Below are 140,312 nucleotides of genomic sequence, written 5' to 3'. Positions count from 1 at the left end.
CCACGTCTGTATAAAAAAAAGAGTGCTTTATATCAGGAAATCCCTTCCACGGAACCCAAAATATTCATCCAATTATCCTAGAAATTAAAACCCCACACAATCGTTGTCCAAGCTGCGCAGGTCACACTAAAGTCATACAGTTGGAAGTCTTCCCTTTCCGTTGTGGCAGCCATTTTTTCAGTTCAACAAAGAAGACACATCTCATTTTTTCCCTGGAGGTTAACGACTGGTTGATCCATCAACAGCAAGATCACCCTTTAGCCTCTTCAAACCGATGCCTGTACAAACACGAAAAGGCACAATTAATACTGATAGGTTTGATATGATATAAAGAGAAACATTCAATTTCTTTGAGAAAGGAATTTGCATTGGACGCATCCAACGTGGGGACTCTTAGCAGAGACTAGCCATATGATTACACAATCAATTTTGTTTTTGCATTTAAATTGAAGGGGAAAAAAAAAGACAATCATCACGCAGAATACCAGTAGATAAAAGTTTTTGGGCCAATAATGGTTGCAGGATACATGTCTTTTTGCAAAGTGAAATTTGGATCATTGATGGGAACAACTTTGCTGTAATTCCTAAAGGAAACGACTACAGAAGAACCACTCTCCAGCTAAGGATAGCTCGAGAGCCCACCACTGTAAAAAAGAAAGAAAATATCCTCCCTGCTCCCACACCAGGCACCTTATTTCTTTGTCTCCCTGGCATCAACATCCCTCCCCACTCAGTATCCTGTCCTAGTGCCCCCGGCCCCATGGCTGCTGCCACCCATTGGTTTTGGCAATCACGAGAAACCACAGCATGCAAAGCCTCATCATTAATGCCCTCGCTGCCACCACCTCTCGCTTGACTTTGGCAGCGCCATCAGCCCATCACCGCAAGAGCCATCACCTGCCGTTTGACACACACTCCACCACCACGGTCAATCCGTGTGCCTCCCCAAGAATCCCTCTAGACCCAGAAGCCAAAGATCCCTCCCCAACCCAGAACCGGAGTTGGTAGTCATCGGAGCGCTTCAGGTGTGGATTTTAGAAGTTTGATTTGTACACATCTCTATTTCAATTCTTACTTCCTTGATTCCATTCTTACTTCCCTCGTCACCTCTCATTTATTCCATTGGAGGAATTTTTTTTTTTGGTTCCGACTTGTCCTTTTCTTAATTGGAGGGCCCTCGAATTAGGCTTAACTGGAAGGCCTCTTGATTTAGGTATCATTCCTATATGGCACTTTCACCTAGGCCAACGTGCAACTTCCTTTAATGAACTAGAACATGAACAAATTTTATGTTTCATAAGCAGCCCTGTGTGGTATCACACCATTTGTACATTTCCTCTGATTCACATCTACCAAAACAAAAGTGTCTCAAACTTGCTGTTTAATGGAAACCTGTTTACAGAAACCATGCATCTACTGAAGATATGCTGATCTCTAGGATTAGTGAATGGTGAAGATTTTTTTAGTGGCAAATATCGCCGCCATCAGATGAACAAAACAATAGTACCTCAAAGCAGTACGAAAATAGTTAATCAGAACAAACACCATGTTGAGTGTAAAGCATCTAGTGAGTAAAAGCAGCATGCACAAAGCAAATCGAACCCAGAAGTCCACAATTCTAGAAGGAACTGATAAGTAGCAGCAGAAGTGGGCAATATATGCAAGCAGGGAGAAGAGTGTGTGCTAAACTGGACATTTAAAATAAGGACACCACTTATTGCAATAGCCAGGCAGTTTGGGAACCAGAATAGCAAATATAAAAGATTGAGGGCAGCAGAAAGTAACTAAAAACTACATAGCTAGGCAATATGAGAGTGAGATTGAATATTTACCACTTCACTGCATAGTCTACGATGCATTTTTAAGCTTAGAGAAATGTTTAGAGTAGAAATCTTTGGTTTGAGCATCAAAACAACACAAACATTTGCAGGGAGTTCAACGTTCTCATTTTCAACTTACACAATCATTTCACTGTTTTCTGTAAGATAAGTACGAGATATAGTAATTAGTAATACATAAGAATTCTGAAGTTCAGTATCTAACTTACATTTGGATCAGACATCCATCTCCACGATATTGATTATATCAGAAGTTATGCCATAGGCATTCAAGACATCCACAAATCTGTGAACATTTTCAGCAATCTTTTGGCATCTGACTTCGACTAATTTAAGGTGCTCAGGCAGAGCAATTTTTTCATTTGAACTACAACTTTCTCTCATTTCCACATCATAGTTAAGTCCCTGTAACAGATCAAAGTAGTATTTCAGACCAAGCAGTCATGCAACACGGCTTCAGAAAGATATCAACCAACATTAGATGCATATGTGTCATAAAAAATTGAAGAGTGAGCTTATACATTAAGTTGAAGAGTGATCTTCTCTAGGATTGGCGCATGCTGAAGGAAACAAATTAGTGCATCAAGTTCACAGGCCACAGCCCACCCATTGAGCACCAAAGTCTTTAAGTTGCTAAATATGGGGCATAATTTCATATCTCGCTTGAAAATGGCCTGGGCAGTGTAAGAAAAAAAAAGTTAGATAGGTGAATTCAACTTAGGTGATCGAGATAGTACATAAAATGGAAATACTATGCCCAACCACATATAAACTAGCCATATGACAAAGTACAACATCACTTGAATGTGATAGCTTTAGGTTATCAAGGATAATTGCTGGTAGTAAACAAAAGAATCTTGTCTCAGTTTTAGGTTTATGAAAATGTGATGGAAGACAAACATGCTGCATACAAGTGCCAATAACCCTTAACAGCTAGGAGATAAGGTACAAGTATATTCAAACATACCGCTGCACGATTCTGAATGTAGACTGAAAATTGAACTGCCAGCTCCAAATTTTTAGCATTGGACAAGCCTCTAAGAAGCACACACTTGGCACTCCTGTCATTATTACCGTAACAATCAACACATGTATCATGAGCACAATGTTCAAAGTTGCTGTGCCAACAGCGATCCCTACAGTACTGATCAAGTCTGATATGTGCTTTCACTAGCAACACTGCACTTGGAAAGTAAGGAAGCCTGCCAGAACGCACGTCCAGTAGAAGTGATGATAGATTTGGGGCCAAAATCTGAGTGCATATATCACCAGAAAACTCACAATTCTTGACACTTAGACGACTTAGTGATTGGGAAGATATCTTGTGGACCCAAATTTTGGAATGCCTTATTTTAAGATTCTTTAAGGCAGGGCAGCTCGAGAAATCCATAGAGTTACTAGTCAACACTACAGATTTAAGCTCCAAGGTCATCAAGTGCTTGGAGATGAGAGGTTCACTGAGCCGCAGCAGGGGTACGGGCCGCAGCTGAGGTCTGCTGAGCCTTGAGTTCACAAGGACTCTGAGCACCTGCACATTGTGCGTTAAGGCGTACATGATCCACTTCTGCGCATATTTAACCCGTTCATTCTTTTGGTCTTTATCGACGAGAGGGTTTATAGCATCGTACATGTAGGTCTCGAACGTGAGCTCTTCCAGAGGTGCCCGGTTGCGGAAGAACAGCACACTGTTGGCAAACCTATTGAACTTGGTCGCGCTTCCCCAGCTCTGGTGCTTGGTGAAGCGCAGGACGCGCAAGGACTTCCAGACCGGGCGCCAGCGGCGGGAGAGCACGCACGTGCGCACGGCATCATGCGCCGGCAGGAAGGACAGCACGTGGAGGAGGAGATCGTCTGGGAGGGCGCCGATGTGGTCCTCGCCCCTCGCTGCAGCAGCTCCCACGCGCCTCGGAGGCATTGCGTCGAACAGGTGCCGGGCGCCGGTGCTGCGACAGGACAAGGCGTTCAGACGCCAGAGGATAACCATGGGAATGGAGGAGATGCGAAAAGCTCACCTCAGTTCGCCCGTTGGAAGGCCCGCTCGGCAGCCGGCAGGGGCAGTGGACGGCGGAGAAGGGGACGGGATATGACTTATGAGCGAATAAGAAAGGGCGACGGCGTCTCCTCGGCCAACGAGCGCTGCGCTGGACAAGGGGGAAGGGGATCCGGCGCAGTGGAGCTAGCGGTGGAAGGGGCCGCCGTGGGGTTTGACGGGAGAAATGGGACGGCGGCGTCTTCTAGGTCGACGGGGGCGGCGCGAATGGGCAGGCAGGGGCGCAGGCCGATTGGGAATTTGGGAAATGGGATCAGTTTTTTTTTTTTTGGGTGTGTGCGTGTGACGACAGGATCAGAAAAGTGTTGGTTGGTGGAAACGTTTGGATGCCTTCGCCCTCCAAAAGATTATTTTATTTTATACTTAAATACTAAAAAAACTGTTGTATAAAATTGCTCCTAGCAGATAACACATCTCTAAGGCCTTGTTTAGTTCACCCTTAATACCAAAAAGTTTTCAAGATTCTCTGTCACATCAAATCTTGCGGCACATATATGAAGCATTAAATATAAACGAAAAGAAAAACTAATCACACAGTTTAACTGTAAATCGCGAGACGAATCTTTTGACCCTAGTTAATCTATAATTAGACTATAATTGGACAATATTTACCACAACAAACGAAAGTGCTACAGTATCGAAATCTAAAAAAAAATTACATCTAAATAAGGCCTAAATGTAGGACATTCGTCCCTTCTCTCGTACAATTTTAAAAGGGTTTTGTTAATATGTTGGAGGACAAAAATAAAAGACTACACTAAAAATAATACTCCCTTCGTTCGAATTTATATATTATTTTATCGATACATGACTTTTATTATGTATCTAGATATGGAATATCTAGATGCATAATAAAAGATATATATCTAAAAAATCAAAATAATTTATAATTTAAGATAGAGGATGATGAAATTTTCTGTATATACTTTTACAAGATGGGGAATATTATATACTCTTATAAATACCTTAGCTATTAGTTTGCCTATTAGGTTGGATGTATTAAATATATAAGCATCTAAAAAATTTTATTTAATAACACTGTGAAACTCACTCATTTCTTGTATGCTCCTGAAAATTTCGTGAAATTTTTATAATTTGGCCCTTTTCCGAAACTTTTTTTGCAATTAGACCCCTGGAGAAACAATTTTCAAAAATAGACCGTTTTTCGGCGTCATGTAACAACACGCCGAGGTTCCGCGTCTCGGCGTGCAGGGCCTCTACGCCGTGCTACTGCCACGTCATCGACGACCATTGTCGTCGAAAACACGTGGCCGGTACCTCGGCGTCAAGTAAGCTGACGCCGAGCCACAGACTTTGGCGTCAAGTAAGCTGACGCCGAGGTCAGGGGCGCGGTGCTGGACGGCCCATTTTGGCCTAGCGGCCCAACAGCTCGGCGTGCCGCCCTTTAGCGCTGAGCCTCAGACCTCGGCGTTAAGTCGTGTGACGCCGAGGTCTGGGCTATCCTGACCCGCGCGCAGCCTTCTTCCTCCTCCCTCCATTCAGTTTTATCTCTTCCCACCTCTCTCTCTCTCCTTACCCCGCCGCCCCCTCAAACCCTAGCCATTAGGGAGTGGCTAGGGGCCCAAATCAGCCCCTTCAAGTTGGTCCCGAGGTAATACTCCTTCCCCTCTTCCATTCTATCCGTTTAGATTTTGTTGCATTGCTTGTTTTCGTTGGAAACCCTAGGATGAAGGTGGTGCTTGTTCATTTGGTCATGCCTCGGCCTTGTATGAGTTTGATTGAAATGTTCATGCTTCGGTGTTGTGGAGAACGTTAATTAGTATGTTCTTATGTTGAAACATTAATTATTATGGCTTATAGCGTAGTGTTAGGGTTTCTTAGTTTTTGATATTTGTTTTTAATAAAGTAGATATTTATATGATGATATATATATATGACAATATTTCGATGTGTGATGGTTGTAGATGGATAAATTAGTGAGGTTGCATCATGGAGGCCATGTTGTTAGGATAAATTAGTGAGGTTGCATCATGGAGGCCGTGTTGTTAGGACAAGAGATGATAGTGTCAAATTTGAGAAAATGAGTGAGCAATTGTTGATTTTTGGTGAATCGCCCACATTGGCCCAATTGTTAGAGGAAGTGAAATTAAAGTTAGGTTGGAATGATGTGGATTTTGTTCAGATTCAAGGCGTGATAGATGTTGGGTCGGCAAATGATCCACGTATCAAGCGTTTGTTGCCAATATCAAGTGACTTAGAATGGACTCATTACAAGGCGGTTGTTTTGGCCTCTGAAGTCCGTTCTTTGGATTTAGTTGTTAGCAAGGAGTCATCTGTAAGAGTAGAATGCCGACCGTCCCCCGCTCGCGTAGATGTTGGTCCTTCTTTGGAAGAAGAAATAGTTGTCACACAACCATGGTATGGTAATAACCAAGTGGTAGTATCACAGGAGCATGATGAATATGGTGGTGCTGAAGGGCTAGGTTTTCCCGAGCATGGTGTTGGATGGGCTGAGGACGATAGATATGCTGAAGACAATACAATGGAGCATAGAGATGTCCAGGGCAACACTGACAATGAGGACAATGATGACTCATATGTAATCGGTGACTCAGAAAAGGGTTTAGATGACGCTAGTGGTGATGATTCCATTGATGATGACCTTAGTGATGAGGATGATCTTAGTGGTGAAGAAGAATTTGGCGATGCTCGGGCCACCAATCGATTAGATATCGAAGTAGATGGAGATGATGAGATATTTGAGGATGTGGCGGATGTTGACTCCGATGACGATCGCCCTGTTCGTCGTCTCACTGAAAGGGAAATAGAGATTTTGAGGAGGGTGTTGCCTGATAGAGAGCCTTCAATTGGTGATTTCGAGGACCTTAGCCATGGTCATAGGGCTTTTGCTGATGGTGGGCTAAACGAGAGCAGCATCCCTGATGTTAGTGTTTGTCCCATCATACGCAAGGGTTTATTGTTTGCCACAATGGATGAGTTGAAATCATGGTTGCAAGAGTACTTAATTCTCCACCACCGTCCATTTCGGGTGATCAATTCATATAAGGAGAAGAGGTACACCGTGGCTTGTGAGGAACAATTGTGTCAATGGAGAGTATGTGCTAGGAAAACAAGGGCAGGCAAATGGAAGATTACCTCAGTTAATCAACCACATACTTGTGCTAGTGCTGACGCAGAAGACACTCATTTACAGCTCAACTCTAGGTTCATTGCAAGGCACTTGTGCCCTATTATGAAGCATATGCCAACCATAACGGTGTCCGCGTTGGTTGAGACAATCTTCCAACTATACAACTACTACGTGAAGTATGGAAAAGCATGGAGAGCAAAGCAGCGTGCATTGGAAATAATATTTGGTAATTGGGAAGAAGCGTATGAGCGCCTACCGGTAAAGTTGAACGCAATGAAAGCGGCAAATCCCGGGACGCACTTTGAGTACGTGCCTAAGGAAGGTGAATCAAGGAACGGCCGGGAGGTGTTTGGTAGGGCTTTCTGGGTTTTCGGTCAGAGCATTGAAGCATTCAAGCATTGTAGGCCCGTTGTATCAATTGATGGCACATTTCTTACAGGGAAGTTCGAGGGCACAATGCTTATATGTATTGGGACAGATGCCGAAGACCAGCTTGTGCCGTTAGCCTTTGCCATTGTTCGGAAGGAGGACACCGATAGTTGGTGCTGGTTCCTTAGACTCGTTAGACAAGTTGTAATCGGCCCTGGACGTGATGTTTGTGTGATATCTGACAGACATGCTGGGATTCTGAATGCTGTAGAGGAGGTGATCCCTGGTTATGGGCAAATACATCATCGTTGGTGCACAAGACACCTTGCTCAGAATCTTATACGACGTGACCACACAAAAGACAACTTCAAGTTATTCGAGGAGGTTTGTAGGCAGCAAGAGGTTAAGCTATTCAATGAGAAGCTAGAAGCTCTTAAGTTAGCTACAAATGATGATGGTAGACAGTTTTTGAGTGACTTGATGCCTTCAAAGGAGAAATGGACCTTAGCATACGACACATGTGGTTGGAGATGGGGTTTCATGACAAGTAACATGGCAGAGATGTTTAATAGTCTTCTTAGAGGTTGTCGTGGGCTGCCTGTTACCGCTATTGCCTCATTCACTTTCTACAAGCTCAACTCTTGGTTCGTTGCGCGGAAGAAACATGCTAGATCCCTATGGTTGCAAGGGAAAACTTGGCCACTTCTAGCCACCGAGCAACTAGCTTTCTCTAAGAGAAAATCAAAGCGACAGAAGGGTTCATGTTTTGATCCAATAAGACATGGCTATGAGATTCTTGAGGGAGGAGGAACCAACATTGGTGGAGAGGATCGAGGCACTCGAAAACATAAGGTCATAATCAATGAAAATAGATGCACCTGTGGGAAACCAAGAATATACCACAGGCCTTGCTCTCATATGATCACAGCTTGTCGTCTTAGGCGTGTCGACACTGAGATTCCTCCCCGTATGGTCGTGGAGTTCTCATTGAAAAATCTAAGAAGTACATGGCACCCTCAATTTGAGCCATTTCTAGACGAGAGCCAATGGCCCACTTATGATGGACCCAAGTACGTGGCTGATTTAGGGTTACTATGGAAGAGTAGAGGCCCGAGGAGACGGAAGCGGTTTAAGATGGACATGGACCGAGCTACCAAAGGTCGGTCCACTAGTAGCAAGGTTGGCACTCATTTTGTAGAAGACACCCAAAAATCTCGTTGCTCTAAGTGCCACAAGGCGGGTCATAATAGAAGGAAATGTCCACAATTGATAAGAGAGGAGGTACTTTTACGTAGTTTTTACATGTGTTATAATTTGCACAATTGTTAAAATTTCACTACTTTTACATGTGTTATACAATTGTTTAGGTTTCCTTTTTTTAATTTACATAATATGTCTTATTTATGTAATGTTACTTTCATACTAACTTTTTGTTCTCACTTATGTTACAGTATGGATCGAACCCTGCTTGACCCGAGGTTCGATGAGAAACATCGAGCTCGGAGGATCGAGGATGGAGAGGTACCCTTCTTTTACCACTTGTATTACTTGTATTACTTATTACTTGTTTTGATCCATTTTTCATTTGAATAACTTTCGTATGTTTCTCTTTGTTGTTTTCATTGTAGGTGCTCCACTGTTTGAGACCCATGACCCACGAGGCTGCTACAAGCATGGTGTACGATGAGAGGTACACGCCCCTATTGAAGAGGGCCAACCTTGCTGCAGTCGCTCGTGTGTGCCGTCGTGGTACTCCACCTTTCAACCCAGCGGCGTTGACAGCTTTGATCGATAGGTGGCGTCCTGAGACACACACCTTCCACCTTCCTTGTGGAGAGATGACCGTCACTCTAGAGGACACAGCCATGATCCTTGGAGTGAGAATCAGAGGTTTTCCAGTGACCGGAGACACTGAGTCTGAAGGGTGGGAGAACCGAGTGCATAACTTCTTGGGACGTGCACTACCAGAGCTTGAGGCAGGCAAGAAGAGAAGGAGCAGCGGGGTACCACTTAGGTGGCTTCGAGACAGTGGCATCAGTGTCCACCAGACGCTGATGAAGCCACAGTGAACTACTACTGCAGAGCATATGTTCTTCACATGTTCGGTACGGTTCTCTTCCCGGATGGCACTGGAGACACGGCTTCCTGGATGTACATCCCGTGCTTGCAAAATTGGGATGACGCTGGGAATAGAAGCTGGGGCTCAGCCATCTTGGCTTTCTTGTACCGCCAGCTGTGCGAGGCTTGTCAGAGGGCTGGAGGTACACATTCTACTATGTCTGGGTGCATGACACTTCTGCAGGTACATAATTTTAGTCTTTCCTTTCACTTGCAAGACATTTATTTCATGATAGACCTATGATACTCAGTTCTTCTTCCTTTTGAATGCAGATTTGGATGTGGGAGAGGCTTCCTGTTGGAAGACCACATAGGATGCAACAGCCACCTGCTTGGTTCCCGGAAGGGGACACAATCGTTGCTCCTACGGTGGCTCACCTCTACGAGCGTACGAGCGGGGTGTACCACGTCTCCCGTCACGCTTACATTAGCTACACCAATGAGATGGACACCCTTCAACCACAACACGTAAGTCTACCAGCAATTTATTTGACTTGTAGCAATCTATATGGACATAGTACTCAACGCAGTCGTTGTTTTCAGGTTGAGTGGAGACCGTACAGGAGGGAAAGGATCCTTGGCTTGGCACTTAGCACAGTGTGCAGGGCGGATGAGGATTTGTGGACTATGAGGTGCCCCCTCATATGTTTCTACGCGGTCGAGTACCACCTCCCGCACCGTGTCGCCCGACAATTTGGTAGGCTCCAACCTTGTCCACCGGAGGACTTCTCCACGAGTTGGCAGCTACATAGGTACGTCGCTTAAATTCTCAATGTTGACTCTTCCATTTTGTTAATTCTAATGGTCCTTGTACTAACCATTTCCCGATTTGACAGGTTGAATCGTCAGCGACAGAAGAAGATTACGAACTGGCAGGCCGAACACCAGAGATACATTGATGAGTGGCTACGTTATGAGCAGAATAACATGAGAATTCATGCCGTGCACCGCGACAATGCGTTCAATGAGTACCTCGCGTGGCTAGGGCCAAGGACAAAGTTGTGCTTGAGGCCTGCATGGACGGAGCAAGACATCGCTGACATTGCTAGTGAAGATGAGGGCGACAACCCCTACGATGAAGCCACCAGGACAGGCCGACAAGTTGAGATTGCTCATGTGCTGTCTAGAGCGGTTAGTCCTAATGTATTTATATTTTGTTGACAGTTGTCTATTGTCAAATGATTTATACTCATAGTATTTGTGAGTAGGGTACCGAAATCATGAGGACAGTCGCTGAACATGGAAGGGCATTGATGATCCCTCCAGGTGCTCCAGATGAAGCTACCGAATTACGAGCAGCCCTACAGGTAATCCAACATCGAGCTCGTATATATTTGTTCGCCCGTATATATTTGTTACCCAATTACGACTTTGTGGATGGCTCGACAATGTCAAATGAACTATGTGCAAACTCTATGTGTGAACGCCAATTAACAATGTGTAATGAACTCATGTATGGACTATGTGTGAACGACTATGTTATGTATGAGCTACTCTAATATCCAATCAAGTATGGACTATGATTGAACTTGTGCGCTCATGTATAGAATATGTGTCGATTATTTATTTACGTATGTGCGTATATAATTTGTATTACTATGTGACTATGGTTTTCTATTAACAATTTGTATTACTTTGTCAATGGCTAAAATATTTGGCGAAAATAAATAAAATGCTGAGCCAAGACCTCGGCGTTTATTCATTTGACGCCGAGGTAGGGGGGAGACTTGGACCTCTCTGAGTTGGATGTGCTCGACACGCCGAGGTATCCAACCTCGGCGTGCAGTTAGGCCACGCCGAGCGTGAGACCTCGGCGTTTATTCATTTGACGCCGAGGTAGGGGGCCAGACCTGGACCTCTCTAGGTGCGCGGTGGTGGCCACGCCGAGGTTGCCAACCTCGGCGCGCAGCCAGTTCACGCCGAGCCTGATGTTTTTTTTTAACTTCGCTTTACATTAATTTTTTAGTTACCTTTTCTAACATATGGAAATTGGACTCGTTTTTAGTTACTACTATTTAGTAAATTTTAATTTTACTTAAGTATTTACAAATTATAATATATACAGATTGTTTAATTAGGTTTTATTTTTTCATTTGTTTGGAGACCAAACTATTAAATTTTTCATCATAAAATAACTTATTTAATAACTTCAAATTGGACTCGTTTCCCCTCAACAAATAATCGTTGGCGAAGTAAATTGGACTCGTTTCCTCTAAACAACAACATGTACCACTAGTGGGAGAAGCAATCCATGGCGTCGCACAAAAGTCCTCAACATACATAGACATGTACCACTAGTTCGGACTCGCATATAAAGAATTCATTACATCCTCAAATACTGTGGACCTCTAACCAGAAACGTAGCCAGGTAGCAAATCGTCGTCGTCGGACTCACAAGCCTCCACCACCACTCCTTTTGCCTTTTCCGCCTTTTGCCTGTAGTAAGCAGCCTCAATTTCATCCACGGCTTGTGTTAACCATTCATCGTCCTCCTCCTGCTCTACCACCACCTTCTTTTGGCTATAGTAAGCAGCCTCCGCCTCATCCACGGCTTGTGTATACCATTCCTCCTCCTCGTCCTCCTCCACCTGCAACACAAAGTCCGCAGCGCGGCTGGTTTCGCCTGCATTGTGCACATGTACATTATGGTCTTGTTGAGCCATCTTAGAAGCATCATGCTCAAGCACAAGTTCGGCGAGAGCGTCCAATCTGGAGTTGTCCTCCTCATCCATGTTGTTGTCCGCCTCTTTGACTTCAGCCTCCTTCATTTTGTCCGTAGCTATCTTCTCCAAATAACTTGAACGAGCCACATCAGCGGCCCAATCTCCGGTGCATCCAATCTCTGTAACAATGAAATTGCAATTGTTAGAAAAACAAAAGACATGAAACAGACATTAAAATTATTATTACTTACTAGCACACAATCTTTTCTCTAAACCCTTCATTTCGTCATACTCTTGAAGTACAGCTCTCCAAGAGTTCTCCTCTTCTTTTTGCTCGATACCTTCAAGCCTCCATTTCTCCCACATTACTTTTGCAGGGCTATTGTGACGGCCCTCTCTTGCTTCACGACGTGCGTCCTCTTTGTAGTACTTCACATAGTTGTCCAACAGCTGGTTCCCGCATCGAAGCTTAATGCCTAGTGCTTTCTTTTGCTCGCAGGTTTGGTAGAAGTCTCTTTTCCCATGCCAATACTCCCGGTCACATTTCCTAGTGCTCTAATGTTGAATAAGAGATGATAATTAGTAAGAACACATATTGTTGTTCTAACACTATCGAAAAAAAACAGGATCTCACCACATCGTAGTCTACCATATGACCACAAAAATATCCGACTCCTAGTTCGGAAGGAATTAGGCCGTAGCTAGCCTCAACACCACACTTGCACTTAACCGGAGGCGCTGCGGTAATAATCCTGTCCTTCGTTTTCTTCTTTTCTTCCAGCCAATGAGACTTCGGACCATATAGCCACTCTCTAAAACGACACTTTTCCATAGAATAATCCTGCCACAATTCTAAATCAATGGACTTCGAGCATACTATATAAATTACTTGTAAGAAACCAAAAGTGGTATACTAGGAAAAGTGACTTATTGGATGCTTGTTGGGACACACAAACTCAAGACCTCGCGTCTGCTCTACCATAGCTCTGTCACTACAAAAGCACTTAGGAGGGTCATCAAGGCGTCTTGTCGTAGCTACTTCCTTCTCCTCAGAAGTCATCGGTGGGGGGTTTGGTGGTGGCGGCACCCAACGTTTGAAGCGATCACGTGGAAACTTCCCGTGGCAAATACCCGCAAAAAGCAAGAACCGTGGGTCAAACTTGTCGGGGCCGTCGATCCACTGGAAGAAGAAGCACTTCTCATGGTCCTAGAAAAACAAACAAATAAATCATGCAAAGCGTTGGTGCAACCATAAGCTACATTTTGAACATTCAAACACAATTTCATAAACTTACATTGAATTGGCCACATGTGTAGAAACACCGTGCAGCGGTGTGAGGATGCCTAGATTGCATCACTTCTGCTGGCTTTTGACAATCACAATTTGGAACCGGGAGGTTCGGAGGTACCGGGGCATCCACACAAGAGGCGTCCGCATATAGCTCCCTCGGTCGACCGCGTTTTTTCCAATACTCTACTCGATGCAGGTTCATCATCTACATAAACAAGTGTTACTATAACTAATGCCACATCTAACACACCAAGACATACAACACTAAGAGAGGACATGAATCGTACTTACTAAAAAGTTAACAAAGTGGCCCAATGCACTAAAGAGTAGCAAAACCCTAAAGAGTAGCAAACCCTAAACCATAATCCACAACATACAACACTAAATGAGGACATAAATCGTACATACTATACCATAGTAAACACGCATTTGAGTCAATTACTCATTGGATAAAAGGCATTTCACAAATGACATGAAGCAAACCATTAATGACATATTCCATAAAAAACCCACCACTAAAACAAGATCCTAATGGATGAAAGGGAAGAGAGGAAGGAGTAGTACCTTAGGAAACCGTTATAAGCCTCGATCCGACACCTCTATGCCTGGTTTTAGGATTTAGGGTTCGTGGGAAGAGAGAGGAAGAGAAAAAAAGGGATGGGCACAAAGAAAGAATGAAGAGAGGAAGAAGAAGGGGCCTTGGCTCGGGCTGGTTAGTCAGAGCTCGGCGTCGAGTCGTGTGACGCCGAGCTATGAGGCTTGGCGATAAAGGGCAAAACGCCGAGGTATGTGGGCCGCCGTGCGAATTGGGCCTTGCTGTGTACAACCGCAGACCTCGGCGCTAGGTCATTTAACGCTGAGGTATGTGGCTCGGCGCTAGGTCATTTAACGCCGTAGTCGGCCACGTGTTTTCGACGACCATGGTCGTCGATGACGTGGCACCACGTCGGTGTTGTGTCAGACAACGCCGAGCCACATACCACGGCGTACTGTACCAGAACGCCGAAAAACGGTCTATTTTTAAAAAATGTTTCGCAAGGGGTCTAATTGTAAAAATTGTTTCAAAAAAGGGCCAAATTGCAAAAAAACTACGAAAATTTCGGCCTACCCTATTTGAAACTGTCTCCAAATTTTATTCCCTATGACACAGGCCGGCTAGCATGCAGCCGCCAGAAACCTTCACGCCTCACGGTTCAGGACTAGAATACTATAGTAGGTCTGGCAACAGCTGAAACTGAACCTGGATCTATCGGTGAGAGATCTGTACGTAATTAAATATTTTTTTTGAAGTTTTTAAAAGTTATTTTCGCAAGGTATTTATTTGGATTTATATCTCTATGTGATTCTTCTTGAAATATTTAGGGATCTCTATACAATTTCCGTGGATTAAAATCCTAGGTATTTTCTAGAATTTTTTAACTAAAGAAGGATGAGTTGAAAACTATTTCTATGTGAGGCATTTAGGTAGTTTAACAGGTTATGAGAGTAGAAGGAGATAAGATGTCCAGTTTTAGAGTTTGTGAAGAAAATCAGACGACGGTGACAGTTCAAGTGGTAAAAAGAACTTTTTTTCCGTGTGACAATTTGCTAGAAATATTTGGTCTTTTTTTAAAATAAAAATTTTGGCCTTATAGGCTTACGTTTGTACAATTTGTGGACTTGTTTATGTTTATGTGCTCTTCCGTGGCTTTATAAGCCCAGCCCGTCAGAAATTGTGCTTCTATCCATTCTTTGATTAGACAAAGACATGAGTAATTCATTTTGAACCCACGACACACGATGAGTGCTGAAATTGATTAAACATAATCAATCAAGAAAGCATAAGACCTTTTTCTAGCTGTTAATCAAAGACAGGTTAAGCACAAGGGAACTTCTAAGAAGAAAGAACATGGCTCTACAAAACTTCAATTGTGTACTTTGCAATGGGTCTCTTGAGGAGACAACCTTTTATTTGTTTCTGAACTGTCCTTTCGCAAACCAATGTTGGAGCTGGCTGCAAGTCCAACTTGATCCAAGGTTGGATCCCTTCCAACTCTTAGAAAGCTTCAAGGCCCAGATTCAGACTCCCTTTTTCGTGGAAGTAATCATCTTAATGTGCTGGACTATATGGAAGGCCAGAAATGATCTGATCTTTAGACAAATTGGGCCTAATCTGAATGCTTCGAAACGTTTCTTCAGGGAGGAACTGCAGTGCTTATCACTTAGACTGAAGAGAAGACAACTACCTTTTTTTAACCTATGGATTGCAAGTCTGTCTTAGCCTTTTCCTGCTCAGTTTTGAGCCTTCTTTTCTTCGTTTCTTTTTTTATTTCTTAATTCCCCTATGAGTTTGTGCACTTTTGTACACTCTTATACTTTTAGTTTATTTAAGTCAATAAATGTGCTGTAGGGACGTGAGTCCCTCCAGTTTTATTCAAAAAAAAATCAACAATTCAAGATGACACTTGCAGATGGATGCATCCACTTATTACAGTCTGAGCTTGCAAAAAGGCACCAAATTCAGATGAAATCTAAGACCTACAAAAACACACAAAGCATTCAAATTCTAACGTCGTAAGCATCATTAGTTGAGGAGCTGAAGAAACCAGCGGCTGAGTGGCTGAGTCCTCCTGAATCCTGAACCGATCGATGAGTTCGAGCAGACGATCGAGCAGTAGTACAGCGCGCTATGATGCAACGGGAACCAAGAACGATGTCGGCATGGGAAGCATGCTGGGCTCCGGCGCGGCGACGGCGAAGCCCGGTCCGGCGTACATGGCCCGCGGCTTCCATACTATCTCCTCCTCCTCCTCCTCCGTGTCGATGTCGCCGTTGCTGCCTGTACTGCTGCTCTCGCCGTCGTCGAGCGGCACGGCCTGCGGCGGGCGATGCTTCTTGTGCACGTCCCAGCGCTCTGCAGACGATGACGCGCGGCTGATCGTCCACTTGCTGCTGCTTATTACATGGGAAGACATGCCTGAAGACGACGACGACGACGACGACGAAGCTGGGCTCGCTGCCTTCTTGTGCGCGTCCCACCTCTCCACGGAATCCGCCCGGCCAGGCTTGGGCGGCGGCGAGGTCGCGCTCTTGCGGGAGGATCGGCGTCCGGCGGCGGTGGTCCTGATGCTGCTGTCGGCGGAAGTGGAACGAGGGTTCGACGAAGCAGAGGTCGTAGCTGACTTGGTCTTGTGCGCGTCCCACCTCTCGTCGGAGTCGGCGCGGCGGCTGGGCTTGGCGAGCGGCGCCTTCGCTTGGAGGGCGGCGGCGGCGACGCACGGAGTCGGCAGCAGCGGGAGCATCTTCCACTTGGGCGGTGTCGGGAGCAGCGCCGGGAGAGCTGCGTGTGCCATCTTGAGGTGCACGCGTGCAACCGGGATGGCCATGGTGACGATCGACGCACGGAGACGCAGCAGACGATCGAGAAGGGCCGCGCGCCTGGCACAACCGTGGTCTTAACAATGGCTAATTCATCAGATGCAAATCACTTATATAGGTTATACTCTTCCTATCCAAAAAGAAAACAATTATGTGATCTGCGTTTTAAATAATTAGACAATTTATAAATTATCTTAAAAACTAGATTAAGCAAAGCATGAATACTAGCATTATCCAGCATCGTATTGCATAGTACGAACAAGATTACTGGTGTAAGCATAGCTCATACACCACACAGATTAAACAATACGAATGACGATATTAGATCATGAGGGATATATACCTTCTAATTGTAGATGTAGTCATTGGTGGTGGAGATGCAGATGGCAATGAAGTTGGTGATGATGACGTGTCATCGAGGTCGTCGATGATCAGCAGAGGAACGTTTCCGTTAAAGATGTCATGAGCTTGACGACGACGAAGACGACGTCTCAATGCAGCTTTCGGAAGATGAGCCGTTGTGAAGATCAGGAGTAGTCGTGTGAAAATGCTTCCCAAAAACCTTATTCGTCCTCTCTCGGTGTAGGATCGCAAGGACGAAGGTTCTAGAGACCTGCTCGTCCGATCACCGTTACACACAAGCGATCGGACTGGAGAAACTACGACAACAGAGGCAAAACCCTAGCTAGTTCAATTGGATGTGTTTTGATGTGGCTGATAGGCTACATATATAGTCCCGTCTAACTAACCTCGTGTTACGATCACGATCTAAATCATCTAGGACTCTTCAGATTTAATTCATTTAAGACTTTGCAGACTTAAAGGCTAAGAAACCAAAAAAACAAAACTCCAAAAAGAGACTATGCTCCCACAAGACGAGGAGCTAAATTTCGATAGACACATCCATACACATGCACGGGTGTCATGCGCCCCGCCCCAACGAGGTGAGCAAGCGCACACCCGTGGGCTTCCTATTCTCCACCTCACACCAAAGGCTCTCATATCTAAGTATGGCTACTTCCACTTCCACCAAGTAAGGTGGGGTTAAAGAGTTTCTCTCGTACCCTCTTTGCACACATGAATGGTCATTTGATATTTATTAGGAATTTCTGAATTTCTTATATGGGCCTAGACCAACTAAAATTCCAACATAGTGTCAATAAAAAAAGCTCAAGTTTGATTAAATTTATAGCAAATAGTATTTACATTTATATCTCCAAATAAGTTTATTAAAAAATACTTTCCATAATTGATATAATAATTCTTATAGATAATACTTTCAATCAAATAAGCAAATATGCTCGCTAGCAACTCTCTCGCGTGAATACTGAATACGCAATTGACGAGTAAGGTGATTCATCGTCTAAGCGCACCCAGATGTTCCTTCACATGACACTCCGGGTTTAAAACAATGGATTAAAAAACTTTTTCTGAGAAGCAAGTTCAAAAGTTAGGTATTTGTAGTTTATTTTGGAAAAATATTTCCTTTAAAAATGAATTTATTAATATACCTTTGGCCACATTTTCTTTTTGTTGCAGCTTCTCACTAAACTCAAAATGCTAATTATTTTGGAATGGTTGAATGCAAAATGTCAAAATTTTCAGGGTCATGTTTAGTTTCATCGAAAATGCAGAATTTATTGCCCTCATAAAAGCCTCTTGAGACTCTTTTTGGGTTTTTTTTTGTCTCTTGAGGCCAAAATCCAAAATGGAGAATAACCACCTTTTTGCCAAAAAAATTTCATGACCAGCACATGACCACCGCTTTGGAACTCAAATTACGGCCGTGTTATAGAGGGTTTGAACCGGCAGTGACCGATCGAGCTATTAGGGCAGTTCCGACGTATATTTATTTATTGTGATTTCTATCTCTATTAATTATCTTGTCAGTTCAGTATTTTACTCATGTTTCAAGAGCATTAATGAAGTGAGAGGGTAGAAAAATGGAGAAATGGTTTCTCCCTCACGAAACAGAGTCCACGCTTGGATCGAGACAGGAAGAAACGGGCCAAAAACCCCGTTGGGAAGAAAATATTAGTTTCCAGTGGCAAGGATCAGGATCTATTACTCCGCCGCCGCCGCACAACATCGCGCTAGCTCGCATGCCCTCTGTCGCACCCATCGCAGATTCGCAGGTGCTCATGTGCGGCCGCCGGCGCAGAGCACACGCGGATCTCGCATGGACGCCCTCACCCACGAAGTCCCCTAGAGTCACCATGAAGAGTCCCGTGAAGTTTGTCGTCGCCAATGTGGAGCTCACCGCGTCCGTCCAGCAAGGCTAGCTAGCTCACTGTTTCTACTCTTGAAGGGGACTGGAATGCTAGCTGCAGCAGCTTTACACATTGATTTCTTGCACGCAAGCTCCCGGTTTCAAAGGATTGTTGTCGTCGTTGACGTCTCAGTTAATTAGGATGAATGGAAGATCTAGGTTGCATTGCACATACATTCTCGGTGGTACGACGAGCTGTGTCGTCTTTATGAAATCGATCTTTCTCCGCGCTAACCAGCATTCGTGTTTGCTTAACCTTTTCATGCATATACACACCTAGCTACGTACGTCTTTGCCTCGTTGGGATGAATTTGTGCGTGATGGTTCATCCATCTGACTGCAAATGCATGCAAAGCCGAGCAGCAAAGCCAAATGTGTCCTTTTAGCTATATAGCTTGCATCCACAAGCTAAGGCAAGCAACAAATGAACGATGACAACTACGTGCGTATATTCTATGAACACTACTGGTGATAGATCACGAAGCCTATTTATAACGGTCAGGGCAAAGATCGATAGCTCATCTCATCTCACCGAAGCACGCACACCAGAGTACCAGACTACCGTACCAGAGGTAGCTAGAAGCTAGAAGACAGCACAGCAATGGAGGTGGCTGGGGGGAAGAAGAAGATGCTGGCCACCCTGGTGGGGTGCAACTACGCCGGCACGGAGAACGAGCTGCACGGCTGCATCAACGACGCCCACGCCATGCGCGCCGTCCTCCTCGACCGCTTCGGCTTCGCGCCGGGCGACGTCACCGTGCTCACCGACGACCACGACAGTGGCGGCGCCGGCATGCTCCCGACCGGCGCCAACGTCAAGCGCACGCTTGCCGAAATGGTGGCGCGCGCGGCGCCCGGTGACGTGCTCTTCTTCCACTTCAGCGGCCACGGCACCCTCGTCCCTCCCATCACCGGCCATGGCGACCGTGACGACGAGGCCATCGTGCCCTGCGACCACAACCTCATCTATGGTACGGTCTGTAGTACATGTCGTCTGCGTACCTGTAAGCCATGAATCCGACTACGAGAGAAATGGCATGGCGCCCACGCGTCTCGTCGCTGATAAATGAATCCAGACACCGACCCCGATTCTACCTGACGAGTAGTACTCGACGATTCCACCGAATTGCCAGGCGTCCCTGTAAAGGGCCACAATATATTTCTGCTGCATGCGCGCTGCTACCGAAAATCATCATATCTCACCGACGATCGTCGCCTCTCTGTCTTGGCGGCTCTCTTTGCCTTCTGGTGTGCGCGTCTCCATCCATGGCGGTCCCGGTTGCTCGCGTGCACCTCAAGGTGGCACATGCGGCTCTCCCCGCGCTGCTCCCATCCCCGCCCAAGTGGAAGATGTTGCCGCTGCTCTCGACGCCGCCGTGCCCGTGCGTCGCCGCCGTCCTCCCAAAGCCGCTCGCCAAGCCCGGCCGCGCCGACGCCGACGAGAGGTGGGACGCACGCAAGACCAAGCCGGCGGCCAGCGCAGAACACTCAGCCTCATCATCACCAGCAGGCCCTCGTTCCGCCGACAGCGTCAGGAGCAGCGTCGTCGTCGCCGGTGGCCACGGATCCCCGCGCAAGAACACGACGGCCTCGCCGCCGGGCAAGCCCGGCCGGGCTGACTCCGCTGAGCGATGGGACGCGCACAAGAAAGCGGTGATCCCCGCTTCGTCTTCGTCTTCGTCGTCATCAGGCACTACGTCTTCCCTCGTAAGCAACAGCAAGTGGCCGATCAGCCGCGCGTCGTCGTCCGGCGGACGCTGGGACGTGCACAAGAAGCGTCGCCCGCCGCAGGCCGAGCTGCTCGACGACGATGGCGAGAGCAGCAGTACTGGCAGCAACGACATCGACGACACGGAGGAGGAGGAGGAGATACTATGGAAGCCGCGGGCCATGTACGCTGGACCAGGCTTCGCCGTCGCCGCGCCGGAATCCAGCAGCATGCTTCCCATGCCAACAGCGTTCTTCGTTCCCGCTGCATAGCTGCACCACGCACACGCACTCATAGAGCCTTCTCTGGCTGCTTGTTTCTTCAGTTAGCAAAACCAAGTTTTGATCTCCGGTTGTTTTACTTGGACGTAATCTCTTTTAGATTGTCGTTTGGCCGCAAACCCTTCTGTAACTTCTTAATACATTTCTCCCTCTTATTAAGGCCAGTCTCCGTGGGGGTTTCACCAAGATATCATGCACATTTATTAGAGCGCCATGTCAGCAAAACTGTATTTTTTGTATGAAATGAAGAAGAGAGAGAAGGAAGTAGTTTCACCATGGTGAAACTCTGCAGGCGTTGTTTCTCACGTGGTGAAATGGGATGAAATCTCCACTGAGGACTAAATTGTTTCACCATCTTGCATGTGATCCAATCATTTTGCAGTAATTAAATGCTTTGCCCAGCCTAGGAAACGTCAAGGTGAAACTCATGCATTGTGGAGGTTGTTTCATTGTTCGTTTTATTGATGCTCTTTCAGCAGATTTTTTTTTGAAAATAGTGCATTGAAACGGGCCACTGAAACTGGCCTAATGAAAACGAGAAAAAGTTGTGATCTTCTAGCAGATTACACTCATGGGATATTGGGATCTAATGAAGTTGTTTTAGATATAGGAGCAGAGATGTTACAATTAGAAAACTACTGAGCAATACGCCGTTATAAAAAAAAGGTACAAAGCCCTCCGTTGTACAGAATTGTCACAAATTCTTACCTACAACTCTACAACACATGCAACATAGATTTTTACATGTAAAACATACAACTGCTTAATTGGATGTACATGTACGTTTAAACTATATCGGTAATGTTTATTTTGCCTTTAAGGGCATGTGCCCTCACTCTCCCATCCATTGGATTTGCTTTGAGAAGTGTGTAAATACACATCTCAATATAAAACTGCTTTAAGATGTGCGTTCACACACTTCTCAAAGCGAATCCAATGGATGTAAGAGTGAGGGCACGTGTTTTAAGAACCAAAAAAACACCTTGCTAAACTGTCTCGTTGCTCGTGACCAACCACCTACTCCTTCCATATCTAAAATTCTTGATGTTTAGGACATGATTGTGGTAACCAAGGAGTGATTAATTATGGAGTATTTTTTTCTCCTTTGTCCATATTAAATACATATGTAGGTGCAGCCTTTCCAAAAAAAATTCGTAGTTCACTCGGTTAGTGCTATAGTTGGCCACCGTGCCGTGCTGACACGGCACGCGGCACGACCGTGCCGTGCCGGCACGCGACTCCGTCGTGCTGCGCCGTGCTGCCGTGCCGACTGTGCCGTGCTTGACCGTGTCATGGGCCAGGTCAGTGGCCCGCGGCACGGCACATGGGCCGTTTTTCCGTGGCGTGCCGCTCATGGGCCACGGCCAATTTTGTCGTGCCGTGTCGGCCCACGGCCCGTCAGCTGAACACAAAGTCTCATTTTGAAGAGAAAAATGAAGTGTTCAAACTTCAAATCAAAGACATCACTTTCATTTCATATGACAAAACAAAGAGCAACAGAAAATTATATGAAAATGATATAATTTTTAAAAGAACAAAGAACAGCGCATGAGCGATCGTGCCAGCCGCCGTGTCGGCCTTTTGGTCGTGCCGTGCCCGTGCCATGTCATGGGCCAGGCCGGTGGCCCATGCACTGCACGGGGCACCGGGCCGTGCTGGCACGGGCACGCCAACTACCGTGCCGTGGGCCGTGCCGCCGGCCCATGGGCCGCATGGCCATATAGTTAGTGCGTTGGAGTCTTGGCCCTAAGGTTGGCAGTTCGAAGCCCCACCACGCTGCATGCGGGGAGCGAGAGAGAAAGAGACACTGCATGCGGGGAGCGAACGCCGTACGAGCTATTGCGAGTAGAGAACGTCAAGTTTAATAAAAATGAGCCGGGAGTGCAGAATGTCGGCTTGTGACACAATTCGGATAGGAGGAATGAAACGATGACTGTAGATCAAACAAGATGAATATAGATATCACCGTTCCCACAAAAAAAAGATTCAAATGATGCATAGGGTCACGTGACAGGCTGCTGGCTAACTGAAGTGCCTTCCCCGATGAATACTAAGGCCTTGTTCAGTTTATTATTTTGGTTTTGGTTATTGTAGCACTTTCGTTTATATGTAAAAATTATTGTCCAATTACGGAGTAACTAGGCTCAAAAGATTCATCTCACAAAAATTACATGTAAACTGTGTAATTAGTTTTTATTTTTATCTATATTTAATACTCCATGCATGCGTACAAGATTCGATGTGATGGAAAATCTTGAAATTTTTTGAAAAATAAACACAAGGCCTAATTATATTTGCAACATACGCTTTGCTGCTGTATGAGTTAAATCAGGGTGAAGCACATTAATTGAAACCACAGTTGAGTGCACATGCACATTAGTAAAATGCCATGACTCGAAACATAGGAAGGCAATACACTAACTGAAACCACAGTTGAGTGTACGCATCATTTAAACATATAGAAAGGCAAGTCACAACTGATTGAAAATTAAACATATATGGATATATAGTCATCCTCACCGACATGCATATATAATTCAAGCATTTTACAGCCAAAATGCCACAGGATCGCCATTCATGAACTGCTTAGTGGCTTCCCTAGGCACCTTGTAGCATTGCACCGAGCAAGTATTGCCAGTCGTCAGGTGTCCACTGTCGTCATAGCTAAGAGAGAAGGTCGTCAGACGATAACGATAGCAGGGCTCCTCGAGGTTCTCGCCATTGCCATTGCCGGGCTTGACGGAGACGCACTGCACAAGGCAGAACTCGCTGCCGCCGCCGCCGCCTCTTCCCGTGTAGACGAGCGTGGCGCTTACATGAGTCTCAGCCGGGTCGTCGCTGAACAGCTTCTCCTTGCTGAGCTTCCATGTGGTGGCCGGAGCCGGACCGGTGGCGGTGGCCGCCTCGCGGTCGCAGGAGGTGAGGTGGCCCAAGGTGGCCGGGTCTTTGGAGAGTCCGACGAATGCTTCCAGGGAGGAGACGAAGTAGGCACGGCCGGTGAACGGCAGCGTCCAGTCGCCGTGTGTCGTCCACTCGCACTTGATGGTGTTGAAGCCTTGAAGGTGCCCGCAGTGCACCAGGGGTCGTCAGGGCAGTCATCGTTGCTGACCAGGATGGTCTGCCCATCAACATCATCGTCAGGGAGCACGGCGTAGGAGGTGACATCCACCCTGTGGAACGGCGGCGGAGGAAGCTGCTGCCACGACCACGGGACATCGTCGTCGCTGCCCTTGATGACATGCAGTGGTGGAGGCTGCTTCTGCTCGAATGAGAGCCTCGAGAGCCTGTCGTTGTACAGAGCGAAGAGCTTGTCGCCTATGGAGATGTAGATGGGGCAATCGTAGAACTTGCCGGGGCCGAAGGTGACGCCCCGGTGGCGGACGTCGTAGATCTGGAGGACCATGTCGCCGCCGGTAAAGCGATTCATGCATTGCGTCAGCAGAATCTTGGTGCCGATGGCGGCGATGGTCGCGGCAAGCCCCCGCTGTGCTTCCGTGTAGAAGATAGGGCACGGCAAGCGCCGAACAGGGCATTTGCCACCAGAGGCGGCAGTGTTCTTCTTCTTCTTCCTGGAAGAACGCGTCTGACGGGAAGTGGAGGGCGACAAGTTTATCCGGCGGATGCTGTATCCGAAAGGATTGTCATCAAGGACGAGGTAGAGGCGCTGCTTCTGATGCGGGCGCCGCTCCTGCTCCTGCTCCGGCTGCGAGCGCTGCTCGCGCTCCATCGCCCTACTGGGGCCGGGGCCGGCACCGGCACCGCGCCGCCGCTTTGCCATCCGAGATTGCCAGACAGATCGAAATCAATTGAATCAGGACAATCCGCCTACTACAGCACAACCCGACGATATCGAAATCTGAATCGAGGCCAACAAAGGGCAATATATATTATAGAAGAAGAAATATCGAAATCTAAATCGAGACCAACAAGGGGCAACACGGAAGAAAAATCGAGACCAAGAGGCTAGGGCGGTTAGGGTTGGTCAGGTACGGTGGTGGATGCCTATACCTGGGCAACGGGCCGGCCCGGCCCGGCCCGGCACGACACCGGGCCGGCCCGGCATGTTGTCTAACGGGCCGAGGGGGCCCGTCGTGCCCTGCGGGCCGTGCCTTACCGGCCTGCGGGCCTGACCTCCGGCCCAGGCACGGGCCCGTGGGCCTTTTTGCGTACCGGGCGGGCCCGTCATGCCGGGCCGGTCCATAGCCCGTTGAACAATAACATATCAATAAACACAGATTTAAAAGCATATTTCAAACACATTCATCAATTCATCACTTCATCAGTATAAAGAACACATTCAAATATATATGACAGATGTAGAGAATAGATTTAGATATCAAAATGAGTTATTTTATACAATGTTATTATTTGGCGGGCCGGGCCGGGCCGGCCCGCGGGCCTGAAGTGCGGCCCAAGCACGGCCTGCAGCCCCGTGCCGTGCCAGCCCGGGCCCAATGACCTTCGGGCCGGGCCGGGCTAGGGCCGGGCCAAAATGACGGGCTTCGGGCCGTGCTCACGGGCTCGGGCTGCATGCCCAGGTATATGGATGCCTGACCGGGGGATTTTTTATATTTTAATCCTTTTTAATATATATTTTAATATTAATCCTCGTTAAAAATATTTTACCCCAAATAGCTCTTTTGGTCGTGTCAGTCCCGTTGGCACGACCAAATAACATAGTCGTGCCACATGTGTTGGTACGGCAAGATATGACACATTATTCGATAGGTTTCCGAGGCATTTTCGACGTGAAAAAGCTTGTCGTGCCACTCCCGTTGGCGTGACAGCATCGTCTTATCGCGCGAAAGTGATGTAACAAGACTGAACTTTTGAAATATCATAACTCTTCGATACCACGTTGGATGAAGATAATTTTATATGAAAATTGTAAATTTCAATGAGATATATAACTTTCTAATTTTGAGTTTTCTTCATTTGACAATGTAAAGGTGCTAAAAAAATTAAATAAAATTTCAGCACATGATAATCACATACTTCCATTTGTCGTATTAGAAAATTAATATCATTTTTATATATTGTCAAATGAAGACACACTTTATACTAAATTTGTACCCTCAAAGTGATCTATATGTTTGTAGTTTTGATTTTTTACATTTAAAGTTGTTAGAGTATCGAGAAAATAGTATAAATCCTCATCAACATAAGAAGTTGCTGATACTTTATGTTATTTTTTAGAATATCGTAACAATATCAAATGTAAAAACTCAAAAGTATAAATATGTAGGTTCGTTTGAGTGCTATAATTTTGATGTAAAAACTCACCAATTGCTCTCACCGCTGACCCGTTCATTAGTCCTAGGGCAAGTGTTCCACCTGAATCCAATTTGGGATGTAGGAGAAATCAATCTCATCCAATGATTTTGTTTCATAAAATACCTCACTTAGAAGTAGTTTTCAACTCATCCTTGTTTTAGTTGAAAACATCTAAAAAATACCTAGTTAGGTTTTTAATCCACAAAAATTGTATCTAGGCTTCTAAAAATATCAAGAAGAATCACAAAGATATATAAATCCAAATAAAACATCTAACAAATATATCTTTTGGAGCTTCAAAAAAATATATTTACCTCTACAAGTAATGATAAAATATCTAGATAATTGATGTCTTAATGCGTTTTAAAAACATTCCATAAAAAATATGAGATGCAACTAGCATGAATGCAACACACAAGTGATGTTGAACGCACTCATGTTGGTCTTGTGTTTTTGTTGTAGAAAGTTTTCGAAATGCATTTGAACATCAACTAGAACATTTTGGGAACATCTTAGTTTTTTCTAGAGCAGAATATGATGTTTCGAAGCTTTGTAGAGATATTTTTCATGAACTCTAAATATTTTATTCGGGTTTGTCATGTTCTAATATATGTGTAAGATTTTTCTCAAAAGTTTAGAAGCTCGTACGCCTTTAAAAGGACATCTAAACGGTAGAGAGAAAATTTAAACACAGTTTGGAGTTTACCTGTGAAAAGTTATGACTGAAAGTATAGTTCGCTGATTTTTTTATAAGAGAAAAATAAAGTTGAATGGTTGGTAGATTCGGCATTGAACAAGCAGAATTTCAATTTTAGAGTTCGGATAGAAAGATTAGATCATGTTGACAGTTGATGAAGGTAAAAGGAGGTTCTTCCAAGTCACACGATGGTCCATCCATATCCCCACCGCCACCTCAGCCTGCACTTCCGTTCCCAATATGATGCTCTACCCGTACCGTCACCGCGTCGACCGGTGCCCAGGTCACCCATGAGTCCTCAGCGTCCACATCCTGCTATACTGCCGCTGTAGCCTCCACCTCTCTCACCGCTCATTGAACCGTCTCCACCACCAGTCCAGGCACCGCTACGATGCCCTCCCTTTCTAAGGCCACTGGGCATGGAGATCCTCTAAATCCTTAACCCAAACGTGAGGAAGAAAAAGACGTGTCGAAAGTTTGGTCCAATCGAAAAATGTCAGTAAATCTGAACGTTATGCTTGCATAGATCAGGCCATAATATTGATAATGCCGTTATTACTATAGCACGGTTCATAAACCACATGAGATTATATTTACATTAGTCATTAAATGAAATTGACCTGGCCATGCGGCCGGTGCGTATCAGGAACGATGGCATGGGGAGCAGCTGCTGGGCTCCGGCGAAGCGAGGACAATGAAGTCCGGTACGGCGAAGAATGCCCACAATGGCTGTGGCGCCGGCGGCATGACCAGGTCAATTTCGTTGCTGCTGGTACCGTGGTAGTCTGAAGAATGCCCACGTACAATGTTGCCGCGCCATCGACTTCGTCTGAAGATTCTTCTGGTTCTGGGCGTCCCAGTCCCAGCGCTCGGCAGCAGAAGCAGAGGACACGCGACTCTGTTGGGGTCTGCCCTGCTGCTGCTGTTGCGGCGTGCCGCGGACGGCGACGAGGCTTGGCTCACCGGTTTCTTGAGCGCGGCTGCTGTTGCTCCTGCTCCCCCGGCCGGCTACTGGTTCTGCTCGTGCTCTCGCCGCGGAGGACGTCGCGGTCCCTCCCACCTCGCACACGACGTCGTCCAGCGGGGCTACCGCTCTAACTCTTGCCGTCCATGGGCGGACGGCGGACGCTGGCCACCTGACGACGCCGCCGGCCGGCCGGTTGTCGCTGCCGCCTGGTTTGATCTTGTGCGCGTCCCGTCCCACCTCTCGACTGCATCGGCGCGCCTGGGCTTGGCCTTGGATGGGAGGTGAACTGGGAAGGACGACGGTGCACGGCGCCGCCAGCCGGGAGCAGCGACCGGATCATCGTGCACTTGGGCGGGGTGGGGAGCAGCCCAGCCATGGCAAGGTGCACCGTGAACCTATCCTTGTCAACCAAAGCATAAAGTCTTTTTCTGGTTGCTATTGAAAGACAGACTAAGCACAAAAAACATCCTGAGAAGAAGGAAAATGCAATTGGATTCATACACTTGTGCTTTCTGTACATCAGGCCACGAAGAATCAATACATCACCTGTTCTGGGAATGCTCATATGCGCAACAATGCTGGGGAACTCTTGAATTGCATATATTACAAAATGGTGACATAACTCAGAACACCCAGGCTTTGAGGATTCAGCTTAGATCCAGTTCTCCATGATAGCAATCATCCTGATGAGCTGGACGATCTGGAAAGCAAGAAATGAAGCCACTTTCAATAACAGATTAATGACAATTCAAGAGTGCAAAAGAGCCTTCTTTAATGAGTTAATGAAGGTCTCCCACCGTGTCAAGACAAGCCTAAGCCTTATGTTTGATCAATGGTGTCAAAATCTTCAATAGATTGCTCCCTAGCTTTGATTTTCTTTATCTCTTTCTTTGTTTCCTAATTCTGTAAGTTCTATTCAGTGTACTTCAAGACATTATGTTAATTAATATAACCCTGCAGGGGCGAAAGCCCCTCCAGTTCACTCAAAAAAAAAAACCGGTATCGCCATGGATCGAACGAAGAAGGAGAGCCACGGAGGGAGACACCGTAGCAGCAGCTCAAGAAAAGCACAGCGCCGGTCATATCACTGTATCCGACTGGGCAGGGCAACGAAGCCCAGAACGGAGTGTCCGATCGTTTCTGTTTCTCTGAATCTTGCGCGTTTTCTTCAAATCTGTTGGAAAAGATTTCCTCAGCGGCCAACAACCTCATCCTCCTCCTCCTCCTAAATCAAGAATCCGACTAGGTGAGAAATGGCGTGGCACCCAAGCAGGAGCAGCTCGCCGTCGATGTCAGAATTCGGACACCGACTTCGATTCACCCTCGTGAGCACCGATGGATGGATTGGGGCCTATATATATGTCTGCTGCCGCATGCTCCCGTGAATCATCTCATCCCACCGTCGCGCCTCTCTGTCTCTGCTCCATCTCCACGTACGATCGGCGCTTCACCGGCGACTGCGAGCGAGAGATCTCCATACCCATGGCGATCCCGGTTGCCCGCGTGCACCTCAAGGTGGCACACGCAGCTCTCCCGGCGCTGCTCCCGACCCCGCCCAGGTGGAAGATGCTGCCGCTGCTCTCGACGCCGCCGTGCGTCGCCGCCGCCGTCCTCCCAAAGCCGCTCGCCAAGAAGCCCAGCCGTGCCGACGCCGACGAGAGGTGGGACGCACACAAGGCCAAGCCGGCCAGCCCAGCGTCCTCGGCCTCACCATCATCAGGGCCTCGTTCCGCCGCCGACAGTACTGTCAGGAGCAGCGGCCCCGGGCTGGCATCGTTCCCGCGCAAGAACGCCACCTCGCCGCCGCCCAAGCCCGGCCGGGCCGACTCCGTGGAGAGGTGGGACGCGCACAAGAAGACTGCGAGAGCAACTTCGTCGTCGTCGTCTTCAGGAGCGTCTTCCCTCAAGTGGCCGATCAGCCGCGCGACGTCCGCCGAGCGCTGGGACGTGCACAAGAAGCGCCGCCCGCCACAGCCACAGGCCGAGCCGCTCGACGACGACGAGAGCAGCAGTACTGGCAGCAACGACATCGACGACACGGAGGAGGAGGAGGAGGAGATACTATGGAAGCCGCGGGCCATGTACGCTGGACCGGGCTTCGTCACCGCAGCGCCGGAACCCAGCATGCTTCCCATGCCATTGCCAACAACGTTCTTGGCTGTTCGCGTTGGATAGCTGCACTGGCACTCCACGAACTCCATGTACGGGTGCTACGTACTGCGACTAAGGACGATGCTGTATTTAGACATTAAAGAATTACTTACGCAGCTTATCAGCTTGTGGTGTTAGAATTTGAATGTCTTGTATGTTTTCGAATATCTTAGAATTTCATCTGAATTTGATGCCTTTGGCAAGCTCAAACTGTAAGTGGATACATCCATCTGCAAGTGTCTTCTTGAATTCTTGATGATTATGTTTCAGTTTCAGCACTCCACTCGTGCGTCGTGTTCAAATGAATTACTCGCGTCTTTGCGTACTCAAAGAGGAACATATATATTGGCACGTACGAGTACTGATCGAAGAATGGGTAGAAGCATCACAACTTCACAAGCTATAGGCACAATTTCCAATGGGCTAGAGTGTGTAGGTTGTGTCTGTCCAAATTAGACCCAATAAAAAAGATACTTTATTTTTCAAAAAAAAATGAGACCAAATAGTATTTCTAGCAATCTGTCGCATGGAAAAAGATCCTTTACCTATTGAACTATCACCGTGATCTAATTTTCTTCATGAACTCTAAAACTGGACATCTTGTGTCCCTCAACTCTATGTTAAATTTCCTAAATACCTCGCTTAGGAGTAGTTTTCAACTCATCCTTCTTTAGTTATTAATAATCTAGAAAAAAATACCTAGTTAGATTTTAAACCACAAAAAATGACTACAACAAAAATGATTTTACAAGAAACTAACGAAACATTAATGGAGGTTGTCACAAAATCTAACCGTCTCATAAAATGCCTAAAGATTTTCGGAGGTAGATGTTTTCATTTACAGATATAGTTAAAATTAGTTGTCTCGTGACATGCATTAACAGGGGCGAACATTTTAATTACTGAGGGGATCGACATTGCCCGCCTTGCAAAACGATTTACGGAGAGGCCTACCTCTGTTAATCGTGGTCAATGCCCAGCCTCCTCCTAAAATCCATTTATGGAGGAGGTCCTTCTCTAATAATGGAGGCCATTTTCAGAGGACTTCTTTAGGCCTGTCCGTGATCGTGGCCAAGCAAAAGCCTAAATCAGGCTTCTATCGGGCCTGAATAAAAGCAGAAGTTAGGGTTTGGACATCCTCAAGTCTCTCCCTCTCACACATCTTGACTCTCCCTCTCACATAGTTGACTCTCCCTCTCCCATATCTCTCTCAGCACATGTGCATTTGAAGAGAGGGCGCGTGCGGCAGAATCTCTCCCCTCCCGGTGTCCTCTCTCTCTCGTCCTCCTCTCCTCTCTCTCTCTCTCTCTCTCTCTCTCTCTCTCTCTCTCTTCCCCTCCCTAGCGTCCTCCTCCGCCTCTCTCTCTCTCGGCATACTCTCTCTTGGTGGTGGACTAGGGGGCCGTGCCTCTAGCGGTGGATCTAGGCACCGCAGCCTAGTCCTCGGCCTTCCCCGATTTGTGCTACGGCTCATCAGCGGCGGTCGTCGGTGGCATCAATGGTGTGACACACCTCAAACGGTGAAGAGGCGCAACACGGGGCGTGGGGCCCCTCCGATGGTGCGACGTGAGGCGAACGACCCCTTCGGCGGTGGTGCCAGATCCAACCACCACCGATGTGCCATGATGTCAAGGGCTCGAATCCGGCCAGCAATGGTGGCGAGGGCACAAATCCGACCACAAATGGCGGTGGGTGGCACGGATCTGCTCACCAGTGGCGGCGTGGGCATGGATCTGAAAACCAACGGCAACAGCAGTGGTGTTCCCAAAGCAGGCTCGACGTTGGGCTTCGGAGTGGGCTCGCGTCAAGCCTAGTTTTTTGTTTATTTTAATCTATTTCATAGGTGGGCAAAGCACCCGCCTCTACAAGTCCGTATTAACACAGACCTTTCGATAGAGGTGGACGCTTTGCCCGCTTCAGAAAACCCAAAACACCATCCTTGCCAGATAATACTATAGTAGTGAATGTATCTAGGCTTCTAAAAATTTCAAGAAGAATCACATAGATATATAAATTTAAATAAAAAATATGTCGCAAATATCCTTAGAAGCTTAAAAAATATATTTACCTCTAGAAAAATGAAAAAAAAATCTAGAAAATTCCCAAAACATCCTAGTGTCTTAAAATATTTTTAAAATATTCCATAAAACATGAGATGCAACTAGCATGAATGCAACATACATTTGTTGAACGCACTCATGTTGGTCTCGTGTTTTGTTGTACAAAGTTTTCAAAATACATTTGAACATCGATTAGAGCATTTTGGGATCTTTTTAGACTTTTCTACAGTAGAATATATATGATGTTTGGAAGCTTGTAGAGATGTCCTAATACATCTATAAGATTTTTCTCAAAATTTAGAGGCATTTACCCATTTTTTAACTGAAAAGGATGGAACTGGCTTTACAATGACATCTAAACGGTAGAGAGAAAATTTAAACAATTTGGAGTTGATGGGTAAGATATTTGATTTTAGAATTCTACTAGGAGATTAGATCATGATGACCGGTAAAGAAGGTTAATGGATCTTCTTCCAACTCACACGATGGTCTATCCACATCTCATCACCCACCTACCACCACCGCAGTCTCAACTCTGCCCTTCCCTAATGCCTACTTCTTGTTTCCTCTCTTCCCACAGTGATGCTTCACTGACGCCACCTCAATCGCTGCCTACAGCCTCTGTCTTTCCATAACTTTGTGGTCGGTCAGCCCCAACCCCTCACCCCTCGCCGTCACCTCTCACCGCTTGTCGAACCTACTACTATACAAAAACTTTTACAAGGCATTTCCAAAATGGCATCCAAGGCAGTTAGGCCGGTTGCCCGTCTCATTTATTTGAGGCAGGGCAGCCGACCCAGCAACCACCTTGGTTAATGCTTAACCGAGATGGGTAATGTAAGAAAACTGCCATGGTTAATGCCTATTAACTGAGGCGACACACTACAAGGCCCGCTTCCAAAAATATTAGCCTAGCAGGCAACCCATCTAGCCCTGATATCCGGTCATTGTATATATACCGATAGTTAAGGTTTCATTTTCACTCATCTCAGCTCTTCTCTCTCTCCATCCCTCTCAAATGCGGCATCTTCCCTCGTTCTCCCCCACGTGTTGACTCTCTCCCTCCCTCCACTCTCTCTCCTGGCAGTAGTGACTGCGCACCCCCTCCCCAACGGAGGGCCCACGTGCGTTGGCGGCAAAGGCCGCACGGTGGTCGGCGCGGGCTGCTAGCGGTGCCCATCTTTTCCTCAGTGGTGGCACCTTCTCTCCTCCCAGCGGTGGCGCAATTGTGGCATGCATGGGGAGGTCGTCTCTAGCAGCGCGCAACCATCAACGGGCCTGCGCTCGCCCGACGGTGGACCTCACACATGGATCTGACTCCATGAACGGGCATGGTGATAGATCTACCACTATTGACGCCCACAGCGGGTGGAACTACCCGTAGTGAGCGGCCCACAACAATGGTTCCGGTGGCGCACACTCCTCGAGCAGTGGAGCTAGTCCACGACAGTGGCACCGTGGTCGCCGGTGGTAGGGCTAGAAATGGGCTCGCCGGTAGGCTCGTAATTGGCTTGCCAGTGGCTCTAGGATTTTTTTCCATTACAAAGGTGGGTGTTTGTAAGGAGCCCGCCTTGGTTAATACATTAAGTGAGGCGGGTGGAACCAACCGCCTCCGTTAAGGCCGGATTAATGTAACCTTTCGATAGAGGCGGATGGTTTGCCTGTCTCGGTTAACCCATTTTGTACATCTTGATTAAGTTTTTTGTAGTGAACTACCGTCTCCACCACCAGTACAGGCACTCTTGCTATGGCTCTTCCCCTTCTAAGGCTGTCGAGCATGGAGATCCTCTAAATCCTTAACCCAAACAGGAGGAAGACGACGACGTGGCCATAAGTTTGTTCCAATCGTGCGTTGACACGTACATGTCGTTATGCACCTCTCTTGCAGTGGCTACACACGTGCTAAGATTTTTCCATGTGTCAAGCATGAAGCCATGAAAGACAGTTGGTGATGTGGATGAGCCAGCGATCGAGTTGGCGTCCTGCACAGTGTGCACACAGCACACGGGAACACGTTCCGCGGAGGCTTGCTTGATTCTCGAACAGGCCGTTGCCGCCATCTCCTGTGCACAGCGTCCGGATCGATCGAGCAGCAACGAAACCGAGTCGAACTCGAACAGAGATGGCGTCGCGCCCACTGCACGCGGCATGCACGTAGTTGAATTGAATGATCGAATTCGTATGACTCCGATCGGACTCACCTGATGATGATACCACCGACTCGCGTCCGGCCGGCATCCCAGCTAGGGCCTAGGATTAGCCTATATGTATCTGCCACTACCGGCGATCATCTCATCTCATCATCGCCTTCTTCGCATCGTCTTCCTCTATATATTCACTTGAGAGGCGCTTCTCCATCGATCGTGTGCATCTCGATCCGATCCGATCCGTACGTCGTCGTCTTCGATCCACCATGGCCATCCCGGTTGCACGCGTGCACCTCAAGGTGGCGCACGCAGCTCTCCCGGCGCTGCTCCCGACGCCGCCCAAGTGGAAGATGCTGCCGCTTCTCCCGACGCCGTGTGTCGCCGCCGCCGCCATCCTCCAAGCAAAGACGCCCGCCAAGCCCAGCCGCGCCGACGCCGACGAGAGGTGGGACGCGCACAAGAACAAGACCAAGACCAAGTCAGGTAGCGCAGAATTCTCAGCGTCGTCAAGCCCTCGTTCCACTTCCGCCGACAGCGTCAGGAGCTTCGCCGGACGCCGATCCTCCCGCAAGAGCTCGACGACATCGCCGCCGAAGCCCGGCCGGGCCGACTCCGCTGAGAGGTGGGACGCGCACAAGAAGGCAGCAAGCCCAGCTTCGTCGTCGTCGTCATGTTCAGGCACGTCTCCCATCAGCCGCGCATCATCCGGCGAGCGCTGGGACGTGCACAAGAAGCGCTGCCCGCCGCAGGCGGAGTTGCTCGACGACGGCGAGAGCAGCAGTACTGGCAGCAACGACATCGACGACACGGAGGAGGAGGAGGAGGAGATAGTATGGAAGCCGCGGGCCATGTACGCCGGACCGGGATTCGCCGCCGCCGCGCCGGAGCCCAGCATGCTTCCCATGCCGACATCGGTCTTGGTTCCCGTTGCATAGTGCTACGACACTGCACGAACTCCATCGATCGGATCAGGACTCTCAGGCCGCTGGTTTCTTCAGCTACGTACCGAAGCAAGTGTGATCATGATGCTGCTTTAGATAATGGAGATCCAAGTACTGACGCAGATAGCTTATGGTGTTAGAATTTGTATGTTTTCTGTGTTTTCGTAGGTACGGTCTTAGATTTCATCTGAATCTGGTGCCTTTTGCAAGCCCAAACTGTAATGGATATGCAATTATGCATCCATCTGCAAGTATATATATCGTCTTGATTGATCCTGTTTCAATTTCAACGATACAACTTGTATGCAAAATGAATTATTCGCGTCTTAGTTGCCCATTGAAAGATCGAGAAGAGAACACTGCCACAAGAAAACTTAGAAAAGTTGGAGAAGAACGGATTTCTTTTTTTTTTAATTTAATCAGAGAAGAACGGAAGGAAACACCACACAAATTATAAGTAGATTTCCAATGGGCTGGACCTATAATACAGAATAAGACTTTTTTTTTTGTTGAAAAGACAGAATAATATATTATATGGGCTAGGTTACACACTGCTACGAACACATAAACTTTGGTACTGCCGTGTGTTTTTTCAATTTACCACAATACCATCTTATCCACGCGTCATCTTCCACCTCTCTCTCACACGCCGGTGGTCACGGCTATGCGACTCCCTCACCCGCTCGCCCCGCGGTTTAGAGGCCCTAGTGGTTGGGCTTGGGCCTAGTCGGGTCGGTGAAGCTCCATGGCCGGAACTTGCCACACAAGGAGGGGGAGAGAAAGAAGGCGGACGTGGTGGGCGTGCTAGAGTTTCACCGGAGCTTCATAGCTGTAGAGTGCTTGGGTTTCGTCAAAGCTCCAGCCACAGAGCACTAGGTTTTTGCCGGAGCTCCACGGCCACAAGAAGAGGGCGGATCGAGGGAGCTGCTGGCCATGGACGAAGTAGAGGACTGATGGAGGCGAGGAGGAAGAAAGGTGCAGGTGTGGGAGGCAAGGAGAAAGAAGGCGGCCCACAGTCAGCGATACGAGGAGGAAGACGGTTGTGTGCCTGTCTAACACACAGCTGGCCCCGTGCGGTACCGGTTGCCTTTTATTTCTCTTCTCAACCAAATTTCCCATCCAATGAAAACATAACAGCAGCATCCATGCGATCTTTTGTCACACCAGAATAAATACAGCTGATTTATTTTCCTTCCCAATCAAAATTGAGTAGCATATAGGTAGAAATAAATGCAGTCAATCTAAAAAAATGTAACCAAACATGTCTCGTTAGTATATTTATTTATAGAAACTTATTAAAACTTTAGAGAAATTGACTTACAATAAAGCTAAATCAATCTATAATTTAAAAATAGAGGGAGTAGTATATGTAGACTACATGTGACTCTATGAACTAAGATTATTGAAAGAACAATGAAATTAGTATTTTTTTCAATTCATTTTAGCCCAAAAATTCAAAAAAGAAAAGAGAATCCACCGGCCCAAAAAAAAAGGCAGAAAGAGGCCCAGTAAAGAACACTTGTTAAGTTCCATATTTGGGCACTGCGCTGATGGATGCTCTTACAGAAATCCAAAGAACAAGTATTCGGACTTTTGGACACTTTTCAGACAATAGGGGTGCAAGAATCGATACGGATGGTACTATTACTATATTTTTAGTTTGATAAAAATGCTGGTTATATCAGCACTTTTGCATCGGTTTCTGTGACATCATGGATCTATATTTTGGCTTTCGACTTTATTTTTAGCTGCAGTTTCTTTATCCACTTCTTAATCTAAAACTTTAGTTACTATAACTTCAATATTAAAAGTTTGTCTTTTATATTTTATAAAAATAGATTATAGGTCCTAGCCCACAATCTTAGCTTAACAACGGCATAAACAATTGTTTCACCTAGCTATATTACAGTAGTCATGAGTTGAATTTATTTGCTATATCAAAGAGACTTTATGTAATAGTATTTTTATTAAAAAAAAGTAGAGTTCTTAAAAATTAAACCAACATTGATGTCCTAATTGTTCATTTCAAATATATAAATTTATTTAACTAATAACTTTTAAATTTTATTATCATATAGTGTATTAATGCAATTTAAACTATATGTCAGTTGGCATGTTGTTTGTTAAGGCTACATTTTTCCTTAACTCCAACACATATCATCAGGGCAAGACCCAAAGGGAGGCTGTCGGTAGTGGCAGACCCGGAAATAGACTAAGAGGGGGGCTAAATAACATAGGCTAATTTTTTTTTCTCGCTCAACCCAGTACACTAATAGATATAACTAAGATTGATAATTCAATATTGATTCAAAGTGCTCAAAGGCAAAGATACATAGAATTATGATAATAAGCATAGAAAAATACCAAATACATAGATTCTTGCATCTTCAAGAATTCACACCACTTGAATTGTCACGCCCAATGCTACATAATTTTTAAATGTCATACACTTCTTCAATGACCAAGATAACAAGCAAGAAGAAAAGTACTAAAATAATACGCACCTTGGGACCTTGTGTGGCAAGTTCATCTTACGGTTTCTTAAGCCTTGAAAGCGCATCAAAATTTTATCATCTTTGATGGATGCAAACAAATCCCGCTCAATATAGCATAACATGCTATTATTCATCCAATTATCATTCATTTTATTCCTCCTATCGGTCTTGATAATATTGATAGCAGAGAAGGCTCTTTCAACTGTTGTTGTTGCCACTAGTAATATCAATGCAAGCTCAATGAGGCGATACACCAAAGGGAAATATGTATGTCTATTAGTTTGAACCATCTTCTCGGCAAGGCTACCAAGATCAATACAAGTGCAAAATTCTTCATCATGTTTGACTTCATCAATAAAATTTTCAAGCTCACTTCTTAGCTTCTCACATTCATAATCACGAAAGTCACCATCATAAATCTTTGTAACCTTAACTAATTTCTCTATCTCAAAGTTGGCAAATTCATTTGTCGGATCAAGACAAGCAACACATCTCAATAGCTGAATTGATCTTTGTGGAAATCTATTGCTCAACTCACAAATTACTTGATCAAGGACAACAATGAGAATCCCATGATGAAAATGATGGTAGTAGGTCACTAATTTGGCTCCACGACATTTTGAACGACCTCTGACTGGTATCATATCTTCCATATTAGGAATGTCTAACAAAGGCTTTTACCACCTCAAAAAGATCATCCAACCATTTTTCCTCATGGCATTTATATTTCTCATCATAGAACCAATCAATCCTATTGCACAAACAATGTTTTGATTTTTCATTTGCAAACATTGTGATAGGTCTTGAGTTATCCCCAATACTCTAATCATAAGATGCAATATAAACACAAATTGAAATGACTCCATTTTTTCTATCAATCCAGATGCTATAGTTTTTTCCCCATAAGTTCCATCATCACTAATATTCTCTAACACCTCAAGCATAGATTCCCATATGAGCAGAAGGCGTACTAATGTTTTATAATGTGTACCCCATCGTGTATCACCAGGTCTAACAAGACTAGTTTCTTGGTTTTTCCCTCTCCCAGGAGATATTTCACCACTATCTAATTGCTCAACAAGAATATCATGTTGTTTCTGTAGAAATTGATCTTTTCGCTTGCAAGAAACACTAACAGTATTGACAACTGAAGTGACATAATTGAAGAAATCATCCATTGAAGCACAACATCTAGCTACAGCAACTACCACAAGCTGCAATTGATGAGCAAAACAGTAGATGTAAAAAGCAAAGGGGTTTTCATTCAATACCAGCCTTTGCAATCCATGAAACTGCCCTCTCATGTTTGAAGCTCCATCATAACCTTCCTCTAACCTTGGTTGTAGACAACCTATATCTTGCAAGCATAGAAACCAATGCTTCCTTCAGTGAAGATGATGTGGTGTTAGAAACATGTTGCAAGCCAAGGAACCGCTCAATCACACTTCCTTTATCATTGACAAACCTATTAAACAAAAAATTGGCAAATGATCATTTGAAAACATCAAAAGAATGTCTCTGATTATTAATATTAAGATGGCAATCTATTTACACCATGAGTTCATGATCTGAAATAAACAAGATTACTCTTTTTTTATCTTATTCGGGTTCTTACATGTGTATTATGAGATCAACGACCCATTACTTTTACATGATTCTAAGTTGGACGGGAAGAGGATGCGGTTAGCAACGGTTTGTAAGCTTCAAGATATTTCCTACACTGTATATCTTCCTCTCGTTCGGTGAAAGCATCAAGACGATGTAGTGCATGCCCATGTACATGTTTGACACCTTTGTGACTTCCTCACAACAAGTACTATCTTTAGGAAGATGATATTTGTTAAATCCTTGCTTTATCCAAGGACGACATTCATAGAGGAGCTTGTCCTTCTGTTTCGGGGTACACAACATCCCTACACATGAGGTAGTTATTGCACACACTAGCAAGATGAAAATTGCTGATTTTCCATAAAACATCTTTGTGGTGGTGGTGGTGGTTGTGTTCAACTAGGTTAAGGAACAAGTATCTAATCGAGATGATCAAGAACTCCAATTAAGACATATGCTCCCTTATATATGAAAAGAGAACACCCATAGGTACATGAGGATTTAATGCTAGGGATGCTCTTAATTGTCTCAAAGAGGAAGATAGATTTTCTACAGGTGGAAACGTGGACCATGATATGCTTTCATTTATGACAATTATGTTTATATAGGTTTTAGATGCTGATTTATATCAAGATATCCATATCTAACTTCAGCCTATCACACTTCTCATATTCAATGAATGTATATACTTTGATCACTTTTTTTTCTACTACAATATGTATCTAGCTATGTATCTCTACTGCAGTAATCACATACTCCAAGGAGGCAACCATATATTAATAAGAAACATCAAACCATCCAACATACGAGTGAGATCAACTATAGACTGATTTACATTTAACATGAGCTTTTGAATTTGTAGAATAAAAATAAAACTCAGAGAAAATAAAAGTATAGATATGGATAGATAAATTTTAAAATGAGTGTGCGTTTGAGTGTGCGCTCAAGCACAAGTGAGACTGCGAGAAATCTCAGAACGCACCTACTACAACACACACCGCACACACGCACCTACACACCCACGCCAAGTTAGTATTCTTTTTGACCAAGTTACTTCATTTCTTTTGATGGATTGTTTGGGGGTACATGCCAATTAAATGGGACAGTAACACGCCTTAGCAGCACAAATCAAGATGATTGGAGAAGGTATTTGACGAGTACTTGCAGCCAGATTGGGCTTTTTTTCAGCTGAACCAAATTAAGACTTTGACAGTACGCTGTCCTGCAGGCTGCAGTTAACCGGTTCCGGAAACTTTCGGCGACGTTGCTCAAAAATCATTTGTTGGTGCATTTGGCCAACACTTTCGGTTCCGGAAACTGTCCTGCAGCCAAAACTTCATCTGACAGGGTTAGCTCAAAAATGGAGAAGAAATCTTCCTAAAAAAAGGAGAAGAAACGCACGCGTGAACGAGAAGCGAGAACCACGAGGGGCATGAGCATCCATGTGAGCATAAGAGGGAAGAGAGGATTAGGAGCAGAGCAGGAGATGAATGATGCCACCATCACCTCCAGCTCAAGCCCTCCCTTCAATCCAACTCCACCTACGCAAAAATCATATCCATTCTCCACCAAACAGCCCACAAGAGATTTCATCATCTCCGGCTAAAACTGGATCTTTACTGAAGTTTTAGTTTTTTTTTTTAAAAAAAATCCCCCTTTGTTGTCCATTTGTGGATGCTGCAATTATTTTTTGTGTTGTGATTTCCATTGTGAATTTGGACCACGCGCTCCACCGCAACCAAACCTCCCCTCAAATCCTGCCTCAACAGTCCCAATCTCCAGTCCAGAGCGAGCATCGGTCGAATAAATCATTTGTGGTGCATTTGGCCCCCCTCCACCATCCGAGAAATCCCAAGAACTCATCCCGAATCGCCCGCCCCCACATACAGCTCATAGTTCCAGCGAGAATTCGGAAAAGGAGGAAGCAATGACGGAGGTGGCGCTGCCCCGGGGCCCGGCCAACCTCGCTTCCCCCGCAAGCCGCGCCTCCTCGTCCTCCTCGCTGCGCTATTTAGCCAGTGCCGACAGCGACGTGCTCCCTGGAAGCGGCAGCCCCGAGCGGTCAGCGGGATCTACAGGGAGCCGAGGAATCCGGCAGGCAGGAGGGTCGGAGGAGGAGGAGGAAGAAGAGGAGCGGTGGTCGTTCTTGGCGCTGCTGTTTGAGCTGCTGCGGAAGTCCCTGCTCGGCTGCAGTGTGGTAGGCGGCGGCGGCGAAGGTGAAGGCCGCGGCTGTGGGATGGAGATTGGGTTGCCGACGGACGTGCAGCACGTGGCGCACGTCACCTTCGATAGGTTCCATGGATTCCTGGGGCTCCCCGTCGAGTTCGAGCCTGAGGTGTCCCGCCGCGCTCCCAGTGCCAGGTCGGTCCCATCTCCCTTGTTCATCAGTCGGGACCAAGTGCGTGCTTTGAAAGATTCGATTTTTATTCTCAACTCAGTGGTCTCATAGCATTCAGCTTTCAAAGAGGTTCTTAGTTCCTCTTTAAATTACTTTGGCAGATATTGACTTTTTTTTTTGGCTCCGAAAGTACTAACATGGAGTTGCTACAAACGTGCTTAGTTAAAAGTTTAGTGAACTTTTAGCATTTTTATGGCGCAGTTGTTTGCCTGATGGTCATTTTGATTTGAATTGTAGTCTAAAGATGTGCCCATCATTGCATACCTCATTATGCTCTGGTGAACTTATCCAAATTTCCATCTGATTTTAGTGTGTGATTGTATTGATTACCTTGGCTTGGCTTGACTTGAGATATGATAGGCTGCAAATATCTTGGTACTAGTTGACATTTTGTTATGCTTTCGACCACCACGTAGTACAGAAATATTTTCTGTTGCTTCACATAATTGGTTCACATGATTTTTCTGTAGCTGCTTACCTCATCCAGGAACTTTGTCGATGGAACTAGGGATATAAAGTAGATTGCTAAATCATCTATTATAAATAACATTGAAACAAGCTGGCAGAGGTTGTCCTGATTAGATGACTTATGCTCTTTTTGTTTGCACTAGATTGGTGAGCTACTTATTTCTTTTATCATTTATCATCTGTCTGTTTGTACACTGCCCTAGGAGTTGAAATGTTGTTTCTCTGCTTCCCCATAATTTCTGACTCATGCTCAAAACAGAAAGAACACAAAGTATAAGAAAAGTGCATAGGTATCTTGTTTCTTATTGGGAGTTGCAAGATTTAAGTTTTCAGTATTCTTGGTAATCCAAAAGGAATAAACTAAAATGTTGTATGTCTGGTTCCTACTTTATAGAAGGATGGGAGCCCAGTGCCCCCAAAAGAAGATAAAGTGGCACAAACACCTACGCCCAATCTTCAAACTCAAGGATTGCTGGTATATGGTCAATAGAACTCAGATAATTGGATATATCAAATGATCTGAGTTCCTAAAATGAAACAGAAAGGTCATAGTTTGGGCATGCGCACTAGAGTCAACTATCACCAAATCACTTCACCCCTGAATAAAAAAAAATTGAATTTTCCCCACAACTTTACATTGATCCTTAGTTTTTAACTTTTTATATGTGTGAAGACTTTTTGGCTCCCTAGCATATAATTTTTAAGGATTCAGATGATGTTCTTGGGCATCACTGAAATTGTTAATTATTGATTATTAAAAGATTCATTGACATCATATCAATGACATAGTGGTCGTATCCTTAATATTACAATGGGCACATTTATTGTGCTATGCTAATGTGCATTTTTTAACAACACTTCCACTGCATGTGTGCTTTGGCTGTTGCAAGCGGCTAATTGAAACTTGAAATGCAGTGCAAGCGTCTTTGGAGTTTCAACAGAATCAATGCAGTGTTCCTACGATGCGAGAAGAAATAGCGTCCCAACAATCCTGTTGATGATGCAAAGACGCCTTTATGAACAGGGTGGTCTTCAGGTGTGTTCTGTTAGGATCTCCATGACTCCTGTTTTCATTAGCACTTAGTAACTTTGTCCCTATAAAATACAATGTCTTCCTTTGTACTTTCAGGCAGAAGGTATTTTCCGTATTAACGCGGAGAATAGCCAGGAGGAATTTGTAAGAGACCAGTTAAATAGTGGAATTGTTCCGGATGGCATTGAGGTCCATTGTTTGGCAGGCCTAATTAAAGTAAGCTTCTTTCTAATTATTCTGTTCATCTGTTGGCTGCAAGCTGCATAAGTTTTTTATCGCGTGGGGTTATTTGATTGTGCTTATCTTTACTGTTGGAATTTCATGTCAACTACTGTCAGAGAATCCACACTTCACTTTGTACTACAACTCAATTTATCTTTTTTTTTTGCACAAAAATATTGCCTCAACTTTCTTCCCTACTAGCAAAACTGCCCATGCATTCAATGGCACTAGATATGAAAGAAGTACATTTGTATATATGGCTAACATTGGTTCCATGATGTTAGAGAAAGATTGGTTTGAGGGTGAAACTAATTTGTGTTCAGTGGCATGGTGGGTAAATAAAGCAAAAAACATGGGTAGAGACATAGAGTGGTGGTGATTGCAGACACACCAATGACACCATCACCATCAATTGCATTCCATTGTTTTAAGTAGTCATGTAGTGTGGATTTTGGATCATGTTGTTGCAGAATATTATCTTGCTTTTGGAAGCAGTCATGTAGTGTGGTCAACTTATTTGACGCTAATATTTTACTCACTCAGCTTTACTTGACAAGACAAGTATATTCTCATCAAATTTAATTCTTCATCACTTTTCAGGCCTGGTTTAGGGAGATGCCAAGTGGGGTGCTGGACTCGATCCCGCCTGAACAGGTGATGCAATGCCAATCTGAAGAGGATTGTGCTCATGTTGCTAAATGCCTTCCACCAGCTGAAGCTGCTTTGCTTGCTTGGTCTGTTAATCTGATGGCTGATGTAGTCCAAGAAGAACAGATAAACAAGATGAACGCTCGCAATATTGCTATGGTTTTTGCACCGAATATGACTCAGGTAATATACTGTGCTAATAGCCTAGCAAATTAACAATATATCTCACTCGCCACTCCAAATACAACTGAAATGGTTAGGCATGCTAACTATAGTCCATCTACCATGCAGATGGCAGATCCATTGACTGCACTGATGTATGCTGTGCAAGTGATGAATTTTCTGAAGATGTTAATACAAAGGACCCTCAAGGATAGAGAAGAGTCCAGTCCAGAGGATGTTTTGCTACCCCAGAAGGATCCATCTGATGAAAATGGGCATCAGAAACCCAGCGTGACACTTGATTCTCTCCTTGAGGAAGGATCCAGGCGTCCCTCTTTCGTCAAGGATGAGCCCCTCCTGAACAGTCCTGCACACAGTAATGAGGACAAACCTAATGGAATCAATGCCGCCGAAGGAGCCACTCCTGCTTTCACTGTCGAGACAAGTCCGGAGAGCTCCGCCAGTTGCTCGCAACCTGCACTTGCTGCTCACGCTGCTACTGCTGATGCTTCCAACACAACTACAAATTCTCTTCAAGGGAAGGAGATCCAAAACCTGAATTATAGGAGGACTAGAAAGGGTCAGTCTGCAACGCGTGCCACACCTCCAGCTGAGAAATCAAGAGGTGTGAGCATTGTGAGCCGGATAAATTCCAAGGCTGAACGGATTGAAGCATGGAGATGAAATCAAATGACATTTCCATTGTTCTTGTGCACTAGATGACTAACCCAATGTTTCCTGGAACCCAGACTGCTGGGTTGCACATTTTGCATTTTGTCTGTGTATCATTTCTTGTTGTATCATGGTCATGGTATTTTGAGATTCATTCTTCTTGCCATAGCTAACTTTCGTATCTTTCTTATGGTTCCTTGTTTTGTTTGAGTGAATAAAAGATATTGATGATTTCTTTTGTACATAAATCTCTTCAATGCCTAAATTATGAAGTGCCTGAAAGTTCAGGTATGGCCTGTGCTGTGCTTGTCTTATGACTTAGTACCTTACTCTGCTCTCTGCACTCCTTTCAAAATTTTGGATTGCAGCTCGGGTTGATCACGCTTTGTGTTTTACTTTTGGAAAGTTTAATGCTTTAATTTTGCCCCTTTCTCTCAGTGCTCTCTGAATTGCTTATCCTTTTCGACAGTATAATTTTCCTATGCTGGACTGTCTGCAACTGAGCTCTCAAGCACCATATTCATACCTTCTTTCATTGCATCATGTAGCTTTATTCTACCTCCTCTCCTTCATTCTTTTTCGATTACAGGCTTACAGAATCTGTGCAAAGTTTTTCCAGGTGACAAATACTGTGTGAACAAGCCAGTCACCACCAATTGCTATTTCATCCTGTCTTTTAGGCCAACTCATCAATGAAAATTCAGACAATCAAGGATGATTTTGAGTAACCTTGATTTCTGCCTGTTCAGCTAGCAGTGTTGCTCTTTGTTGATGTGGCTATCAATCCTTTATTCCCTGTCGGTATTTGGAAGCTCTGTATTCCAATCTCAAGATCACACTAGCGTTATTCTCTGTGAGAAGTACAGTACCAGTAGGCACAAATCTTTGTGCAGTGATTGGTTGGTTCTAGCACAACTTGAAATCGGAATCTGATCTGGGCAGACAGATTGCTATGCAGGCCTTATCGGAATTGCCATCTTTCAGCTGTATAATTTGCGCACAGCAGACAAATGGCACTGCAAGATCACAGCTATGAGGACTGGTCAATTTTTGTCCCAGAATACTCAAGCAAAGACTTGATGGTGTGGATTACAAAGATATAGATCATCCTTGTACGCAAGTTAGTGCTGATATTCTAATATCTAAAACACCAATTCAATGGTGCTTGCTGGACTGACGGTGATAAAGAAACTGAATGACCTTTTTGCGCTGCAAATGCAATGAACTTTCTGAACTGAGCTCTCAAGCACCGTATCCATGACCCTTTTCATTGCATCAAATAGCTTTATCTAATCTTCTCTCCATTCGTTTTCCTTTAGGTTTATCGGATCTGCAGTAAGATTTTTAGCTTTCAGAAAGAAGAATATACGTTTTAAACAAGCAAAACGACGCTAACTGCCCTTTCATTCAGACAATGAAACAGCATGGGGAAAAAAGAGAAGTTTGCCCAATGCCCACGCTCTATGATTGTTGAGGTATGAATCTGTGGTGTGGTGACTCTCACATGCTTTGTTCCTTGTCGGTTTTGGGAGCCCCCTTATTCCCTCTTCTAGATAACATTGGTGCTATGTTAAAAAGATTGCACTGGTGTTATCCTCCTTTTCCATAATTATATAAAAAAAAGTTATGATTATATACATAGAAAGGAAGCACTGGTGTTATTCAGTGACAAAGGCAAGTACACTAGTGTCTGGAGAAAATCATCCCTCTGTTCGGCTTTAGCACCTCTTGAAATCAGAATCTAGTTTTGGCAGACAGATTGGTATGCTGACCTTATCAGAATTTCCACCCTGGGCTGCATAATTTGCTCAGGCGAGACAAAAGGCCACCCGCAAGATCGCCATCAGCACTATGAGGACAGGTCAACTTCTGTTACGGAATCGGAACATTGACGCAACTGATCACTCGTGCAAAGTACATAGACATTTCACGGACTGGAAAGATCATTGCATTCAACTGCAAGATTTTCATCCCTAAAGAGACATTATAGAAAATGGAAAATGGATTCTTTCTTAGCACTGCAGTGGGGGCGGTTGTTTAGAACATATGTCTTTAGCGCTTCACTGACGGCCATATTCTCGTTGAAAGACTACCCTCCACTTGTTAAAACTGAAGTGATGTATGCAAGTATATTCCAATTCCACAGGCACAGAAAGCCTGCATATTTCTCCACCGCTCCTTTTTTCTCTCTCTCCTAGTAGTATATACACACACACATATATATATAAATATACATCTTTCTCCCAGGCTCACAAAGTCACAATTCAGAGACACACAAAAATTTGAGTCTAGCTCCTGACAGTTAGTCACAAACCTCAAAGCTGTTCTACACATCCTTCAGCAGCTCCTTTGTAGTTGCAGGTAAGCAGAACAGAGTGGCACATCTCTCAAGTCCCAACTGACTGACTGACATGGTGTTTGGTGTCTGAACTCTGAACAGAGCAGACGCAGGAGAACTGAAACGTTTGTTCACTTGTGCAGCAGCCGTGCAGGTAGGTGCATGTTGTCCAGAGATAAGCAGGTGATGGCTGCGGCGCCGATGGCGGCGGCGGACAACGGCGGGCTGAGGCGGCTGTTCGAGAAGCCGCTCCCGGAGAACCCGACGCTGCTGGAGGCGCTGTCGGCGTGGAACCGCAACGTGCACCACCACCACCACCACCCCAGCAACAAGCCCATCGTCGACACGGCGTCCATCACTGAGATCTTCGGCGAGCTCCACTTCCACGAGAAGCAGGAGCAGCAGCCCGACCACCGAGGCGGCGGCGCCGTCGTCGTCCTGCCACCGCCGGCGCCGCGGTCCCCTCCTTCGCGCACGCCGTTGTCGTGGCTGGACATCGCGGCGGAGGCCGAGAATAAGAGCAAGGACGACTCGTCGCTGGACGCGCTGCTGAGGCCCAAGCCGGCGGCCACCGTGGCCACGGTGATGAAGAGGAGCGCGAGCTTCTGCGCCAAGAAGGGCTCCTCCTCGTCCTCCTCCGCGTCGCTGCTGCTCTGCACCGAGGGGCTCGGCTCCGAGAGCACCGTGGACGCCGACGACATGTTCAAGGACGGCGACGCCGAGGCCGAGGCCGAGGCCGCCGCGCTCAAGGGCACAGACGAGACGACGGACGGTGGCGACGCCGGCGCCGGCGCCGCGGAGAAGGTGAAGGAGGAGGAGAGGCAGCCCAAGACGTTCCCGCCGCCGATACGGTCCATCGGGCGCGGCGGCAAGCCGTACGTGTGCTTCCGGTCGTTACGGGAGGACGGCCGGTTCGTGCTGCGGGAGGTGGTGATCCCCGGCAAGGAGCTCCTGCAGGCCACGCGCGAGGGCGGCCGGCTCAGGCTGCAGTTCGCGGCCGCCGCCGCCGCAGCAGCAGCAGCCGGTGTGAGCGTCGACGAGGCGGTGCACGGAGGTGACGACGACGAGCGCTAGGTGATCGTCGGTGTTCGTTGATGCACTTGGCATACATGCACTGTATTTATTATCATCCTATATGGATGATGAAGATGATGCAATGGTGTAATCATGCTTATGAGAAGCATCGGCTACCTAATTAATTATTAAGGTTTCTATAAAGTGTTTTTTCAGAAAGTGATGAAAAGCGTTATGCTCGTCCTATTCAGTCAGAAATTCAGATTCCACCTTTCTTCATTCTTGTTTTTTTTTTTTAAAAAAAAAAGATGATTCTTGATTCTTCAGTGATCTGTATGGCACAACTGATCCATCGCTTAAACCGGCGAATTAGTCGAGCGTCTCTTTCCGCTGCACCTTCACGCATGAATTGGAGGGTAAAATTCCTGCACCAACCAATAGAATTTTGCTAGGTCGGAGTTGTGTGAAAAAGCAGGGTCACTTGAGTAGGGAAAAGCCCCGTGATTGGTTACGACGTGCCAAATTTGGGTGGCCACATCGGCTGGTCATGGGCCCACAAAATGAAACTGCGTTTGGGCACGGAATTTGTATTTATATATATATATTTTTTATTCTAAAAATCGTTTTTTATTTGAAAAATTATTTGTCTCAGGCCTTGTTTACTTCCAAATTTTTTTGCAAAATAGGAATAGTAACATTTTCGTTTTGTATTTGACAAATATTGTCCAATCATGGACTAACTAGGCTCAAAAGATTCGTCTCGGAAATTACAGGTAAACTATGTAATTAGTTATTTCTTTTATCTATATTTAGTGCTCCATACATGTACCGCAAGATTCGATGTGATGAGGAATGTGAAAAATTTTGCAAAATATTTTGGTAACTAAACAAGGCCTGAATAAAAATACGAAACTATAAAGTTGGTGAAATATTGGTTACTGCTGGTTGAATTGGTGGAACTTTTTTCTCTGCTAGCTCATCTTTAAAAAAAAATTATAACTTTTATGTATAAAACTCAGATGAAGATAAAATTTATATAAAAATTGTACACAAGAATAACAACTACAGCTTTGTAGTGTGTATGAGCATTATTTGAGATTTTTTTTGACACTAAAAAATTGATACAATGTTTAGATCAACTCTCTCTGTCTCATATTAGATGATATATTTTAAGCATCTCCAAGAGTCCCAAAAGGCCAAAATCCACTCCCACTCTAGATTTTTTTTGGCAAGATTTAAAAAACTGCTCTCCAACACTCTCTCTATCTCAACTTCCAATCTTTCCGCCTTTGGAAACACACAATCTAATCTCGTGAAAAATATCCGCACGCGTATTGATCTTCAAATCGGAGGTGGAAAGACGTGGAAAGAATATGGTAGGATAGAGTTCATAGTGAAAACATACACGAGTGAAAAAGAAATATAAAATTGGTTGGGATGGTTTATAAATAGTTCGAACGAAAAATGTTTTCAACTAAATGAGCATTGCATTCTTTGTCTAAAAAAACGTGTCCTCTACACTCGATGGGCTCAAAACGTTTCGCTTGAACATTTTGGCCCAAAGGATTCTCGTCAACGTGGGCCCACCGGAAACCAAGCGCTCGATCGCTCTTATCCAGCAATCGTCTCCCTTCTCTTTCTCCTCTCTCCCCTCCGCCGCGGAAAAATGGAGGCCACCGCGCCCGCGCTCTCGCTCTCGCTCGCGCTCCACTCGTCCCCGGCCGTCGCCCGCCGCTCGGCAGGGAAGCCAATCTTCGCCTACCTCCACCGTGGCGGGCCTTCCACGGCCTCCTCCGTCCACCTCCGCGCGTCCCGGACCCCCGCCAGCTCTCCGGTTCGCTATAGCTACAGCTTTGGTTCATTCAGCTTTTGCGTGCGGAACAAAGGTTGCATTGCTCGACAGGCTTGATATTCTCGACGGTTTTAGGTATGGAGAAGACGGAGGAGGGGGAGCGGGCTGGTTGTGCGCGCGGAGATGTTCGGCCAACTCACCACCGGGCTCGAGTCCGCCTGGAACAAGCTGCGCGGCGTTGGTGCGTGCCTCTGCTTCTTCTTCTTCATTCCTACAATCAATGCGACTGTTCTGTTGTCTTTTTCATGCGTTTAAGAGGAGGTTTTTATGCGGAACTCTACAAGGCAGTCGTAGTGAGACTAGTACTGATTACTGAAGTACGAGTTCAGTACATCCTTACCCAGTGGCCATTACTCATTTGTAGTGTACTCCTATTCCTATATGTTTGCTTGTCGAACCATATGACTTTAAAGACTGTAGGTGTTATGTGTTTGTTAATCTCTTACTACTACATTGTTCAACACTTCTTTGTAACTTTTTTCTTTTTGGATCCAAAGTATGTGCTTTATTAGTAACTAACTTGTGAGAATTTTCATTAACACATTGCTATTTTCATTTAAGACGTGCTAACAAAGGAAAATATCGCCGAACCAATGCGGGACATTAGGCGAGCACTTCTGGAAGCAGATGTCAGTCCCTTGCATTTTTCAAGTTCTACTCATCAGTTCATTTTATACCTACATAATGTGAGCACTGAAGTTTTCTTTTCCTACTTTCATCAGGTTAGTTTGCCCGTTGTGAGACGATTTGTTTCATCTGTTAGTGATAAGGCTCTAGGTGCAAATGCTATCAGAGGAGTCCGGCCAGACCAGCAATTAGTGAAGGTATGTCTGCGTCACACTGGAATTAAGGAATTTGCAGATAATGAGCGCTTGAACTTTTGCTTGGGAGAATCGTTTCATTTGTTTCACTTTGGTGTTCTCCACAACTTAATACATTTGATGTTTCTTAGTGTTATAAGTTCCGTATTCTCGGGAGGAATAGTGAATCACGTCAGCAAAGAAAATACGATAACATGCACAGACAGTCTTATCTGATTTTTTCAGTTATTACTTATTAGTTTATGCTAAATGAAAACACGAATAGCTTTTGGAGCTACTTAATTTCTAGCTGAGGTTAAAATAATCTGATTGGTGCTGCAGATTGTGCATGACGAACTTGTACAACTGATGGGTGGAGAAGTATCAGATCTGGTATTTTCAAAAAGTGGCCCGACAGTTATCTTGCTCGCAGGTCTACAGGGTGTTGGGAAGACTACTGTTTGCGCAAAGCTTGCATTCTATTTGAAGAAACTGGTGCATCCCTTACCCTTTGATTTTCGTGCATCTAGCACTTAATGTTTGATAACCTGTAGATACTTATACCAGAGTTAGGTTACAGGGGAAGAGCTGTATGCTGGTTGCTGCAGATGTTTACAGGCCTGCCGCCATTGATCAACTCACTATACTGGGTAAACAGGTAACCCCTTGAACCTTCACGTCAAACTCCTTTTTTTGCCGTTGAATAGTTGTAGGTGATACATCTCCAATTTTAAGGGGCCAAGATGCCCTCAGATTGTTTGCCAATATGCTCTCAGATTGTTTTGAAACTTGGAAGTTAAACGAATCATATTACATCTGCCTTTGAAATGCAGCACCACAATTATGTCATTGAGTTATTTTTATTTTGAGCATTGACAGGTGGGTGTACCAGTTTACTCGGAAGGGACAGAAGCCAAACCTACACAAATAACCAAGAATGCTATGGAAGAGGCCAAAAGCAAGAATATTGATGCTATTGTGGTGGATACTGCTGGAAGACTGCAGGTAATCTTCATTATACTCTAATTCAGTCACAAGTGCCAACTTATGGAAATATACTCTGAACCTGATTTATCCATACCTTCATACAAAACTTATAATTCATGTCATACAAACTAGCATCATTCGCACCAGCTGATGACCTTTCTGCCATTCAGATTGATAAATCAATGATGGATGAATTGAAAGAAGTGAAGAAGGCTGTTAATCCTACAGAAGTTCTGCTTGTCGTTGATGCCATGACTGGCCAAGAAGCTGCAGGTATCCATCTGTTTCTTCTTGCCATTGTTTCAGCATGGGTGTTGCCAAGGGCCAAAATTTTGTAAACATTGGTTGGTACTTCAGCAAAAGCATGGTTAGCCAAGAAACTGGCTATTGCTCTAAAATTTTTCTATTGAAAAATTGTTCACACTTTTTTGTTGTTCCTGGCTCTACACAGGATGGCTTTGTTCTGTTCATAGATTTTCAGTGAGCAATATAGTATTGCGACAGCAACATAAACTATTTCTTTCTCATATGCAGCACTAGTCACCACCTTCAATATTGAGATTGGTATCACTGGTGCTATATTGACTAAATTGGATGGTGACTCCAGGGGCGGAGCCGCACTAAGTGTTAAAGAGGTAGTCATTTACCAGAAATCATTTCTATTAGTTGATGATGCAAAGAAGATTATTATCTATCAATTTTACTATTCAACTTCACTTTATTTTGCTAATTGATAATTGGCACTTCTGTAGTTCAATAGTGTTGATGGCAGTTTTTCACTAGCATAACTTTCACACCATGTGCATATATCTTTATAGTTTCCTTTCTCGCTTGCTGCAGTTATGAAGAAAAGAATCTCATATAGAACTAACTTTTGGACTGCACTGCTTGCATAAATCTCAGTAGTCTTTAATCCCTGCTAGTTGTTGTGTCCATGCAGGTCTCTGGGAAGCCCATCAAGTTTGTTGGGCGTGGGGAACGATTGGAGGACCTTGAGCTTTTCTACCCTGATCGCATGGCACAGCGAGTATTGGGAATGGGAGATGTACTCTCATTTGTTGAAAAGACACAAGAAGTTGTAAGTAGCTTCTTATAAAACTGCTCCTTTGTTGTGTAAGCAATATTGTGAGGATTGTATGTTATATACAACTCTATATGTGGTACAAATAGATGCGGCAAGAAGAGGCTGTAGAATTACAGAAAAAGATCATGAGTGCAAAATTCGACTTCAACGACTTCTTAAAACAATCTCAAAATGTTGCGAAAATGGGTTCCATGAGCCGCATTATTGGAATGATGCCAGGCATGAACAAGGTACATGAGCTTGTGGAGTTAAACATGTTGTCCAACTTTTCCGCTGCACGTTACAAGCATGTTTAAGTTTGATACGATGAACAGATAACTCCTGCACAAATTCGAGAAGCTGAGAAAAGACTTGCATTCGTGGAGTCAATGATCAATGCCATGACTGCTGGTACATGTTTGCCCTGAATTCTAGCTACATATATGAAGCCTAATTTGATGCTTGTGTTGTGGACATGGATGCCTGATTGTATGTTTTCTGGGATGCACAGAGGAAAGGGAGAAGCCAGAGTTACTGGCTGAGTCACGTGAGAGGAGGATAAGAGTAGCAGAGGAGTCTGGAAAGACTGAACAAGAGGTGTGGTCTAGTTTTATTCTTATGTTATCACTAGTCTTCAGAAGTCTGTAATGCTTTAGTTATACCAAACCATGGAGCTAACAGGATTGTATTTTTTTTTATTTCTCATGATTATTAGGTGAGCCAACTAGTTGCCCAGCTTTTCCAAATGCGTGCTCAGATGCAGAAGTTGATGAGTATGGTGCAAGGACAAGATGCAATAGCAGGGATGGGAGATCTCATGGACTCGCTTAAAGCTGAAGAGAAGGTAACGATGTCTCTGATGGTATGAATATTTCTGAACTGTTTCCCTGGAGAGCTTTGTGATTTCTGAACTGTTGTGCATCGTTCAGGCTCCTCCTGGCACCGCGCGGCGCAGGAGAAGGAATAGCAAGCCCAAACAAAGGGAGTTGGACGCAGTTCTGAGCTAGTGATCTAGTGTATGTGCTGCACTGGTCTTGGAGTTGAAAGTTTTTGACTGGAAGTGGCTCCCGCATGCAAGAGCTAGACTGAGGACAAGACCTACACACTCCTCATCGACTGTGCAAATGTGTTTGGGTTCAGGACTGGGACATGTATATTGTGAAAATGCATAGTTGGGCACTGTGCCACTGCCACTGTGTAGTGTAATTGTGGTTAATCAGCGACAAATATTTGTACATAAAGTTTACTCTCATGAGGAAAGATATGCTTGTTTAAACGACGGAGACAATTATTGATGCTAGACAATGGGATTCTAGTCAGAACTGTCCATTCTGATGTAAATTATACTGAATTACATCTTGTTCTTGGGTCAGGTGGAGATTAGAAATTTCATCATAAAAAAAGACTTTGTAATATAATCTATCTATGTTTAATATAATATAATTTTGGTAGAAATGACTAGTTAAACTCTTAAGTTTAGAGACCGTATCCATATTCTAGTAGAATTTTTTTTGTGTGTGTAATTAGAGGAAGTAGAATACTTTTGTCAGTGGCCAGCTTGAAGCGGGCAGCACTTGTCTTGCGGCTGCAAACATAGATTTGGATCATATCCTTAAATTTGTTCAGATGTGTTATATTTTGATCCTTAAACTTGTAAATCACTTCTTGAGATTCTCGATCTATATTCGGGTCCTAGAGCCATTGAGACGCGAACATAGATTGAGTACTTAAATAGGTGATTAGTGGGTAACAAGTTTAGAGACTTGCATAATATAGCCAAACAATTCTAAGAATCTAAACGGCTGATTTGTAAGTTTGGCGAACCAGTTTGAGGAATGGTCGATTTTAAAGACCGAGATAATGTAGCAGAAAAGTTTGCAGACCGCCGGTGAACTTTACACGCACAGTGCAGAATGATTGGCCGCGCGAACACGACACAACATTGGTGAGAAGGACATGTGTGGTACCATGCATCGTCACCACTCCACTCACCACTACGCTCCGTTCATCACTGTCGTGACACACCATTGCCAACAGCTAGCTAGCGCTGGGCCAACAGCACGTGGAGGAGTATAAGATGCTCCGGCGCGGATCGTTCACTAAGGCCTTGTTTACTTCCAAAAAATTTTACAAAATATAAATAGTAACACTTTCGTTTGTATTTGACAAATATTGTTCAATTATGGACTAACTAGGCTCAAAAGATTCATCTCGTTAATTCCGACTAAACTGTGCAATTAGTTTTTATTTTTATCTATATTTAATACTTCATGCATACGTCTAAAGATTCGATGTGACGGAGAATCTGAAAAATTTTGCAAAATTTTTGAATAACTAAACAAGGCCTTAAGGCCTCGTTTAGTTCCCAATAAATTTTGTAATTTTTTTCAGCCAATAAATTTTGTAACTTTTCAGATTTTCCATCACATCGAATCTTTAGACGTTGTAATTTTTTTCAGATTTTCCATCACATCGAATCTTTAGACGTATGCATGAAGTATTAAATATAGACGAAAATAAAAACTAATTGCACAGTTTGGTCGGAATTGACGAGACGAATCTTTTAAGTCTAGTTAGTCTATAATTGGACAATATTTGTCAAATACAAACGAAAGTGTGTGTCAATTTCCCAAAAAATTTTGGAACTAAACAAGGCCTAAGTCGTGTTTTTCTTTTATAATAAATCAGTAAACAGTATTTTCAGTCATGACTTTTCACAACGGCGAACACTATTTTATGACTTTTTTTTAGGGAACTGTAGGGGTTTACACCCCTACAGAGAAACTTAAAATTAATTAAAAAAAGGTCTTATACAAGGTTAAAGAGAGAAAGAAGCAGAACATAAAGCGGTCAATTAAGAGACCCAAAAGGAAATAAAAAAGAGAAGTAACAAAACTACACACAGGAGGGCTAACAAAGATTTGCTATCCATAAATCTAAATTTGGAGAGTAGCTGTTCTTCGCCCGAAGGAGTAACAAACGGGCTTCATCTAGAAAGTTTTGCTTTGCCAGTGGAAGGGACGGTGACACCTGACGAAAGATTAAGTCGTTCCTTGCTTTCCAAATCGTCCAACACATAATGATAATAATTTTCATGGAGAATGGAACCTGCAACTGAGTTCTGAAACTCTGTAAACTCTCAAATGAGTCCAGAGAATGATCCACCTGAATGTTGATAAGTGACCAACACTGATCAGCAAATGGGCACCTAAGGAATAGATGAATTAGAGACTCTTCTGTACTTGTATTGCATAGGGCACAATTGTAGCTCTGTAGTACCATGTGTTTCCTTTTCAAAAGTTCTCTAGTGCTCAACCTGTCCTTCAACAGTAGCCAAAAGAAAATTTTATGCTTGGGTTGACAAGAGCTTGCCCACATCCATTTGAGAGCTGGGTGAATGTTTGCCTGACCACACAGATGCTTATATGTCTTCTTGACTGAGAAGTTGCTTGTATTCCAAATGTAGAACCAAATATCAGGGTCATTGCTAGTTACCATGTTGTCCATTGTTTCTTGAAGCTGCCCCATCTGTAGAAAGGCTTCTTGAGAAAGCGGTAAATGAAAAAGATCTTGAATCTGGGTAGTAGACAGACCAGCAGCAGTACTGATTTTCTTCTTCTTAGCAGAGTATAACTCGGGGAATCTGTGGGATAAAATTTCGTCGCTCCAAAGATCATCCCAAAAGCGACAGGATTTACCATCTTTTAGCATTACTCTGGCCATTCCTCTAAATTTTTCTAGGAGCTTCAGCACATCTCTCCACCAAAAGGAGCCCTTTTTGTTATCACCCGGCAGTCTTCCGTTGTTGTAATATTTCTCCCATATCAGAGAAACCCAAGGAGTGTCCACTTTATTTAGGAACTTGTGAAGGTATTTCAAGATTAGTGCTTCATTCTGGGTCTTGATGTCTAGTACTCCCAGACCCCCCTGGTCTTTTGATTTGCAAACACTAGTCCATGCTGCCTTTGGTTTTTGCTTTGCATTAAAGTCAGCCCCCCTCCACAAACAAAGCTTTCTAAATTTGTCAATTTGTTGAATGACAGTTTGTTGTAAAAGGAAAGTACTCATGCAGAATGAGGGCAATGCTGACAGGACTGAATTGGTGACCTGCTTGATTTAAGAAAACTGAGGTTGCAGCGAGTCTTCTTTCACACTTACTCACTAGAGGGGAAAATCAATGACTCTTGGTTTAGTGAGGCTTAGAGGCAATCCCAGGTAGGTGAAAGGGAGGCTACCAACTTCACATTGGAAGGTTCTTGCAAGGTGCTGCAGCTTTTCAGGATTGGTGTTGATCGGCACCATGAAAGACTTTGCATAGTTGACCCTAAGACCAGTTGAGTCACCAAAGGATTGTAGGAGAGCTTTTAAGGTCCATAGTTGTCTGCCACAGGCTTTTTGAGACTGGCGAACAGTATTTTGACTCCGCGTCTCCGCGGCGGGTTCATCGATGCTATTCGAGACTGGACATCTGACCGACCCACCTACACCTACAGTTGCTGCCCTGGCCCTGCCCTTGCTTAGCAACTTCACAAGGAATAAGCGTCACAAGACTAGCGGCAGCAGCCAGCAGGCAGAGAGGCTCAAGCAGTTGCGCCTTGTTTCCTTGTGCAGCAGATCCAGTTCCGATTTGCCTGCGCGCACACCTTGGTTGGTATTTTGGAGATGCCAGAGGCAAAAGCAGCAGCATATCTCGTCTGAGATCCAGGTATTTTTACACTATCATATTCTACTTGTAACCAAGATTGATTTATGACATCCAGTTTGCACTCCAGCGCCTTCCGCTCCTGCTGCTTAGTGCTTACACCAGTAATTTCAGACTCTTCAGAGGTATAGTACTACAAAGACGCCGTTGATTCTGCTGTACTTGGTACTCTGATTGGTATGTACAGTATGTTCATCTTTACCCTTTGAAGGACCGAAAACGGCGACCAGAGGGGGGGTGAATGAGAGCCTTAAATTTTTCTCTGGAAATATTTTTGGCCGCTGTCCCAAACTCACCGCCAAGCACAAACACGATCCAAAACCAATTTACTCAAGCCAACCGGTGACAAGAGCACTTAGATAAATTTCTTGCAGCAAGAGAAAACTAACGCAACAAACGGAACTTAAATCGGAGCCCAAACGACTAAACTACACATAAAACAGAAAATCAGAGCCAGGAGAAAATAACCTGAAAATCCCCTAGAAAATTGACCATACAAAATAAACTGGAGCTCTCAGCTCTGCACAGCTAGGTGCCCACGAAAGAGAAGTTGCCTCTGCTCAAATCACACACAAGAAAAGCAAATAAACTCACATACACTGATGCCTGAAAAAGATACACAAAAAAAATACACAAGAAATAAAATTCACGTGGTCTGCTCCTCCACCTCTTGAAGTTGTGCGAACACAAACAAAATGGCTCACGATGAGCACTGCTACTAGCTGGATGAGCACAAAGAACAAGGAGTGCTCCTGGTCTGCTTTAAATACTAAAGATGCTCGAACACATGTAAGACAATAATCAGAGATGAAGCTGCACAAACAGAAAATCAACTAGCAAAAACAAGAATGCAGACAGGGTATGCACACGTACTGCAAACAAAGCAGACAAGGAAGCAGCTTGGTCAGGGTCTGCTCTGATTCAAGACCAAAGGGGCGCGTCTGCAGGAGACATGACAAAAATCACATAACACATGCTGAACTGCATCCGAGAGTTGCCGACCAAAAATCAAGCGCATGAACAGGAAGGGGGTGAGCTACCAATTAAAATCTTGTACTCACTAGTGGAGACCTTTGTCAAGACCGGTGGCTTAGATTCAATCCTGGTGCTCCACAAATCGTAACCAGAGAGCAGGCGCCCAAAATAAACCCAGACTACAGCCAGCGGACCCGACGAATGAAGAACAGAACAGAACCAAAAGCTACGAACAGCAACTAGCCTGGAGCGAAAACTAAAGGAACTCCACCAAATCAAAACAACTTGGTCTAAGATCTAGCACAGGTGATCTTCATGATGTTGGTGAGCTATCCCTAGAGAATCATGGCTCGAACCCAACTCAACCTCCGTGAATTGCAGATCTCAGGAAGGAACGCGAAACTTTCCCAAAATAAACGAAAAACACAGTAGAAGTGAAGAACGAAAATCACACGCAAAAGTAATGAATCCCGGAGGACAAATGGAGGATTCGGGCCACCATTCCCAACTCAAAAATCTCAGCACAAACAACACAAATTTTTAGTTCATGACCCTCTACTCAAGAACCAGAAAGGAGAGGGGGGAGCTAAGGGGGGAGAGAGCGGTAGGTGGAGAAAGAGTTGAGGGAGATGGGGGACTCCCTCGGTTTATTTATCAGGCATATTACATATTCCCCAAATGTCCCTAGATATTTTTGAGCGAACTAGCTAGCCCCAGGGGCATTCTAGTCCAACTCGACATGACCTAAATCCGACGGCCATCGTGCCTCCTCATCGGTAGCCTCGCTCCGAAGCGATCTCACCGATGCCGCCACGTGCCATCCGTCCGCATCGGGACCTCCGCCCGGGTTTTGAGGCCCAAACCCGCGAAACCCGCCGCGAGTAGCGTAGCCCGTACGCGTCCCCCGCCGTGTACACTTGCGCTTGTCGATGTCCCAAGTGTCAGCCACCGCAGCTGGCCATCCGGTCGTCTGGTCCGTCGGTCCAAGCCTCACGTCCGCCCTTCACCCCAACCGGTCCGTCAGCACGACACGCCCTACTTGACCTTCACCCGACCGCTGCCACCACATCCAGACTCCACACCTGCACATCACGAAGCCAAGAGACACCGTTTCGACACATAACCCTGTGCCAGGATATCAGTAGAACCACCGAACCAACAACCCACCAAAATGTTGGCATGTTGACAATCGCTCATCACACAACAAGGGTACTCCACAATGGTTATGTAAAAACCATGTGTTCGCAATCTCCCCCTTGATGAGTGCATTGTCAACACCAACACAAAGCCAGAGAAAACCAACTCAAGTGTAAGCTCGAAACGTGTCATTCACAATGAGTAAAGCAAAGCCAACAACTTGGTCCCCAAAGACATGGGCAACGGCTCGACACAACCAAGTAAAACACAACTAGCCCTCAAGAAGAGGCAAACAGGCTCAACACCGCTAGCAAAACTTGAAAAGCCAGAAAACAACTAGACCCTCCAGAAGAGGCAAAGGCTCAACACATCTAGCAAAAGCAACTCAAATGCAACTCCCCCTGAGCAAATGCAATCTCTCTCAAATGAATGCATGTCTCTCTTTTTGTGTGTAACTTTCTCCCCCTTGTTGACACATGCACTTATCAAGATTTTTCTAAGGAGTGCAACTCCCTCTCAAAACATGCTGTGAATGCAAAAAAAAATGCACATATATAAAAGCTTCAGGAGTATAGCAATCAGATTGAAAAGATGCTCTAGGTGGTGCTGTCATGTGTGTAGAGCAATAAGTACAAGTGCTAGCAAATGCTCAAACTGATCAAGTGAAACGAAATATGGCATTTCAGCATTTTTGATCAATTTTAAGCAATTGTAAGAAGGAGTTCACCACTGAAGGTAGCACATAGCAGGTATAAGCAGGAAATCAACCTAGTGCTAACAAGTGTATACAAGGTGAACTACCCCAAGCAGCGTTCATACATCATGTCAAAGACTAACTTTAGACTTGTGTTTTCATCAAATTTTCATTTTATCGGAGTTTGCAGCATATCACAAGGTTTAGTCAAAAACATGTGTGAGTGCGAGAGGTTATCTGTACCATCAAACCAACTTATCGACCATGCCAAGCCTATGTCAAAGACAATCGCAAGCTTAAGACAATGATCTCGGCATCCACTACAAGGCTCAAGTTCATCCATAAGTGCAATTGGAAGCAGTCTCGATACCTTGACGTAGGACAGTACAGACCCATCTCGATCTTTTCTTTTCACTTAGCTTGATCTTCAATTTTTAGCACAAGAATTTACAAGTTGTCCAAGCAAGTGTATAACTCAAGGCATGAGACATAGCAACCTAGCATATAAATGATAGCTCAAGTGATCTGAACACATCCTACACATGCTAGTTGCCAATCACAATGGTGAACAATTTTCAGGTTTCAACAAGTTTACGTCAAGTTCACAAGTTATAAAACATGCTTAGCTCATAACATGCATCAAGTGATAAAAAGGAGCCTAAGCGACAAGCACCATCATGTACATACAAGACATATCACAAAGAGCATAATCTCAATCTAACAACTATAATCATGAAGCTCAAAATACTCTAATATACATGATGAGATGAAATGCAATGCAATATGATACAAAAATAAAATAAAAGCTAAACTAAAAGAAAAAGAAACTAGAATACAAAAACCAAAGTTCCCCTCACTAAAAAGGGAAACAAACTCCAAGCTCCCCTCGCAAGCGAGCAAACTGGGCTTGGTCAAGGGGTTTGGTAAAGATGTCTGCAAGCTGATTTTGGGTATCAACATGGTGTAGGTCAATATCTCCTTTCTCATAGTGATCACGCAGGAAGTGAAAGCGGACATCTATATGCTTGGTTTTTGAGTGGAGGACTGGGTTTTTAGCTACGCTTATGGCACTGGTGCTATCACAAAGCAGAGGCACTCGCCTAAACTCTAACCCAAAGTCTCTCAAAGTGGCTATCATCCAAAGCAACTGGGAGCAGCAAGCAGCAGCAGCAACATACTCGGCTTCTGTGGTGGATTGAGCAACTGAGGATTGCTTGCGAGAGGACCAAGACACAAGAGAAGTCCCAAGAAACTGGCAAGTCCCCGACGTGGACTTGCGCTCAACACGGCAGCCGGCATAATCCGCATCAGAATAGCCGCAAAGAGAAAGAGAGGAGGAAGCTGAAAACCAAAGACCAAGCTCAGGTGTGAAACGAAGGTACCTCAAGATCCGCTTGACGGCTTGTCGATGAGATGTGCGCGGTGAAGACTGAAAGCGCGCACACAAGCAGACCGCGAACTGGATGTCCGGTCTTGTCCCCGTCAGGTACAGCAGCGACCCGATCATGCTTCGGTACTCCTTCTGGTCCACAGCTTCTCCTTCTTCGTCTGCATCCAGGGCCGTCGTGGTTGACATGGGCGTCGAGAGAGGCTTGGCCTCGCCCATATCGAATTTCTTGAGTACGTCCTTGGTGTACTTGCCTTGGTGCACAAACGTCCCTTCTCTAGTTTGCTTGATTTGCAAACCAAGAAAGAACGTTAACTCGCCCATCATGCTCATCTCAAATTCCCTGCTCATAGTTTCTGCAAACTTGCCAACAAGTGCATGAGAAGAGCCACCGAAAATGATATCATCCACGTATATCTGAACCAAAAGAGTATCAGTGCCTTGCTTGAGGAGAAACAAAGTTTTATCAACAGAACCCATTTTAAAATCCTTTGCAAGCAAGAAGGCTTTCAAACGCTCATACCAGGCTCTCGGGGCTTGTTTTAGACCATACAAGGCTTTGTGGAGTTTAAAAACATGGTTAGGAAACTTAGGATTTTCAAAGCCAGGGGGTTGTCTCACATAAACCTCTTCCTCTATATACCCATTCAAGAAAGCACTCTTCACATCCATCTGATACAGCTTGAACCCTTTTGAAGCTGCAAAAGCTAAAAGGATCCTAATGGCTTCTAGACGGGCAACAGGGGCAAAGGTTTCCTCATAGTCTATCCCCTCTTTTTGACAAAAACCCTGAGCTACCAACCTAGCCTTGTTCCTCACTACCACCCCATCTTCACTCTGTTTGTTTTTGAAAACCCACTTGGTACCTATGGGATGGCAATCTGGTGGAAGTGGTACTAAAACCCAAACCTTGTTTCTCTCAAAATTTTCTAGCTCCTCATGCATAGCATTAACCCAATCGGAATTAGATAGTGCGTGTCCAACATCTCGAGGCTCAAAAGAAGCAACAAAAGTAGAATGAGTGAAGTGTGAGATGTGATATGACCTGGACCGCGTGACTCGCTGGTCAATTCCACCAATCATGGTTTGAGGTGGATGGCGACGCTGAATGTGTCGAGGTGCTTCCCTTGAAGAAGTCGCCTCCCCCTCAACTACAGCTAGGGCCTCCTCAGGAACAGCCGGTGTAGGCTGAGGAGGCTGCTCGATCGGACCCCAAGTAGTGGAAGAAGAAGGATCGGGGCCGTCAGCCGAAGTAGTCGTCGAAGACGCGAGAGGGGCAGCCAGTGGTGTCGGCTCGGGATCACCCCAATCAACATCTTCTTCATCGTCCTCAACAAAGATGCTCTCACCAGTCTCCTGATCACCTGCACATTCAAAGACAGGAGAAGAACAAGGCATAGTCTCATCGAATGTGACCTCACAGGTCTCCACGACTCGGTTAGTTTCAAGGTTAAGTACACGATATGCATGAGAATGAGAAGCATAACCAAGAAAAATACCGTCGGAGGACCTAGACTCAAATTTGTCCAAATTACCTTGCTTCAAGATGAAACACTTGCAGCCAAACACCCTGAAGTGACTTACCTTGGGTAGTCTACCAAATCGCAACTCATAAGAAGTCTTTTTCAAGAAGGCTCGAAGAAAGATGCGATTGGAAACATGACAAGCAGTGTTGATCGCCTCGGCCCAATATCTCCTAGGAGTCCTATGCTCATCGAGCATCGTCCTGGCCATCTCAACAAGGGTCCGATTTTTGCGCTCAACAACACCATTTTGCTGGGGAACATAAGGAGAGGAAAACTGGTGCTCGAGACCCAAAGAAGCACAGAAGGTATCAAACTGAGTGTTTTTGAATTCTGTGCCATTGTCACTGCGTATAGCTCTCATGGCATTCTTAGGCAACTCAGTCTGTAACCGAAGAATCAAATCTTGAACATGAGAAAAAGCCTCATCCTTACCCTCCATGAAAAACACCCAAGAGTAGCGAGAAAAGTCATCCACAATCACTAGAACATACCACTTCCCTCCCTCTGACCGAACCCGAGCCGGACCAACTGTGTCCATATGAAGTAGCTCACCGGGTCCCTTGGTCATGACCTGAGTCACCGGAGGGTGAGAAGCGGCAACCATCTTCCCATGACGACAAGGGTGACAAACCAAATCCTTCTCAAATTTCAACTTGGGCAATCCTCGGATTAAGTCAAGTGAGCTCAATCTAGCTAGTAAGTCAAAGCTCAAATGACCAAGTCTCCTATGCCACTTCCAAAGATCAGAGGAGGATCCCGCCACAAGACAACGAGAAGAGCCAAAAGCGTGAGAAAAATCAGCTCGAAAGACACGGCCAAAAGGAACAATCTGACAAACAAGATTTCCCTGAGAATCAAGAACACGAGACAAGCCAGTCTTAAAGCGCACCTCAAAACCATCCTGAAGGAGTTGCGAAACCGAAAGCAAATTGAAATGCAAATTCGAAACCAAAGCAACATCCTTCAAGACAAAACTCTCATTGACCCGAATGGTCCCACGAGAAAGCACCTTACCTTTGCTATTGTCCCCGAATGTGATGTACTCCTTACATTGCACGGGGTCGAGGCTGGAGAACCATTTTGAACTTCCGGTCATGTGGCGCGAACAACCAGAATCAACAAGCCATGTGTTCTCCAGGCCTCTGATCTGCATCAATAGAAAGACATGGGGTGAGCAAATGGCGCAACACTGGGGTTAGTAAACTGTGAAGGATACCAGTGTTGGGTCATTTGCCCTGGAAAAGTGTTAGGAAAAACACCAAGCATGACATGTCCCATTTGAGGAAAGCGATCACCACGAAAGGGAAAACGTGGTCCGCTAGAGCTGTGGGACTGAGAAGCAAAGCCACCGCCACGAGGTTCAAAGTCATATTGATCATGACCTGAACCACATCGGGCACGACCACCACGTGGTGTCGCAAGCTGAGGCCTAGCACCTTGAGGCATTGCACCTCTAGGCCTAGCACTGCGCCTCTGAACAGGCGGCACATGTACGCCATGGGGTGGGCGGTACATGTTCCGGTTGTTCAACTCGTACTCTCGCCGCTCATCTCTCTTCCTCCTAAAGCAAAACTCAACAAGGTGACCATCCCTATGGCAATACTCACAGTGATACCTTACCTCTCTCTTGGGTGGTTGTTGGTTCACTCTCTTGTGGGTATGGTTCACTCTTGGTGGCTTTTTGGCTTTAGGAAGGGGATCCTCAGAGATGTTTGGTAGAGTGTCAAGTGGGTTCCTGAGATGGTTAGGTTTTGGAATCCACACTTGTTTCTGAGGTGGGGATTTTGGAGGTTCTTCAAACACTCCATCTTTGACAGTGGGTTTGGAAGGCTCAGGTGGAGTGAATTTGATCAACTTGGGAGTAGTGGATGGTTTCTCACTTGGGCTCAAACCACTAAACTCACCAACCTTGCCATAAAGATTTTCACCCTTCCCACCTATAGCAAAGCCTACACCCGATGTGCAAGTTCCCCGCCTGAACTGGCTCATCATCATGCCCAACTGTGGCTCACTGCTAGACACCCAGCTCAAGATGGACCGAAGGTATGTGTTGTCTTCCTCGGATCTCATCTTATCATGCCTGCAAGACTCAAGCTCTAGCACCAAACTCTCACAACGTGCACACTTAGCAATAGTGCTATCTGAACTGGCCTTCTCAAGACTAGAGATCTTGGCATTCTTCTCTGCCAGCTCAGATTGCAAGCCCGAGCAGGACTTGCACGCACCCAACAAGACAGGCCTAGCCTTCAGCTCACCATACTCATCAAGCAAAGTAGCATACTTAGATTGCAATTCAGAGAAGTTAGACATATGAACAGCACACTCATCGCACTCTACTTCATCTGACACAACCACAGCACACTCCTTAGCAACCTCAAGCTCCTTAAGCGCCAACTCTAGCTTGTCCTTAAACTCTTTCCTCTCACGGGCAGCACGCTTAAGCAATTTATCTTGACTAATCAAGGTGATATTCATGCTGTCAAGCTCAGCGACAAGGTCATCGACAGAAGGAGGTACCTCGGAGGTGTCGTCGTCGAAGGAGACCTCATCCTTGCTGGCTTTCACCTCTTCATCAATCGCCATGGTGCAGAAGCCTCCGTGAGTGGAGTCGGCGACGAAGCAAAGACCAGTCAGCTTCTCCTCCATCTTCCTCTCGGACTCATCGTCACTCGAGGGAGAAGTGGAGCGGTCATCGCCGGAGTCGTTGTCGAGGTCGCTGAGGGAAGCAAGGAAGGCACGCTCTTGCGCCTTGGCTTTCTTGCGGTACATCTTCTTGAGCGCCTCCTTGTCGAAGCCCTTCTTTGACTTGTACTTCTTGGAGGTGTAGTCGCGCTTGTCCTTGCGCTTGCCGGAGTCGTACTTGTCGGAGGAGTGCTTGTTCTTCTTGGGGCAGTGGGCGACGAAGTGGTCGAGATCTCCACAGTTGTAGCAGCCCACCTTTTGATCACCGCCCCGGCGGCGGTTCAAGCGGTTGTTGTGGAACCGCGAGAACCGGCTGATGATCAACGCCAGCTCGTCATCCCCAAGGGTCTCCAACTGCTCCTCTGAAACAGACACCAAAGAAGACAAGGCAAACGACATCTGTGAAGGGTTAGCTGAAGAACTTGAACTGTTACCTGAGACTAAAGCCATAGTCGGTGCAGAGGGATTCTTGAGCTTGGCTTGAGTCTGGTAGTCAATCTCGGTGGACTTGAGCTTGCTGAACAGCTCGTCCACAGTGATGGTGTCGTAGTTCGAAGACTCGATGATGGCGGACACCTTCACATCCCATACCTTCCGATCTAGGGCATATAGAAGCTTGAGAGCCCTCTCATGATCGTCATAAGGTAGTTGTGCCTTGTTTGCTCGCATCTTGTTAATGATCGTCTGAAAACGAGAAAACATGGCATCGATGGACTCGCCATCAAGCTGAGTGAAGTTCTCATACTCTCTTTTGTACGTCTCATAGAGTCTGGTTTTGACATGGGCTGTACCCTCGTGATAGCTCTGAAGCCTCACCCAGATCTCTCGAGCAGTAGCACAATCAGAGACACGCTCAAACTCAGGAAGCGAAAGACTCGAGAAAAGAACAGATCTTGCTCTGCTATTTGCGTTGTGCCGATCTTTTTGATCTTGCGTGGTTCGAGCACGGGGTTCAAGTACAACGAAAGTAGCATCCTCGCAAATTTCCCAAACTAGCCAATCAATCCCCTGAAGATGTGCAGACATGCGGATCTTCCAATAAGGATAATTTGTCCCATCGAAAAACGGTGGTTTTCCGGAACCACGCTCCATGTCGCCTTCGTGGATCACGGACCGATTAAGGTGGAATGATCCTTAACCGGCTCTGATACCAATTGAAGGACCGAAAACGGCGACCAGAGGGGGGGGTGAATGGGAGCCTTAAATTTTTCTCTGGAAATATTTTTGGCCGCTGTCCCAAACTCACCGCCAAGCATAAACACGATCCAAAACCAATTTACTCAAGCCAACCGGTGACAAGAGCACTTAGATAAATTTCTTGCAGCAAGAGAAAACTAACGCAACAAACGGAACTTAAATCGGAGCCCAAACGACTAAACTACACATAAAACAGAAAATCAGAGCCAGGAGAAAATAACCTGAAAATCCCCTAGAAAATTGACCATAAAAAATAAACTGGAGCTCTCAGCTCTGCACAGCTAGGTGCCCACGAAAGAGAAGTTGCCTCTGCTCAAATCACACACAAGAAAAGCAAATAAACTCACATACTGATGCCTGAAAAAGATACACAAAAAAAATACACAAGAAATAAAATTCACGTGGTCTGCTCCTCCACCTCTTGAAGTTGTGCGAACACAAACAAAATGGCTCACGATGAGCACTGCTACTAGCTGGATGAGCACAAAGAACAAGGAGTGCTCCTGGTCTGCTTTAAATACTAAAGATGCTCGAATACATGGAAGACAATAATCAGAGATGAAGCTGCACAAACAGAAAATCAACTAGCAAAAACAAGAATGCAGACAGGGTATGCACACGTACTGCAAACAAAGCAGACAAGGAAGCAGCTTGGTCAGGGTCTGCTCTGATTCAAGACCAAAGGGGCGCGTCTGCAGGAGACATGACAAAAATCACATAACACATGCTGAACTGCATCCGAGAGTTGCCGACCAAAAATCAAGCGCATGAACAGGAAGGGGGTGAGCTACCAATTAAAATCTTGTACTCACTAGTGGAGACCTTTGTCAAGACCGGTGGCTTAGATTCAATCCTGGTGCTCCACAAATCGTAACCAGAGAGCAGGCGCCCAAAATAAACCCAGACTACAGCCAGCGGATCCGACGAACGAAGAACAGAACAGAACCAAAAGCTACGAACAGCAACTAGCCTGGAGCGAAAACTAAAGGAACTCCACCAAATCAAAACAACTTGGTCTAAGATCTAGCACAGGTGATCTTCATGATGTTGGTGAGCTATCCCTAGAGAATCATGGCTCGAACCCAACTCAACCTCCGTGAATTGCAGATCTCAGGAAGGAACGCGAAACTTTCCCAAAATAAACGAAAAACACAGTAGAAGTGAAGAACGAAAATCACACGCAAAAGTAATGAATCCCGGAGGACAAATGGAGGATTCGGGCCACCATTCCCAACTCAAAAATCTCAGCACAAACAACACAAATTTTTAGTTCATGACCCTCTACTCAAGAACCAGAAAGGAGAGGGGGGAGCTACGGGGGGAGAGAGCGGTAGGTGGAGAAAGAGTTGAGGGAGATGGGGGACTCCCTCGGTTTATTTATCAGGCATATTACATATTCCCCAAATGTCTCTAGATATTTTTGAGCGAACTAGCTAGCCCCAGGGGCATTCTAGTCCAACTCGACATGACCTAAATCCGACGGCCACCGCGCCTCCTCATCGGTAGCCTCGCTCCGAAGCGATCTCACCGATGCCGCCACGTGCCATCCGTCCGCATCGGGACCTCCACCCGGGTTTTGAGGCCCAAACCCGCGAAACCCGCCGCGAGTAGCGTAGCCCGTACGCGTCCCCCGCCGTGTACACTTGCGCTTGTCGATGTCCCAAGTGTCAGCCACCGCAGCTGGCCATCCGGTCGTCTGGTCCGTCGGTCCAAGCCTCACGTCCGCCCTTCACCCCAACCGGTCCGTCAGTACGGCACGCCCTACTTGACCTTCACCCGACCGCTGCCACCACATCCAGACTCCACACCTGCACATCACGAAGCCAAGAGACACCGTTTCGACACATAACCCTGTGCCAGGATATCAGTAGAACCACCGAACCAACAACCCACCAAAATGTTGGCATGTTGACAATCGCTCATCACACAACAAGGGTACTCCACAATGGTTACGTAAAAACCATGTGTTCGCACCCTTGTTAACTTTTTCACCTCGCTAGGCTCTCCCTTTCTTTACTGATGCAAGGCTGGGCTAGTTTATGTTTCTTCAACTCGCTAGGCTCTCCCTTTCTTTACTGCTACCACCAAGTGTTCGTGACAATCCAATTGATATCTTCCCCTTTTGGCTCCTTGTGACGGCAGGGATAAGAAGGCTCTAAAGCTCTGGCTGCAAATTAATTAAGAAGCACTTCATCAGCATTCAACAATCAAGAGGCTACAAGTGTCGGCTACATTTGTTTGCGCAGGTCAGATATATATGGAAAACAGATAATTGCACAAGAAAGTGCTTGCGTTGTATGACTCTTTTGCTTCACACAAAATGCCTGCTTATTTTTTTTTTAAAAAAAAATGAGTTATAGGAAATCTGGGCGAAAGAAGGTGCTCACAGAAACGTGGTTGGTATGGAAGCTGCTGCAGTGTCTGCAGCAGTATCTGGAACGTTGAAGCTTGTGTGCAACAAGTTAGCTCCACTGGTCACCAAAGAGTATAGCTCTATAGTGGGTGTGAAAGAGGACCTCCGGGAACTCCAAGATCTAGCTCAGGAGATCACTAGCCGGCTGGAAGCAGCAGAAGACAGATCTATAGGGGATGCTCCATTTCTGAAAAAGTTGAAAGAAGCTGTTTATGAGGTTGATGATGTTGTGGATGAGTTCCAACTGAAGGCTGAAAAACAAGAAGCTGATGGTGATGGTGGTTTTGTGTCCAGATACCTGTGCACAAAACCAAAATCACTTGTATTTCAATGCAAGGCTGCCAAAAAGATAAAGAAAATCAAGAAGACCTTTGATGACATTGCTAAGCAAATAGCTGTTTTGAATACAGTTGTTGGCCGTGATACTAGAAGCTATATGAACAATACAGTTGTGAACAAGGAAACATTGCCCATTGTGGATGAGGCAGCAGTAATTGGAAGAGATCAAGAGACGGATGATATAATATCTGAGCTGCTAAAGGATGATGACCAACAGAGAATCAAGGTAGTTTCAATAGTTGGACTTGGTGGCTCCGGGAAAACTACCCTGGCTCAGTTGGTTTTCAAAAAACTTGAAACTATGGAGAATAATAATTTTACAGCTAAACTATGGGTTCATGTGTCACAGGAGAAATTTCAACTTGGAAAAATTCTCAAGAAGCTATTTGAAGCTATTTCTGATGAGAGATCCGAAGGACTTCCCTTGATGAATATCGTCAATAGAATATCAGACAGGTTGGCCAACAGGAGGTTTCTGCTTGTATTGGATGATGTTTGGGTTGAAGACTGTAATAAATGGCAACAGTTAATGGTATATTTGAAGAATGGCTCGTCAGGAAGCAGGATTCTACTCACTACTCGTAGTAGAAATGTTGCTACAACAGTCGAGTCGACAGCAGTAATTGACTTGCCATTGTTATCTAAGGATTACAGCTGGCAAGTGTTTCAGCAAAGCTTCGGCAATGCTGTGAAAGATTTGGACTCTGAATTTCAAGAAGTTGGGAAAGAGATTGTGAACAAGTGTGGTGGGTTGCCGCTACCAATTAAAGTTCTTGCAGGCGTTCTCCGTGACAAGAAACGAGTAGAACAATGGCGTGCCATAAAAGATAATAATTTATTAGATGTCGATGATAAAGAACGTCAAGTATCTGCTTGCTTGCGGTTGAGCTATTTTAACTTGCCATCTCATCTAAGGCAGTGTTTCACAATATGTTCAATTTTTCCCAAAGGTCACTTGATTGATAAAGACCAATTGATTGCTCATGATATGATCCCAGAAAGCAGTGTTAACTACTTGGAATATATTGGTGATGACTACTTTAATCATCTTGTGCAAATGTATTTCATACAAGATGTGAAGGAAACATGGGATGGAAGAGTAAGGTGTAAGATGCATGATTTGGTGCATGATCTTGCCCGATTCATTTTGGGTGATGAGATTTCACTTGCTGTGCCAGAGAAGGCAACCAATTTCACAAAGACTTGCAGGTATTTTTCTATGATGGAACAGACAAGACATATTCCACCCAAAAATACATTTCAAAAGGCACGTGCTATGTATATTGCTAAAAATGATAGTTTCATATTTGGAAAGGCATTGAAGAATGCAAAACACTTACGCAGTTTCACTGTGGAAGATATGCATACATCTGCACTGACAGCCATACTACAGACCAAAAATCTAAGAGCCGTACTACAGACCAAAAATCTAAGGTACCTTAACATTTCAGAATTGAAACATGAAACACTTCCTGAGGTTATTTCAGAAATTTGGAGTCTGCAAGCTCTTCATGTAACATCAAGTGACCTTGTCAAGTTACCTGAATCCATTGGTAAGCTGCAGAAGTTGAGAGTGGTCAACTTTTCATACAGTCGGAGTCTAACAGGTTTGCCAGATTCTATTGGCAACTGTGCCATGATTTCTAGCATAGACCTTTCTAGTTGTCTGAAAGTTGCAACTTTACCAAGCTCTATCAGCAGAAATAGAAGGCTAAGGGTATTGAGGCTAGGTCATACCATAATTGAGATGCTACCATCAAGTATCACCACACTGGAAAATCTGGAGTGTTTGGACCTTCAGTACTGTTCTAGGTTGGCTGAGTTGCCTGCAGGCATAGGGAACTTGAAGAAGCTTGTTGTTCTGAACCTGAAAGAATGTGAAAAGTTACGAGCCATTCCAAAAGGGATTGCACAGCTTACTCGACTTGAAACGTTGGGACTATTTGTTATGGGAGAGGATAATGAAAATTATGCACAAATATCAGATCTTGAAAACATTAATAAGATTAGTGGGGAACTAACTATTTGTGGCATTGCACATGGCACAGACCCAGATGTTGAACACAAGGAATGGTTGAAGCAGAAGACAAACTTACAGAACCTGAGACTAGATTGTGCAAGGGATGTGGGGGTGAACTCTGAAAATCAGCTAGACGGGTTGGAACCACCGCCTGGAATTAAAAACCTCAAAATTGTCCATTATTCAGGTCAGGAATCCACAAAGTGGATGTTTCGTTTCCGACTATTGAGCAGGTTGATACTATCAGATTTCCCAAAATTAGAGCGTTTGGAGGGGCTAACAGAGTTGCCTTGTTTGGAAACGCTTGTGCTCGAAGAAATGGCTGCTCTTAAAAGCATAAGCGGAGGTCCATTTCCTTCACTGTCTGTGATATATATGTATGGAATGCCAAATTTGGGTGTAGTTTGGATGGTAACAGAGGGAAGCTTGGCTGACGTGGAAGAGGGGCAACTGCAGATTGGTGATCATCTATCAGTTCTAAGAATATTTGATTGTCCCAAACTGATGGTGATGCCATACTTTCCTTGGTCGCTGAAGCGCCTGCGTTTGGCTAGGAGCAACGTGCAGCTGCTGGGACTGCCAGGCCTAGGCCAAGGATCCTCATTGCCTTCAAGTAGTGCAGGATTGTCTTCTTTTAGTTTCAGCCGCCTAAAGGAGCTTGAACTATATATGCCACCACCAGCAAAAGCAGGATAGGTGGGGAACGTTTCCCCCCCGTTGACCATAAAAAAAAAAAAGCAGGATCGTGTGGATCTGGATGTCAATGGGAGCTGCTGCAGCACTTGACAGCACTGGAGTCATTGGAAATCAAGAGCTGCGATGGCCTAAACGAGCTGCCAGAGAGCATGCGTAGCCTCGTATCCCTCCGAACCCTGAAGATTTCATCATGCTCTGCTCTCTGTATGCTTCCCGAGTGGCTGGGGGAGCTTCGTTATCTGGAAAGTATGGTCATTAGTGAGTGCGGCAGTTTGAGGCCTGCACCATCAGTGCAGCCGCTCAGGGCCCTCAAAGAACTGCGTATTATTCAGAGTGGGTGGGTGGGGGACCTCTGCTCTCCGTCTCTCACAAATCTGCAAATATTGGGAAGTAGTCGTGATGTTCACCAGCTGCCAGAATGTCTCGGAGAACTCGGCTCTCTACAAATGCTCCGCATCAAGGAATTACCCAGGCTGAATAGCCTTCCACAATCTTTGGGGTACCTCACCTCTCTCCAGAAGCTCGAAATAGGATACTGCGATGCACTTGGCCAAATACCTGATTGTGTTGGGGAACTTCGTTCTCTACGCGTATTCAAGATTTTATGTTTGCGGAGCCTGACGTGTGACGTGCCTTCCCCAATCATTGGGGCGCCTCACCTCCCTCCAGGAGCTCGAAATAACAGGCTGCCAGGCACTTGGCCAACTGCCCGAATCGCTGGGTGAACTCCACTCATCCACTGTCTAAGGAAATTCCTGATATGGGACTTGCCTGGCGTGACTTCAGTTCCTGAATCCATGCGCTGCCTCACCTCACTTGAACAGCTTACGATCTCTCACTGCCCGGGCATCAAGTCCTTGCCAGAGTGGATTAAAGGCCTCACTGCTCTGCAGACACTGGAGATCTATTGCTGCCCTGATCTGGAGAGGCGCTGCGAGAGAAGGAAGGGGAAGGACTGGCACCTCATCTCCCACATCCATCATCTGTGGATTAGGAACGAGTAAGATATTCTTGGTCTACAAGCGCTTCAAGTTTTGTTGTGATACTGTTTGCTTTGGGCTTGTACATATGTGCGCATTCTTACTTATGGTTGTAGGATGTACTTGCACCGAGAGTTTTGAGGTATTATTCTATATTTCCAAACGCCATTGTTGTTACTTCTCAAGCCTGCATACCAACAGCATCAACTGATTGCAGCAAACAAAAAGGTAATTCTCCAGTTTCATTGTGCCTCCTTTTTTTTTCTAACACACAAAAAGGGTCCAAGCACCACCCGACAAACATGAAACTCACAGCAGATGCATGTGCAAGGTTAATTTGAACTCTGGTTTCAGGTACACCAGACGTCTCTATATTGATTCATTTGATTGTGGAAGTGGTCAAAATAGAGTGTCAGGCCGTTCCTAATGATGCAAGGTACATGTACAGGGATAACTCTGAACTCCTAAAGTGCTATGGAAATGCTTCGAAGTGTTTTGTTGAAAAAATTCTGCTGCTATTAAATGCTTCAGTTGTGTATTACTAGTTGTTAGAGTCTCTGTTATTTTGCAGCTGAATTTTGGCTGAGTACCCGAAGTCTGCATTGAGAAAAGCAAGCTCTAAAGCTATTTTTTTGTGTGTTTAGGAAAAGATTACTGTGCAGTTCGATTCTGCAAGTATCACGTGCGAGCAGTTAAAACTGTTTTTTTACTTGAGTCTATGTCTATGTGATGTGAGAAATTTTGGTCGACAAGTCAGCAGATTTATATATCAAGTGAGCAACCCAAAAGCTACGGAGCATCAACCTTGGGCTCTGTTTTTGTGTTTTGCAATGAAGAAATGCATCGATTACTGCTCACTGTTTTCATCCTGCTTGTGCTCAAACAAGTTTCTGCATTTTCCTTGCTTCCTCTGTACCAGAGCATCACCTTTGTCCGAACAGGGGATGGGAGAGGAATTGACTTCTAGAATGATTGCTTCTGGGCAGGGGAAGAGACAATTGCTGCTAGATTTCCTTGTCTCTTTTGCCATGCAACAAACATGGCAACCAGCTGAGGAAGGTGCTGCTATTAATATGATTTAGTTTTGTGCTACTAGTTGTTAGAGTCTGTTATTTTGTAGAAAGCTAAGCACCCAAAATTGACATAGAGAAGAGCACTCTGTGAAGCTACCTTTTTTTCAACGTGACCTGTAGCTACTTAATTAAAAAATAATAATCAGTTATCATGTTCATGACAATTGTTTTGCTTTAGTAATTGCACTGCTGTGGATGGATGTAAAAAAAGAAGGAAAACAAATCTAAACGATTTGAGTATGGTTTACTTTTAAATGCATACTAGTTCAGTCGTGTCGTTCACAGCTACTAATTTGTTCTTGTGGAGACAAGTCAACACTTTTACATGCAATGTGAGCAACCCAAAAGCATATGGAGCAAAAACCTCGGGCTCTGTTTTAGTGTTTTACCGCGAAGAAATGCATTAATTAAGGTGATTAAGTCAAACAGGGTATTATCTATTAGGTCAGTCTCAATGGGAGTTTCATGTGTGTTTCATTTGCGTTAAATAGGTTGCCACATAGGCTTTTTTGATGACATGGCAGTGTATTTAAGAAGAGAGAGAAGAAATGAGTTTCATCTAGATGAAACTCTCTTGGCACGATTACCAACTCTCTACGAGTCTTGGAATTAAATGCCTATGAAACTATGAAATGAAACTGTCCATTGAGAGTGGGTGTTTCATCCAAATTTCATTTCATTTCACATGACATGGCAGTGTTGAAAACAACGCCATGAAACTCTCCACTGAGACTGGCCTTAGATATATTAGGCAAGTCTATGTGTGGGTCGTGTGCACCTCCAGAGGTGGTTGTGGCAGCGAGAGCACGGCACCCACCCGGGCAAGTGCAGCCAGACCCGGCGATGGTGAGGAGGGTGGTGCTGGCAACCGTCTTTTCATCGTTCGCGAGACGGAGCTCCTTGAGTGCCAGTATTTCATGGGCTCTGGTGAATGCAGGAAGGATAATGGAGTTGGCGATATCGTCGATGGTGTTGGAGAAGTGAGGATTGAGGCCACGCAAAAGGGCGAGGACGAGCTACGAGTCCTCCACGGGATGGCCTACATCGCGAAGAGCGGCGGCCTTAGTCTTCAGCCGCTGGTAGTACGCCGAGATGGTGCTGTCCCCTTGCACCATGGAGTGGAATTCATTGAGGAGAAAGATGGCGCGTGGCTCCCGGTTGGTGCACAAGATCCCCTCAATGGCCACCCACAGATCGTGGGCAGTTGGATCGGCGTCGTTCATGGTGAGGTCGAGGACGGAGTAGTCAACGGAGCCGGAGATATATGAGAGTAGAGAAAGTTTCATTCCCATAAAACTCTTCTACACTATTTTAAATATATATGTGTTCAAAATTAAGTCATGAAACCTTCATCGTGAATAGCCTAAAAGGCTTCGAGAAGATTCTTGAAAATCGAGCTAGAAGTGGGCCATGATTGGTGTGCGGACTACTATGAAGGCGGATACTGCTCTGTTTGAAAATAGTAATTGACACTTTAGTTGTGTTTGCCAAATAATCTCCCTCACAAACATATGACCAAATGATTTTGTGAAGTACTTTGATTTGATTACAAGAAAATGTGGCACGGTGACAAATTAATATTTGAACTCATAAATATATATATTAGAGAAATATTTGAAGTCAAATCTGAAGTCTGAAAATCACGTCTTGTTCGTTTGGCTGATAAGTCATGATAGAAAGTACTATTGGTTGATTTGTGAGAGAAAACACTGCTGAGTGGCTGACAAATTCGGCTGATAAACTCAAGTAAGGCTCTCTGACAAGTAGAAATCCTCTTAACAAACAGAAATTTCAAGGCCTTATTTAGAAATTCAAAAACTTTTCAAGATTCTCCATCATATTGAATCTTGTGGCACATATATGAAGTATTAAATAAAGATAAAAAAATAATTAATTACAAAGTTTACAAATCTTTTGAATTTAGTTGATCTATAGTTGGAAAATAATTATCAAATACAAATAAAAGTACTATAATATCTGAAAACTTTTCACCACAGAGAACTAAAAAGGCCCAAGGTTCACTGACAAGCCTTGTGGTTCTAGAAACTCCGGATAGTATCGTAACATATAGCAATTAAAAGATTATTACAAAACGAAGTTTGGTACCGCGAAGAAGCTTCTATGCTTTTTGGCTTCCATTTGTCCAGCGTACCGATGGAGTCATTTTTTAAGTCATGATGCCTGATACTCCGATTCTCTTTTGCTTTGATTCTTCATGCGTGTAGAAAAATTTGGCCTTTGCCTGTGTCTGTTCTTTATTGGGGCGGCAGGCGGCTGCTAAAGGCCAAAAGAAAACGATGACCGACCCGTTGACGACCATATCAAACCAAATGCAGCTAGCTGGGTAGGAAGGAGGATTTTGCTTTGTTTGAATCGCCAGTGGAATAGGATTATTCAGTTTACCTTTTCAAATCAGGCCCCAGTGCTGCTGTCATGTCTTGCGCACTACGCATGCATAGCCATATCATTTTCCCCTTCAAATTCCAAACTATTATTAGTGATGATATATCGGATTAACAATTGCAGCTTCTCTCTGAAAATTAAAGGATACGGACGAAAAAAATCAGTGTCAGCGAATGTTCAAAACATGGGAAATCGAGTTGCAGACTGCAGAGCGACCGACAGGAGGTGAATCCGTGAATGTGACGACCCAAAAGTCAAACAAGGCAAGCTTTCACTTTCATGTTCAGGAACAAGTCACGGAAGCCTGCTGTGCACACTCAAGGTTGAGTGGGACTGTGCTGGCTGATCCCAGATTATATTCAGGAACAAGGCAAACTTTCACTTTCATGTTACAGTCCTTAGGCCTTGTTTAGTTTCCAAAAATTTTCAAGATTCTCCGTCACTTCGAATCTTGCGACACATGCATGATGCATTAAATATACATGAAAATAAAAACTAATTGTACAATTTGTCTGTAAATCGCGAGACGAATCTTTTAAGCCTAGTTACTCCATGATTGGACAATGTTTGTCAAATAAAAACGAAAATGCTACAGTGTCGAAATCTAAAAAATTTTGGGAACTGAACAAAATTTGTGTTCCTTCCTTCAGTTCAGACACGATACAAGAACAAGAGCAGAGGGAGATGTGGTGGATATAATTGGCTAATTGCCATTGCAATAGTTGTCTCATTGCTTATAATTGCCACTTATGTGTATGAACACATACACATAGTTGATATGTACCCATCTGCGAGTGAGAGTGGTTGTCAATGAGATGATCGAAGCCTTAGTTAAGTGTGTGTCAGACTAACCATGGCGTGAGTGAGTTGTATGTGCAATATGTGTCTTGACTTCATGACGTGGAGGTGTTGAGCGTGAATGGTTGACAACAATGGAGAAGGTCAAGCGAGGAGTTCTTTCGTGCATGATGTGCCAGGAGCAGTGCAGGGCAGACGAGAAGGCTTGGATCGAGGGCTAAAGGATGGATCGTGGACACCTAGCACTTGGACACGTCGATAAGCAAGTATACATGCAAAGATGGTGATGGAGATGGTGTTGACCAAAGTCAAGAAAACGATCTAATCAAGTCAAAGCGGGTGCACAAGCACTTGGTGATTGGTCGGCCGAGAATGAATGGGACAAGCATTGACACCATGGAGAAGGCATGTCGGCTATGCGACTCCAAGTAGATTTGGTGGTTTAGGCCTCAAAACCAAGGATGGTAGGTTTGCTCGGTTTGGGCCTCAAAATCTGAGGATCTTGGACGCATGTGGCATCATTAGAGAGCGTGTGTCGAGGCAAAGTGACTTTAGAAAGGGCTCATAGTTGTCCGATGTATGGAAATCAGTTTTGACCATTTCGCCCTTGTGGCTAAGTGGTTCAAGACTAAACCTAGGGGCACTCTTGGAATTTTATAATAGCCATATGGTATAGTGGTTGCCTAGGACAGGAATCTCTTCCACCCCAAAGTTATTTCCTTAGGCTAGCCAAGTGTTTCTTCCGAGGGAGATTAGAAGTAGAGAGAGATAAGCACCTCTTGCTTAGTTTTCCATCTCTAGTGGGAGGATGAATGAAAGAGGCTAGACATGGTCTTGTATAGAATATTTCATGAATGTTTATCCTTTTCCTTCTCTGATTTTTCTTTTTTGTGATTTTTGTGGTTAGTTTTGGGTGATTTTTGATCTACCAGTTTGGCTATGTTATAAGCTCGATCTTTGAGCTGAAGGTTTTGGGTTGTTCGTGGTTGATCTTTAGGTGCTATGACACCTTGGAACTTATCTCAATCAGGTTTTAACTGATTTCCCAAGAACACCTAGAAATCATCATTTGAGGAATCTTGTCTAAACCTTTTTTAGAGAAGGATCTTGATCTTTCTGATTTGATATCTTGGGGATAGTTTCTAAATAGGCTAGAAAGGTGTGTGCCAAGTTTTAGAATTTTTAGAGCTCATTTGAATTTTCTAGAGAAGATTGTACTAAAAATAACATAAGCCAACCTAGCAGGCTAGTTTTTCAACTTGCTCTGAATTTTGCTAGTTCATCATCCAACAGCCGCTCGAAGGCTAGTTTGTCCTACTCCCATTCCCGCTCCCGCTCTCCCACCTGTTTTGGCTCCATGCATGATGATTGCCCCTCTCACTCCCATTTTGGCTCCACGCATGAGGCAATGATCATGGTCAGAGATTACATGGTTCGGACTATGGTCACGTCCCTAGGAACAACGGTTAGCTCTTTCTACAAGAGATCCACCCCCGCTAAGACCACAGGAACCACCTCGTTGTTTAAACCTCAAATAGTACTCGGTGGTCGGGCAAAATAAGACGGCCCTCATGCATAATCGGTGATTGGTGCCTTCTATTCTAGATCCGCCACGCCGAGAACTTCCTAAAGATCTCAAGCACTTCCTTGCGCATGAGGACCATGTCTTCATCGATGTCACAGTCGTCAATGACTTCAGTTGATTGTGGGAGAACCAGCAAATCAAGCTTTCTAAGACAATGGAACGTTAGGCCATGGTGTCGTTCATGATAAAAACAGGTGAGTGGCAGAAGGTGCCAAACCTTGCGACCCTCACACATGAGAGATGGGTGTGGCTAACAAAAACAAAGATACTAGTGTATGTACATTGATATATTTGTTTTTCACGGCCACGACCATCACATCTTGCATGGAGGTCGCGAGGTTTGGCACCTTCTACCATTGCCCTTTTTTATCACAAATGGCACCATGGCCTGAAGCTCCACCATCTTGGAAAGCTTGATTTGGTGGTCCTCCCACAGCCAATCAAAGTCATTGGCGACTGTAACACCGACGAATATGTGGCCCTCATGCTAAGGAAGTGCTTGAGGTCATCGGGGATGCTATCGACGCGGCTAGAAAATAAAGCATAGGTTGCTGACTCATATCTACATGAGGGTCGTCTTACTTCGGTCGATCACCGTATACCACTCGGTGTCTAAACCAACGAATAAGTGCTTGTGGTCCTCACTGGGGTAGTCCTCTCGTAGAAAATGCTCCACCATCATGCCAAAGGGCGTGAGGATAGTCCAGACCATGTAGTCACCGACCTATCATTATCTGGTGCATAAAGCCATACTAGGAGCGGGAGGGGCGACTGTCGTGCATGGAGCGAAACCAAATACCAGAAAAAAGGAGGACATTCCATCCTACATCTTGTGATCCCCCGAACCAAGCACATACTAAAGTATCCAGCAGATTGGTGTCTGGAGTAGCTCTTATAATCTCAAACTATAATCAAGGGATCTAAACCTACACATTCTTATCCATAATCCATGATCTACAATCCCTAGGCACTAGCTAGAACCAAAAGATTCCTACAAATCCTAACAGGTCCTTTTATTTAATAACTTTGTTTGGGGCGGATGTGTAGTTCAAATCTCACAGCTGCATACATCATCGATCTAAAAGGCTTCTAGAAGAATTATTCTTGAAAACCAGACTTTTAGAAGTGGTCCATGAATGGTGATATTCCAATTAATTTTATAGTCAAGCCTTCAACTAGTTATTAATCAACTAGCTACTCTACCCAACTAATTCAAGCTAATGTTTAGTCCTAGTTAATAACTAGCCTTTGCTAATGTGATCCTATGTACGGTCAAGGTCAAATTATCAAGTTCAACTATGTTTAGAAAATATTGTTTACATGTATGACTCCTAATAAGTATACTATAAAAACATAGTATTCCATGACAAATTTATAAAGATACTTATTATGTATAAATTAGTTGAACTTCAAATCGTTTGACTTGTGCTATTTTAGAATCGGATACTATTTAGAACAAACAGTATAATCCAACCATATGACACCAGTATCGGTACCTTCTTTCAAACAAGCATTGCATAGAAAACGATTACTACTGATCCAACTGCACTATTTACCATGACAAATCAACTATACAACTTCAAAACGATTTTTTTTAAAAAAAAAAAAGATAGGGGTACTTCTTTAGTTTGAAAACAATTGATAATTTGGCTTGTAGCGTATCTGCGTATATAAAATGAAGTCCTTTTTGACTACGTACAGTACATACGATACGATTATTTTTTTTAATCGCGAAGAAGCTTCTGTGCTTTTTGGCTGCTTCCATTTGTCGTGCGTACCAATGGAGTCGTTTTTTAATGATGATGATGAGGATACTCTGATTCTCTTTTGCTTTGATTCTTCGTGCATGCTTGTAGAAAAGTTTGGCCTTTGCGTGTCTGTTCTCTCATCTTTATTGGGGCGGCTGCATGCTAAAGGCCAAAAGATGACCCACCCGTTGACGACCATATCAAACATTCAAACCGGCCAGCTAGCTGGGCAGGAACCGATCCAAGGAGGATTTGCTTTGGCTTTGGTTTTTTTTTTTTGGCTTTGATAACTGTAACACTTCTATTTATATTTGATAATTATTATTTAATTATAGATTAACTAGATCTAAAAGATTCGTTTCGTAAATTACAGATAAATTATGTAATTAATTTTTGTTTTGTCTATATTTAATATTTTATATATGCGTTCAAAAATTCAATATGACAACAAATCTATACCTACTAATAAATTGTGAAAATTTCAGTGTGCCCCAAAATTTTCTTCTGCCCCCGTCTCGGCGAGAATCGGTCTCTCCGTCTGTTTAAGGCTTGTAGGAGAGAAAAAGGAAATAGAATATTTTCTAGAGTTCCCAATGCAAAATCTCCGGTTTACATTTTCTATCCGTTCTCGGCTAGCCTCTGCCGTCCGCTCTTAAAAGAGCAAAAAGAAAATAAATTTCTTTCAGGGTTCCTAATGCAAAATCTCCTATATCCTATTAATTTTCTTTTCTTTTATTCTTTAATTTGGCTAAAAATTAATAAATGCATAGTAATTCATAGAAAACGTAAAAATTACAAAACAAATTTTCAGCTCAACATATATAGATTCATGCAGTAAACAAAAAAATACGTGCAAAGTGTTTGTCCTATTAATTATCATTTCTTTTATTCTTTATATCGGCTGAAAATTAATAAATGCGTAGAAATTCATAAAAAAAATCTAAAAATTACAAAACAAAATTTGTTCAGCTCCACATATGTAGATCTATGTAGTAAACAAAAAATATTACAAATTTTAGTATATTTTTTTTGCTGGAGATGCATGTCTATGCTTTTTAGTGTAAAATTTAAATTGTACTTATCTTGCTCCAATTATTATAAAAAATTTATGGTAGCCTATTTAATATGATGGTTGATTTGTGGTAAAAGTTTTAGCACCATTCCTACATATCTCACTGATTTACTAATTTACCTAAATTTATGTTTGCTAAATAGTTTAGCATCAATTTAAGTGTGCCACTACCTTGGCACGATGTGTTGTTATATCATATGAACACTTCATAATTAAGCTCATGTATTTATAATCTACATACATTTAACTGATATATCATATTTTATAGGAATCCTAATCTAAATAAAAAAAATAAAGCTAGCAACAAACTTATCATGTTTTAATATAATACTATTTTTATTATTAAATAAATATGTCTCCAAGCTACATAATATTGTAAATATTAACTATCTCATACAAGAGATGTCATGGTTATCAATAAAATAAATTATGGACTTTAAATTTCATAAAAAAATAAATATAAATGGATATGTAATATTATATCATCATTTTTATGACCATTTGATGTTTTTCTCCCGTTGCAACGCACGGACATATTTGCTAGTCTTAAAAAAATTTAGAAACAAACAAGGACTTTGTTTGAATCGGCAGTGGATGATGGGATTCAGTTTACTTTTTCAAATCAAGCCTCCGTCATGTAGTACAACCCACAATGTATCAAATATGATGCTAAAATGAGGAGAGAGATGCTTAAGAGAGGCCTTTACCGACAGAAAATTCTAAAACTGAGGCCTTGTTTAGTTTTCTAAAAATTTTTAGTTTTAGGTATTGTAGCACTTTTATTTTTATTTGATAATTATTATCTAATTATAAACTAACTAGACTTAAAAGATTTATCTCACGATTTAAAGGTGTAAGTTGCCGAGTGGCCGACCGAGGCAGCAAAGCAAGAGGTGAATCCGTGAAGAATGTGACCACCCAAAACGGAGTCAAGGTATTCCTGGGTCCTGGCCTTGTTTAGTTGCTAACCGAAAAATTTCGGAATCTTGTAGCATTTTGTTGGTATTTGACAAATATTATCCAATCATAAATTAGCTAGTCTCAATAGATTTATGTCGCAAATTATATGCAAACTGTATAATTATTTTTTATTTTCGTCTATATTTAATGTTTTATGCATGGGTCTAAAGATTCGATGTAACAAGAAATCTTGAAAAGTTTTTGTTTTTTTAATTAAGTAACAAGACCCTGGGTAAAAGATTTCACTTTCAGGTTCAGGAACAAGTCAATGCAGGCCTGCTGTGTGCACTGCACAGTCAAGGTTGCAGTGGTACTGTGTTGACATGATCTGTGGTCCTTCAGGCACGAGAGAACGTGAGATGTGATGATGTTGTATCTGGTCAAATGGAACGACAACAACAGTGGTAGTAATTGTCATGGACAGCCAACAAGCTGTGCCCAGGAGCAGGCCCAGTCGGTAACCAGTGGCTAAAGAAGAAGTTTAAATTAGTTTTCTATTTTTAGTTCCTAAGATTAAAGAGCAATTGGCTCCATTTAGTTCCTTGAGAGCAACTCGAACAGCTTAGTTATTGTTGTTGTGGAAGTTTTGTAAAATAGAAAGTTGGTCATTTATTGATTTTCGTTGGCCATATATAGCCAACCACTGACACAAGCTATATGATTTTGTAAAATAGCAAGACTGTTGTGGATCTCTTCTTTTTTAAAAAGTTTTCTACTTTACAAAATGACTAAATAATAGAATTTGGCTACTAATTTTAGCGATGCTCTTGGAGTTGCTCTAAGATTAAGAAGCAATTGGCTCCATTTAGTTCTTAGATTAAAGGAGTATTGTTGCTCACGTTAGTTTAGGCCCTTGCCTATATATAGGCATAGACCATTTGAGAATAAGCAATGAATTATGAAGAAATAATTCTATTCTCTCTCAATTTCTCAAACTCTTGGCAAAGCATAAGGTCTAGTTATCTCAAAATACCCATCACCATTACAGTAATACATCACGTATACTAACTAATTTATTGTAAGAGAAAAATATTTTTTAAATTATTGACGAATTCGGTAGATAAGCTCAAACAAACAAACCCCAAGTTAAAGCAGACATTGCACCTACCACTTCTACAGGGCATGCATGCAGCCGTGCAAGCAGAGGCATGAGGATGTTTGATCGACGAATGTTTAGACACATAAATAGAGTATTAAATATAAACTATTTATAAAACTAAATATATATAAATTCATCTCGTAATTTACCAAGAACTTTTATAATTTATTTTTATATTACTACCAGAACACACACCTCACGTGACACCCCATCCGAACACCTAACTTTACTTCTTGTATCAAACACTTCATTAATGGTAGCTCGGAATATTTACTGTGCTGCTATCTAACTATTGTATTTTTCATATAAGTAAGTACATATTAGTTATTAAATTATTTAAAAAATATTTCTTGAAAAATAAGATGGGTGCAGTATCCGTGGCGCAGCAGGTGACGACGTTCTTGTGAGCTTTGGTGGGCCAAGTCGCAGAGATGATGCGAAGAGAGGAATGCCGGGCCTTGTTTAGTTCCTTCCTTAAATTTTATTTTTTTTCCCAAAAAAGAAATATATTAATAATATTTCAGTCTCTACATCGACCAATGTATATAGCCTCTCAAACGCACACTAAATAGACTTTACCTATAAAGATCCACGCGCACACACCATAGCATCCGGTATCTTAGCTATCTCATCAAAGCATAAATGCCGCACACAGCCTCCTTGCACCGAAACAGCCTCCGCGGAGCAGGATCGCCCGCTGACACACCACGCAAACCCCTCGGCAACACGATCGGCTAGCCATCTCCTTCCATGTCGGTCTCCTCGCCAACTCTGTGGGCGCCTCCCACACCAGTCTCTTTGTCAATTTCATGGTCACAATCACAACTACTGACAAACAAGTGTGATCCCATCAGATGTTTTGACATGCATTAAGTACAGACTAAAAAATAAGTAATAATTACATAAATTGCGACTATTTTGCGAGATAAATCTTTTAAGTCTAATTAGCCTATGATTTGTCAATATAGTGCTATAATAAATATGTTGCTAATAATAGATTAATTAGCTTAATAAATTCATGTCATTGAACACGCCTTACCCTGATTTGTACCAGCCAAACGAACCAGGCGTTCGGTCAGCCGTGGGGCGGTCACTCCGTACCAGCTGGAGAGTGGAGACGGAGAATCTTGGGCCTTGTTTAGTTATAAATTTTTTTTGGAAAATCGACACTGTAGTACTTTTGTTTGTATTTGACAAATACTGTTTAATCATAGACTAACTAGGCTCAAAAGATTCATCTCGTCAATTCCGACCAAACTATGCAATTAGTTTTTATTTTCATTTATATTTAATACTCTATATATGTATCTAAAGATTCGATGTAACGGAAAATCTAAAAAATAAACAAGGCCTTGACTTGATGTTTGTGCAGGGGGGAAGCGAGCGAGCCAGGCCACGGCCAACGTACGGCCGTAGCAGGTAGCCAGTCGGAGTATCGTGCAGCAGACTTGCAGAGTCAGCAGCAGCAGCAGCAGCAGGAGTCCAAGGTCAAAAGGTGGGTGGCGCCTCCGGTCGCTCCAAACGGCAAACGTAGGAGCTCATCAATTTGAATTTTTCTTTTCTAATTAGATAAGATAACTAAAAGCTTGTCGTTAATCCCAAGGCTGTTCATTCAGCGCTGTTACACCAAAAACCCAGCTACCCGTCTGAATACGCTGCACTGTTCGTCCAGCAGACTCTTCGTCTGTGCGTACGTACACCTGGCCCACAGACCACTTTTGTGAACTTGTGCAGCAGTCCACATACAAATTACATATACGTTTGGATGAAAAGCTATAGTTAAAATATTATTCACTAATTTGTTATAAGAGAAAAATAATATTAAATATCTGGCTGTCTCGGTGGATAAGCTGAAGCGAAGAGTTAAATATAACGTCAAAGATCTAGCTAGAAATCTAGAGCGATCGATACTAGTGCTCTGCTTTTCTTCACAATGAAAATGCGCGCACGTAGTGTGCATGCATGCTCACGCTAATTCTTCGAGAAAACACTACCCGTTCTAGTTCACCACCATCTGTAGTGGCACCACCGGTCCACTACCACCTCGATCGCTCACCGCCTGCTTGGTGCATAATTAACAAGCCACTTTTCTAACGACCGTAGCTAGCTAGGGTGGCAACAATGGCCAAAGACAAAAGGGAATGAAATGAAACGCGTCAAAAAAAAGAGTTTTGGTTCATATATAGTTGCCCCTACACATTTGTTTGGTGTCACGGCATGGGTGGATGGGAGCCAATCATTGTCGTCGTTGCCCCGGGATGAGCCAACATATGGCAGCATCTAAACCCAAATGTACATCCATGGGAGTAAAACATACTTCCGCCTTCGTTAGCTTTTTATACACAACTTTTATTGTATATCTAGATATATCGTGTATTAAAAACAATGTACCTGGAAAAATTACCAAAACAGTTTATAATTTGGGACTGAGGATAGTATTAGAAAAAGTTCAACTGAAACTAACTAATAGATCGATAAAGATATAGAAATAGACATAGATAGATATAAATATAGATAGATAACTAATATATAAGATATAGATAACGTGGATCATAGTTTATGAGAGCATCTCCAAAAGACTAGATAAAATTATATTCTAAACTATAAGTTTTAGTCATTGTGTAAAATAAAAAAATTACCCAAAGCGTAGAGTTCCACAACAGTTTTTGTATAAGATAGCCAGTAAGAACGACATGTTATATATGACAAGCAAAAGTTTAGAGATAGCAAACTAAATAGCACATCTGTTGGAATTTAATTTTTGTTTAAAAAAAAACTAAAAATAGCCTAGATAATATGGATACTATGGCCCTGTTTGGATACTCTAACTAAGTTAGAGGTTATAGTTATTCTCTAACTCATGACTAGCCCTCAACTAACTCTAGCCAAATAGGTGTTTGGATGCAAGGGTTAAATTGACAATAAATGTACTTTCCCATTCATTTGGCTCCTTCCCAGCCAGATTTGGTGTGGCCGCTGTTGTGTGGCCTCCTCCCGCTCACAAATGACATTGCTCCACATGGTACCTTGCGTGCCGTTTTGCCATTGCTGGCGGCGGGCCATTTTTCCATTACTCCATATGGTACCTTGCGGGCTGTTTTGCCATTGTTGGGAGGCGGCGACACGATTGGGAGGCGGCAGCACGGCTTGGAGGTGGTGGCGCGGTTGAGAGGCGGAGGCGAGGCGAGCTGGGAGGCAGCAGTGCTGGTAACTGGGAGGGATCGTGGCTGGGAGGCATCGTGAGTGGAGATCCCGTGCGATACAGCCGATCCCTTTTCCTGTGGGCCCCGCCTTAAATAGTCCCAAATAGCCCAAATAAGCACCTCTTTGGGGGGATAGTTTTTTGGGTGGGTTAGATGCAAATAACCCCAATCTAACCCTCATGTTTGGATACTTTAGGGCTATTTGAGCCCCAAATAGCTAAATCTAACTCTAACACATGGATCCAAACAGGGCCTATATGTGTTGAAGTTGCTCTGATATATCCAATGGCTTTGCAATATATGAAGCACAAACATATTAACTGCATAGCAAGGTCAAAGGTGAGAATTGAGCGTCCGCACAAATGTTTAGGCCTTGTTTAGTTCGTGAAATTTTTTGGCTTTGACTACGGTAGTATTTTTATTTATATTTAACAATTATTGTCTATTATAGACTAACTAGACAGGTTTAAAAGATTCATCACGCAAATTATAGACAAACTATATAATTAGGTTTTGTTTTCGTTTATATTTGATACTTTATGTATACATCAAAAGATTCAATGTGACGTGAAATTAAAAAAAAAAGTTTAGAAACTAAACTCGTTTGTAGACCCGGCCCACGGAACGGAAGCAAAACAAGGAGTAAATTTGGCAGCCGCCCGGAATCACATCAATCTCCACGAGTCAGCGAAAAAAAACTCCATAAAACCCCAACGCGCACGCCGGAGACGGCTCGATTTCCTCTGTTCCCAATCTCGTGTCCGCCTCTCCTCTTTCCCTCGCTCGGTCGCTCCCTTCCTTCCCTCTCATGGCCGCCGCCGCCGCCGCGCGCTTCGGCGACCCGGCGGAGTCCACGCGCCTGCGCATCGGCGACGAGATCACGTGGTCCGAGATCAACGGCGTGTACGACCGCGACGACTCGCTCAAGGAGAACACCAACCCCAAGTCCCTCCTCAAGAACCACCACCCCGGCGCCGGCCCCCACGCCAACAACAACGGCACCTCGCAGCGGTTCTCGGGCAACCTCAAGCCGACGGCGGCGCCCATCATCGGCCTCTCGGGGAAGCTCGGCCAGGGCGGCGGCGGGCGGGGCCGGCATGGGCATGGGCATGGCCACCCGCCCGCCATGTTCCCCAAGAATAAGGCCAAGACGGGCGGCGGGCGCGCGTCCAGAGCCGCCGTCCCGGAGCCCGGCTCTCCCAAGGTGTCCTGCATCGGCAAGGTCCTCTCCGACCGCGAGCGCGCGCGCCTCGGCCGCCCGCCGAGGCCGCGCGGAGGGAACGGCGCGGGCGGGGGTGGGGCGAGGGCCCCCGGGTGCTGCGGCGGGTTCGCGTTCTTGATGCGGCGGAGCAGGTCCAGGAACAACAGCGTCGAGTGCGTCGACCAGTCCCCGCCGCTGGCCGAGGCGGCCACCAGGCGGAGGGAGACGAAGGAGGTGGCGGCTGCGCCGGCCCCCGGGCTGGGTGGCATGCGGCGGTTCGCGTCAGGCAGGCGGGCGGCGGAGTGGGCGGCCGAGATGGACGGCGGCGACGGACGCGTGGCGTCATCTGGGCCGTTGTAGCGCGTGCAGCCGTGCAGGTAGGCAAGGCCGCCCGGGGGTAGTTGGGGCGTGGCTTTCGGCTTGGTTCTTTGGTTGTTGCTGTGCTAGTTGACATGTAGTTGTGTACATACTTCTTCTTGAGAGTTTGATTTGAAATTGAGATTGGGCTTTGGCAAGATTTTGTTTGCTCCGTTTTTATTTTCTGTGAGTTTTGGATAGATGATTTTCTCTATTTTGTACTTACAAAGGTTGTCAGAATTCTCAGTTTTGGATACTTTTTACCAATCACTTTGCTGTCTCTCACACGAAGAAAAAGCTAAGGTCGTGTTTAGTTCAAAAAATTTTACAAATTTTTTCAGATTTTCTATAGACATCGAATATTGCGACACATGTATGGAACATTAAATATAAATAAAAAAATAATTAATTTATAGTTTATATATAATTTGTGAGACAATTTTTTTGAGCTTAACTAGTCTATAATTAGATAATATTTGTAAAATATAAATAAAAATGCTACCGTGTCTATTTTACTAAATTTTTTTAGCTAAACAAGGCCTAAAATGGCACCGCTTTTTAATTGGATGCATAGTTTTGCACACAGAGTGATTAATACAGAACCGACAATCCATGCAAAAAAAAAGGGGCTAAAATGACACCTTATTTTTTTTAATCGGATATTTGCCTAGACTCTAGAAGCCACAACAAGCAACAATCTTATCATATGGATCCGTTTTGTTGGTGGTAGGAGTCCTAGTGGCTTTATCTGCCAAAGAAAAGCTAAAGTGGCAACGGACTAACAGCATCTCCAAAAGATTAAATTCACTGATTTAAATAGATTTGATAAAAAAAATATTAGAGTACTTTAACAGACTTTATAAAGAATAGTTAGTGAGGTAGGCTTTCTAAAAATAGAGAACGAATAAGGCGAGATAAAGAGGTACTAAATTTAGAGAGTTGTTTATAGAGTCTGTTGCAGACTTTTTCCTTCAACAATAACTAAATTTACCTATAGAAAATGATTTGGCTAATCCCTTGAAGATATAGATCTCCATATGGCCTACGGCCCGTTGGCACGGGGTTTTGGCCCGACACGGCACGACTCGGCCCTGCGATTGACGGGCCCGTGCTAGCATGACCCGAGACACCAGGACGTGCCTGGGCCGTCGCCTCGGCCCATGGCACGGCACGAGCACGGTCCAGTAGGTGGCCCAATGCCCCGATGCATATATATGTTGCCGCTGCCGCCGGTGCCCACCTCCTAAACCCTAAAATCACCCCCCACCTGCCCGTCTTCTCTCGATCCGCCGCTCGTCGGCCTGCTACTCACCTTTCGCGTGTCGCCTCGGAGGCTCAAACTTGAATGTCGATCATCCGTCCGTCCCCTGCTCCGGTGACCTTGCCGCACCTCCACCTCGCCGGTTGTCGCCTGACGGCCTGAGACCCCGAACTCCCTAACCCTAACCCTCTCCTCCCTCCTTTCCCCCTCCACTCCTCTCTATCCTCATGAGTTCGTGTTCATCTTCCTCGCTCCGCTGTCGCTCACCGTCGTCTCTAATGGATGTCTGTCTATCTCGTGTCTCATCTTGACTCATGGGCCGCTTCTACTCCGGCACCGGGCTCCGGTAACGCAGGTATGTAACCCTAGATCACTAGATCTACTCCGTCTCTCACTCTCTCATTCTGTGTTCTCATCTTTTCTCTTTTAGTGATTGTAGGTTTGTGCTTGACACCGCCTCCTCCTCCTCCTTTGGAGTGGACATGGCCAGGCTGGCAAAGCGCCCATCGAGGTCTGGTGGCTCAGGGTCGTCCTCAGCCGGCCACATCCAGTGGTGCTAGTGCTGGGCTCGCAATGCGGGGGCGGATCTGTATCCCCCTGGGCGATGGCGAGGACCTTGCGCCGCACCCGGATGAGCTCGAGGATTTAGAACTAGAACGCGAGGATGATGACGACTTGCATGATGACGCGAGAGCTTTCTTCGGCATTGACCTCAGTGACCAACCTGTTGGCACTGAGCAGCAGCAGCCCATTGACCTCGATGGCGACGATGCGGATAGGGGAGTGGCTGCCTCCACTAACACTCGTGGTACCTCAACCACCAGCACTGGTAAGCGAGTTTATGTTGTTTGGCAGTACTTCGACGAGATCAATGATGAGACTGGGTTGAGAACCGGTGCCATATCCAAACATTGTCGTTCGCGTTATACTACTAGATCCTTTGGTGGCACTTGGCATTTGAGGCAGCACATGAAAAGTTGTATGAAAAAACAAAAACATGCAACTATGGTTCACTCTAAACTTGCTCTTAATTCTGATGGCTTGAAAAAATGGGTGTATGATCCTGCTGTTGCTCGCAGTGAGTTATGCAGGCTGATAGCTAAGCTAGACCTTCCCCTAGGCATTGGTGATACACAAGCCTAGGAAGATTACATTAAACATGCTCATAACCGGCACCGGCAGCGGCTCTACCACTGCTGGTACTTGATGGAAGACGAAGACAACAAGTCAACAACTGGAGAGGTAATGAAAGGCTTATATAATTCCTGTTTAGATTCTATCAAACATATGTATCCTTACATCTTTTGTTGAAGGCAGTGGCTGTGGCTGTTCTGCTGCTGATTCTGGTGGAGGTGGTGATTATATTCCATGAAGGCAACGGCACTTTTGTGAAGTCATTTAGTATCTAGGACTTGGAGAAGTAGGAGTGTGAACTGTGAAACTATTCTTGTAACTTATGTGAAATTTGCCACTCTAATGACACTAAAAATCTAAAACTAAGAGCTTTTGGTTGTACTCTTTTTCCCTTTGGTTTCTCACAAGGGTGATTTTTACCTAGAAAGGTTTTTAATGAGGCAGCATTGCACAAAACAACTCGATTTAAGTATTATCATTTTATCATATTATTTTGTCAATCTGTGAGTCTTTAATTTCATGATGAAAAAGTGAAAACGTGAATGGGAATGGCAATGAAGGCTTTGTGGTGCTTGGGCTGTGGGCCGGCACGGCCCGGTGAAAATTGTCGTGCCCAACGGGCGGCACGACCAAATGGCCCACGGACCGTGCCATGGACCATAGGCGAGGCACGAGCACGCCTCTGGCACGACCCGTGAGGCACGACGGCTCGATGAGGCACGACACAGTGTAGGTCCCGCACGGCCCGATGGCTATATATACTTGAAGATGCTCTAACGTGATCTTGACCTAGGTAAGCATACATAATGACCATTTCAGTTACCACAACGATTATGGTTGCATTCTATTGTTAAAATTGGCAGAGACGACTAGAGTGGTTAAAAACTTCGCGAAAAAAGGCAGGCTTCGATTCGTAGGCTCCTACTGTAGCTCTTGCTTATTCTTTTACGAGTCTGGGAGACATTCTAGATGCTGTACTTTCTAGATTGCTCTCGAAAAGCTAAAATACGGAGTTGAGGAAGATGTCCATTCTTTCATCCTAGGCTCTGTGAACAGCTAGTTTAGTATTTTAGCTTTTCTTCCTCTCCAAGTCAGAAGGGTTCTACTTTTCTAGTATAACGCTAGCTCTAGTAATAGCTTCGTTATTTTTTTAGACCAAGAGCTTGGTGCTCCTATAGACCACTTTGACACTTCACAAAGACACTAGTTGAGTCTATTTGGACATTCAATGAAGAAATGGAGCTTGGGACTACTGTACACATTGGAGCGATACGGGTGCTCTTAGATCTAGAGTGATTCTGTCTTGACAGATCTTCTTTAGATACCTCTCTTGCAACATCTTGTCTACGGAGCAAAAGTGGTGTGGAAGGTTTTCTACTACAAAAGCTTGAAGGAAGAACACAGGACGGTGGACTGGACATGGAGTACCTTCGTTGGACAACAAGGGCATCTATCCATTGCTTCCTAACGCCTTGGTAGCAAGGAAAAACCAAGATTGGCCTATTTATAACCAGAAGTAATGGGTAAGTGGATCCCACAGTGGAGAATCACATAACCACTGGTAGGAGGATCCAACAGAAGTAGGACATTGCCGAATCAATCCCTGACCTACATTGGCGTATCACTGGCTTGAGGCTAACCTGAAAATGAGAAAGGCTTTCACTGTCGGGTTAAAGGATCCCATATATTGTTAGGATCCTAGCCTTATGTGGTTCAAAAGTGTAGTGGGATCACTGCCGACCCTAGCACATTGGACAGTGATGGACTGACAATGATTGTCTATTCTGCAATATTGACCACATGTCGATTCTTTCAGTTTTTTGGTTTGCTGGTCCCTTCTTCTCTCTAGGCGACAACGGAGATGTAGGCGGCTTTGGTGTTTCCATGGTGAGATTAATTACTGAGGTGATGGTGTCACTTTCGATTTGGAATAACATCCTTCGGGCTCTTTTGCACCTCAACAACGCTCCATCGAGCGACACCAACAACCTAGTAGTCAGGCAGAAGTGTTCTGTGGATATGAAATTTCAGTTTTTGCAAGCCTATTTATAGGAGTATAGCATTGTTCAATGCCAACGAAAGTAACAATTTCTCTCTTATCCCTTCAATTTCTGCAACAAGTTTCAGGAGTTTCTACCATATGTAGTGGCAGAGTATTGGAAATCTAGCATTCGGTGTTGGGGTGGAATCCCAACCAATTTTCTTCTATCAGTTTCAAGATCTTGTTAATTATTATGAGCGGCAAGTGGCCTCTGTGCTCATCAATGGTAGGGAAATTTTGTACGTACTACCTCTACTACTGCGTGTTTTCAATCTCCAGCGAGCAGCATATTTTTTAAGGAAGATGACCTCAAAGGGCCTCAGATTTGAGATACTTCTCAGTGTCTCCCTTTTTTCTAAAAAAAATATATTCAAGTTAAATGCCTCGTGCCCACAAAACCACCTGAGATGCACGCAAACCTATATATTCAGCACTTGCATTGATCATGCAAACTGAGAGGTACGTAGACTAGATATACATACATTGACGTGTTACAAATGAATGAAATCAAACCTATTCAGCACTACTGTCACAAATATTACACCGCCAATATATAGGCAAATGATGAGCAGCAACCGTGTCCACATACATATATCTATTTAATTAGTATTTCACATGAACGATATATATATAGATGTCGATCGAGTTAGGTTACATTACATCTGGAATGAGATGGTGCTGCCTGGCGGGTTGTAGAACTGGACTTTCCTGCCGTTGGTGGGCTGCGTGGGGCGGTAGTCGTTCCCGGGCAGCGGCGCCTTGAGCAGCTGCAGCTGCTCCTTGCTGATCTGCCTCACCTTCCCCAGCACGCTCCAGACGACGTTCTCTGTGCAGGGCGGCACGGTGAGGGACCCCGTGTACCGGAAGTAGCTTCCCGTGCGCTTCTGCAGCGACCGCAGGTGGATCAGCGCCACCTCCACCTGCGACTCCTCCTCCGCCGAGTTGCACTTGTCCTCGGCCACCTCCACCAGCTGCCTCTTCAGCTGCAATCCAATCCATGTTCGTGTTCGTCATCCATGGAGCTGCAATTATATATATAATGCCCTAGCTAGCTGTACCTACCTGGTAGTAGAAAGAGTCAGGGGCGCCGAGCTGGTAGAGGATGCCGATGACGGCGACGGCGCCGTCGGCGCTCTTGTGGACGAGGTGGAGCTCCAGCGGGAACCTCTGGCCGTTGATGGTGTGGTCGGAGGGGGAGTGCCAGTGCAGCGAATCGAGGCTGAACACCTTGCCGTTCACTGTCAACGTCCCAACTTTGCTGCCGAACTCCAGCTTGATGTCGTGGCCGTCGTTGATGAGGGTGGCGGGCACGGCGGCGTAGGTGCGGTTCAGGGTGTCGAGGTTGGCGTTGGGGACGGCCTGCTTCGTCACGATGTCGATCGGCGACTGCTGCTTCCCTTGCCCGCACATCTTGTACGCCGGGCTCAGCTTCGCCCAGTTCTCCGGCCCGTCGGGCTTCCCCGCCCCGTAGCTGAACAACGTCGCGCCGCCATCTGTCGTCGTCGTCGTCGTCGTCGTCGTTCATGCCACCATATATGCATGCATACATGCGTGCATTGCTGGTGTTAGCTTGCAAAGCAGTCGTACTCCGTCCAGGCCTCCGGCCGGCGAGGCGCGGCGGCGAGACCATGGATGCACATGCGCTGCAGGTGTGTGTGTGTGTGTGTGTGTGCGTAGGTACGTACCGGAGAGAGCGACGGCGAGGGAGGACGCGGCGGCGAGGAGGCCGATGAGCGCACGGGAGGACACCATTATTGCTTGCATTTGCCGGCACCCACGGATGATGGATTGATTGATGTGGAACGTCGTCGAAGAACTGCTTGAAATTGGGGCGAGGGCGGAGGACGACCGGCCGGCCTGGATTTCCGTCGTCGTGGATATATGGACGGAGGTGTGTGCGAGGTGGACGAACGGATGTGCAATGCAGCCCGGAAATTGGGGCGAGTTCGAACGGACAGGAGTGTTGCTACTCGCTAGGAGAGAGGCACCGTTTTTTTCGGTGGAAAACTGCTTGAAATTGAACGAAGCATGCATTTTTTTGAGAATCATTGAACGAAACATGCATGCCGGCATATAGTTTACCATCTGCAAGGCCCCAACAGCCACGAGCTGATAGGCTGGGCCACCGACCTCTGTGCACGGCCCAAAGTAGATGAATTCATGTTAATCGGCAAAGGCCGAAAGGAGGGTTTGCACCTTCCATTAGATCTTGGGCTTCCACCTTCCATCAGGGACTTCAAATTGTTTAGGAAAAAGTTCACATTAGCTCTCACAACTTTTGTAAAAGTCTGTTTTTTTCTCTCTAAACTCTAAAATCAGGTGAATCAAAAGCTGTTCGTTTCAGCTCCCTGACGAGTGATAAGCGTTTTTTGTCTTTTTATTATTTACTAGTACACATGCCGGTATGTTACAACGGGAGAGAAATAATTTATTTATTTTTTAAAAAAATGACAACAAGGATATATATATATATATATATATATATATATATATATATATATATATATGTTATACCATATCTATAAAATTATATATATATATATATATGTGTGTGTGTGTTATATACCATATCTGTAAAATTTAAGTCTATAGTTTATTTTGTAATAATCATAACATCCATAGTATGAATTAGTGTTATTAATAATATGATAATATCCTATTAAGTTTGTAGCGAATTAAAATACAACATGTGTGCATTTTTCCTTCCATTAAAAAGTATATATATATATATATCACAAATTTAATTTTTATACTATTCATGGGTTGCTACCGTTAAAATATAAAGTTCCATTACTTTCTTTGAGAATATAGATTAGATTAGAGAAGGATAAATAGTTCAAACACCCTTAACATTCTATCTATTTTTTATTTTTTATATATAAATGGGAATAAAAAAGAAACAAAAGTGAGTAAAGTCCACCACCGGTCCCTAAACTTATACTGTCATGTCATTTCGGTCCCTAAACTCACAAATCAATCGTTTAGGTCCTCGAATTTATTCATTTGTGTCATCTCGGTTCCTAAACTTGTTCAGTTATGTCGTGCTGGTCCCAAAAACTTAGAAATCACTCGTTTAGACCCTCAAATTTGTTCAGCTGTGTCATCTCGGTCAAAACAAAGCGATCTAAAAACTTATCTTCATTTGAGTTTATATGAAAAAGTTATGAGTTATTTTTCAATATAGAGTTTTTAGATTCGTCCTATTTTGACCTAGATGAGACTTAAAAACAAGTTTAGGGACCGAGATGACACAACTGAACAAGTTCGAGTACCTATATGAGATATTTTTAAGTTTAGGGACCAGGATAATATAACTGAACAAGTTTAGGTACCTCAACGGTCGTTTTGCGAGTTTAAGGACCGGGATGACACATTCGAACAAGTTTAGGGACCACTGATGAATTTTATTGGACATCACAGAAAAATCATAAAATAGAAAATATAATTTTATTGAACTCCACGTGAGTAGATCTACACAGTAAACATATAATATAGTATGCTTTAGTATATTTTTTTATTGTAGCTCAAATCTATGCTTTTCTATAATTAATTTATAGCTGCATTTTCTATGGTCCTTTTCTGATGAAATTTATATGGTGAGCTAATTATTGTATACTCGAACTGTAATAAAAATTTTATACTCATTAGATCATATATAACTTAGTTATAGATTTATACACCTAAATAGATCTATAACTGAGTTATACATAATCCAATAAGTATAAAATTTTTACTATAATTTAAATATACATCATTAGCTCACTATAAAAAATTTTACTAGACACAACTTTTATGTGTTCGAAACTGAAACATATATCCAAAAGAAAAGAATGGCATACGTGATTGTCATTTTTTTTCAGTGGAAGACTTTTGCTGCCACTAGGTGCAATGTCTTTTGATACATCTCCCGTCGACCAGATTGCTCTTTATTTAGGGACCGAAAGGTTTGAAACCCGACCTGCCTGACAACGGACACTGCATGCGAGTTCAAGGAGGGCACGGAACGATAATATATATGGATCCAAACAGAACGGGCCACATATATTGTGTAGGTAGAAAGTCGTTATCCAGAAGGAAAAACTGAGTAATCACGCGTGCTAAGAACACGACGATGTTCACGCACTTGAGATTCCTCTATTCCCGGCGGTTGTAAACACGAACCCGGGTAGTCTCCTCTACCACTTCATCTATTATTTGCTTCATCTATTATTTGGTTATGTCCATATTAGAGTTTAGTTCCCTATATATTATCCTAAATCGAGCATACATTGATTGTTTAAGACTCTAAACGGATTCAAATAGAAAAGTTATCAACTATAAAGTTTCATAACTTTTAAAGATCTACAACTTTTATATTGGTAGTTTCTCCATCCGAGGTCATTTACAAAATTTAAATTTCAAATTTAAGAAATTCAAACGTAGTTTTCGACGACAAGATGATCGCTTATAGAAAATATGATTTTTAGTGGTGGTTCCTTAGGAGAACCGCATCTAGAAATACATGATTTCTACAGGAGGTTTTGGCGATTTTCCTAAGAAAACCACAAGTTGAAATGTTTCAACTGGCGGTTTTTTAAGAAAACGGCCAATAAAAATTAATTTTTACAGCCGATTTTTGAGTTGGACAAGTCGATTTTTTCCACAGGCATTCTTTAATTGAAACTGTTTGTAAAAATTCACCAGCGTAGAGCTTTTTTATACTAGTGAGATATAGCTAACCCCATCATCTACTGATCCATCCCTTTTGCTCGCTGATGAAAGAGTAACCAACTAATGGGGAATCGTGCATGGCTACCTAAGCCACCACACTCAACATGGCTCAAAAATGTGAAATATTCATCCGTAACAAAGTGATGTTGTGACTATTAATGATGATGTAGGTGCATGCGAATCAACCGAATCTATCAGCCTTTCTACTATGACTTATCAACCAAACGAACAAGGAGTCAAGGAAAAGACGATAATAGCCGGTGGAGGAGACCGGATCCGGCATTAGTCGGCCGGAAGGAGAAGGCATATCAACCAAACGAACAAGGAGTCAAGGAAAAGACGATAATAGCCGGTGGAGGAGACCGGATCCGGCAGTAGTCGGCCGGAAGGAGAAGGCATGCATCAATCATAATATAGACAGAACCTACACGGTAGGATTCGAACCCGCAACCTCTTCCTCGCACATAGCCTCTTCTACCACTCCACCCATTACTAACTTGTGTCGATATTAGAGTTTAGTTCCCCATATATATATTATCCTAAACCGAGCAAACATTCATTGTTTGAGGCCCTACTACATAGATTTAAATGAAAAGATCGTCAACTATAAAGTTATATAAATTTTCAAAATCTACAACCACTTGGCCATGTCGCCAAAAGATAGCAAGTATTCATCCATATTTTTTACTAATTACTAAAATTACTAAAACCTTTTTTTCTTTTATCTTGAATCTAATTCTACTTACTTTCTTTTTTCGAATCTTTTTCAAATTGATACTTTCTCCATCCGGAGTAATTTACAAAATTTGAATTTCAAACTTGACAAATTCAAACGTAGTTTTCGTTAACAAGATGATTTGAAATGAAAAAAATTATCAACTACAAAGTTTCATAACTTTTTGAGATCTACAACTTCTATTTTGACAGTTTTTTCATACGAGGTCATTTGAAAAACTCAAAAAAATCAATTTCAAATTATTTTTATAGACGGTTTTCTTAGGCCTCGTTCAATTTGTAAAAAATTTTGGATTTCAACACTGTAACATTTTTGTTTTTATTTGACAAACATTGTCCAATCATGGAGTAACTAGGCTTAAAAGATTCGTCTTGCGATTTACAGATAAATTTTTGTTTTTGTGTATATTTAGTGCACCATGCATATGCCGCAAGATTCGATGTGACGAGGAGCGGGCTGAGTTCCTCAATCGTATTGACAGGCAAGAAGGGCCGCCATTTCGTCAGTTGGGCCAAGATTTATGAACCCATGCAGATATAAGTATAGTACTCCACTATACAGTCCACACTCCACAGTAGTCGTCGTGTCAACGCGCGTGCGCCTGCATGAGATATGGATGGCGGTGGCCGCCCAGAGCCACAGCCAAAGCTGCCGCCGTATGGGCGCGAGCGCGTACGTCCTCCGGCGTCGGTTTCGCGACGGCGACGTCCACGAGCTAGGCACAGGCACGGCGTGTGGTCTTTGCGGCGGTGCCGTCCCACTAGCGCGGCGGCGGCGCGGCCACTCGTGAGCCGCCACGCGCACGCCGCCGGGCGACCCCACTAGCTTAGTGGTAGTAGTAGTAAAATTCTCGATCTCCATGCGTGTGATTGTGAAGAATCGAAACCAAGAAGGGGTCTGCGAGATCCACACACACAGTTAAAAAAGCGTTCAACGGGCAGGGAAGAATATACATATATGCATGTGAGAGCCGTCGTCAGTGGTGGTTGCAACGTCTATACTACACTAGCTAGCAAGCTAGTCTATATTTTGCTTTCAGCACGCTTCATCGCTAGTACTAAGTCTCCTTTGCGTTTTGCCCAACCATGCATTAGCTAGTAAGTGCATGCTTCCTTTATTTGGAAGGTGAAAAGTTACATATAGTCTTAGTGAAGAGTTATATATATATATATGGCGTTGTTTCTAAGATTGCCACATTATGTAGAATGAAATGAAACAATGAAAACACATAGAGAGTCACATTCTATAGTTTAATTTCATATACATTTAATTCCATAACTCATATAGAGTTGTTGTTCGTGTCAAGATAGTTTAATTTCATCCCCATGATACTCTTACTTCATCTCTCTCTTATTAAAAACCTTACCACATCATCAAAAACGCTTATATGACAGCTCATTAAAGATCGAATCTCCAATTGAGACTGACCTTATTACCACAACATATATTTTTCTTAAAAAAATGGAACCGTTTGTAGCACAACCAAGTTTCAACTAGTTTTCAGCAAATGAGCTAAAAAGAGGAAAATCATAAGCAAAGTCTATGATTATATTGCTTCTCCATCCATTATGATTTGATCGAATTATTATTCTGTATGAATGAACTCCGCTTATTATAATTGCTAAATTTACCCTAATGAACTCCATATCCCGACTAACAAAATTATTTGGACTTGGTTCAACCGTTAGATCAATCTCTCCTGTCCTGAAAAGAATGCAAATTCTAGATTTAACTCAAGTCAAATTCTTTAAGGTCGATTAAGTTTATAGCTAGATAGAAAACCAACATTTATATCTAGTTTACTATGAAAATATATCACATGACGAATCTAATTACACCTATTCACTACCATAAATGCCAACAATTCCTTTTTATATAAATTTGATTAAACAAAACAAATTATTTGACTCGTTGAGAAACGAGAACCGTCTTTTCTCTTTTACGAAATAAAGAGTACCTATTTCTCAGCGCAGTAGAATATATAATTACCTATATCTAATAATAACAGAGCTTATTCGTGAATCTCGCTCGGCTTTCCAAGGCTTGAATAAGTCTTCGATCTAGTAGGTAGCTAGTAATAATTCGAGTGGTGACCAGGTTCAGGGCATGCGTATCACTTTCTTGTCCATCTCGTGATGATAGCGAAATCCATCCGTATAATTATATATTGTTATAAGTATGTTGTTGCCGCTGCTGCTGCTGCACAATTTAAAGTGCTTGTTGCGATCGATCGTGCGCACTAGCGAGCGAGATAGAGCGTATAAACAAAGAAAAGTGAAGGAAAATAATGACAAAAAGGCGACCGAGGATCCATAGTGGGGCTTACACAGAGAATGTCCGGAATAAAGGGTAATTTTCCACCTTGGAGATAGCTAGCTAGCTACATGGACCATGACGCGCTTTTGCATATATATATCTTCGTCTATACCTCCTCTCGCGTGCTTACGTCGCGGCAACGGAAGAACATGCATGCATGCATGCATGCAGCTCATCGAGAACCCTCAAACATCCTAATCAAAAGACACAAAATTCAATGACTTGCGGCTTTGGACAAAATCCTTTCATATATATTTTGAGCAAAATTCTCTGGTCCTGTTTAGTTTCCACCTAAAAACTTTTTTTCATATCACATCGAATGTTTCGACATGTATGGATTATTAAATATTGTAAAGTTTATATGAATTTTACGAGACGAACCACTTGAGCCTAATTATTAGTCTATGATTGGATATTAATTGCTATAGTTACAAATGTGCTACAGTTTTTTTTTCGCGGTCTACACAAGCCTTAGTGTAGCATCTGTCATCTATCTGTGCATCTCATTTCGTATCTAGCTGGAACCTTTTTCAACTCAGAGATAAGAGTGAAGAGATCAATACCAATTTTCTTGCTGAGACGGACGAAAGCTAGACTCGGGTGCAATTTTGCCAAAAGTGGAAGGCTACTCGGCACCAAAGAAACCAGAGGAGGAAAAACCGCAAGAGTCTTCTGATGAATGAATTTATGTGGTGTGTACATTTACATACTTAAAAGATTATGCTATTTGTATGGACATCAAGTTCACATACGGTCTGGTCACGAAACCGAGTGTGTAGGTTAGTTGATTAGGTTTTTTGTGGTGGAAGCTACGTCCATCAAAGTTCTTGACTTAATACAATGCCAATTAAGAGCGAGAGGTGCCTATAATAACTTCATTAGTCTCAAGATTTGTGGGTCTAACTTAGTCTCTAAGAGGTGCACATAGGGCCGGGATAGATTATGCGGTATGTGAGCATCTACGTCTGTATTCATTTTTTTTAAAAAAAAAGGTTCATAGATGGTTATAGAAAATAAAAGTTTACAAAACCATGTTAATTACAGATGATTCATCGATAGGATATATAACCACTAACTAACAATAGCTTTTTGGCTAAAACGTACTCTCCTTCCATCCATTGGACGCTAAATGTAATTGATATAGTGATGAAAAAGGTCGGGGATGATAGGAAGAGATCTAAATTGTTTTCATTTTCATTTTTTTTCACAAAAATGAAATAAAAAATAGTATTGCTATAAATGAACTCAACACTGGTATTATGGCATATCAACATTTGATAATGCATAGTAAAAGAACAGTTATACAACACCATACATAGAAATGATAAACCAAGTCTTCAAACATGCTTTACTATTTTTTCTAAAACTAACAATAATGTTTTACTGCCGATAGAAGATTATACATACCTAAACTGATAGCTAGGTTCAAAAGGCACAGAGGAGTGTGGAATATAGATAAAAACGGTATAATAATATCATCGGGAATTTCTGGACTAAAACAGCAAAACGGTCAGAAAATTCTGTCCTTTCCGTATATCTATTTCCATTTCTATTCCACTTTTAATAAAATGCGATAAAATTTTGAAAACGAGCCCTTGAAAACGATGTGTTTTTCGCTTTCATCCCTAGTAATCAGGTAAAATTGACACTTAAGAACATGTAACACGTGTAAGACAAATTTATATATGCCGGCCTTCGCAGGGAACTAAGCTTAGCTAGTACAAAATTAAAACCAACCAATTTCGTGCGATTCATGTTAAATAATTTCGTAGTGGGCTGCTGCTACTGATATATCCCTATCGTTTTCGGCCTGTCCCCCACACACATACCCAGCACTTCATTAGAACGCGCATTGTATAGTTGGATTTGCTCATTTCGTTTTCAGTTGCAAAATTGACAACAGGCGAATGATTCTTACCTCCACCACTACCTTGCCAAAAGCTAGCTAGTAGAGGAGGGACCGAACATGGCTTAGGGCTTAGGCCATGCCCCAACTGTTGGGCCCACCTGCATCCTAATGTTTTGTGACATCATCCTTACCTTAGCATGTCCTTGATAGTGCCCACGTTGCCCTCCAAGTCAGTGTTTCCAAATTCCAAGTAGCACATATATATATGTTTAGTACTGTGTAGCCATTGGCATTTCCAAATAGCACATATCTATGTTCAGTTGAAACCGGCGGAGCTCATCTCTTCCTACATGCATTATACACATGCTTTATATAGTGACATAGACATCATGAATACCATATATCTTTAATTAGTTTTTTCCTATATATTAACAACAGCAAATGCGAACTAAGCATAATTCAGTTGCCTAGGTTTCTTGTTGTGGACCCTGTCTATGGGTTCAAGTCATTATATTGACTTGACACATGTGCTTGTATTTTTTCTAGATTTTATTCTAGAATTTAATAATATTATTCTTTCAACGGTACGCAGGTGGTGTGTCCTTTGAGTGGCGTTCATGTGAAAGGTGCTCATCGGGGTAGAGTGTGTGTACACTTACGTTGATAGGGGTCTGCTTGTGTATACGAGTGTCTACGTTTGTATTGTATCTCAGAGAAAATATTAAAAGTGACAAATGTGTTTAATTTATAATAATTACAAGAGTAATTTAGTGCATTTAAATGTAGGACACTTAGTTGCTACTTTTTTGTTGTTTTTGTAATAAAAGTTATGTAATTTAGATACAATTCATGGGTTACTTTGGATTATTTTTCACCATCATAGAGGTGAGTATTTTAAACAAAGATTAAGGGTTAAATTGTTAGTAGTAGTTTAGACTGAAAAATAGGCAGCTAAATTTAACAAACCCACATATTGATGTGTTGTCTCTGGTTCTTTTAACTTCATTCCAAGATCTCTGATCTGACAGTGAAAGAGGAAGACCAATACTGCTTCCATAGTTCATTTTTAAACTAATTAGCCCAGTCATATAAACATAAGATATTTAAAACAGAGGTGGTACCACTAAAAGGCCAATCTTTCTATAACCTTGAAAATTAAGATTAATCTTTGTAAAGAAAATATTCCACTCTTTTTAAATACATGACAATATATAGGGAATTAAAACTAGTTAGTTAGACCTCATACATTTGAAAACCGAGGGAATACGTTTCTCTAGCAGATGTAACAACTATGTGTAATTTCTGCGAGTTTTCAGAACAGATATTTCTATATTATGTGTGTGTGAACTGTACCTAGTGCACTGGGCACACGCGCCACAATATTTTATTGATCGACCTGACACAAAGCATGTCAAAGCAAGTCAAGAACAGCAAGGAACAAAAGGGCAGGTTGGGCTCTCTCATTTCTTGTGACAGTGGGCTAGTCATCATAGCTAGCTTTAGCATACACGAAGCAACATTTCCATTGGTCGGCCGATGGCATTCATGGAATAAGCACTTAGATGTTGGGTCCAATCCATACAGCACTTCCTTTAAATACAACAATCCACTACTGCCTCCAACCCCCTCACTCACCTACACCACCCTTTCACCACTACCACACAATTGTGAAAAAATTGTGATCTTGTTCCAACTTCCAAGAACAGAGCTTCTTCAGAACTTCACCAATACAATTCTAGCTCCTTTGCAGCTATCTTGGATCATCAGCCATCATCATGGGAAACTGCCTGGTGATTCAAGACAGGAAGGAGATCAAGATCATGAGCGTCGTGGACGACGGCGGCGAAGTCCTCAAGATGCCATCCCCGGTGGGCATGCGCATGCGCAGCTTGAAGGTCCCGGCCGAAGCCCTCTGCGAGCGCCTACCGGCGGCGGCGGCTGCTGCTGCCGGCGTCGACGACCCTGCTGCTGGCGCCGCCGTCAGGGTGAAGCTGGTGATCAGCAAGCAGGAGCTGAAGAAGATGCTCGACAAGGAGGGCATGTCGCTGGACGACATGGTGTCTCTCATGCGCAAGGAGGCGAGTGGCCGAGAACAGGAGGAGGAGTTCTGCTGTGGAGGGTGGCGACCGGCGCTGGAGAGCATACCGGAAGGCAGCGATCTCTAGCACGTACGTTATACTGCCTGGCATCGTTCTTCGATCATCGATCAGATTCTTGTGAAAGTCACAGGATCAGTGATCGTGCCTACACTACATACATACAAGAAGTTACACAAGATACTTTTTGGAATAAGCGTAAGCAAAGCATATGTATGTTGGGTATAGCATATATACACATGTAGATTATTATATATAGAAAGAGATATAGTATAGATATAGATGGTAGGAGTTTTGAGATAGGGATTCTCTTCATCTTTTCTTGTTGGTTACATGCTTTGTAAAGAAGAGGTAAAGATGATCCTGGAAATCAAGCAAGTTTTTATGTATATCGTACTATACTATGTGTCCTCATCGGTGCTTCAGTTATCATAGGTATAATCCCAAGGGATTCACATATGCTTCTTCTTATCTATTTGGTCTTTATTAATTGTCATCTTCCTATCTGTAGGACAGCAAGAGTTTTCTTGTAGTAGAAAAGAACAGTTGAGTTTATAAGGAAATCGGACCCGAATACCATATAGCTAGCTACAACCACACTTCTACAAACAACTTCGGTACAATGATCAACATAGCTGACAACACGGCTTTTAGAGGGTGAAAACAGGTGAAACTATGGCATGACTATAATTTTGCTAGAATAACCCATGGGACAAGAAGTTCACCCATAATAACAACTCAACGGGAGGAACAACTATGTTGGGAGTCTTGGGGACGGGCAAACCGGCCTTTGCCCTGTTACTAACACACCAACTAAAACAACTACGAAGACAAAGCCATAATTATAGGAGCACCAAGCAAACTAAAACAACTTTGACAACCCATCGACAACCACAACCGGAGCCCCTCGAAAATACATCTAGAAGGTGGAGACGAGATCATGCACCATCACTACTACATAAACTATTTTTAGGAACATATATGTTCCTTTTAGTCCAAAGATGACTCTATCAAATATTGTCTCTAAAATGGTTTTTAAGTTAGCTAACCTCTAAAAATTGATTGTTAAAGTTGGTTGGGCTAGAAATGTCCTCTATTTTTAGTTTCCGTCCGCTTCTAGAAATCAATTATAAAGGCAATTCGATAAATCGATGATTTTTGGAGACACATAAGTACAAGTTTTCTGTAGTATTTGGGATTCTAACTTTCGGCTCCAATTTCATGAGTACACCAATCCCAAAACTGCCGGAAGCCAAATTAGATACGGTCCTAGGTTCTTCCATAGCATATAGTTATAATATTATTGTGTAGTGTGATTTTACATATTACTCCCTCCGTCTCAAATTATATGATGTTTTGGCTTTTCTAAATACATTGCTTTTACAATATATCTAAACATAGTGTATGTCTAAAATATATAGCAAAAGTTATGTATCCAAAAGTGTAAAAAAAATTCTTATTATTTGGAAGAGGGGGTAACATATAGTTATGTTATTCTGCACTGTCGGCATTAACATGAAGATGGAAGTTAGCATGAGTTAAATCCAAAGAATTTTTTTTTGAGTAAAGTTAAATCCAAAGAATTCACACGGTAAGCTTAGCTACTAGTAATAGACAGTTCCTTCAGTACCAAAAAATGACAGTTCCTCCTACAGTAGCTTTTAGTTTCTTTCAGCACGGAAATAGACGCACGTCACTTTCGATCTTGGATGCTGCGAAATCGATCTGTCTAAACAACCAAGGTCTGTCATGTCGGCATGCATGCATGCCAAGATCAAAATGCGATGATGTTCTCCAAGATCGAACCCAACGGATTTATGATAAACTAGCAACATCAGAGTGACTTCCAATACTGAAGAAGATATTTCGCCTAGCTAGTTTGTGCTTACCTTACCTGTCCCTAAACAAAATCTGGAAATAATCATCACGAGGATGTAGCCCATCATCACAATGCCCTGGTGAAATTTTTTGGTTTTGAATACTGTAGCACTTTCGTTTGTATTTAGTAATTGTTGTCCAATCATGAGCTAACTAGGCTCAAAAGATTCATCTCATAAATTACAGGCAAATTATGTAATTAGTTATTTTTTTAATCTATATTTAGTGCTCCATACATGTGCCGCAAGATTTGATGTGATGGGAAATCTGAAAATTTTTTTGGAAATTAAAAAAGGCCTCAGTGAAACAGACTCAGCAATCATTTTGTGCTTGTGCCTCTGTAGCCCTTCTTTTTTTTGGACGAAACATATGCCTCGGACTCAAATCAGTGAGAAAAAATGGCAGCAATTTTCAATTCAGTATATCTGCCAGAAAAGTGAAAACTGATGAAAAATCGCATTGGGCCCTAATGTGAAACGACAACCAGTATCATCATGGCCTGATGGCCATCGGCCCACAGGTGAGCACGTGCTCATACTGGGCCCATTGGGTAGTATGGGCTGAACCCAAGCCCAAGCCCAACAATCGCTTCGGCGGCGAGGAGGGCAGGCGCGGCGCGGCGCGGCGGATGGTGGTGCTACAAGCGCCGCCGCGGCGGCGGCGACGGCGGCGGCGGAGATACTGAGGGACCGGCGCCGCGGCTGGGTACGCGAAGGGCGGCGGACCGTTGCTGCTTGCACTGCCGGGAGCGAAGATGGTCGGCACCCCCACGCCTGTAAGCCCTTTATCAATTTGAGCTGATTCGTTTGCCTCTCTGCAATTACGCCTGCACATTTGTGATTACCATTGACTCACTTAGGCCTTATTTAGTTCACCTCAAAATCCAAAATATCGAATCTTGCGGCACATGCATGAAGTATTAAATATAGACAAAACAAAAACTAATTACACTGTTTGACTGTAAATCGCGAGACAAATTTTTTTTGACCCTAGTTAGTATGTGATTGGACAATATTTACCACAAACAAACGAAAGTGCTACAGTAGCGAAATCCAAATTTTTTTCACATCTAAACAAGGCCTTAATTCAGTTGTCGCTTTGGCTCTTTGTACTGTATATCTACCCCTTACAAATGCCATCAGCACCATCAAGATTTTAGACTCCTACTATGTCAAAACTATGGATCAAATCTAGTGTAGGTGCTACTTTCTGCGACTCGGAGGTACCAACTAAAAATTGCATTTGCACGAATGTATGAGCAGGAACAGCTAGGGAATTAAAAGAACAGAACTGATATGTAGAACAGAGGAAGCACTTGATCTACCATAACCAAAGTGGAAACGAAAACTACGCATAATTTCTAGCATTTGCTCAGTGACCTATATGTTTCTGTAATCTGACTTAACCTAGATTTTTTAGAGTTTTTTTTTTCTAAACTCAACTTTTCAGAGTTGGACGTGGTCCACCATTGTTGCTTATCGGCTAGTCGTAGCCATTTGGCACACAGATCTCGACTCAGGAATTATCAGTCCTGCCTTTGCTTGTTTTCTTAGTGCGAGTGTAATGTAACAGAAAATTTAACCCTCAGGCCGGCACGAGACTGACTTATAATTTGGACCTAAACTCTTTCTTAATATACATGTAGAATAAGATACACATGCCATTTGTTTTTGAGGGGTAAAAAAAATGCTCTCATGCAGGACGCTGTCTAACTCAGTAGCTGACCTGCTTCCTCATAATTAATGGTAAATGTCCGTTCGTGGACCCAAAACTTTGACCAAAGTCCACAGTTTTGGGTTTGGTTTGTAATTTTGTCAGTAAAGTTGAAAAGCCTGCCGATTGAATAAGAGTGAGAAAATGTCAATAAAGCATGACATATGAAATGTCCTGATGTAATGCCTTGAACACTTGTTTACACCTATTGAATTGCGCAAGTGCAACTCACATCCAGTATAAGATGGTGCTGCTGTGTTCCTCCAAGTTTCTGAGAGATGCCCTGTGTGTGAGGCTTTGTCTCTTTCTCAGAGTGTCTGCATATCGTAGACTTCCTTCGGGCTATTTTGATCTCAGTTGTTACTAAAAGTCTTCTATTTGAGCCGGGACTCCAGTCTGGCGTCATGAGCAGGCACTTGCTGGTACTGGTACACTCCAAATCTTGGTTTTTACTTTTTGTTTTTGGTTTGTATTTCTTTATCTTAGTTTTTCTTCATGCAAAAGCGAGCCTAGCTAATGTGTATTGCAATTTGTTGATGTTCTTCTTTATGTAGTAAATCACAAAGACCACAACTATGGCTGCTAAGGAATACATGAAATTTGCCATGCTCATGCCTTGGGCCACAATAATGTTGCTACTTTCCTGTGGAGCTGGGACCATCAACTGCATGACCCTCAACGGGAATGACACAGATTTCATCTCCCTCCTTGACTTCAAGCACGCAATCATGAATGACCCAAAAGGAGCGTTGAGCTCATGGAACACCACCACCCACTTCTGCAGCTGGGAGGGAGTGGTGTGTAGCCGGACCCGTCCGGAGCGCGTTGTCATGTTGAACCTGTCCGGGCAGGCTTTGGAGGGTCATATTTCTCCTTCCCTAGGGAACATGTCATATCTCATTTCTCTTGAGCTCTCCAGAAACAAGTTCTATGGCCAGATACCTCCTAATCTCGGCTATCTGCACAAGCTCAAGCATCTTGGCCTAGGTAACAACTCGTTACAGGGAAACATTCCGGATGCAGTTACAAATTGTTCCAACTTGCTGGTGTTAGACCTTCAAGGAAACTTGCTGGTGGGAGAGATTCCCAAGAAACTAGCCCTCCTGTCCAACCTATTACATTTGCGGCTTAACTCTAACAACTTCTCAGGGGCCATCCCACCTGACCTAGGTAACATCACAACCTTAGAGTATGTCTATATTCATTATAACCAGCTCCATGGAAGCATTCCAGAGGAGCTTGGCAAGTTATCCAATATGTCGGACTTGTCGCTTGGTGGAAATATGCTGTCAGGTAGAATCCCAGAAGCTCTCTTTAATCTCTCCTTGCTACAACAACTGGCCATGCCACTGAATATGCTACATGGTCCATTGCCATCTAAATTCGGGGATTTCCTCCCTAGCCTCCAAGTGCTTCTCTTGGGTGGTAACATGTTGGGAGGTCACATCCCGGATTCCCTAGGCAACGCATCAGAGCTTCAGTTAATAGATTTGGGATTTAACTATGGCTTTACAGGAAAAATCCCTCCTTCCCTTGGTAAACTTTGGAAGCTTAGAACACTAAGTCTCCATGATAATAATCTTAAAGCAAATGATAGCCAAAGCTGGGAATTTCTCGATGCATTGACCAACTGCACTCTTCTAGAGCGGCTTTTACTCACTGGAAATCAGCTACAGGGAGTACTGCCAAATTCAGTTGGTAACCTTTCCTCTAATCTTAACGACCTCACGCTTTCAATCAATATGCTATATGGATTAGTCCCGACAAGCATAGGAAACCTTCATAAACTAACTACGTTAAAACTATCGCTCAACAGTTTTACAGGTCCGATTAATGGATGGATTGGAAATATGGTCAATTTACAAGCTTTATACCTTCACCATAACAACTTCAGTGGTCATATTCCTGATTCCATTGGTAATGTTTCAAAGCTGTTAGATCTGACTCTAGAAGTAACAATTTCCATGGTCCCATACCATCAAGTTTAGGGAAACTTCAAGTACTCTCAATTTTAGACCTCAGTTATAATAATCTCGAAGGAAATATACCAAAAGATCTCATTGCAATCTCTGTTGTTCAATGTAAATTATCCCACAACAATCTTGAAGGCCGAATACCTTATGTTGGTAACCATCTACAGCTCAGCTATCTGGATCTTTCATCCAACAAGCTTACAGGGGAAATTCCACCTACTCTGGGCACTTGCCAGCAATTACAAACTGTCATATTGGACTCAAACTTTCTCTCCGGAAGTATCCCCGCATTGTTCGGCCAACTTGGCAGTTTGACTGTGCTCAACCTTTCTCGCAACAATTTCTCAGGCTCTATCCCAATTTCTCTAAGCAAGCTGCAGCTTCTTACACAATTAGATCTGTCACACAATCACCTTGACGGTGAAGTGCCAACAGAAGGGGTATTCACAAACACAACAGCCATTTCACTTGATGACAATTGGCAGCTTTGTGGAGGTGTACTAGAACTGCATATGCCTCCATGCCCTAACCCTATGCAGAAAAGAATTGTATGGCGACACTATTTTGTAATAATAGCGATCCCCGTAATAGGCATTGTGTCCCTTACGTTGGTGATATATTTTATCATCTCAAGAAGGAAGGTGCCAAGAACACGGTTGTCGCTGTCTTTTTCTGGTGAGCAATTTCCTAAAGTTTCCTACAAGGATCTTGCTCAAGCCACGGATAACTTCACAGAATCTAGCTTGGTTGGGAGAGGAAGCCATGGCTCAGTGTACAAAGGGAGGCTAATAACTCCGGAACCCATGGTTGTGGCTGTGAAGGTTTTCGACCTTGCCATGGAAGGGACAAATGGGAGTTTCATATCAGAATGCCAAGCTCTGAGAAATATCCGGCACCGCAACCTTGTTCCAATTCTAACTGCATGCTCAACGATTGATAACATGGGAAATGATTTCAAAGCTCTAGTCTACAGGTTTATGCCCAATGGAAGCTTGGATACTTGGTTGCACTCACCTGGCTATGGCAACCTGGATCTGTCACAAAGATTGAAAATAATTGTTGATATAGCTGATGCACTGCGGTATATACATCATGATTGTGAGACTCCCATTATTCACTGCGACTTGAAGCCCAGCAATATTCTTCTTGACGACAATATGGGTGCTCATTTGGCAGACTTCGGCATCGCAAGGTTCTACCTCGAAACCATATCACAGACAGTTGGAGATTCCAGATCAACTGGCACGATAAATCTGAAGGGAACAATTGGGTACATTTCTCCAGGTGACAAAAAGGCATATAAAGCTGTAACCTTTTTTTATTTGATAACAATACACACGCAGTCATTTAGATTATTAATTATGTCATGCTAAACTGTGCCTTTTTTTTTTCTCCTAATGATGTTCAGAATATGCTGGAGGCAGTTTCCTGTCGACTTGTGGAGATGTGTACAGCTTCGGTGTAGTCCTGATGGAGATGTTGACGGGGAAAAGGCCAACTGATCCTCTTTTTTGCAATGGACTCAGCATCATCAGCTTCTGCAAGACAAGCTTTCCTGATCAGGTACTTGGCATGGTCGATGCTCATCTCCTTGAAGAATACCAGGAGTGTGCTCGAGGAGCAAATCTGGGAAACGAAAACAGAGTCCTCCGGTGCTTGTTGGCCCTGGTGAAAGTGGCACTTTCTTGCACTTGTGAGGCCCCTGGCGATCGAATAAGCATGAGAGAAGCAGCTGCAGAATTGCACAAAATCAAAATGTCCCATTGTATTGGATTTGGGGGTCGAACGGTGGATGCTAATTACGTATAATTCATTAGTTTGGCACATGGTATGTTAGTATTTATATTACTAGATGAACTCTCCATGCGTTGCTGTGGGAAATTCACGTCGAAAGTGATAAACATTCTTCTTAAGAACTGGATGCATGCTACTATATAAATGATTAATTATCGCCATATTGTGGTTTATATATTTGGCACGTTTATACTATTATCGCTAGATGGTTGGGATCTCTAAATTTTACTTTGGATACAAAGTTAATAGTGAAGCCATGACGCTAGCATCAGAAACTCCCCAAACTTTTGAGAATTCAAGGCTTCAAATAATGTGCAAAGCATATCACTGACATTTGAACTGAAACAGGGAAAATTTTATCAACGGTAAACATCCATTTGACCTCGAAGGGGTTGAAGATAAAACATGGAAGAAGTAATCAATGGCATGTTGTAAAACTAATTATTATTTGTCAAGCTCATATATGCACGGATTCATATATCTAATGCAGGCTTGAAAATGCAGGATATAACTGAGCTCGTGATAGAAAAGAGGACTTCAAAAAGCATACCATGAAATGATGAAAAGAAAATTTTCTAGCCTTGATTTCATTGTACTGGAGGAGCACAATGAAGAAAATTTTCAAAAAGCAACCAAACATGATTCAGTCTGTCCACGTTTAGCTAAGAAACAGAAACGTGAACCAAACAACATCTTGTACTGGAGGAGCCAGACTTGAATTGACCTGGTTTGTTTTTGCTAGCCAGGCTTGGTGGAGAAGAGAACCAAAGACACCCATATAAAATTCATGGAGTCCATCAGCGGTTACTGCAAGGAGAATTATGGTGAAGAAGATGAAGAGTATGTTTTTTTCTTCAATGGATGATTCTGGAGGTGCATGCAAAGCGGCGGTGCCTATGGCAATGTATATATTTGGGCCGAGAAGATCACATGATAGGAGGCCCTGTTCTAAAAGCAGACCATCAGCTCGTAACTGGGCCCAGTTGCTAGAAGGTAAGCACATGCTCTTATGGACCGGAAACGACATTTGCATACAATGGACAGGCCCAGTACCAACCAGCCCAACCCACCTAGCCCAGCCAAGCCCAACGCCAACCTAGATAGTTCTCCAGATTGTCTTCGCATGATGAAAATCAAAGAAAATATATTTAATAGTTTCGTTATTTACATGATTGTTGTATATATATGTCCCTACATTCCAAAAGGGATGCAAACAATAGGGTTTGTTTAAGTCAAACTAGTTTAGATTTGATTAAATTTTCATTGAATAGTATTAACATTTATGTCTCAGTTAGGTTTAATTTACTAAAAAATATATTACATATTAATTTAATGGTACTTATTTTTATATCATAATTATTAATATTTTTTATTTAAATTTAAAACAAAAATAACATTTTTTTTGGAAGGAGAGAGTATCAACCAGGATGTGCATGTCCAAGCTTGATTTCAATTTCGCTTCTGAATCACATCATATATGTCAAATATAATCTTAATTATCACAGTAAAAATAGTAGATAAAATAACTAAGCCTATATATGTACGGTCGGTGAGCATCGCAGAATATGCAGGTCTATTCTGTATATATGAGCACTAAACAAATGCCATTGCATTGCATCAGCCACTATCTATGTCAAATTAAATGCACGCCGTTTTCTAACGAGGACGGAAAGTTTACATGCTTACGGTGCACTTAGGCATGCCTTATTTGGAAGTTTTCCAGCACAAGGAATGACCTAATCCTCATGTCATGCGTGCATACTGCATACACAAGCTTTGCTAATAAGCTAGTACTAACTTACATGTTTCAGCTCCGACCATGCATGTTGCTTAAAAATGTACGCAACACTAATAATTCTAATCATGGAAACTACTAATTAATCTAAAACGAATCCAACCAGCACCACTTGGCTTGACAATTGTTATATAGAGGCTAAGCAAGCTACAACAAATCATGCAAATGAGGTTTCAACAACCTTCTGTACCAAATGTACATGTACATGCATCAAAACTTTTTCTTATTCTTATTAAAAAAAACTTTTCCTTATTCTTTTAGGCATGATAGAAAATGGTGATAAGGCATAATTTTCCATCTGTGGCAGCTCGGTTCATGCATCACCAAATCCAATCATATACATTCTCCCTTTTGTTTGGGCAATTATATAAACTCTATGTCTTGTGCACATTTTCATGCTAATCATTGGAAGGAAAATAGTGGATGAGGACAGAGGAGGGAAAGGCAATAAAAAAGGCCTGATAGGAACGGCATGGATTAATTAGTGAAGTACTTTATTTTGTTCAAATATAAAACGAAAGGGACATCTGTTCTGCTTCCAGCTAACCCTCTCCCCTAATTGAAAAAAGGTTCTATGTCGAGGTGAATTGGTGATCACTGACAAGGGATCATGTAGGATAACACTTACTTGCTAATTTTTATCTCCTCCTTTATGCACATCTGATGTGGAATCACACAGCAGTGGAGTAGTTGTGTGTTTTCATCACTGTAATCTAAGTACACATCAGTTGAGTAAATGTGACTAGTCCTTTTCAAAAGAAAAAAGAAAAAGAAAGTATATGACCAAGTTCAGGGGTGACTTTAGGAACCAACTGTGAAGTTTCTGGTTTGCACTTTTGAATAATCACCCAATTAGGCAAAGTGTTGCTTTCAATTGCTGTTTAAATATTTGTGTGTGTGAAGATGTCGAACCATATACGGATTATTTAACCATGTAGTGACTCAATGACGAATTAGTACAACACATCAATGAATAGACTTAACAAAGGACTCAAGACTTTAATATGCTAGCTCGAGCGATTTGGATAGGGATATTATTATTGGATTGGTGTGGGATTAGGTTCTGTTTGACAAGCCATGGATGTTGACTCATTAACAGGGGACAGTGAGCGACCAAATTAATATCAGGAATCAAAAGGCTATATTGGTGTTGCCCTGTCCAGTTGGCCTGGTCATTACTTTACTTTCTTGCTGCATGCATAATTGGCCATCGAAATAAATATTGGAGAATACACTGAATTGCAGTTTCTAGCCAACTGATGCAATGTTTATTTCTCAAAGCTACACTTATTTCCAACATGTTTAGATTAACATTACATTTTCAGTCAATACAGACTTGATCTAGTTTAAATAAACAACACAATATATTATGTTTACATTTACTAATGAAAATCCATGTTGAGAGCTAGATAAAACTGTAAACATCTATTATTGGGCCAGATTTTCTATATAAATAAAGGTATGACTATGGAGAAAAGAAATGCTAAAATATGGTTTGCAGTGTTCATATACCCTAAGGCAACATCGTTTTGACCATTTTTTTTGTGTGCCCTGGCATTGACATTCCTATTTGTTGTCCCACTCCCGCTCTGACTTGATTTTTTTCCGAAAAATGTGGGGTCATTTTATTAATAGAGGAAGAAGAAATACAGAAAAAAACAACAACAGCAGAAAAAGTATTTGATAATTTTGGACATTTAATTTCGATAATGATGAGCTAAGTGATCTAGAATTAAACTTAGATGTGGACTCTGTTCGCTTGGCAGAAAAGTCATGGCTAAAAGTATTGTTCGCTGATTTATTGTAAGCGAAAACACTGTTGAATAACTGACAGCAGATAAACTTAAGCAAACAAGCATATGGTCAAAGTCCAAACTTGAGGTGAAACACGGTTGAGTAGAGAATCGGTTGCAGGTTTAAAAAGGAGGAGCCTAGCCCATAGGATTGTGAGTGAAACTGTAATTCTTTCTATGCCATCCTTTTTTTTTGAAACAAATGCCACCTAAAATTTGAGAATAAGTGGCGTACTCATACTCCCTCCGTCCTAAAATAAATGTCGTTTGTGCTTTTCGAGAAACAACTTTGACTAAATGTATATTAAAAATATTAATATTTATGGTATACCATTAATTAGTATCATTGGAAAGATATTTGAATCTAGTTTTTTTTTAAAAATATTTGGAGATACAAATATTGCACACCTTTTCTACAAATCGAGTCAAACTTGTGGCACGAAAAACAAGTAATTTGGGACCGAGAGAGTATGATGTATCCATCACATATGTTTCAATGTTTGCAACAAAAGAGGGGCATGCAAATGCAATAAAAAAAAAGATAAACAAAAGAGACCTGCTGGGCCAACCAAAGAGGGCAGTCAGTTCCAATGTGATAAACTGATAAGAGTGCAGCCTGGGATTCCTGTGGCTTCATGACAAAAGTTTTCAGGTGAAGACAAAGCCCTAGACCTCCTCTCCCTCTCTCCCCTCTCTCTCTCTCTCTCTCTTTCTCCAAGGATAGGGAAAAGGGGAGAACAAAATCACAGTACAAAAGCAGGCTACAAGGACAAGATCTTCCTCTGGACTGTGGGATTCTCACACCTATAACCTACTACACTGTCATATATCAAACAAGAATAGAGAGAGCTTCAGCGTGTGAGCAAGAGCAACTCAGAATAGAAACAACTAGTCAAGACTGCCTGCCTGCCCTCGGCTCCAAGCTACTTTGGTGTTCCTGGGCTAGGCCTAGGCCTTTGTTGCCCTGGAACTCTCATTAATTCCGGTATGTGTTATTTGGCTCCACCTCTCTTTCCTTTGCATGTGGGATTTTCAGATAGCTGTTCATGACCAGCAGATTTGGTTATGTTCTTCTGTTTTGGATGCAGAAGCCTGAAGGTTGCTAGTTAATCCACAAGAAGTAGAAGGAGCCTCGCAGGATGGGAGAAACTAGTAGTTCTAGTCATTCAAGGCAGGATCCTTCACTTCTTGGCTATGGCTTCCATGGCGCCATCGCCAACTCCACTACTACCCCTGCAAACTTCTTGTAAGAAACTAAGAACACATCTCTCTCTCTCTCTCTCTCTCTCTCTCTCTCTCTCTCTTATTCTTTTTGCCATTGGGTGTCATATTCTTTTTTGTCTTTTGGCGACCAAGATTTTGTGCAAATGCAAAATTAAAGCTGAATGGCCTGCATCTTGCACTTCTTTTTTAAGTTCATACAGATTTCTGCATGCTGTCCGCGGTTTTAAACTCCCCAAGTTCTCTGCCTTCCATCTTCTGTCATTATTATTTGTCGTTTTTTCCCCCAACGTTCGGCATGCTTCCTGCCCCTCTAATGTTTTTTCTCTACCACAAATGGTTAGCCCAAAACTAAAGTTGCCCTTTCACATGCATGGCAGTGACCAAGAAGGAGCAACCTATTTTGGAGAGCTGGAAGAAGCGTTCATGCATCAAGTTGCCTCCCTCAGAAGAACTCAACAGCAGGCTGCAACCGTCTCTGCACCTCATCATGGAGACACCAAGCGTACGCCAACCCCATCCCCCCTCTTCCTCTGTCTCTCAGTCTCTCTCTAACCAAGACCAAGAAAGCACACAACCTTTTCTCTCTCTGGCTGGCCAAAGGCCAAGAATACACAACATTGTGAGGCACTTTTACAGTAGGTTAGGGCATTGTAGTCAAAAGTAACCATGCAAGAGCAGCAGGAGTGGCAGTTGTGCTGCAGGCTGCAGCAGCTGTACACTTGTGTGTGGTGTTGCGACTGTGATTCCTCTCTCTCTCTAGTGTCTATGTAGAGTGCAACAAGTCTCCATGGCAGTACAACAGTACCGTGGTACCAACTCTCTGGCTTTCTGCAGGCACAACAAGCTCAAAGCTCCACTCGCTTTCACTGCCACACTGGCCCCCACTTCCCTTCCCTTCCCTTCCCCCTCCTTGTGATCCCAATGCATCCTTTCAGTTTCACCTCTGGAACTTGGATAGTACATGTAACATGTCTTGATCTCCTCCTCTCCCCTATGATATCTTCTTGCAGCCTTTCCCACTGCTGCTACTACTACAGCTACAGCTGCAACGGCTACCACTGCTGCTAGGCCACCTCCTACACTGGACATCTTCCCAGCTTGGCCTATGAGGTCTCTTCACACACCCAAGGTATGGATGGACCTCCGCTTGGCCGGCTACAACTTGTATAGAGTTTATTTATCTGTTCACATCCATCACATATACAGCCAGTACAGGCAAGCAAGAACACAGCAAGTTTGCAACTGCTCTCTCTATAGCTCCCTTTTCTTTTTGCACGTCAGGAGTGCTCGAATGTGACAGCAGACAGCACAGACGACTCAGAGAGCAGCAGCAAGAACAACAGCAACCACTCCTCAGATCAACTCGGAGCAGCAGCAAACATGGCGACCCAGTTCGATCAAGCTTCACAGCAGCAGCAACTTCAGCACAAGGTATGTAGGCATTTCATTTCCCTTTGATGTCCATCGCCGCATCTCTTATTTTCTTCTCTCTTTTTTTTGGTGTGTGTGTGTGTGTGTGTGTGTGTGTGTGTGTGTGTGTGTGTGTGTGTGTGTGTGTGTGTGTGTGTGTGTGTGTGTGTGTGTGTGTGCATTTGTTCTTCTTTGGTCTTTTTCTTTGCTTCTTGAATTCATCCGTCTCTCTTTGGGTCTTGCTCATCCTTATCAAGTTATCATGGACTTGTGTTCCCTATCATGGCATCATGTAGCTAAGCTAGCTACATGCTCCTATTGGTAGAACAACACATTATTCAAGGGCATTTATGATCTTGCTGCTCCCAAGATCGCCAATCCCAACATGTTAGGTGAATCTTTTGGCCCCTATAGAAATGAGACCAGTTTCTACTTGCTTCTTCCATCATGCTTCTTGCTTGCACTGGACTAGTATTATTAGATTAGATGGAGAATATGGCCTTTCTGACAAGAAATATTTTAGTGGAGCTTTTATTTTAGGATGATGGACAACATCTTCTAAAGGAAGTAGTAGTTTTTTTTAACACTTCAACCGGGGGGGGGGGGGATTCCTCCCCACCTGATTTTATTGAATATGGCTCAAGTTACTTAGATGCATGGAAACTTTACAGGGTTTTTCGTTAGAGCACTAGGCCTACAAAGCATCTTAGAGGAAATAGTAGTTCATCTAGAAAAAGAACTAGTCAATCTATATCGTTGGTATTTTGCTATAGGGTGTGGATAAGTCTAGAAGACTATGTAAGAGGATATGTTAGGTTAGTCCAGGATAGATCATGTACTGCCATTGGTGCTGCAATATAAGACAAGTTAGCATTCTTACAATATTATTTTGTCACTAGCTTACAAAATTGTGCCCTGATAGAAATGCACCAACTGAACCTTCTTACATATATAATGGCAACTTTGGGTCAGTGGTGCTTTAGGTACGTACTTTCTGGTCAATTGATCAACTGCCAAGATATATTGGCTGAAAACATTGTGTATGAACTGAATGATTCACACTTTAACTGAAATAAACATTGCAAGTTAGGGTGTGACAGCAGCATAAACAAAAGGCAAAACTATGTTTTGTCTGTTGTAAGAGTGCGTGGATTCCACCAAATGCACACCAATGTTTTTTTTAATCTCTGCTTGATGTAACGTGAATGTCGAGATTCTACTGTATAGTGTTTTTGCGCCATGGACACGCAAGGATGGATAGGAACACTGTTAATTGATTTCTCTTTTATTGTGTAATCGTGCTCATGTTTACTAATCTACATGTTCATGTCTACTTTGGTATGCAGAATATGGCTACAAGTTCCACTCCAAGAACTGGGAAGCCCCTTGATCCAAAGGTCTCTCTCTCTTTTGGTTATTTTAGTTACCTTTTTACAGTAATTCATATTCTCAGGGTGCTGCAGTTTACAATGTCTCTGAAGTATTTCTGTATTTGAGAATCCCAGATAGAGAATGAGCTTTTTTATATATTCTCTATTGGTGTCAACAGGTAATCAGAAGGCTGGCTCAGAATCGCGAAGCTGCACGCAAAAGCCGGCTGCGAAAGAAGGTGATGGTCTGAGCATCAGCTACATGATGAAAACTGAAGTTCTTCTCAGCGGTGACTTTAAACAAGTTCCTGACAGTTAAATTTTTCAATGTGCCATAGGCTTACATCCAGCAGCTTGAGAGCTGTAAGCTGAAGCTTTCTCAGATGGAACAGGACATGCAGCGAGCCCGTTCCCAGGTTCACTTTCTACCTTTTTTTTTCTTTTTCTTTTTGCCTGCTGACTGCTAACTCAACATCTGAAATCCTGAACTTGTGTGTTGTCCTTTTAGGGCCTATTTCTTGGAGGAGGTACAGGTGCAAACACCAGTTCAGGTGCCTCGTCTGATCCTCATTTCTCGTTCTCTACAGTAATAGTGTGTCTCAGCATGTACCATCGGTCATAGTAATACCATTTCTCTGACTGACGAGTGGTGTTCAGGCGCCGCCATGTTCGACGTGGAGTACGCCCGGTGGCTGGACGACCACAGCCGGCGCCTGGCCGAGCTGAACGGAGCTCTGCACGCACACCTGGCAGATGGTGACCTCAGAGCCATCGTCGACGACGCCCTGACCCACCATGACGAGCTGTTCCAGCTCAAGGCCATGGCGGCCAAGTCCGACGTGTTCCACCTCATCACTGGGGTGTGGACGACCCCTGCTGAGCGGTGCTTCCTCTGGATGGGTGGATTCAGGCCCTCCGATCTGCTCAAGGTATGCATTCGTTTCAGTAATCTGAAATAGAACATCAGATATCAAACTGCCTGCATTACACATAGATGTCTGCACTCACCTAGCTAGGAATCAAGGTTCGTTCTGTCAGAAAGTGCACAATGTAGGCTGACACTGGAGTAGAAAACTCAGGCAGTGTTACTTTTTCAATACTAAGATCACAAGAAATTTTCCAACCAACAGTAGGGAACAATGAACTCAGGCTAAATCAGATCACTTCTTAGTACAGCAAGATTCTCTAATTCCGATACATATACAAATTTTCATTTTGTTGCAGACACTGCTGCCCCAGCTAGATCCACTGACAGAGCAGCAAGTGATCGGCATATGCAACCTTCAACAGTCATCACAGCAGGCAGAGGAAGCTCTCTCGCAGGGCTTGGAACAGCTGCATCAGTCACTAGCTGACACCATGGCTGGTGGATCTCTGATTGACGACGCCAACATGAGCTTCATGAGTCAAATGGCTCTTGCCCTCGGAAAGCTGGCCAACCTTGAAGGCTTTGTGATACAGGTTATGGTTTCTCATCAAATCTAGAATCTCAATCAATATGTTACTATGCCAGTGTCATAGGTACTCTATAGATCCTACACAAGGGCTGCTATGATATTCCTCATTTCACTCAACTATACAGATGAGCTATGGAATAGTTGATAAAAAAAATGTTGCGGCAATAATACCATATTCAGGGTAACTTTTTGCATCTGGTCAAACCTGCATCGTAGTAAATCTTGTTAGTACAATTAGTGCCCCAAATAAGCAACTGTTTCAAAATTTTAATCTATAGAATTTGCAACACATTATCTAACGCCATGCCATCAATATTGATGTTTATATATCTGCATTCTGGAAAGAAAGGGCTCATCAACTAACCATGTAACAATATGGTTTTGGAAGGCATCTTTATATTATAAGTATAATCATGACACAGGGTAGCCAAAGAAGAATAATTTTCATGCAACATGTGCTAAAACTACGTGATTAATTTTCAGGCTGATAACTTGAGGCAACAGACTCTTCATCAGATGCACCGTATTCTGACAGTTCGGCAGGCAGCTCGATGTTTCCTAGCAATTGGCGAGTACCACAACCGCCTTCGTGCCTTAAGCTCCCTCTGGGCTTCTCGACCTCGAGAGTAAGCACGATGCAGTTCCTACGTCATCACCTATCTTTAATTGTTTTATTTAAGAAAGAAGTTCCCAACCTCTAGTTGTTGAAGGTAGTATTCACTAATGATTGGACAAGTTCAAGTACTTATTAAATATTAATACAAGAGTGACCCAGGGTTTCTGTACACGCAAGTTAAACTAATACCAAGATGTGCCCTACTAAATCAGCAAGGAATGGACCGCCTTCCTACCAGCAATCAGAACTCAAAAGTCAGCAAGCAACCATAACAAAAAATAAAGTCCTTATTCCCTGAAAAAAGGGGCCATGCCATGGCATAAGAAACAAGGAATAAACATAATTTCTGATACTTTCTCTGGATGTTTGTCCAACTAACTGAATTCTATAAAACTCAAAGAATTAGCTGAATAGCTATAGCAGATACTTTCAATATGCTTCCCTGATCTATTTATTATTGCTGGTGCCTGTGTTGCTGCCAGGATACTGGTGAACGATGAAGGAAATTGTGAGGAGATAAGCATTGCAGCACAACCATCCCAAAGCCAATTTTCAGCCTTCTGATTGACAAATGTTGTGGAACTAACCTTCAGCATAGGAGCAAGAAAAAATGACTGGGAAGAGAGGTTTTTTGGATGCAACTAGCAGACATCTGGGAGTAACAGAAGAGAGCTGGGAAATGAAGGAAGCTTTAGAACAAGGAATGTTTCTGAAACTTTTTTGTTTTGGAAAACACTTTCTGAAAATGTGTGGTGTACAAGAAAATTCCAGGGAGGTGAAATTGCTTCGCTCACTGCAGCGGGAAAGGGAAAGAGAAACACTAGAATCTGGTGTCCAGTACTATGTGTTCTTTTGGTTCTGTCTAGTCTAAATTCTTGTAACAGCTCTTCCTATGATGGAATAATCAATTCAGCAATTCCACCGATGATTACTGGTTAGATCATTGACTATGTTGAATAGGATAGTTGAGCTATCTAGTCATTTGTATGACTATGTTTATCCGCTATCTATGACTATATTAGGTTAATATGCTGTAATCTTTATATATCGATCTATTTGGTTACATGAAGAAACACATTTAAGCTAATGCCCATTCACATTCAATTAGCCAGGTGAACAAAAAAATAGTCCCAAACCTGGATATAATCCGAATATGTTAAAGGGTAGAAACACCAATACTATTGCTTAAAAAATAAATAAGAATGGCACAGAAATTACACTTGATCTAAGCAGATATGCCAATGATGTTTCAAACAGGTTTAACACCAAAGAACAAGGTCATCACAGAGGAAAATGTTCCACTTACAACTACTTATCCTTTTTCTGAGAAGCTCGTTGTTTGGACCACTCTTCCAACGTTTTCCGGTGAAGGGCGTTCATTTTTATCTTTCTTCGTTCACGGATGATGTTCTCAGCATCTTTCCAGTTCTCAGCAACGCCCAGCGCTACTAGAATTGCACACACAACACAAGCACTTCTTCCATGACCTAATATGCCCATCACGAAGAACAAACATAACAGTTAATATACTGCCAGAATACTAGGAAATACAATTATGTACACAATATGAACATCAAGTCACAATGCTGAAATTAATTCTAACAAAAGGTGGGTTACTAACCAAATGCACAATGGACATAAACCGGCTTCCCCTCAGATCTCTTTTCACAAGCCCAACGTGCAGCCTTTTCAATTTGGTGCGGTGTTGGAGCTCTTGTATCCCACGTTGCAAGACAAAGATACTCGTCTGCTGGAACGAAGCAACTTCTTGGAAGCTCACAGGTGCAATCTATGACAGACGGGCTTCCAGGGGGCAAATGTGTCAAGAGAAAGGGCCATCCTCCCAGATATAGGCCTTCCACGATCTTGTCATGCACGGACTCCTTCCTCATGTATCTCTTAACCATTGCATATGTCCGAGCAAGCAACAAGAAAGGACCAAACAGTATAAACGACCAAAATGGAAATCTTCCCACCGAATTCTTCCCCAAGATCCACGGTAGGTTGATGGCATCATGGGATGCAACCGTGACAACAAAAGCAACAATACAGGTGTGTAGGAAAGGAAGCACAACAACTCCCATGCCCAGCTGGCACAGACCAACAGATGTGACAAGAAAAGCTGTCGCGGCGATGCCGGTCACCTTGGATATCCCCATTGTTATCTTTTTATGATTATAAGATCACTTCTTCTGCGTTGCCAGGACTAAATCTGCACCAAAGTTTCCATCAGCAGGTGTTGTTTTAGCAGAGTGGTGAAGTTTGATTTTAGTAAGTGAAAACACTTCACACTTGTGGTGTGTGGCGCAGAGTTAGGTATATTCAATCTAGAAAGCAACATATGCTAAGCATGCCAGCAGCTCTTTGGCATGGAAAAAGGGGAACTGCAATACACATTTTTGGAATCCAAACTTCTTTTCCATGCGAAAATGAGTACTAGTTCCTAATAGGCCAGCGTTAAACAAAACTGAACAGCAAACTGGGAGAAAACAACAAAGCCCACAAACTCAGGGCCATCCTGCAGAAAACAACAAAGCCCAGAAACACGATTGACTTAACCATTACATCAAGCAGATTCGATCGAAATAACAAGCGTGTGCGTTTGGTTATGTGAAATGCCAACTGTCTCAGTTTGTCTCTTTTTGTTTACTTCCGAAACACCCGTCACCCCTTGTCTGTCTCATCTCAGTTTCTTTCAGAGCATGTAGGCTTAGAGAAATTCCACCGCACACTATTGACCGGATAACTAGATTCCTACCTAGATCGAAGCAGTGTGCCAAGATCCATCCGATCCAGAACATTACAAATAGAATAGATCAAACTAAACTATTACAGCAACGACATTCATTCATCACATAGAACATATCCACACTGAGATGTGGAGGTAAGCACGGGACAGAAACGAAACTACGAAAGCGCGTCAGGGATTAGCACGGAGAGCAGATTACCAACCTCGGCAAAGGCGAAGGCGAAGGCGAAGGGCGGGGCGGGGTCGGTGCCGGCCGGTGACGGTGAGGAGCGCGCCTGGGGCCGTAGCGCGGGGGAATAGGAAGGAAGCGAAGCGGGCAGGGGTGGCAAGCCAAGGGGATCCATCCGTTCCTCCCGGCGGCAGCGCAGCGGCATCGTCGGGGACGGAGACGTGCGCCTCCAACGAATTTTTTATTCCTTTTTTCCGTTTTCTCTCTCATCATCACCTGATGGGCCGTCTAAAGCGCCCTCTCAACCAGAAGTGGGCTTCCGTCCGACAGGTTGTTCCTGACTTGGCAGGTCGGCCCATTTAGTACACGCACCAAAAGAGGAAGAAAAAAAAGAAGGAAAGTCCTTTTGACCACTCTTCTTCATTCGGTTGGCACTCTTTTATATTCCTCAAAAAGGAAAAGAAAAAACAAGTGAAGGAGTTCCATCTACACCATTGATGAAATCTAGATGAACTTGAGTTGTGGGTTCTTCCATTGTGCATATGTCAAGTCAGGGTTAGCGGCACGTCAGAATTTCGATTTGAGTGGTCAATTTGAGCTTATAGGAACTAGTTAAAGCGCAAAAACATTTTGAATCTGTCATGGATGATCATTTAAACATCGATTATCGAGTTCTAATGCAATGCCGCACGCTTGGGGCATATTTGGGTTAAACCCTGAAAAAGCTGTCTAGCTCATGCAGGAGTAACCTTAGGCTTCTATTTTCCTAGGCAAGTTACACCATAAAAAACATAGGCCCTTGGTCCTTGATTTGGGTAATTATAACATCACACGTCTTCCCCCCTAGATTCATATATCAACTACGAAGTATTCAAATTTGGACTTGTGTATGATATACTCCCTCCGTCCTAATAGGATTGAAATAAGTCAGACTAAGTCTATAGAAAATCATATCCATAAATATATTGGGTATTATTATATTTTCAAATAGTATAACTATGAAAATATATTTTCTAATTAATATATTAATATTATTTATATATGAATTTAGTTATTATAATTTTAAATTTATCTGATTTTTTTAGGTGAGAAACTGAAAATTGTATCTCTTCTTGCACAATCAGACCAGGATGCAAAATAGACGGTACAGATCGCGCGTCGCCGCGGCGGCGCCAGCGCCAAACCTGCTAGTGCCGCACGTGGCCTTTCTTTCCTCCGATCCCTACCTCTCGCACCCGTGGCGCCGTCTCCATTACCAGCCGCCGCCGCCGCTTCTTGGACATCTCAGTCGAGCGCCCCCGCCGCCCCAGGTCGGGGGTCTCAGCCTTGGGGCGCGCGCCCTCGACCGCATACGGCCGCCGGAATCTGGCGGACGCGCCGCGGATTCCTCCTCGCCGCCGCGCCGTCATTCATGGCGAGGCGTCGCCGGGTGGTACCAGAACCATAATCCATGCTATTCAACATCCTACACTGCAAATCACAAGCTCCTGTAACCGCCGCCGCCGCCGCCGCAGCTATCTCCAGCCCCCGCTTCTCCTCCGCGTCCCTGCCCCTGCCCCTGCCGGCGCTGTTCCCGCCACCGCCACCGCCTTCTCCTCCTCCGGCTCCGCTGCCTGAGGAGAGCCCGTTCGCGGCGCTCCTCGCCTCTGATCCCGCGCCGCCGGAGCCTCTCCGCCAGGTGCTCGCCACGGGCGACGTCCACGCCGCGCTCCGGGGCCTCCCGGGCCTCGCGCGCCAGCTGTTCCGGTGGGCGGAGGCCACCCCGCGCGGCTTCCCCCGCTCCGCCTCCGCGTTCGCTGCCGTCCTCTTGCCGCTCGCCCACGCCAACCACATCCGGGCCGCCTACCCCGTCTCCCTCCGCGCCCTGCACCTCGGCCTCCTCCTCCCTGTCCTGTCCCTCCTGCTCGCCGCTCCCCTCTCTCCCGCCCTGCGCTCCCTGTTGAGCCTCCTCCTACGCTTGTCCGCCAAGTTCTCGGCGGAATCCCAGGCTCGTGACGCCACGCCCGCCGCCTGTTCGACGCTGTGCCTTGCGGCTTTCCGCGTGGTGGCGTGCCACGGCGTGGCCCCTGATGTCCGGGACTGCAACTGCGTGCTGCGCGTGCTCCGTGACGCGGCCAGGTGGGACGACGTCCGTGCTGTATACAGAGAGATGCTCCAGCTCGAAATTGAGCCGACCATTGTCACATACAACACTTTGCTGGATTCTTTCCTGAAGGAGGGGAGGAAGGACGAGGCTTCCATGCTGCTCAAGGAGATGGAAACCCAAGGGGGCGGTTGCTTGCTGAATGATGTCACGTACAATGTGGTGATTAGTTTCTTGGCCAGGGAAGGTCATCTGGAGAATGCAGCAAAGCTGGTTGACAGTATGCGGTTGTCCAAGAAGGCCTCATCCTTCACTTATAACCCACTTATCACTGCCTTGCTTGAAAGGGGTTTTGTACAAAAGGTTGAAGCTTTGCAGATGGAGATGGAGAATGAGGGCATTATGCCTACACTGGTGACATACAATGCCATCATTCATGGGCTGCTTAAAAGTGAGCAGGTAGAGGCTGCACAGCTGAAATTTGCTGAAATGAGAGCGATGGGCTTACTGCCGGACCTGATCACATACAATTCTATGCTAAATGGATATTGTAAGGCAGGTAATTTGAAGGAGGCTCTTTGGTTGCTTGGTGATTTGAGGCGTGCAGGTTTAGCACCAACAGTTTTGACATATAACACTCTTATAGATGGTTATTGTAGATTAGGTGGTTTAGAGGAAGCTAGGAGATTGAAAGAGGAAATGGTAGAACAGGGGTGTTTTCCTGATGTTTGTACATATACAATTCTCATGAATGGTTCACATAAGGTGAGGAACCTTCCTATGGCAAGAGAGTTCTTTGATGAGATGCTGAGCAAAGGTTTGCAGCCAGATTGCTTTGCCTATAATACAAGGATTTGTGCGGAGCTAATCCTAGGGGATACTCATAAGGCTTTCCAGTTGAGGGAGGTGATGATGTTGAAAGGGATATATCCTGATACGGTCACATACAATGTTATTATCGATGGACTGTGCAAGACTGGTAACCTGAAAGATGCCAAAGATTTGAAGATGAAGATGGTCAGTGATGGTTTACAGCCTGACTGTATCACATACACCTGCTTGATTCATGCACACTGTGAAAGAGGACTCCTAAGTGAAGCAAGGAAACTTCTTAATGGCATGGTCTCAGATGGTTTGCAGCCCTCCGTTGTGACCTACACCATATTAATTCACACGTGTTGTAGAAGAGGAAACCTTTACTCAGCATATGGTTGGTTCCGGAAGATGCTGGATGTGGGGATTGAACCTAATGAAATAACATATAATGTGCTCATACATGCACTATGCAGGACAGGCAGAACTCTGTTGGCTTATCATCATTTTCACGAGATGCTGGAAAGGGGATTAGCGCCAAACAAATACACGTATACTTTATTGATAGATGGGAACTGTAGAGAAGGTAACTGGGCTGATGCAATAAGATTGTATTTTGAGATGCATCAAAATGGTATTCCTCCAGACTATTGCACACATAATGCATTGTTCAAGGGATTTGATAAAGGCCACATGTACCATGCAATCGAGTACTTGGAGAATATTGTTTTGGGGTGAATGGATTAGCCTCTTTGAAAGATTGTCCTGTTGGCCTTGCATCACTGATATTTCCTGTAAGAACTTCTCATGTATCGCAAATTTCTCTTCATCAGTGTACCATTATTTAGCTTTGCTCATTTCTTCAAGCATATTTACACTTGAGTTCGGTCTGGAGATGATGTGGTGTTTGTGGGCTATACCTTTCAAAAGGGAAATGAAAAGAGAGTTTGAGACAATGTTCTCTGAGTTATGTTGCTGGGTGCTTTCAAAAGGATAGTTATGCACAAAAATATCTCCTCTTGCTGCTCAGGAGATCATAGATGGAGTTTGGGGGGCAACTCTATCAAAAGATGAAAAACAAGATACTGGAATCATGATCTCTTACCAAAAGAATAGTTGAGCACAAGCAAGTCTTCCTATTGTGGCTTAATCCGTGTCAGTTCTTTGCTTGGCATTATACTCATGGAGATATGTTTTTTAATTGGAAACTGGGTGGCAGGAACTCGCTCCGGTTTCTGAAGATCTCTCATGATATTCTGCCCTTTTGTTATTTTCTTTTGATGATGTGTACTGGAAACCTGACCACTGTTAATTCCTTATACCAACTATATCAAATACTAAATGGCTATGGCTTTCTGTGACTGAGCTTTCTTCAGTTATACATAAGATTTCTCTTGGTAAGAACATTCCAAGAATCTTTTGTAATAAATGATTCTTGTATCACCAATTTTGCCATAGGCATGCTACAATATATTGACTTGTCAGATATGCAGTGCTCATGGACTGAAATTTTTCATTGTCTTGTCATGTCATGCTCCTAAAGTACTAGAATTATACCCTTTTGATTGCCTCTTTGGTGTCATTTGTATTTTTTTTTTACTTTGTTCACTGTTTTTTTTTTGCCTTTTGGCGGATTCACTTATTAGTTAGGTCACTAATACAGTCTTCAATGCACACCATTGACTTGATTTTTCTGAATATCTTTACTATAATGCTAGTAATAAATTTATAATGGTGTTGATGTAATTTTGGTGATGACTCATTAATGTTTCCATCTCACAAAATTGAATACCGTTATATATAGTACTCCCTCAGGTCTGGTTTATTAGGCATAGTCTGACATAGCACGGTCTCCTAAATTTTTCTTGAAAACGCAGGAGAACTGCGCTTCATTATATTTAGAAGAAACCAGAGGGGAGGGGGAGCCCCAAGTACAACACACACCACAGTTACCAAAACAGAAAACGCACGGTCTCCTAAATTATACTTTGACCATTCATTTATATTATATTATATTATATTATATTGTGTATGATTATAGACTTATGATTCTTGGATAGTATATTTGCTTATACAAATGTAACAGTACAAAGTTTGTATTACAATAGTTAAAAAATGTTGGTCAAAGTTTATAAAGTTTGACTGCTGACATACATGAAATGCCTTATAAACTGGACTGGAGGGAGTAATTATCACATTTTAAATTTTTTTTATTACATGCTTTCTAGGATGACATAAATTTTGGACCAGAGTTAGTAAGGACAAGTACTGACATCACACGTGCTGTCTTAACTACCTAATATGCTGTAGAAAAATAGCTTAAGCTGACAGTATAGCTATCACATTTTGAATTAGAGAAATCTTGATGCTGTAGGATTACAACCTGAGGGAAAAAATAAAACTAAATAGTTGTTTGCAGCTGAAGTTCTCAGCATTTGGGAAATGGATCTACTGTGAGCAGCTGAGGTCTCTTCTCCAACCCAAGAGTGCCTTGAGAATTCGCTTGGTCCATCTATCTACCAGCATGAACATATGTCCACCTTGTGGGACTTCAATACTTCATGATACTTGATCCATGGAATGGAAGCTTCTTGATACAGAACTCTCATTTTGATGAAACAGATTGGTAATATTCATTGGACAAATTCCCAACTTCCAAAAGACAAGTAAATCATGGTGGGTTGATTCACAAAAGCCTTGTTGCCTTGATTTATTCTAAAAAAAATGAAACAGCAAATCAATGTTATGACGACATATGTTAGAAAGGGGTAGGTTATAACATTGCTTTTGGTCAACTTTTAATACAAATATTTCATTTATTTTTCTTCTTGTAACTTTCATGCTAATATATTGTTGTCTCTACGGCATGAACACATAAGAAGCTAATCCTTGTATTGTGTGTTCAATTTACAAGCTCGGTGAATTACTCTCTCCATTCCAAATTATAAGACGTTTTGTCTTTTCTTAGCTTTTGCTATGTACTTAGATATACACTATGTCTCTAGATACCTAATAAAAACAATGTATCTAGAAATGTCAAAACGTCTTATAATTTGGAACAGAGGGAGCACTATTTTGTGTGCTACAACCTTTATTCTATGTATTATATCTGAGGCTGTGATTTTTCTCAATAGTTCTTGGCATTGCCATCATCTTCTGAAGAACAACCTCCATATCATGCCTGCAAAATATTTCAGGGTGGCGCATGGTTCCTGCAGCAGAGGGGAGCCACCTCTGGGTTATCCACTGGTGGAGCAAGGAAGGTGTGTTGTTTACAATCCAGAGGTCAGAGGGACCTCTGCTATGGCACAATTAATTTCTTGAAGGCCTGCTTGGACATTTTAAATGGGAAAGAAAGCCACCAATAGCTGATAGTTGTGGGACGATTAGTGCAGCATATACAGTTTTACTCTGAAATCTGAATTCTGAGTTGCATATTTCATTAACATGTATTTAGTTGTATCTATGTGTTTGCCTGTGAGGTATATACTGGAGGCATCCCCAAATAGAGTATCCTCCCATCCAGACCCCAAGACACCAAGATCCAGCTGGTCAGCGGGCTCCTTGATATCCAGTTCTTTGCTCTTGACATCCCTCCTGGGATTTGGGTCACCTTCCCCATACTCAGATCTATCAAAAGAAACTAAGAACATTCCCAATTTCTCCATAAGCTCCTTTATGGGCAAAGAAACCAGTAAGCAAAATATGGAGACAAACCAACATTTCACTTCACTGTCCAGTGTTCTGTGAGACTGTGACTGTGCTTTACCTTGGAAACAGGCAGGATAAAGTCCTTGGTGCCTTCAAATGCATGTACTGTGGATACTGTACCTGGCCTTGTCTTTCTGTATTCTGTCTTCTCTGTATGCAAGATTGCAAGGTAACTTTCCATCCCTGAGCTTGATCCTGGTAGATGTCAGAGGATGCCCACCTACCACCTGGTGAGCCACAATGTTTCAGAGATTCAGAGATGGTCACTAGAGAGTTGACAGAGTGTCCAGCCGAGGAACACGATTGGCAGAACAAATACTAATTTACGAGCCATTTTCTCTATATCTGGTACTTTCAGGTGAGAGATGACAAATGTGAATATAGCTTTGAGTGGCATGGAAAGCATGCATTGTTGGCTGTCCTTTATTCCATTGCTGAGTGCTGATCTGTTTGCATCAGATGGCTTCCCATCACTGCTTTACTTATTTATTTGCATCTGCATCTTTTGCTTTATTATCCTGATGATTCTTTTTTCTCAAAAACCTTTATTCTGTTGATGATTTTAGACATGTAAATGTTATATCGACGTGGTCTATTTAGACCCAGATCTATGTTCACAGTTTGAAAATGCAGCATAAATTTGAATATATGCTTTAATTTGCAGAATTTCAAATTTTTGTTGTGCAAGCATGTGTGACAACTGACATGGGCACATTGAATTTTGCATGTTTTAGTGCAAGGATGATTGGCATGGTTTGCCTTACTTTATGGTGCTACTCCTGGGAGATGTGATGTTGCCTCCTGATGGTATAATGATGATACATTGCATTGAAGTGAATGAGTTACGTAGTTCGACTGGATCCTAGATTTTAAACTTTTTGCACAAATTGGCTTATCTGACAGGTTTTGCTCCTTTCTTGCTGTTTTTGTGTCTTGAGCAGGGTGGTTGCAATTGCGAGATATCACTGCTCCGAATAAGAGATAAGATTTGCAATGTTGTTGTAATACAGTCCTAGTCATCTCCAAGTTGTTGGTGCCTACCTCATCACTGGAAGATCAGACATCAGAAGTTGCTTAGCTCAGTGAATAATTCAGAGAACAGAGGCAACCTCTTGCTCTCTGGTGATGATCAGAGCTGCAATCTTCTCCCTGCATTCATGATCCCTGCTCTGCCCGACGAAGGCGTCATTTGCTTCAATGTGAGTGGGTACTGAAAAAGAATATCTAAAGTTCACCAAAATATTGACCTGGTGAACTTGCAAGTAGTGAGCCTCCAAAGTAGAGAGGGACTAGTGTATTGATTGTCTGATTGGTGAGTGGTGACACATGGTCACTAAGAGGCTCCAGAAACTGTTGACCATTGTCGCCTGTCAGTGCACATTGATAGTGAAACAGCACTGACCTGATCAAAATGACCTCAGACTTGCAAGTTGGTACTGTAACCAACTGAACTGAATCTGTGGGTATCACGAATGAATCCCAGATCAGAGGCCATTCATCCATCTGCTCACTTCTGTGCATTCGTGATTCGTGTATAGGATCACAGATTGGGATCCCAGCTCAAAGAGCCAATTCATCCATTAACCCACTTCTGTGGATTGGTTTTAGGGTCACAGATTGGCACTTGTTGACCTCATTGTCGATAAAGACTCAGCGCTCAGAGAATACCCAAAACACCGGTATTCTTGCTTTAAGAGATCTATTTTGCCATTGTAAGATTGCATTATGCATACAAAGGTCAACCACGACTTGTGGAATTTTAGGGCATGTCAACTGCACACCTGAGTGTTTCTCACTCAGCACCCTTTGCATATGCTGATCTGCATCTTCTTCCACCTTGAGCCATTGACAGTCTCCTCATGCGATTTTACCCCACTGGTGCCATGCTGCATCCGGTCACTAGCCTTGAAGCCCCCAAATCCTAATCTCACTTCTCTGGAATCGACAAAGATGAAAGATGCTTCAAACACTAAAAGTGAGCATTAGCTTTCCCTAAGTCTAGGCAATTCAGAGGGACTTGTAGCAAAACTGAAGATATCTTCTTGGTTGTCTTGTAACTGAGATGCTTGTACGGTGTCTCATGCTCTTCAAGTTTGAACAAAATAATTCTTTTTGGCTACAGATAAGGACAACGTATGTATACACAGCACACTCAACACCCTTAGGTGCACCTCTATTATACGCCACCAAAATAAACCAGCTGAACAGATCCATCACTACACAGAGGTGGTTCTTGGAATCCTAGTTAGTATAAGATAATTAACCATATACTTAGAAAATCTCTCAAAATTAAAATGGGATATTTGATGAATTAGATGTTCACGAGCATAACTTCAATATAACCTCTATTTGCAAGATTGGATATGAACATATACTTGCTCTCTGCTAAACCTGTGGCTTGCCGTCAAATGGGGTTAACATTTGACATTTGATATATCAAAATATTATATAGCGTTGACTGCCCAGTCCATGAACCAAATCTGCACGGAACTAGCCCCCTGTCAACCTCCACAATCAAAGAGTATTATCTTGTTTGCTTGGATACTGACTTGTAGGCAACCAGGTGGAGACACATCGATCCATGGAGATTCTTTGGGGGCATGCCTCTTCCTTCCAAAGTAAGTCTTCATGCCATGATCTGAATATCTAATTGCCTCCCTGCATTGGCCCACAATGATCCTCCCGTCAGTATGGATGCCACAATGGTCCTGCCGTCAGTATGCTCAGTCGACGGCTCCTTTTTGTGGAGGCACCTCCAACTTAAGCAGCTTATGACAACAACCAAGAAACATTACCATCTGCACTGAAGTAAAAAATGGCTGTTATGCCTAGAGACAGATAAAATTCACTAACAAAGTTGAATGCTGATGAGCAACCTTTTGTTTTGTGTTTGTATAAAACAAACTTCTTAAGTCTACTATGTTTTATTACATCGTCTAAAATAAAGCAAATTTTCTTACCCATTCATGTTGTTTTTGTACAGGTTACTAGTAAAAGATTACTCACTGGAGAAGCAAACATTGGTGATCTTGCCTGCGTGTGAAGCTTGCTCAGCAGGCACCAGACAAGATACTGACCAAAAGATGCATATGGTATGAAAATGTGCTAAATATCCATTATTGGTACCCTCTTAGTATTCACTGGACAAAGACCATTGGTGATCTTTATCAAAGCCCCCCCCCCCCCCCCACACACACACACACACAAACAATATAATAATTGATGGGAGCAATATGGAAATTAATGAAATCAGTAATTAGTAAAATCAATGCAAACCATTTGATTCAGGGATGAGAAAGCCCCAAGCTAATACTGCTACCATTGGTTGGACTTGGAACAGCTACGAGATTCCGCCACTACCCCAGCTAGGTGTCAAGCAAATATCATGGCATTGCCCAGGAGCAGAAATTTGTCGCCAAGCTGTACTTGTCTCCATCTCTACCACTAGAGCATTGTGCCAAGCAGGCATGATGGCATTTGACCATAACAGAAGAATGCATGAACCTGTATTTGGCTCCACCACTTATGGAAATCTATAAAAATATTTTAATGCCTCAATCAAGAGGAACCTATGAGCTTTTTATGATTGAATTGACTTCTCAGCACTAGACACCACCTACATGATGGAGTGGTGGCGGCACTGCATTCTGTTCCTTTATTCTTTTCAGTGACTTGTTCAGTATTCCAAAGAACAAAATAAACAGATATAGTGATAAATCAGATGCTATTATAGTTTGAGGAAAGATTGTAACAGCAATAGAACTCAAACCATCTCTTTTCCTTAACAGAAAAAGAGACAGCTGAATGAAGTAAGCCAGCAAAGATGAACACCTGACTGTCGAGAGGTTTCCATGCAGACAGTGCAGCATTTTATATCAATATAATAATATACAAAAATATTATAAAATAGGAGGATAAGAATATCAATAAATCAAGTAAACATCAAATCAAGAATGGCAAATGCAATTGATAGTTTCACCAAAACAATGCATATAATTCCAAAGAACCATATTCCATTTTTCCCATTTAGCTCCAGAAAGCCATACTTCCTAACTCGCCACGAACAATTCCATCTAGATGTTTCTTTTTCTTTTCATCATAAGGTATTTAAGTATGTTCACTAGGAATCAGGTTCTAGTATATATATTTCCAGAATAGCTCATATGTTCTTTTTTTGCTTCAAAAAGTGCAGAGCCAATGCATGAATTTGATAAGGTGACTAAGCATCATATTCTGCAGAGCGCAAAGCCTTCCACGTTGACAGTGTGGCCTTTTTTGTCTCCAAGCTAATGAAAATAAATGTCCCCCTTATTTATCATTTACCTCCACAAAACCATACATCCAAACTTGCACAAAAAGTTACATCGAGATGTCATTTTTTAAGGGAAAAAGATAAAAATAAATTGCTTGAAGTGCGCTCTCCAAAAGTCAGATGGTAATAATGATTTTACATAATATCTAACATGCTATTTCTGAAAGGTACAGAGATAACGAGACAACAATTTGATAACATGATTATGTATCAAATCCTGCGGAATGAATTGTCATGTAGACCCTACATGTAGGTAGGTGAGCATGTTTTCCAACAATACCAGATAGTGTAGCACCGTAGTGTTTACTGATTCACTTTCCTGGGGGTTTGTTTTGTTCTAGTACAATGGTATTCTTGAGGACTCCATGGTGATCTGGAAGGTTTTGTTTCAGTCATGAAAGAATATCTACAGTACGTTCATAAATATTAAAAGAACAATTTTGCACATTCTAAATGCTTTATCCCTAGAACTTGAAAGAAAATACATGAACCATTGCTTGCATAGATTCTACCTGTAACAGTTAGAGAATTTGAAGAACACCTTTGTTGGCTTTCTTGGAAAAAGGGGTACATCTTTCCTGTAGCCTTTTTAGCTGCATCCACAGCACAACCAACTAAAAAAACACACATGCCTCACATCCTCTTTTGATCCAACAATTGGCAGAAGGATCCAAACCACTATAAATAGAGGCTTGTCCTCCCACCAATGCCCAATAAGCAGCTCACGGCACATCATTGAGTGCATTGGCTTGCTGCATTCAAAGAGCATCTTCTGTGTGCAAAACAAAATAATTGACCCTCCAACCATGTCTAGATCTGTGGAGTCTCTCATAGTTGGTCGGGTGATTGGAGAAGTTCTCGACTCCTTTAGCCCATGTGTGAAGATGGTAGTGACCTACAACTCAAACAAGCTTGTCTTCAATGGCCATGAGATCTACCCATCAGCAGTTGTATCCAAACCAAGAGTAGAGGTTCAAGGGGGTGACTTGCGGTCTTTCTTCACATTGGTTAGTAGTCAGATACTTGATCCTTGACTCCAAGTATTCTATACATACTATACCTTCCCTAATCGCCATAGTTCCTAAAATTTCAGGTTATGACAGACCCAGATGTTCCAGGGCCAAGTGATCCATATCTAAGGGAGCACCTTCACTGGTAATATTCAGCATTTCTTACCTTGGGGTTGTCAGTATGTTCTTACAGAGGAATAGCACCACATCTTGCATATATACAAACAGCGTATTTTTCTGAGCGCTTGAAATTGCAATAATGCTGTGGCTAAGTGTTATCATTTGCCTTTGCAGGATCGTGACTGATATACCTGGGACAACAGATGCCTCATTCGGTAGGTTTTTCCTCTGCTTTGTGCTTAGTCCATTCTTTGTTACAATTGTTTCTCGAATTAATAAGCAATAAGCATGCATTTTTCAGGGCGAGAAGTTATAAGCTATGAGAGCCCAAGACCTAGCATTGGTATCCACAGGTTCATTTTTGTTCTCTTCAAGCAGAAGCGCAGGCAAACTGTAGCTATGCCATCCTCCAGGGACCATTTCATCACACGACAGTTTGCTGAGGAAAATGATCTTGGACTCCCTGTAGCTGCTGTCTACTTCAACGCTCAGAGAGAAACTGCTGCTAGGAGGCGCTGAAAATTCCAGTTCTAACTGTCCAAGTTATGAGCATGGGCCTCTCAGTCTTCTTTGTACTAAGCCAATAATCTTATTCGACATTAGATGCTCCTGGGTCCTACATTATAATAAATAAACCAGAAGCATTTTGCAGATTGTATTAGTTTGTTTGTAAGTGACATGATTGAGAACTATTAATGGTCCATGATATTAGTCAAAATTACATGTATAAGACAATCTATCACTGAAAATCTGAAACCAGGGTTGGTGGACATCCCTCACAGACAAAAAGTTCGTTTATTGTAGGCAGTATAATGCCTCTTGCCAGCTTCAGACTACGTTCACCTTTTTGTGGCATGCAATCTCCTGGAAACAGAAAAATTATTGATCTTGTCGTGTCACCTTGTAGAACTATGAAGACACTCCTAACTGCATTGAACTGCTAAGTTGTTGGAGACATGATACTGAAGGGAGATATCCAATGTATCTTGGGGATTGCCCACAAGTAGTGTTGAAGGTATATATAGAGATGTCGATGTTATGGGCCAGCGATGTACATTGAGTACAATCTTGTTGTCTTCTCTTTGTGCTCACCATTAGTACAACACACAAACAAACTATTTTCTTTTACAATTTAATTTGAATGACTGTAGTTGTGTGCTTTTGTTGCTGGGGAGTGAACCCCAGTTCTCTTTGCTAGTTGAGAGAACAGTACTCAAGATGTGAAGTCATATGCCTTTTGGATACCTATGCCACTAAAATGCAGACAGACAAATGAGAAATAAAATTAAGGAAAGATATTAAAAGGAATAATAATGCTAAACCTTTTTAAAAACTAGAAGAATTTCTCACAAAACTGTGAAGCATATAAAGAAATATGAAGTGGAAAACATTAGTCCAATTTGTAACTAGAACTCTTCTACATGATATAAAATTATCGGTGAGCTCAGTTTTTTTTACTTCCAATCTTAACATTTATGTGCAAATGTGTAATCTAGACAATTGGTATATATCTATCCTTTTTCTCCTGACGAATGCATGCTATTGGAGGAACCCATTAGGCATATGGGCCAAGCGTCCCCTGGAAGAGATATAAAGTAGTTGCTATAGTAGTGTTATGAAAATCCAACCCAACCATTTTTTGTAAGTTCTGATGAATGTGTTCCTTAAGTGAGGTTTCTTTTGCGTGGTGTACTTTGAAGGGGTGGAAGGGACAAATTCCTTTTAAGTGGGGTAGAATGTAATACCCAAGAAGTGAAAACTATTGTTTTCTTGGCTAGTTGTGGTGCTTCATGTCGATTGATTAGTTTTCTGAAGTTGTCATCATGCTATAGGATAAAGAAACAACAAATATGTGTTCACATTAATTTTAATTTTTCTAACAGAAATGTTAAAAAAATAAATACATTTTAAAATTGTGTTGTTATGAGTTTTTTTAGGGGATGTTGTTATGAGCTGAACCAACTATGTTTGGGTTGAAACATCTAACTAGACGATCAATTAGCCCATGGCTAGGCCCAAACAGCCCATGTTACTGTTCATAGATACTATAGTGTTGTAATACAGTACCGACCCCACCTTTGGCATCCAAAAACCTAGAGCTTCCCCTTCCCACAGCAGCCACCCTTCCATCTTTCATTTTGGTTGTTGCAGATAGCAAGGGCAGAGAGGAGATCATGGGAGAGAAAGGGCTCGAGAAGAAGATGTTAAGATCGAGCAGGACAATGCCCTATCTCTACCAAGCTAGAGGCTCTTTGGTTCACAGCGGGTATACGCTCCTACCGTCTCCCATAGCTCATGTTTATCCTCTGACCTTTTCTTTTCTTTAGCATCTAGATCAGCAAGGTTGTTTGTGTTAGCAAGAGAAGGGTATAGGTTGAAGGTTGTGATGTAGACACGGCCCGATCTTCCGATAGGTATGATAGCGTCGATTTGTGGAGACTCGATGTTGACGATCTAGGTTTTGAACCAAGGTTGATTCGGACTCCGCAACTGTTACACCACTGCTCCATTGGTTATCAACCACGTGAACGCGATTGACCTCGCCGAGAAGGTTGTCCTGCAAACTAATCAACAATACAAGCAAGAATGAGATGAACTCAATCTGAAATTACAAATAAATATGGGTTTTTGAATATGAAGAGGTGTTCTAGTCTTTATTCGAAAGGACTAATCGCCACATGCGAACAAGATCAAGAACAGGGGTCTGGTTCAACAGCAAACAATCTTAGCGATATAGTTGTAGCAAACAATATTTTTTTCACGTGGAAAACAAGAATGCAACAAAACCCAAACTAACTAGAGTGGCGACGGCTAATTATAGTCTTGGTCGTATCCCCCTGGACACACCCCCTAATGGGCCCAAACACGATACACGGTCC

The 140,312-nt window shown here is 43.4% G+C and overlaps 17 protein-coding genes and 1 long non-coding RNA gene across 24 annotated transcripts in view; 14 read left to right on the top strand and 4 right to left on the bottom strand.

Annotated features, from left to right (window-relative positions):
- LOC8058557 (putative FBD-associated F-box protein At5g38570) overlaps positions 1-4,217 on the bottom strand; it is a 4,348-nt gene extending 131 nt beyond the window's left edge. Inside the window, exons 1-5 of one of the 2 annotated variants that reach the window (XM_002448967.2) lie at positions 3,851-4,179; positions 2,806-3,781; positions 2,360-2,512; positions 2,048-2,243; positions 1-278 (exon numbers count right to left, since the gene is read on the bottom strand). The exon at positions 1-278 is cut by the window's left edge and continues 131 nt beyond it. In XM_002448967.2, coding sequence (XP_002449012.1) covers positions 2,055-2,243; positions 2,360-2,512; positions 2,806-3,753 — 1,290 coding nt within the window. In that variant the 5' untranslated portion in view covers positions 3,754-3,781; positions 3,851-4,179 and the 3' untranslated portion in view covers positions 1-278; positions 2,048-2,054. Of the gene's footprint in view, positions 279-2,047; positions 2,244-2,359; positions 2,513-2,805; positions 3,782-3,850 lie in introns of those variants that run through there. The other variant, XM_021460822.1, reaches the window with a different exon arrangement.
- Positions 9,468-10,798, top strand: LOC8070640 (serine/threonine-protein phosphatase 7 long form homolog). The gene is made up of 5 exons (XM_021461410.1): positions 9,468-9,671; positions 9,761-9,955; positions 10,031-10,239; positions 10,324-10,618; positions 10,754-10,798. Exons 1-5 carry the CDS (start codon positions 9,468-9,470, stop codon positions 10,796-10,798), a joined length of 948 nt encoding a protein of 315 aa, XP_021317085.1.
- On the bottom strand, positions 16,108-16,806 carry LOC8058556 (putative protein TPRXL). The gene has a single exon (XM_002448966.2). It carries the CDS (start codon positions 16,804-16,806, stop codon positions 16,108-16,110), a length of 699 nt encoding a protein of 232 aa, XP_002449011.2.
- On the top strand, positions 19,669-20,082 carry LOC8070639 (metacaspase-9). The gene has a single exon (XM_002450250.2). The coding sequence runs from the start codon at positions 19,669-19,671 to the stop codon at positions 20,080-20,082; it is 414 nt and encodes a 137-aa protein (XP_002450295.2).
- LOC8058553 (putative protein TPRXL) lies at positions 34,619-35,287 on the top strand. Its single transcript, XM_002450248.1, has one exon. The coding sequence runs from the start codon at positions 34,619-34,621 to the stop codon at positions 35,285-35,287; it is 669 nt and encodes a 222-aa protein (XP_002450293.1).
- LOC8058552 (rho GTPase-activating protein 4) lies at positions 40,713-45,290 on the top strand. The gene is made up of 5 exons (XM_002450247.2): positions 40,713-41,757; positions 43,178-43,298; positions 43,392-43,511; positions 44,118-44,348; positions 44,457-45,290. Exons 1-5 carry the CDS (start codon positions 41,324-41,326, stop codon positions 45,009-45,011), a joined length of 1,461 nt encoding a protein of 486 aa, XP_002450292.1. The 5' UTR covers positions 40,713-41,323; the 3' UTR covers positions 45,012-45,290.
- LOC8058551 lies at positions 47,204-48,570 on the top strand. Of its 2 annotated transcripts, none has more exons than XM_021461579.1 (2): positions 47,204-47,360; positions 47,481-48,570. In XM_021461579.1, exon 2 carries the CDS (start codon positions 47,500-47,502, stop codon positions 48,409-48,411), a length of 912 nt encoding a protein of 303 aa, XP_021317254.1. In that variant the 5' UTR covers positions 47,204-47,360; positions 47,481-47,499; the 3' UTR covers positions 48,412-48,570. The 2 variants fall into 2 exon arrangements, with proteins under 2 accessions (XP_021317254.1, XP_002450291.2); XM_002450246.2 differs by having other exon boundaries at positions 47,226-47,360; positions 47,484-48,570.
- Positions 49,990-54,394, top strand: LOC8058550 (signal recognition particle 54 kDa protein, chloroplastic). The gene is made up of 15 exons (XM_021461297.1): positions 49,990-50,185; positions 50,279-50,384; positions 50,765-50,832; positions 50,926-51,027; positions 51,346-51,498; positions 51,584-51,661; positions 51,883-52,008; positions 52,161-52,263; positions 52,525-52,625; positions 52,931-53,068; positions 53,161-53,304; positions 53,389-53,464; positions 53,565-53,650; positions 53,769-53,897; positions 53,983-54,394. Exons 1-15 carry the CDS (start codon positions 50,018-50,020, stop codon positions 54,058-54,060), a joined length of 1,656 nt encoding a protein of 551 aa, XP_021316972.1. The 5' UTR covers positions 49,990-50,017; the 3' UTR covers positions 54,061-54,394.
- Positions 57,307-72,821, top strand: LOC110435641 (putative disease resistance protein RGA3). Its single transcript, XM_021461409.1, has 4 exons — positions 57,307-57,758; positions 57,826-57,880; positions 69,496-69,599; positions 69,714-72,821. Exon 4 carries the CDS (start codon positions 69,756-69,758, stop codon positions 72,819-72,821), a length of 3,066 nt encoding a protein of 1,021 aa, XP_021317084.1. The 5' UTR covers positions 57,307-57,758; positions 57,826-57,880; positions 69,496-69,599; positions 69,714-69,755.
- On the top strand, positions 72,869-75,042 carry LOC110435711. Of its 2 annotated transcripts, XR_002453555.1 has the most exons (4): positions 72,869-73,821; positions 73,918-74,029; positions 74,156-74,574; positions 74,721-75,042. It is a non-coding gene; the product is annotated as an uncharacterized LOC110435711 (long non-coding RNA). The 2 variants fall into 2 exon arrangements; XR_002453554.1 differs by lacking the exon at positions 74,721-75,042 and having other exon boundaries at positions 74,156-74,712.
- Positions 88,323-89,570, top strand: LOC8070638. The gene has a single exon (XM_002450243.2). The coding sequence runs from the start codon at positions 88,551-88,553 to the stop codon at positions 89,301-89,303; it is 753 nt and encodes a 250-aa protein (XP_002450288.1). The 5' UTR covers positions 88,323-88,550; the 3' UTR covers positions 89,304-89,570.
- Positions 94,140-95,577, bottom strand: LOC8058548 (alpha carbonic anhydrase 7). Its single transcript, XM_002448964.2, has 3 exons — positions 95,422-95,577; positions 94,799-95,229; positions 94,140-94,719 (listed from the first exon to the last, which is right to left on the bottom strand). The coding sequence occupies exons 1-3, from the start codon at positions 95,498-95,500 to the stop codon at positions 94,393-94,395; spliced, it is 837 nt and encodes a 278-aa protein (XP_002449009.2). The 5' UTR covers positions 95,501-95,577; the 3' UTR covers positions 94,140-94,392.
- Positions 104,952-105,842, top strand: LOC8058547. The gene has a single exon (XM_002450242.2). The coding sequence runs from the start codon at positions 105,123-105,125 to the stop codon at positions 105,510-105,512; it is 390 nt and encodes a 129-aa protein (XP_002450287.1). The 5' UTR covers positions 104,952-105,122; the 3' UTR covers positions 105,513-105,842.
- LOC8058546 (putative receptor-like protein kinase At3g47110) lies at positions 109,610-112,923 on the top strand. Its single transcript, XM_021461408.1, has 3 exons — positions 109,610-110,597; positions 111,188-112,291; positions 112,416-112,923. The coding sequence occupies exons 1-3, from the start codon at positions 109,610-109,612 to the stop codon at positions 112,814-112,816; spliced, it is 2,493 nt and encodes an 830-aa protein (XP_021317083.1). The 3' UTR covers positions 112,817-112,923.
- Positions 117,008-123,404, top strand: LOC8070637 (transcription factor TGAL4). Of its 3 annotated transcripts, none has more exons than XM_002450240.2 (13): positions 117,008-117,374; positions 117,481-117,635; positions 117,991-118,115; positions 118,624-118,742; positions 118,895-119,044; positions 120,370-120,420; positions 120,573-120,632; positions 120,732-120,809; positions 120,902-120,944; positions 121,051-121,322; positions 121,618-121,854; positions 122,334-122,476; positions 122,949-123,404. In XM_002450240.2, exons 2-13 carry the CDS (start codon positions 117,529-117,531, stop codon positions 123,028-123,030), a joined length of 1,467 nt encoding a protein of 488 aa, XP_002450285.1. In that variant the 5' UTR covers positions 117,008-117,374; positions 117,481-117,528; the 3' UTR covers positions 123,031-123,404. The 3 variants fall into 3 exon arrangements, with proteins under 3 accessions (XP_002450285.1, XP_021317278.1, XP_021317277.1); XM_021461603.1 differs by having other exon boundaries at positions 117,478-117,635; positions 118,898-119,044; XM_021461602.1 differs by having other exon boundaries at positions 117,009-117,374; positions 117,478-117,635.
- On the bottom strand, positions 121,461-125,622 carry LOC8058545. The gene is made up of 4 exons (XM_002448963.2): positions 125,419-125,622; positions 124,088-124,678; positions 123,773-123,953; positions 121,461-122,055 (listed from the first exon to the last, which is right to left on the bottom strand). Exons 2-3 carry the CDS (start codon positions 124,623-124,625, stop codon positions 123,775-123,777), a joined length of 717 nt encoding a protein of 238 aa, XP_002449008.1. The 5' UTR covers positions 124,626-124,678; positions 125,419-125,622; the 3' UTR covers positions 121,461-122,055; positions 123,773-123,774.
- Positions 126,579-129,638, top strand: LOC8070636 (pentatricopeptide repeat-containing protein At1g22960, mitochondrial). The gene has a single exon (XM_002450239.2). It carries the CDS (start codon positions 126,835-126,837, stop codon positions 129,016-129,018), a length of 2,184 nt encoding a protein of 727 aa, XP_002450284.1. The 5' UTR covers positions 126,579-126,834; the 3' UTR covers positions 129,019-129,638.
- LOC8058543 (CEN-like protein 2) lies at positions 129,103-138,205 on the top strand. Of its 2 annotated transcripts, XM_021461293.1 has the most exons (10): positions 129,103-129,677; positions 130,700-130,956; positions 131,478-132,349; positions 132,726-132,832; positions 132,933-134,609; positions 134,975-135,083; positions 135,332-137,310; positions 137,397-137,458; positions 137,608-137,648; positions 137,735-138,205. In XM_021461293.1, the coding sequence occupies exons 7-10, from the start codon at positions 137,110-137,112 to the stop codon at positions 137,950-137,952; spliced, it is 522 nt and encodes a 173-aa protein (XP_021316968.1). In that variant the 5' UTR covers positions 129,103-129,677; positions 130,700-130,956; positions 131,478-132,349; positions 132,726-132,832; positions 132,933-134,609; positions 134,975-135,083; positions 135,332-137,109; the 3' UTR covers positions 137,953-138,205. The 2 variants fall into 2 exon arrangements, with proteins under 2 accessions (XP_021316968.1, XP_002450283.1); XM_002450238.2 differs by lacking the exons at positions 129,103-129,677; positions 130,700-130,956; positions 131,478-132,349; ... (1 more) ...; positions 132,933-134,609; positions 134,975-135,083 and having other exon boundaries at positions 135,225-137,310.

The sequence above is a fragment of the Sorghum bicolor genome, chromosome 5, assembly GCF_000003195.3.
Source record: "Sorghum bicolor cultivar BTx623 chromosome 5, Sorghum_bicolor_NCBIv3, whole genome shotgun sequence".
NCBI classification, from domain to species: domain Eukaryota; kingdom Viridiplantae; phylum Streptophyta; class Magnoliopsida; order Poales; family Poaceae; genus Sorghum; species Sorghum bicolor.
The sequence above is the reverse complement of the archived record's forward strand: the minus strand, read 5'-3'. Positions and strand labels throughout refer to the sequence as shown.

Bases quoted from the DNA above. Each gene is read 5' to 3' on its own strand.
- LOC8070640 (XM_021461410.1), top strand. From the start codon at position 9,468: ATGTTCGGTACGGTTCTCTTCCCGGATGGCACTGGAGACACGGCTTCC. The intron at 9,672-9,760 runs GTACATAATTTT...TTTTGAATGCAG, and splicing joins GGTGCATGACACTTCTGCAG to ATTTGGATGTGGGAGAGGCT. The intron at 10,619-10,753 runs GTTAGTCCTAAT...TGATCCCTCCAG, and splicing joins CTCATGTGCTGTCTAGAGCG to GTGCTCCAGATGAAGCTACC.
- LOC8058556 (XM_002448966.2), bottom strand. From the start codon at position 16,806: ATGGCCATCCCGGTTGCACGCGTGCACCTCAAGATGGCACACGCAGCT.
- LOC8070639 (XM_002450250.2), top strand. From the start codon at position 19,669: ATGGAGGTGGCTGGGGGGAAGAAGAAGATGCTGGCCACCCTGGTGGGG.
- LOC8058553 (XM_002450248.1), top strand. From the start codon at position 34,619: ATGGCCATCCCGGTTGCACGCGTGCACCTCAAGGTGGCGCACGCAGCT.
- LOC8058552 (XM_002450247.2), top strand. From the start codon at position 41,324: ATGACGGAGGTGGCGCTGCCCCGGGGCCCGGCCAACCTCGCTTCCCCC. The intron at 41,758-43,177 runs GTCGGTCCCATC...CTTGAAATGCAG, and splicing joins CGCCGCGCTCCCAGTGCCAG to TGCAAGCGTCTTTGGAGTTT. The intron at 43,299-43,391 runs GTGTGTTCTGTT...TTGTACTTTCAG, and splicing joins ATGAACAGGGTGGTCTTCAG to GCAGAAGGTATTTTCCGTAT.
- LOC8058551 (XM_021461579.1), top strand. From the start codon at position 47,500: ATGTTGTCCAGAGATAAGCAGGTGATGGCTGCGGCGCCGATGGCGGCG.
- LOC8058550 (XM_021461297.1), top strand. From the start codon at position 50,018: ATGGAGGCCACCGCGCCCGCGCTCTCGCTCTCGCTCGCGCTCCACTCG. The intron at 52,626-52,930 runs GTAGTCATTTAC...GTGTCCATGCAG, and splicing joins CCGCACTAAGTGTTAAAGAG to GTCTCTGGGAAGCCCATCAA. The intron at 53,069-53,160 runs GTAAGTAGCTTC...TGGTACAAATAG, and splicing joins TTGAAAAGACACAAGAAGTT to ATGCGGCAAGAAGAGGCTGT.
- LOC110435641 (XM_021461409.1), top strand. From the start codon at position 69,756: ATGGAAGCTGCTGCAGTGTCTGCAGCAGTATCTGGAACGTTGAAGCTT.
- LOC8070638 (XM_002450243.2), top strand. From the start codon at position 88,551: ATGGCCGCCGCCGCCGCCGCGCGCTTCGGCGACCCGGCGGAGTCCACG.
- LOC8058548 (XM_002448964.2), bottom strand. From the start codon at position 95,500: ATGCAAGCAATAATGGTGTCCTCCCGTGCGCTCATCGGCCTCCTCGCC. The intron at 95,230-95,421 runs GTACGTACCTAC...CGACGACGACAG, and splicing joins CCTCGCCGTCGCTCTCTCCG to ATGGCGGCGCGACGTTGTTC. The intron at 94,720-94,798 runs GTAGGTACAGCT...ATTGGATTGCAG, and splicing joins CTGACTCTTTCTACTACCAG to CTGAAGAGGCAGCTGGTGGA.
- LOC8058547 (XM_002450242.2), top strand. From the start codon at position 105,123: ATGGGAAACTGCCTGGTGATTCAAGACAGGAAGGAGATCAAGATCATG.
- LOC8058546 (XM_021461408.1), top strand. From the start codon at position 109,610: ATGGCTGCTAAGGAATACATGAAATTTGCCATGCTCATGCCTTGGGCC. The intron at 110,598-111,187 runs GTCTCCATGATA...TCAGCTATCTGG, and splicing joins TTGGAAGCTTAGAACACTAA to ATCTTTCATCCAACAAGCTT. The intron at 112,292-112,415 runs GTGACAAAAAGG...AATGATGTTCAG, and splicing joins AATTGGGTACATTTCTCCAG to AATATGCTGGAGGCAGTTTC.
- LOC8070637 (XM_002450240.2), top strand. From the start codon at position 117,529: ATGGGAGAAACTAGTAGTTCTAGTCATTCAAGGCAGGATCCTTCACTT. The intron at 120,421-120,572 runs GTCTCTCTCTCT...TGGTGTCAACAG, and splicing joins GGAAGCCCCTTGATCCAAAG to GTAATCAGAAGGCTGGCTCA. The intron at 121,323-121,617 runs GTATGCATTCGT...ATTTTGTTGCAG, and splicing joins GGCCCTCCGATCTGCTCAAG to ACACTGCTGCCCCAGCTAGA.
- LOC8058545 (XM_002448963.2), bottom strand. From the start codon at position 124,625: ATGGGGATATCCAAGGTGACCGGCATCGCCGCGACAGCTTTTCTTGTC. The intron at 123,954-124,087 runs GTTAGTAACCCA...TGGGCATATTAG, and splicing joins TTATGTCCATTGTGCATTTG to GTCATGGAAGAAGTGCTTGT.
- LOC8070636 (XM_002450239.2), top strand. From the start codon at position 126,835: ATGCTATTCAACATCCTACACTGCAAATCACAAGCTCCTGTAACCGCC.
- LOC8058543 (XM_021461293.1), top strand. From the start codon at position 137,110: ATGTCTAGATCTGTGGAGTCTCTCATAGTTGGTCGGGTGATTGGAGAA. The intron at 137,311-137,396 runs GTTAGTAGTCAG...CTAAAATTTCAG, and splicing joins TGCGGTCTTTCTTCACATTG to GTTATGACAGACCCAGATGT. The intron at 137,649-137,734 runs GTAGGTTTTTCC...TGCATTTTTCAG, and splicing joins GACAACAGATGCCTCATTCG to GGCGAGAAGTTATAAGCTAT.